At 44.8% G+C, this 144,179-nt stretch overlaps 1 protein-coding gene across 1 annotated transcript; it reads left to right on the top strand.

Moving 5' to 3' along the window:
- Nucleotides 1–83,447: 83,447 nt before the first annotated feature.
- On the top strand, nucleotides 83,448–134,632 carry NCALD (neurocalcin delta; the record flags this gene model as incomplete). Its single annotated transcript, XM_082294763.1, has 4 exons — nucleotides 83,448–83,555; nucleotides 127,215–127,611; nucleotides 134,198–134,303; nucleotides 134,535–134,632. The coding sequence occupies exons 2-4, from the start codon at nucleotides 127,234–127,236 to the stop codon at nucleotides 134,630–134,632; spliced, it is 582 nt and encodes a 193-aa protein (XP_082150889.1). The 5' UTR covers nucleotides 83,448–83,555; nucleotides 127,215–127,233.
- Nucleotides 134,633–144,179: the final 9,547 nt, after the last annotated feature.

Genomic DNA, 144,179 nt, shown 5'->3' with positions numbered 1-144,179 from the left:
CACTCATCCCTCATGGAAATGTTACTCACAGAAGTTCTCTAGATTGTTTTGCACCACAGCCACCATGGTTACCTGTGTCTGCAGCTGCCTGGGGCAGTAGGCCTGGAGCCAAACAGTTTTAAATGCTGACTTTCAATTTGCCAAGAGTAATTAGAAGAGGTATGAAATTAATTTTTAGATAACATTGAAGTCACTGCCAGAGCCGGAAATGCCAAAATATTTATTGGCAAGAAAAATCTGTACATCACCAAGCAACTCTTTGCCCAGAAAACTACCAGTTTGAGGTTGTTGGCCCATTTCCTGTGTTCTGCAGGGGAAAAGGATGCTGCAGGGAAGGGTGTGCTAGGGTTTCCTGCTGGTCGAATGGCTGGTGGGACCCCCTCATCATAGCCCATTATGTTGCCACCCAAGCACTTGACTGTAAGATAGGCAAGTTAGATACAACCCAGTCAACCCAGTGGGCAGATGTGGGATTTCCTGTATGTGGCTAATGAATGCCTCTGCCATGGAGCACAGTGCTCTGCATGCTTTGGGAAGACTGGGAGTGTCCCACATCAGACCACGCCACAACCAGCTATTGCTGCAGCCTGGCCACGGGCTTTAGGTGCTTTGTCTTGTTCTTACATATCTGTGTAAAGCCACCTGTGTTGTGTGCCAGATGGCAAGCAGAGGTGACAATCACAGTGCTTGGTGGCATTTGTGTGAGACCAGATGTTATCCACGAGAGGGTTTCCTCCTTTCAGGATGCAACAGTGCATGGTGCTGAGCTCTCACCTCCTCTGAAACTGAGGTGAAGATGCTCACATTATTTCAGGATAGTTTTTTGATCTGAATATTTGATTTAATAATTATTTTCTAACTATTTGATTTAATATTGAATAACTGATTGCATCAGAACTGGACCATGCTGGCTGCTGTACAGTGGCCAGGCCATTCCCTGGCCAAAAGGAAGGAAAAGTAAGTGTATTTTATTCAAGGTCACACAAATGTTTTAGGAATTTTATCTCCCTCTCCTGTGTGCCGACCTAGTGCTCTCTTCTCCAAATCAAAGTTTCTTTCTAACAGGTGAGCAGACACAGCCTGTGCCCTTACCTGAGGTTCAGAATACACGTATGGTGTAAAGAAATTCTCTAGTTCTATCTTCAATGGGAAGTCATTGGAAAAGTTGGGGTTGGTTTTAATATCTGTGTGTCCTTGGTCATGACAAAATTATTTCACTGTATTAGAACTGCTGACATTTGTTTAAATGTTTACATACCAGCTTAAAATTCTCCTGGTAGTTACTGCCAGAACCTTAAATAGTTAAAAAATGGGGCTTAGAGCCTAGGCTATAAGTGTAGATATGATGGTAGGCTTCCTCTTTCTTTAAAAAAGCCTTTATTTGAATCATCTCATTTGACTTCCTTTACAAATAATACCAGCCCACTACTTTTTACATAGGGGATGAAATATGGGCAGTATCTGGACACCAGTGTTACTTCATATTGGATTGCAGAGTTTGTTTACATTTTCTCTTGTGAAACCATCTGCTAGGAGGATGCTTGACCTTTTTTTTTGGTAGTAACCTAACTCAAAAGCATGGGGCTTCACAAATACGAAACCCCAAGGTGATCGCTGGCATGTCTTTGCTACAGGGAGTTAAACTCAATTGTTCTCCAAAGGTTTACTAAAACTGAAGTATTTTAGGAATGCAAACTCAGGCTTATAAGCTCCACATGATCTAGCAATGTGTTTTTCACCTTTGCACAAGTCAGAGGTGTACTTTCCCTCCCTGGAGCCTGTGAAACATCCAGCAGCACATGAGCAAGCAAAAGGCATGCTGCTTCTGACTAGCTTTACTACAGAAAGGAGTCCCTGGTGAAGGACACCCCACGGGCATTCATTCTTGGGTGCATCATCCCCATGGACCAATTTGATTTCATTTTTCAAATGAACCCTGCTTTGGGACTCTTCTTTCACTATTTTGAGTGCCCCCACTGCCTCTGTGGGCTTGGGAAGAGCTCAGTACCCCACAGTGGGTTCTGAAAGTCCAGGGCACATTTCTTCACTGGGCTATTTCATGGAGGATGGGTGTTGTAAAGTGCATGCTACAACCAGGGGTCTGTGTGAGGCACTGGAGTCCATGACCTGCCCCCGCCTGCTGAGCAGTGGGGCTAAGGGAGCCCAGCAAGGTCTGTGCTGCTGGGAACTTGTTGCAGGCTGCAGGGATCACTGACAGAAGCTTAGCTCTAACTTTTTTAAGCTGACTTAGCAGCAACTGCTTCACTCTCCAGTGTATGTCAATAAAATCAGTCAAGGCTTGTACCTGACCTAAATCTATGTGACTGCTGTAGAACTGGTACCCACTTGCATCAAACAAGGGCTTGCACTGCTGCATCCAGCAGAGAGGTCCCAGATCAGCTGAGAAGCCCAAGAACCTGGCATTTTGGGTGCTTGTAGACAGGATACAGAAGGCTTAAATCCTGGCATGGCTGAGACTTGGCACATCAGCTGCAGAGAGAGACCTGACCTCCCGCTCTCCCAGGCTGTGTCCCTCTCCACAAACCCTTCCTGTGACATCCTCAGGTTGCACACCTAAAGATGTCCATGCTGGCCCAGGAGTACCCATGCTGGGGAGGCGGGCACCTGTTCCACCTGAGGGTTCATTGCTGCTGGGTAGGACCCAGATGAGCTGTGTTTAAGCTTGCTGGGAAAACCCAGATGAAGTAAAACACATCTGTCTTTTGCCAATGAGTTCAATGGGTAGAACAATGACACAGGGAACAGAAAGCCTGAAGTTTACATTCAGAAGTCTTAATGAGACAAAAAATATTGCCAGTAGGTAAGCAGGATAAGATCTCTGTAATTGCATATCTCCTTGTAGATCCAGTCCTAGGGCAAAACTGACAACTTCATATCAGTAATGTCTGTGGCTGTTTAGAAACACAACTAAACACTGGGCTGACAAGTGGGTTTTTATCCCAAACAGAGAGTGACACAGCTGGAACTACAGTGGAGTGTTAACATTGCCTAATACTTTCCACTAAGGCATCACTGTTTCTCTTTCTTTTGACTTTGCCAATTTTCAACTGTTGGGGCCAAAATTCTGCATAGCAGGTGTTTGCCTCAGGCTGAGAAAATCTGAAAAATTTCAGCCAAAAAATGTGTTCCTTTTATGAAAGGATGAGGTAATGAGAGCACTCAGGTGAGCTGTCCATCCAAGAAACTCTGGAAGAATTTCCTCTGTGTGGCTCCTAGAACCTGGCTCTGGGAGCCAGGTCTCCACCTCTGCCATTTCACCGTGTGTTAGGGAGCAGCTTTCTGCCTGCCCCAGTGCAAGGGGCTCAAATAAGACCAAGTCTATGCACACACTCCCATTCCAGCAGCTGAAGCAGCTGAGATTTCCCAGTTGCGATGGATACCTGCCTAATTTTGGGACTGGCAGTGATTGAGTATGTGCTGCCCTGGGCACCCCCAGTGCCCTGAAACAAAGGAGGAGAAGTTGTTTGACTCTTCCCTTGCCAGACATGATGCAGTGCCAGAAGGAAGACAGTGATCTTGGAGGAGGTGCAGGAGATAGCAAGCAGTGGATCAGACCAGTGCATTGATTTTGTTTCCAGGGCTGCCAGAAAAAAACACTACTGTTCCTCATCCTGTCCTTCTCACCTGGGGCAGCATGGGCTGTACTCTTCAAAGGAGAAAACAGGAAGTACAGACAGGGCAACCCGCATTGTTGCTCATTGGTTCTGCCCCACCAGCAGCATTCAGCCCAAGTCCTGCTTAACTCTTCAACTCAATTGCTGCCTTCCCACTTCCCTGTATGCTAGGTGAGGTGGATAACTGCTTTCAGGTAGCAGAAAGGTGGCAGCTTTGAGCCTTCAGATGTCAGAGAACACCACATGTAGCACCCAGCCTCCTCTGCTCCTCCTTCAGTGCACCCATGTTTTGAACAGGCGACCTGTCCCTTGCCTGTGCACCTCACCTGCAGTAATTCTGATCAGTGCAGGCAATCACCCAAAGCAGTGCTGGGGATATGAGAGAAAACTAGTTCCTCATATAGATTAAAAATACCATTATCAAGTCAACTGGACAGTCTGCCAGCATGGATAAGTTTGGCAATAAGCTTTTTCTTGTTCTTTCTGTTTTTCTTTCCTGTTTCCCCATGACTATATCTTGGCTGAAATCCTGCATGTTGGTTTTTGGAAAACTTCATTATTGCACCCAGCCAGAAACAGATGCAGATATGACTGTGGCAGTTACGGGCTGTCATCAAGGGGTCAACCCAAATGCCCACCACCAGAAAGTGGTGATGAAGCAGATTGTTTCAGAGGATGCTGAGAAGACATGTCACCAATGGAAAACCTATGTCTTATTTCTCTATGTAGACATGTGCACCTCTGAATGTGCTACTGAGTCCTTCTACTGCAAGTAAGGGTGCTGAATACTGCATCAAACCCACCTGGGAAAAAAAAAAAAGAAAGAAGGATCGTTAGAGTGCCCAAGGGCTTGTTCTCAAGGCCGTACATGCTCTTGCCTTCCTCTGTTTCTTTTTGATCGCTTGTCAGCCTCTTAGGCTGTGCTGTCAGTCCAGTCTTGCTCATTCACGCGCTCATAGTTTATCCAATTATTGCATTACCAGCAGTGAGGAAGTGCAATAGACTCTTTCCTACCCACTGCTGAGAGCAAATGGCAGAGGAAGTGTGTGGGTGTGTGGGGGGGCGTGGGGGTGTGTGTGTGTGGCGTGTGTGTATGTAGATTGCTTGGAACATTCTCTAAAGCTGCGTGGTAAATTACAGAATATGCTAGGGAGGTAAAATTGGGTAGGAAGGGTTTCTTGCTAGAAAGACTCTATTAATAATTTCTATTAATTAAAACACATTAGTATTTTTGGGGGGGTTTTGGCTGAGTTCCTTACAATTTCTAACTTGTTTCTACTTCTGCAGAATGACCCTCTGGTGCAGAAAACTTTCCTGATCAACTAATTATTTCAAAGAGATCCTGGACAATTACTGGTACAAGCCTGCCATTTCTGCTCATGCTGACCACATTTCAGAGCTGACTCATCATCTGCCAAGTCCCACACTAACATTCACCTGCCTCAGCACTCCCTCCCACCTGCTCTTTACATCATTGTCATCCCAAATTTTGGGTACAAAACCGGCTAGGGGATGGTAAAAAATGAAGAATCTCATCAATTGCTTGACTGTGCTTTGATAGCAGCACTGAAATCACTTAGCAAATACAATTTCCTTGCTATGTGTTGGCTACTGCTGCTGGTGGGCTGGTGGGGTGTCATGCATCACTGACTCTGGAATCTGAGTAGCAACATTTACTTTGAATCAGTTTCTAAATCGTTTCACTTTTTGGCCTCAGGGTCCCGTTCTCACCCAGGCTGTGCTATTAACAGTGCCTGCTAGGACTGGAGGAGGTTTCAGTCACCACCACATTCACATAATGACAATGAGAGCTGAGGAGGCACGAAATAACAAACCCAGGGGCTGCAGCTCATTCCCTGGGGTTCTCTCCTGTCCTTCTGCCTCTGCATCACTCCTCTGGTGGCCAAACCCTGCAGCTGAGGTGCCTTTGTGCTTCCCCAGTGCCCTCTCCAGAGGTAAACCTGCATCTCCTCTGTGCTCTGCCACTGCAGAAACTACAGTTTCTCTGAAACTGCCCACAGACACCTGTCCCCTCTGTGCCCACCATAGCACTGCCTTACTGAGATTGATGAAATTTAGCTCCTGTAGTGCATTTTCCTCAGAGTTGGGACCTTTTCTCTTAGCAGTTGATGACTAGAAGACCTAAGACACACCCCTGGGGCTCTGCTGCCTTCCCAACTCAGGTCACAGGCTCTTTACACTGCTTTCTTTTGACCTCAGAGACATTTTACCAGTCTCACAGCTTGGGAAGTTTGACACTGAGCTGACCATAGTTGTATGGCCAGAGAACCAGGATAGGTACTCAGTGGTTTCTGCCACCAGGAGGATTGTATGTGGTTCTGGAAACATGTTAAAGGCAAATGTTGGCTAGGTGAGATCTCCAGATCCTTAATATGTGTAAGAGACAAATCCTGGCAGGATTTTCCAGTGATCCTTTGTAAGATCTCTTACTGAGCACACCTCTGTGCTTGTGTTTGCAGAGGAAACACCTCTGAGGGAGTGAGGGACAAAGTGGGGAGATGGAGTATTTGCTTGTTTGCAGTACAGAGTTAGTGTAACCTGTGGTGTGATGTGAGCAGGCAAAGGGGAAGATGACCTTATGGTTTTGTTTTTCTTCCAGCTGCCTGCGGTATTTTTCATTTCCATCTTACAGTGTGCTCACTTCTAGCTTACGGTCTGCTCACTTCTATCTGAAAAAAAATTGAAAGCATGTAATTGAAGAGCTGGTTGCTAGCAAGGTGAAGTCTTTATGCCTGTCACCTCAGAAGAAAAACTCATCTTAAAAAAACTAAACCTGAAATGCTCTGAGACAAATGATATCCTCAAAAAAACCCCATATATTGTTATAGGATCATTTTTTTTTTTATGACACAGAGTTAAAAATAATTTAGATGTTGGTCTGACTTGTGGGTGACGGTGAGAATTTGCAGCTGTGGGAATTAAATCCCAGAGACCAAAAATGATACTTGCAAAAAACCTAATCTGAAGCAAGAATGTATATAAGGAGGCCAGAATAAGGCTGAGATGAAAACCAGATTTCAAGTCTGATGACATCTTTAGGCTTCTGTCTTTTCCAGGAGAGAAAAGACCCATGAGTGCAATAGCAACTAGTAGCGCTCTCCCGGCCTTTTTAAAGTACTTCTGAGCTCTGAAGCTCTTAAATGAGATTTATTACATCTACCAGAGTAACGTACAGTGGATCTTCTGCTGAGGCTTTACATGTCTGTGGTTTTCAGTGGAATATTTCTTCAGTTACACAGTTATCAAATTGTTAATAGAGAAAAAAAAGCTACCCAGTCAAAAGCAAACACAAACTAGCTTAGCTATTGTTGAGAGAATTATCTAAAAACATATAATTTATCTGTTAGGGATTATTTTGTTTTGGGTGAGTTAGCATGCACAGCACGGTTCCTGATTCAGCAGGAAGATCAGTATCAAGACCTCATTTTGGAAAACAGATCAGATGAAAGCAGTAGTCTTCATTTTTAAGGAGAAATGGCAAATGTGGTACAGGTTAATATGACCAAGTACTGGACACTGCTCTAAAAATAAGGAATTTTGCTAAGGTTTTATCTTGTCAGAGCTTTCGGATACATTGAGACAGTAATTCTGTTGCCTCAAGACTTGCCAAATAGTTTTCAGGCAAATGTTGAAATCCTCAAGGGCAATTTCCAACACTGAAATTGCATATTGCAGAGGTGAAATTGCCTTCAATCTGATGAGCATCTGGCTTCCCCTGATCTAAAAATAGTCTGTCTGGAGCCCCAGGCACGCATCACCATGCTGCTTCATCTGCTGAGCTAGATGGATGCTGGAAGGGAAAGAGACACATCAGTGCTGGGGGAGAGGGGACCCCTCTTCCCACCCAGCAAGCAGACAACACCAACCTGCAGCCCAGCCCTTCTGCTCTTCATGGGGAAACCCAGCACCAGCTTTAGGTCACATCAGTAGTTGGTGGTATTGCAGGATGCCAGCTGTGTGCCATGAACGGACACTTACCAAAGACTCCTAGGGTCAGAACAGAAATGTGGAGCCTTCTGAAATGGTTTTCTGATGTGAACAGACGGGGCTGAGGGCGAACCTTCTCACTGCAAGGGTCCCTGAGCATCCCCCCAGGAATGCTTCCAGCCAGGTTGTGCACCCACCAGCACCAGGTCTCACAGACATGGCTCTCTCTTCTGGGCCATGGGGAATAGGAACAAGCAGAAGGTATGACAGGACATGAGAAATACTTCTCATGGATGCCTGGAGTCAGAGCAAGGTCTCCTACTGCTTCTCAGCACCATGCCATTAGGAACCCTGCACATTCTAAGTAATGTACATACTGGTCTGTGAGTGAGACAGCTTCTGGGCAAGGCTGGATTTCACCTTGTGCTGAAACTCTGCTCCATTGGCTACTCTTTGCCAGCTAGAAAATACCAGAGAACTTCCTTAATGATTTCTTTGGTTATTCTGCATTTTGTGACAGACCAGTTTCAAACCAGGTCATAAATCTGTGACCTCACAACAGTGGGACAACAAGTCCTGTATTTTTTTCCTGTAGGTAACATACCTGTATTGATTTCCAGTATATACTTTGTTCTGACAAGGAGATTTCCATGGCCATTGAGTTGTCCAATGGATGGCACTTTTTTAAACACATCTAATTTTGTTCTCATACCCCTATTAAAATTGTTGATGAAGATGGAATTTGCATTAAAGCAATTTGCAGAGAACACCAGCCTGGCCATGAGTCAGCATGTGGGTGCCAGGGCATTTATTTCTGATGCTGTCCTGCTGCATGAGATTGGTGCTTGGGACTGTATTTTCTAACATCTGTGAATGTTGCTTTCCTTGACATCTTCAGTAAGTGGACCAGAACGCTGTTTAGACTTAGGGAGAGGAAATCTGTACAAAGCAATTTTCCTCCAGTATTTCTGCAAAAGGATCCTTCCTCTTCGTGCCAGCGTTATTCAAAGCTCTGGTAAGAGAGAACTTCACTATTGTTTCTTAGATGGCAGCTGCTAATGCTAAACCAAAATATTTTAAATATATATATATAAATATGTGCTGTATTTGCTAATTTGGTGCATGACAGTTACGGCAGTAGCCCATTTTTGCATATGTGCCCTTAGCTGAATGGCACAGTACAGCACCAGTGCTCTTTCCTCTATTTCATCCCTATGAAGCCCTCAAAGGTTTTTTCTTCAACCTTTTGGTAAATTAAGATGCCATTAATGTTTTTATTCTCTAGTCAACTGTGTCCTTTTTACTTCTGCCAGTAATTCTGACAAGGCACACTTACAAACAGGTAAATTTGCTTCATGTATTTCTGCTCTGCATTTCATCCCTGATAGATGCTTGACAGTTGCCCGTGTATAGAGTTCGGTCTCCTGTGTGCTCTGCTAAATATGAGGCTTGTACCTTGTCTCAGGCACATCTGAACAGCTGCTTTTAAAACCAGGATATTTACCTGTTGAGAGTTTAGATCAGTGCTCACAATTGTGGTGTGCTAAGTGCTCATTTTCAATATTTTTTTTAAGTATCAACAACTGATTGTTTAATATGAAAAAAATGCTGTTTTTCCAAGATGTTTGAAACAGATAAACAGATTTTATATATATATATTTGATGCTTCCATGTTTATTAAACACGTTAATTGCTGTCTGTGTTATTGAATCACCTTTGTTCTTAAGCTTTGTCTTTAAAAAGAGCAATCACATCTTCAAGCATTAACTAAATGTGAAATATTTTGTCCCAAATAGTGATCACCACAAATTAAGTTTAAATAGAACCAGAGCTCTACAGCAGAAAATGTTCCACACCATCATTATATAATGCCATATACTACATGCTTTTGGCTTCAGACTCTAATAGTGCAGAAAAGGCTGGGACCAGTGGCATTCCTGCGCGTGACTGTCCTGGCAGAACCAAATTGGTCTCTGGTCACTGAGTCACCTGCTCTGCAGCAGCTGCGAGGCAGTAGGTTTACAGGATCTATTTGCACTTTGAACTAAAAAGCCACAAGCTGCTCTGCCTTGTGCAAACACCCATAGCAGGAGCAGGATCCTACATGATCCACCAGCATGCAGATCCTACTGAACAGTGAGTCTATGGACTGGCTTTTCATGAATATTATTTAACCAATTTATTGTGTTTGCATGGATATATAAGTCTTGACAGGAAAGATGTGAGACCCCCTCATCACTTTTGTTTGACTTGTTGCGGTAGCAAAGAGCTGCAGCAGTTATCTTCAGACTGAGATGATTGACTGGAAGTGATTTTTCACCAGGTGACATTTGCAATAATTACATGGTGCTTTGCTTGCTTGGGAGGAAATAATCAGCACGACCTTCAAAAGGCTCTACGGAAAACAGCTCTTGCAAAAATAATTATTTGAACCTCCTACTACGACGGCTCCTGGTACAGCTAGGAAATGAGGAGAGTGTACTGCATGTATGGGAGCTGCTGATGGCTGCTGAAAAGACAAGCAGAGCCAGGAGGGAGAAGTGATAAACTCGAGGGAAATCAATATTTCCTTCTGAAATCCTGTGTGTTCTCAACACCTGCTTCTCCCTGCCAGGCTGTGTGGTGGAAAAATCTGAGTGAGTGGCTGGGGAATCAGGTTTATTGCACAAGCTGGAGCAAGGCTGGGAATCTGACCCCATGCTGCATCCTATGGAGGAAAGTTTTTTTGGTACCCACTTACTCCAGATCTTACAGCATCGTGTGAGACAATAAATTACCTCACATGCTTTCTGCCCTGAGGACAAGACTTTCTCCAAGCTCCATCATCCTGTGGACAACCAACCCACCTGTACCATGGTGAAACTGGGCAGCTTTCTGGGGAGCTAGGGGTGCCTGATCTTGTGGGGTCAGTAAGCCCTATCATGTCCTGGGACACAGCCTGGTCACTTGGGTGCACCACCTCCGCTCCAGCCTGCAGTAAATGTTGGACCCAGCGTGTGTTTCCACTCTTCTTCCATGCCAGTTAGAGCCGAGGTCACACTTTTCTGAACTCATCCCTCTTTTAAACAGGATAATGCCATATAAAAATAGCAACCTATGGCTAACTGGTTTATTGAACGTCCCAGAAGAAACAGCTAGCAACAAAGTTACCCAATATAAATAACTTTTCTGACATCCCCACACCCACCTTCTTGCTGTCAAACTGAGACCAGCCTGAAATATTTTAAGTAGGATTTTTTTAAAAGGAAAGTATACTAAATTACTTTTAATTAACAAACAAGCTAGAAAGACCAAACAACAACAAAAATCTGACGAGACTTTAAATAAACAAATATATAAATAATTATTCTCAAGCTGAGAGAAAGTTGGGAAAATTACTCATTTTGGGTAATCCTGAAAAGGGTTCCAGAAATCCTGTCTCCTGTTCCAGCCAGTAAAACATGCTGTCTCATCAGGGAAAGCTAATTACCTTTTTGGAGGTTGTTAGACATTTGTGTCTAACATCTTAGGGATGTGTGCATGGCACCAGGGCCTCACCACCCCCTCACAGGCCGGGAGCAGTCTCTACCTCAGCTTCCCAGAAGAGGTGCCAGGAACTGGCCTGTGGTGGTACACTGGATGGACAGGGGACACCGTTTTGGCTTGTTTGAAAGAAAGCAGAGTGCTGCCTTGGGCCTCCCTGGGTTTCACACACTCTGTGGAAATCCTTGGAGCTGGTGAAGGGCTATGCAATGCACCAGGAGCTGCTGCTGGGTCACCGAGCCATGCCAGCACCTCATTTTGCCAAACCCAGCTGTGCCACCATGGCTGTCACCAAGGCTAAGGGCAGCTAAGGGGTGGCAGGGTAGAGATTTGGATGAGGCACTGCATGATTCCCACAACATCTATCCCTGTAGGCACCCTTCCCACTGCTAGGGCTGCTGGCTGCCGAGACACAGCCGCTTAGGTGAGGGAGTCTAGCCACATTTCTGGCTTCTTGCAGCACTGGTACAAAGTCTTGCACAGTGCTCTGTTTGCTCAGCTCTTTGGAGAGCACTGGCTGTGTTTACTTACAGCTGCCTTGTGCAAAAGCTGGCTGCATTCCAGCCAGAGTCCCTGAGCTCAGCCCAGGATGTGCCCTTTCTGCTTCCTGGGAATTCCCCCCTTCCTTGGGACTGCAGACGTTCTCCCACTTTAGGCTCTGCTTCATTGCACAGATCTTCAGGGCTGGATGAGTTGCTTTTATCTGCCCTGCAGGTAATGCAGAGCCCACGTTGGTGTTCCCTGATGCCTAGCATCTCTGTTAGTAAGAGTATTGCCTATCGTTTTCCAAGGAGCACACCCTTGTAAGGCAAGGGATGAGGTCTGTGAGCATATCAGTGCTTGGAGTTAAACACCCTGCACCTTCTGAACTGGAGCCCAACCATCTGCTGTACAACTGAGGATTGGTCAGAACACTGCTGGTGACTCAGTGGAGGAAGCAGAGGCATGGGCAGTCTATTTTTAGCTGTCAGTAAATGTACTAAAGTGGCTTACTGCTGAGTTGAAGAAAGGACAGACAATCCCTGCTTGCCCTATTTAGGGAATAAATGTGAAATACTTGCATCCATTTCTAAAGTCTAAATGATAGGTACTGCTGGGGAGAGGTGTGCTGGGGAGAACAAATCCCAGGCCATCCCTCTGTGCAGCTCAGGACAGGCTTTGCTTCATAATGCAGCAGCAATATAAAAGGCAACCAGCACTTTTGCAGAAAGAAAAGCAGAGGAGGAATGTGGCACTCACCTGGAAGTGTGCTGCAGCTACCTGACAGTGCTTAAGTCTGCTCAGCCCTTCTTGAATAGGATGTAAATAAGTGATGGGCAGCAATGAGCACAGGGGGACTGTTAAGCTTTTCTTTTACAGAGGGGAACAGTAAGGAAGAAAACTGAAAACCAAATGTTGTATCTATGTCTTGAATCAAAGATAATAAACATATATAAAATAATAATCATAGAAGATACTGAGTTGGAAGGGACCCACAAGGACCATCAAAGTGCAACTCCTTGCCCTGTACAGGACCCCTCCAGGAATCACACCATGTATATATATGTAAACAAGCTTCTGTTCACTTTGTATCAGAATATGAGAAAATATTTGGGTAAACTAAGAATTTGTAGATTCACAGCCAACAAACATGTTTGGCTCATCCGGTAAAGAATTGTCTGTAGATACAGCAAACTTCAAGAGTATAGTAACGTTGCAAGGAAGATGAGCTATTAGTGGGTATAAAAATACACATAGAGATGTTAGTAAATTTGAACAAGAACCATTTTTGCCTGAAATGTCTTCTGTTACCATAGACAGTAACTCTGACTTTGACTGAAATGGAGAAGGAAGAAATCGCTTTTCTCTGTATGTGGCCTTCCTTCTCTGGTCTTTGTTTTCAAGGCTTCCGCACATCCCCTCAGATGGGGTAAGAGCTGACATTCGAGGGATGGATGTTGGCAGGGATAAATTTGCCTAGAAAAATGCACTGGCCAGGGCTGTTGCTGGGATAAGATGCCATGAAGGAGTGACTGGACCAGTGAGAGAAATGAGCTAAATGGTAAGAAGAGAGAAAAATAGGTCTCAGCAGGGCACCTGCATGTGGGTGTCTGGGGTTGGACCAAGATCTTCCTTCAGGAGGGGTTTGCCTCATGGGAGATGAGACATAAACTGGGGGAGACACTTGCAATTTGGTCTACAGATTGTTGTTGCCATTGCATCAGTTCTCTAAAAAGAGACTAAGAAAGCCTTTTCTATCTCCATCTGTCAGTGGCAGTGGGAAAGGCTGCTCTGCCACAGGCAGTGCTGCTCTTTAAAAGCTTTCAAATGCTCCTCTGCTGAGATGTTGTCGAGGTTTATTTCCTTGCAGTAGCTGTGGTCACAGAGCGCGTGATGGGCTCACAGCAGCAGGAGGCAAAGCATCTGTACTGAAACAACGTCAGCACTGTAAAATGATTCGATACATGGGAAAAAATAGCTGGGGGCGATGGAATGATGGAATGACCCCTAAAGGGAAAAAGGAAGAGGGTAAACAGCCTCTTGGGTTTTATTCACTATATTCTAAGCATTGGCAGTTACTAATGGAGGTCAAGGGGAATCTGTGCAGTGCAGGTCAATATTCTAGTGAGAGGGTTAATTAAAAAGATATATTTTCTCTTTGGCGACATTATGTACTGGATTTGTAGGGATGGTCTGTCGGCTCTCCAAGACTATTCACACACAGCCACTTGCAAATCTTGCAGAGCTTGTAGCTTTTCCCAGCAGGTACCTGTGGCCCACCCTGGCAGTGTCCCTGCAGAATTTGAAGTGGGTGTGTAAAGAGCTCTGCCTGTGCCTGAATCAGCCATGTCCAACCCCATGATGTGCTCCTGGGACTTGCACTACTGATGCTCAGCTCGGCATCTGCCTGTTCCTCATCCTCACCTGCCTTCCTCCCATCACCTCTGTGGCTAGAGGAACAGGGCTTGTTTATCTGCTTTGGCAGAGGAAGGCACAGGAGTACTTTGAGTTTTCCACATTGTATTATTGATGTGAATATTGGTGAGAAAACAAAGACCGAATGTTTAAAAGCATGGGAGATATTAGAGCCACACGGGTTTGGTGGTTGAATCACCCAAAAATAATTGCTTTAACTTGCTGGGCCAGGATAAAGGTCACATCTCTAGGAATGCCACATAATAAAAAAATCAATTTAAAAGTCAATATTCTTAAGTTTTCCCTGCAGAGAGCCTGTCTGGATTTGCATTTCCTCACAGCTGGTCTTTATGTGCAAGATGTTCCTCATGCAGAGCTGCAGCTTCTGCTCACTGTGTGCTCCCAAAGTTCCAGCCCAAGGCTGGCAAGGCCAGGCACTGGTGCTAAGGAATCTTGTGCTGCTGTGAAACACGACATTCATAACGCACCAGTTCCTTCTTTACAAAATCAGCCTTTGCAATCCTTTTCTTTCTGTGTCCATAGAAGACACCACGCTGGATGTGAGCAGGTTCATGGTACCCAGCAGCTGTGACTGTCCCTCAGACATCGCTCCCTTCCCTCCAGTGCATTTGGGCATTTGGGTCTTAAAGTGTACATGGTTGCTCTGCAGCAGACTCCAGTTGCTTTTTGTAGGTGGCTGCCCAAAACAGGAGCACTTCAATGTTTGTATTTTTTAGAGGATGGTTTCAGTCCTCAGCTCTAACCACCTATACTCTTTACTCCTTGCTGAAGCCTGAATCAGAAAGGATTTTCTTGTCATTTTGCACTGGAAGAATTTGAGGACTGGTAAGAGCAGTGATTCTTGTCAGCGGTGATGAGGGAAATGGTCTCTCTTCTCCTATTGCTCCAATTCTCCTGGCTTCCCTCCATCTTCCATCTGTGCAAAATCAGAGGGAGGGCTGTGAAACACCCCAGCATACAGTGGTGAAAATGTCTTTCTCTCTGGGGCTTTGGCAATTTTAATGGAAACCTTGGTTTATTCCAGTGCTGGACATTGCACAGCCCAGCCTTATCTCTGCTGATATTTCAGTTCCTGTCTTAGACCCAGCAAGATCATCAGACTTCACATTGCCCCTGGGATCTGTCCTTAGGGGTATTTTTGACTTTGAATCATTCAGTCTCATAACTTGGCTCTTTTCTTGCACTTGTCATGAAGTTTCATAATCTGGGGTCTCTTGCACTGGGATCTTTTCACCAATGTTTTCCTTTGGCTTTAGTTTTGTGCAGTTTTATTTATCAAATCCTTCATGAAGCTTCCTGCTACTGCAGGCAATAATTATTCTTATGTGTATGGACACTGCACTAGAAAAATTTCCGTTGCCTCTAAACATACCTGTTTAGCATTAAAATATGGAGTTTGGCTATTTTTGGCAATTGCCTCATAATGGTCTTCACTGCAGAGAAGTTTTCTGACCACAGATTTTGTAGTCAACACGTCCTTCTCTTAGACCTGGGTGTTCAGTTGCTTGTGGGTTTGTATTTTACCATTGCCACATCTTCATCTTTAGACATTAATTTCCTTCTATAGCTTTGAAGAGCAACACTTTATTTAATTATTTTTCTTCTGTTATGTGGGTAAACACTTCTTTGTTGATTCAACCACTTGCACTTTGAAACCTTTTGCCTTGTTTTCATTGTTTTGTTATGTCTTGGCTGAGCCAGTGTAGCTCATCAGCTTTAATTGGGAAGAAAGCACAGGGTGTGTTTGCTTTTCCCTGAAAACCATTTTCTGCTTCATAACAAATTTTAAAGGCCTATAAAATTAATTAATAGTCTGCCTGAGTGCAGCTGGTGCTGAGGGGAAGTACAGCCTGCCCTGCCACAGAGCAGTGGGGAGTCCACCATCCTCTTCCCCCCTCTAAAGGCACTGTGTGTGTTTTGGGGCTGGAAATACTCTTTGAGTAACTCAGTGAGCAGCCGACCCTCTGCATATCAGTGAGATTTATGCTTGGAAATTGAGGTAGATTATCTCCAGGAGTGGGAGATGAGTTGCCTTTTGTCCAGCAGCCCCTTTGCAGCTCCCATCGCAGGGCTGGGGGGGCAGCAGGACTGTCTGGAGGGGAGCAGGGGCTCCCCTGTGGAGGCTGGTGGTGAGACACTATGATTTCAGTTCTCCTGGGGGTTAAAGGAACAGAACTTGCCTTTATTTTAGTTTGGCTGAAGCAGAGCCTCTGTGCTGCCAGTTCTGCCCGTGGTGTGCCCACACAGCCACCAATGGCTTACGAAAGCTGCACAGGAGGGGATGGTGGCTTCGCTCCTTGCCTTCCCCTCTCCTATGCTGCTGCAGCCCCACAGGTCTGCTCAGGCTGGCTCTGGACTGGGCTGTGCACAGGGCCAGCCCTGGATGGGCAGCGCTGCTGCCTGCTGCACCGTGGGGCAGAAATCAGAGGTGGTGGGGCAGGCAGGAGAAATGCCTGCTCTGGAGGAAGCTGGTATCTGCCCCGTAGCAGACATGGTGCCAATTTTTTGCCCTCTTTGTTGAAGACACAAGGATTTCCTTCTGAAGGAGAGCTTAAAATAGGAGTTTTGGACTCCTGGTTTAACATATCAAGGACAAGCACCTTAAGCAGCTGTGTTATTGCCTGCTCTGGACTGAGCTCTCTTTTGTAGCTTTGGTCTGTCCCAAAAGACCACACCTCCTCCTTTCTTGCAGACTTGATTTCTTTACATAAATGTTTACGTTCCGGTATTAATGTTGCAGTGAGTGGAAAGGTCAGTGACTTAAATGCTTTCCTCTGGGATGCAGATGCAGAAGTGCTCCAGCCCCTCGTGATCTTATTGACAACCTTGGTGGGAATCTGATGTCGTCCATCTTGCCATTTCACTCCCAGGAACTGGATCTCTTGAGCAGGTCCTTTGACCTTGCTCTTCTTGATGGCAAAACCAGCTTCCAGGAGAATTTGGATGATTTTCTCTCCTTCCTCAAACACTTCTGTTGCAGTGTTCCCCCACACAATGAAGTCATCGATGTACTGCAAATGTTCTGGAGCCTCACCCTTTTCTAGTGCAGTCTGGATCAGTCCATGGCAGATGGTGGGACTGTGCTTCCACCCCTGGGGCAGTCGGTTCCAGGTGTACTGCACGCCCCTCCAGGTGAAGGCAAACTGAGGCCTGCACTCTGCTGCCAGAGGAATAGAGAAGAATGCATTGGCAATGTCAATAGTGGTGTACCACTTCGCTGCTTTGGACTCCAGCTCGTACTGGAGCTCCAACATGTCCGGCACGGCAGCGCTCAGCGGTGGAGTCACTTCATTCAGGGCACGATAGTCCACAGTCAGTCTCCATTCCCCATCAGACTTGCGCACAGGCCAGATGGGGCTGTTGAAGGGTGAGTGGGTCTTGCTGACCACCCCTTGGCTCTCCAGCTCACGGATCATCTTGTGGATGGGAATCACAGCATCTCGAGTTGTTCGGTACTGTCGGTGATGCACTGTCAAGGTAGCAATTGGCATTCTTTGTTCTTTCGCCTTCAGAAGGCTGATTGCAGATAGGTTCTCTCATAGTCCAGGCAAAGTGTTCAATTGCTTAATGCCCTCTGTCTCTACAGCAGCTATTCCAAAAGCCCACCTGAGTCCCTTTGGGTCTCTAAAATACCCGTTCCGGAGGAAGTCTATGCCCAAAATGCACGGGGCTTCTGGGCCAGTCACAATGAGATGTTTCTTCCACTCATTTCTAGTGAGGCTCACCTCAGCTTCCACCAAGGTCAAATTTTTGTGATCCACCTGTTACACCAGAAATAGAAACAGATTCTACCCCCACATGCTGTGATGGGATTATTGTACACTGTGCACCAGTGTCAACCAAGGCATCATATTTTTGTGGTTCTGATGTACCAGGCCAATGAATCCACACAGTCCAAAAAACACGGTTTTCCCTGGCCTCTACCTTTACCTGCTGCAGTGTGTGATAGGCATATGCCAAAGCCCAACATATTGCAAGGAGCTTGTTCTCATTAGAATTGTCATTGTATTTCTCTTTCAGATATTTCACCACCTCAGCTGGTTTCTGAACTTGTTCAGGGGGAAAATTGCAAACCATTGAGTCAGAGAATTTCTTCAAGATTTGGCCCATATCCTCCCATTCCCCACACCACTCAGGATGTTCCACCTTTGGGTCAGATGTCTCAGCAGTCACCCTGGAAATCTGAGCTCTTATTCTAGACAAGCTGCGAACCACATAGAGGAAGATTACCAGATTAAATACCAGGAGGGTGGTCTCTTTAACATCCAGGGGATACTGAACATTCTCAAAAGATAACCTATCAAATTTAAAGGGAAGGGAAACCCCATCTCCTCCTCTTCTAACAATCTGGGTGCAATTACTAATAAATTCCCAAAACAGGCTATTGAAGCTAGGACTGGGGTTAGGACGGAGAAACCATATATCATACACACTTCGAACAGCTGCCTGTACCTCTATTAACTTCTTATAAATCATTATCACCGAGCACAGCGAGATAGAAATCCTGATTCGTCTCCCTTCTCTGTAAAATTTACATATCAGGGACAAGATTGGAGCAAGTTGTGGATAGGCAAACAACCCTAGGGACCAAAAAAACATTAGTACCTCAATGAAGCCTAAGGACCAGAAAGACATGAGTACATCAAGCCAGAGAGACATTATGAACTCAACCAACATGGTGACTACTTTACCCCAACACAGAATAAGTAAATTGAAACCAAAATGTAATTACTACAGGTTTTTTCACTTTCCTTCGAGCCCCGCATTGGGTGCCACTAAATTTGTTCTGGTTTGGCCAAATTTAGAAATATATCCTCTGAGGGAAGGCACAACCACCCCTCCCCCACCAGGTGTGGGAAAAATAAATTTTCCTCTAAGGAAAGTGAAGGAGATAAAACTATTTATTTAACAAACACACGGGAAAAGGAAAATAATGCTAAATAATAAAATCTCTTGCTGTGGAGAAAAAACCTGGGAAAGTGTTAGAGTCCTCCCTTTGGTCTCCTCGGAGCTGGGGCTTGGCCCAGGGCCAGGCCCTCTGTGCTCGGTGGAAAGTCCTCCTGATGTGTTCTAATATTGAAGCAGTCCAGCAGAAAAGGGAGAAAATCCGAAATTCCAGGGAAGGGGAAAAAATTCAACTCTCAGTCTCTCTCCGGAGAAAAAGAAGCTGAACCACTGGCCAAAAGCTGACTGGAAAGCCACAAGCCGGGTGCCTCCTCCCTCCCCTGCCACAGCTGGAAAAAAAATGCTATCTCTGTGTGACCTTGAACAAGCAAAAACTGCTTTGAAAAAGTTTTGCTGTTTTTTTCCTTCCCCCTCTCAGGCTCAGTTTAGAGGCATAGAAAGGCACAAAGTTAATTTCTGGGCATAGGGCAGCGACATGGGATACACATCATAAAGTCACCCCAAGACACCCCTGCACACCTTCTTCCACTGTGGGAGACATGAAGTTTCCCCAGGCAGGTCTACAGTGGTCTCTTAGTGTTTTCTTACTGATTTATCCTGATTCCAAAATCTTTGTTATTTTCTTGAATGCTTTGTCTTTTCAGGGACCTTCAGGACTTTTGATTATGAAATTGTTTCAAAGTATTAATTTGCTCTGTTAAACAAGACCACAGTTTACTTTCTCATTGTGTGACCTGCAGAAATAAAACCAAACACGAGCTCATCTGAATATGTAGAGACATGATCCAGGCTGGAGAGCCCTGAAAGGTGATGGGTCTGCAGAGCAGCGCAAGTAAGTGTAGGGCTAAGGACCAAGGCAGGTGTAAGTACAACAGGAGGGGCAGACAGCAACCCCTACTTGGCTGTCTGCAGCTGCTGGGCCACCAGCATGATGGCCCAGGTGCCACAGAACTGAATATGGATATGGACTTTGGCAGGGGATCAGCTGCAAATTCCTGAGCTGTCCTCACATGCTCCTTATGGGAGGACAGATCCACCTGAGTGTGTCACATCTGGTGCCTTATCTGCACCTCATACTGCAAGGTGTTCATCACACCCTTCTTCTCTTGAGTGGCTGAAAGCCCCGTGAGCGTTATCTCAGCACACATGTGGGCTAAGTAATAGCCACAATTAACACACCTCTGTGTAATTAGAGAATAGCACCTGGCCTTGCCTGTAAGGCTTGAGCGGAAGCCAAGCTGTGTGGGTGGAGGGTTTCCCCAGAGGTCCTGGCAAAGGCGGGGCCAGGCGATGGATTGATTACAGCTGTGTGTGAGGGGATTTAAAAATAGCTCTCCAACTTTCCAGAGGAATGTATTTGTTATGGAGTCACTCAAAGGCTGTAGTAAGAGATCCAGGAGCAGCCTCTGGGAGCAAGCCAAGAGATAGAGCTTCTTCTGGGCACAGTGCTCCCTGGAAAGGCAGGCTTGGGCTGCTGAGCAAGAAGCCTGCTCCTGTTTGTTTGCCCTGTGTGTTCAGGGAAACAAGACACTGTGTAGTCTCATACGATAAATAAACATTGCTGCACCAAGGAAATGCTTGACGTATCATCAGTTGCATTGTAGTGGAAACAACCTGGCAAGACCCCGCTTACTGGCTAATCCTCTGGCCAGATGGAGGTAATAATATGTTTCAAATGTTAATTAACTACTTCATTACGTGTCTGATTTTCTGGTTTTAAACAAATAACTAAGAAGGCTTGTTTAGCAAATATATTTACTGTGGCATCCTGGTTCACTGTTCAAACCAACAAGATCTCAGCCTTAACAGCAACATTGTTAGCTTGGGTGTAACAGCAGAGCTAATCACTAACACATGGGGAACACAGAGCAAAAAATCTGCAAACGGACAAGGAGCATAACAGGGAACTTAAATAAGGGGCACACGTTCTGCTACTCTGCAAGAAAAAGATGTTTCCACCTTTTAGATACACAGAGGTCCTAATTAACTGTTCATGATGGTGATGCATTAGGATGAAAGGGCCTCCCATGAGCGTGGAATTAACACACAGGTTCAGGTGAGTGTTTTCCCAAATATGTTCCCTAAAACACACCTCCAGCATACACACTAGGATGGGTGGGGAAAGAAGCCGTGACATTCAGATTGGTTAGGGCAGAAAATGTATATGGCTTCAATGGAAAGAAGAGATCCCTTAAGAAGGAGAAAAATAGAAGCAGGGGTTATGCTGAGGGGAAAAAAAAGGAGATGGAACCATTGTGCAGGTCGGGGGGAGATTGTGGGGGCCAGGCCAGGGGGGATCCTTGTACAACATCATGGAGCTGCAGGGTTTTGTAATCTCAGTGCTGTGATAAACTCCAGTGAAGTGTAGATTTGACAGCACAGAGCAGCAGAGGCATTGGCTGTGTGTGCAGTAAAGGTAGGTCAGTCCTATCAGGAGTGAGAGCTTGCTGAGATAGAGAGGAGTTGATTAAGATCTGTGGTTTACCCTATATAAACCCATGGAGTCACACCAGCCACACCAGCATGCGTGAGAGATTTGTTTGGGCCTAGGAGGCATTTGTTGGAGGACAAGTTGGGTTTTTATTTCAGGCATAAGTTTTTGGAGATGGTCATGAGGAAAATTATTTACTTGCAAGCAGTAGACATTTGCCTGGGTGCTTCTGAGAGACCAGAGCTCTTGCAGTGCTCTTGGACATAGGTTTGCAGATGATAAAGGTTATCATCTTTTGGTCCATCTTTTGGCCACAGCATGCTGTGGGTTTGCCTGCAGGTTTACATATGCTCAGGAAACAACAGGGAGATAGATATGTAGAGATATATTTCACTGTATGGACTAGATGCAGGCAAGCATCAGGATGTCTGAAGGCATTGTGCCAGCCTTTTGGGACCCTCTGCTAGTGGACAAATTTGTCCTGTTGGTGCATCTTACAGCCTTGCTGGCTCAGAAAGCCAAGGCAGAAAAACATCCATGCTGTAAACTGCACATCCTTCCAGCAGCACCAGCCTAGAGCTTTTATTTAGTCTCACATCTCAGGCAGCAGATTTGCCTACTGCAAGGAGACACATGGAGGAAAGGGTTTCTCATAGTTCCAAGAAGATGATGTTCATCAGCTTCTACACCTACTGTAAGGAGGAGTCAATTTGTAAGACAGAAGAAACAAAATTAGGTCATCTTTTTCCCAAGAAGAGATGTTTTTTGAGTCTTGTATGATCAAGTAAGTGCAGGAATATGGTTGTTTCTTCTCAGGTTGAGCCTTGACTTCTATTTCCCGGATAAGTGCATGCATGGAGGTCTACATGCTCCAAACTAGATGATATCACCTTTTAGCCTATAAGTCAGCATTTTGTGAGCACTGCATCAGATTTGTTTTGAGAAAAGCCTTTGAGTTGTTGTAGAGCTATACAAATATTTCAGAATCATTATTTCACTTCTCTTATTAAAAAAAAAAAAAAGCTGCATCAAAACCAGTTGAATTTTGAGACTCCAGTGGGACATGTTTCTCCCTTTTATGGCTTTTTCCAGCATCCGCTCAGAGTGTGAACACAACCTTGGGTCTGATTCCTCCCAGGAGCCCTGCCAAGCTCCCAGCATCACTGGGTGAACACTGGGAGCATCCCCCCATCATCCATCCCCTCTGCTTCTTGTCCTTGAGCACCCAAGGAAAGGGACACGTGAGAAATATACCCAGGTGCACAGAGAAGCAAAATAGTGCAAGATGTAATTTTAAGACATGGGTTAAACACTCCCAGGGTGTTTAGCTCACACTGCATTTCCATAAGCAATGGCTTCTGCCCTGAGAAACAGCCTGTTGGTCAGACATGTGGCATGCTGGGCAGCAGAGCTGTATCTAACCTGGAAATAGTGGTGACAACAGGTTCAAAACACTAGGAAGAGCAAGTAGCAGGTTCACTTGAGGTGTATCAGTGACTAAGCATACCATGTTTTGGAGACATCGCAGCAAGGTGAGCTTTGAGAAGGAGTTTGCAGGCAAATATGATAGCTGCAGGTTATGTTTTTCTGGTGTGGCCTTCATCTTACTCCTTTTTCTAGGGGGAAAAATGTAGAAATGAAGACAAAAATTGAGGTTTTATGTTGGCTAAGCAGCCCTGAAAGGGCTGGAACAGAAAACCCAAACAGCAGAAGTGTTGCTTAAAAAACCAATTTCAATCTGAATTTTTCCACTGCTGCCTTCAGCTTCATAAAGGCCTTTCATATACCCAGGTCTGTTGATCTCTGATAAAATTGCACAAAGGAGGCAGCTCATTAACTCTCGTTCTGCACTGAGCATGTTTTGATGTGCAGATTGCTGACAGCACAAAAAATCCTTTCTGGCTGCGTATGTAGGGATAATAGCAGTATTGATAGTGGGTACCTGCTGCAGGCAAAAACACAGGGGGTGCCCCATCTCCTCAGCATTTCATCTCAGGAGTAATGACCAGGGAACGTGAAGAGTGATTGTGGAGTTAAACCTAATACAAAGCTCCTGTAATTGAAAACCCATTACAGCATCTCAAGTCAGACTCTTGAAATAAACACTAGCTTTTAAAAATTCCTGCCAATACTAGCTAGTTATTGGTTAAAATAATGACACATTTTGGTTTTTACAAAGGTTTCCAAGCTCTCTTGTGTACAGAAGACTTCTCAAACATATAACAATTCCAGGCATGAACAGTTTATTCGAACACTGAGCTTGCAACAATGGAGACTACAAACAAAGAACTGTTGTGTTAGTGTGGGGAGGGAGAGAGCAAAACTAACCCACCTGCTTCAGTTAACTAAACTGGATGGAACAGCATAAGTCAGAAGAAAGTTACATTTAATGGATAATTTTTTAACTTGAGAATGTTAGATATCAAAGCTGCTGTCTTTTAAAAGAGAAATTGCTGGCAGCATTCGTAAGTGCATGAATGAGGGGCATGCAACTTTGTGGTTGTGCTTTGATTTCTTTCTCTCTGCTAAAAAATCATAAGGGATCATGGAGAGAAACAAATGGCTCCATTAGAGTTAAATGCTGCTGTTCACTGAAAGAACAAAGATAGAAAACAAACAACAAATGCATTTCTATGATGCTTTGGGTGCTGTCCTTCTCTCTCCCTAAACTAGGAGAAGATGGTTTCAGGCCCATTTAAGGTGGGATCTGTTTGCCTCTGTAGATATAAACATGATGGCTGTGTAGCGGTGTGCAGTGATAGAGAATGGCTGCGCAGTTTTGGGGTGGCTGCTGCTGAGCCAAAGCTAGTCCACCCCACCAGAGCTGCTGGGCCAGCAGAGACCATGGTCTACCCTTCCCTCTCCCCTGCACTGCCAAAGAATCAAACACCAGCGAGTATCCTCCCCAGCACCCTGTGTGCTGAGAGGCTTGTGAGGAGGCACACCTGCAGGGAGTGATCCCAGGAAGGGAACACCCCATAGCAGGGAAGTGGTGGCTGCACAGGGACCTCCCCAGACCGCGAAAATCATAGTCATGCTGGTGGCACAGCTCTCCAAGCACAGCACAGGAATGGGCTGCTTTGCTGCTGCTCGCAGCCCTTGCTGGTGCCCAGGCACTTGCTCCAGGCTGGCACAGCCCTGCTTGTGGAGACAAACAGACAGAGTGCATCTGTGCTGCCCACATTCCCAACTGGGTCGGTCCAAAAAACTTTGTCGCTATGAATGGCAGACGAAATTAGACCTAAGGAAAGTTCAACTTTAATGTCAAGTGCCACTGTTTCATTATGTGGGTTTTTCAGAGCAGCTGAATAGGTCCAGTGCTGCTTAATTGCTTAATATGATAAATTATGTCTTTCGCCAACTGCTTGCCTAATTATGTATTTTATTCCTTGTAAACATCAGCTCTGAGACGATGGAAGGGAGGCCACGCAGAGTTTCCACTGCCAATCTGATGGGCTGGAGTACAGCAGCCATTTCTGTAGCTATATTTATCTTCCTCTCATCAATGTGACTGACATGGACCTCCAAGAAGTTATCTTTTATACTCCACTCTTCAAAATGAGGATTCGTTTTGTCATTTCTCCAGGGAAGCTGTTTGTGAATCTATTATAAAAGGTTGTTTATCTCATCTCCCAAGGACTTGCATATTTTCACAAAATATCATTTGGCCTCTTGCCATGTTTTCAGTCCAGAGTGTCAGAGGCCAGGCCAGCTTTGGACAAGAACTGGGAGGCTCCTCTCTGTCTGAACTCCTCCTGCATCACACCAAGGCACACAATTTTGGGGGCTTTTTTTGTGGATTTTACTCAGGATCAAGAAATTCTGACAAACTAGAAAAGCATTGTTTCTGAAGCCACTAAAAGTTGAATTTCAGGTCTGACCAAGTTTAACTTTTTAAGCTGGGGAGGGAGGGACAGGTTGCAGCTGGACTGCATGTGATGGTGCTAAGTACTCTGCAGCCCAGAAGGGCAGCAGCCCTCCGCCCTTGGGAGCTCACAACATGACTGACGTGAGCAGAGGGACTCTGCCTGTGATTGCTACTCCAGAGGAAGGGGCAGGGGTAACTAACTAACTGTGGTGGATGTGACCCTCAGTGAACCTCCAACTCCACTCCTTTTGTCAGGTGGCTGCTCCAGAGCAGCACTGGTGGAAGAGGCAGGACCAAGGGTATCCCCACCACCACCGAGCCACAGGGGGTTGCTTACACCACTGCGAAACACTCCCATCCAGCAGTGCCTCGTGAACAGAATACAGCTGTCATCTACAGACACTCTATTGAGCTTCATACATATTAATGTTCATATACTGCCTGCTCTTTCTCATCTGCTTTAATTGAAAGATAAGCTGAATTTCTTACTTTGCTCTGCAGTAGGAGCTGTATTTGGAGCAGTCCATTTTCCTGCTGTGTTCCTACTACGTTTGAATTAAACTTGGTCATAACAGTAGAAAGAAAGCATCAACCTCTACATAAAATCGATTTGTACCAAGGGAAGTGTATAATGCTGTACTTTAAAGTGATGATCATTAAAAATAACTGTTTGGGACATTGTAGCTGAGGAGAAAAGCATCGAAGTCTTCTGTATCAGCACTGTAAAATATAAATGTCTGTTTCATTTATCAACTGCTGATAACAAAAGTGTTTAACTTCACAGGGTTTAATACCAGTTTAGATTTTTTCCTTCTGACAGTGCACAAGATGAACCATGCCTGCTTGAATTCTGAGAACACAATTTCCCTCTTGCAGATACACTGTACCTTGTTAAAAGAGAGCAGAGCAGAAAAATGAAGACCAGAGGTCCATTTACAGAAGTCTGTATACAAAAATGTGTGCAAAACTGCAGAAACAGCTATCAGAGTCACATGTGACAGATGAACAACCCTGCACACAATTAGGATAAAAGGGCAGTTCCCCCTGGGCAGCAACTGCATGATGGATGGCTGCAGCTTGCTGCACTGCAGCTGCACAAGAAGCTTTGGTATCTTTTTTATGTACATTTATTTCATGTGAACAGAGGCCACGCTTCCTGTGTTGAAAAGAACATTAAAATATATTTCCACAGAAATTCCAAAAGTTATTAGATTTATTCTTGCATTTTGTGAGTGATATTTATATGCTTCCCAGCTTTTTTCTTCTTTCCTCCCTTTGTCCCTTTTTCTGTAGGGGCTGAATAATTCATCATAGAAGGATGGATTTTAATTTTTTATTTTAGTAAAACAATACTTCAAAGAAAGCAGTGTCAGAGGTTTGCTCATTGTGACTCAGATTTGTGGAAAAGGCACTGCAAAGTCTCTGGGATTTCATTTTAGCTTGGATGTATTTGTAGGTCTACTATCAGTCTTATGTTTTCGTAATATAAGCTTGCAAAAATTATCCTCAAATTTAAGTAATTCTACCACTGCAAACTCTGTATAACTTGACCAAAAAAACCATCATAAGATTATGTATTTTCATTCTCTGGTCACAGCAGAAATTTAAAAAATATTTTATCAGCTTTTATTTTTTTGGGGGGGGGGGAATATGTTAGGTTAATGCTGAATAACTTAGTAAGTTTCATCAAAATCAGCTGAGAACTCTCCAGCTGAAGAAACTATGCATTTTTGGAGACTTCCTCAGCAATAAAACTGCCAGTGCAAGATTCAAAAGCTTCATCTTTTGTATCTTAGTTGTGCTTAAAAAGCAAGCTATGTTTGCAGAAGATCAGGAGTCCCAAAACTCTCAGTTCATAAGGTTGGAAGTTCAGTACTTCACATGGGACCAACACCAAAAGCAAACATACCATCTTCAGAGAGAAGGCTTTGGTCAGCATCGATTCAGTTTGAAGTGCTCTCCACTGCCCACTGTGATACTGAGCTCCTAAATCTGCCTGACACTTGAGGTTGCCAATAACCTGCCTTAAACGTATAAACCACTTGAAAAGCGTAAACACAGCGGGTCCCTACCAAAATGTAAATCTCATGCTTCTAACAGGACTAGCTGGAGTGAAAAGGTCTGGGGGAGGGCAGAGTTGTGACCTGCAGACACAGCAGGGAACCTCTGCTGACCACACAGGCTGGGAAACACTGTCGGCAAAGTTTGCAAATTCAGATGAAGTAAATGGCAAATTGTCCAGAAGGGCTGGGTATTCATGGGTTAGTTTTGCTCACTCTGTGTCCCACAACAGAGATGTAGAATTTGGGCAGGAGATGCTACAGAATGTTATTCAAAGAGTTTGAATAGTTGAGGTGAAAGCTGAATAGTAGAGGTGAAAGTTTAGGAGTCCAGAGGACTCCAGGACTGAGAGGAATTTAACATAGGTTAACTCTTTCATTCTGCAACCGGTAGTAGGACAGTAACGGTTTTATCATGTTACTGGCTTGTGGGGGACAGGAGCTACATCTCCAAGGACTCAGAGCTTAACCTTGGTTTTGTCCCATGACAGGCAAACACCATCAATACATTCAGCAGTTCTGATACCTTCTGATTACCCAGGACACTTGAGGACACTTCATTCTTTGTGGCCTCAATGTGCTTCCTCTTTCTGCAGTTTTGAGTGTAGCTTATTTTTGAAGGGCTGGATGACTAAGTGCTCTGCAAGACTTACAAGTAGTTTTGAATTTAGGGAGATCTGGTCTCCATCCTTTATCCGTAATCTCCATGTCTTTTACCATTTTAAAGCCTTCTTCTGAGTTCTAAAACCCAAAACTAACCAAAGATATTTTCATCTGAGATACTTCAGCTGGTTCAGAAGATACTTTGGGAATCCTCTTTCAGCAAGAAAATCTTATTCAGACATTGACAATCTATAAATGAAGGTAGAAATAGCTCTCAAGGCTCTTGTAACTTCCTAGGTGAGTCTGCTTTGATTTGTATGAGATCTGATGATCTCTGAAGTCCTCTGGCTGCCCTCTGTCTTCCAGAGCAAATTAGATAACCACGTGGAAGATGAGGAGTGAGAATGTGCATCATCTCCATGTGGCTAAGGAAAGCCCACTGATATGAAGCCATCAGTACCCTCAAGTCTCAGGGATTTAGAGGCTTTTCTGTAACAATAAACATAGCTCTTGGGAGGCAGCAGCACCTGAGCCAGTCTCCAGGCTGTGGACTGCTGGGCCTCATAACAATTGTGTCATGGGTGGTTTAGGCTGGATATCAGAAAAAGGTTCTTCACCCAGAGGGTGGTTGGGCACTGGAACAGCTCCCCAGAGAAGTGATCAAAGCGTCAAGCCTGGCAGAGTTCAAGAAGTGTTTGGGCAATGCTCTTGGGCACATGGTGTGACTCTTGGGGATGGTGCTCTGCAGGACCAGGAGTTGGACTCAATGATCCTTGAGGGTCCCTTCCAACTCAGTTGATTCTGTGATACATGCTGGGATCACAGCTCTGGGTTTGATTTGCAGTAGGCCTCAAGGAGAGCAGAGTTTTTCATCTGAAGATCTCACTACTCATCTGGTAGTGTCTCATTTACAGAACTGATCTCTACCAGCAGTCCACCTCTAGCCTCTCAGGACCAGCACCCTGCATATCACAGGTACTCAGCCTACCTGTGCTGACAGAGCAGCACTTCCCACCATCACTGGGACTTCTGTCTCATCTGGCAGCCTGGAGAGTTAGGGCATGGCTGTACCATGTAGGTGCAGTCCAAGTTGTAGGAGGTAGTGCAGTTGTTGGTCCCTGCATGTCACACTTCCAACTGCTTGTCCATGAGAACTAAGGCATGTGGAGAAGATAAGGTGGGAACCACGTACAGACAAGGTAAGGGACAATAGGTATGTATCTCATCTGGAGAGCTGACACACTTGAGAAATATTTGTGCTGTTGAAGCTTCCAGTTTGAACACACTATACTTTCACAGCGACTTGGGATGACATAAATGGTCAGCAAGAAACTGGAGGAGAGTCACCCTACCCTGAGCAGCCCTGGACTCATGGATTACAAGCAATTAGCAATGACTCGTTTGCTTGTGAATGGCAGGGTCCTAATCCAGCCTTTCTTTAGAGTTTTTCCGCCTCTTTGCCTATGCCACAGAATAGTCCTGTTTTTAATATATGCAGGAATTAGATCACAGTCTTGGAGTCTTTGTGTGTAGCGCTTCAAGACAAAGTTCTAGACCCATGGAGAGGTCTGAAATAATGTCTCTGCAGTAGTAGAAATGATTCCTTCTACCTTTGCATCCCATGAGCTGTGGAATGTTGAGCACAAGACATGCTTCTGGTAGGAGAGGCTGTCACACCACCTTCTCCAGGTCCCACATAGTGTCCTGGTGTATTGGGTTGACCCTGAGTTGATGGACAGTCTTTAAGACCAATTACGCTTCTCACAATTTACATATTTAAACCGCACAGAAAGGCGGGACTTCCCCTTTTGGTCGGAGCTCGCCTGCTGAGAGGTGGGGGCTCCGGAGCCTCCCGGCCCCGCCGGGCCGGGCCGGGGCCACTGCCCCTTTCCCCCTCTCCCAATGCTGTGGCACGGACCCTGGGTGGCTGGGGGGGACTGCCTCAGAGCCACAGGCAGCTCAAACCAGCCATGGACTGCTCACAGCTAAGCCCATCCAGCGCGGCTTCTGGGGACCGGCGGGTCCCTCTCCTCTCCATGCGGAGCCGGCGGAGTCAACGGGAGCCGGCAGAGCCTCCTGTCTGCAGCCAGCACACTCCGTGCTGAACTGAAGAGGACACCACGCAGCCAGCAGCACAAAGGGAGCGAGGCTTTCCCCACCGTAAAGGCTGAACAAGAACACTCTTCAGCATGGCGGTGTCAGTCAGAGAGAAAGAGAAGTGAGTCCCGTGGGACGGAGCTGGAAATGGCGACGGGAGAAAAGAGGGCGGTGCCACGATTCTGGCGCGCAGCTTAAAAGAAACCTTCTTGCATGCCGTGGTAAGAAACTGTAATACCACAAACTGTTCGTCTCTTTAATCCATTTGAAGAACATGGGGGGATGGAGTATCTTCGTGTGCCTGTGAAGATTGTGAAGAATGCCGATGCCAGGCTATATAGTAGTAAGAGGCTGCTAGAGACTTGTGGCGAAGAAGAGCCTTTGTGTGCAGGCCAAAAGAACTTATCCTTAAAAAGATGAATAACCCCATGTGATGGCCCATGTTTTGCAGTGTGAAAGAACTGTGAGATTTTTCATGGGAGAGATGTTCTACACACAGCAGATTGTTTGTTTCCGGGCGGATCTGCTGTTAGTGGCAGTTTGGGAACCACGTGCAACTGAAGGAAAAACCCTTTTTTTCCCTTAAGCATAAGAGAGAGACTTTTCAGGAATTGGAACACTGACTAACATCCCATGTTCTGTTATCCCTTGTGTGAGCTAGGTAAAAGGAGAGAAGTGCTGGGGGGGGGGGGATTTGCTTTAATTTTGTTTTGTTATTGTCTCTTTACTTTTAATTCTATTAGTAATAAAACTCTTTCATTGTACTGCAACTGTTTAAGGTTTGTGCCTGCTTTGCTTTTCTCCTAATTCTTATCTCACAGAAGGAAAACAAGTAAGTAATGAATATTTTGAACCAAAACCACTACACCTGGCAAAGCTAAACCTGATGGGGACCAGCTCAGAGCCTCGAGGGGTAGCTTTGTTTGGGTTTTGGCTCTGCTGTTGTCAGGTGAGTACAACATATACGTAGGTATTCACTGCACATCATAGGTACCATGTCTTTTTTTTGAGTATTTACCTTCTAAACCATACTGTTTAAATACCTATTTTTTCTCCTGAAGGGTAGCAAATTCTGCTCCTGCCTCTTTGGGCATTACTGGCATTTGTCAGGGATCTGACATACTCAAGTGCATTGCTCTTCAAGGCACAGAGATTTGGCTCTCCACTGAGAGCTATTATTTAGGGCTCAATTGATCTTTTGTCCGTGTTCTGCCTTCAGCAGCTCAGCAAAGCTCCTCTCAGTGTGCACTGTGTCGTGTGGTGGATTGTTGTAAGGACTGTGCTGGCCTTTGTCTAACACATCAGCTTGTCTCACTCTCTCCTGGATTATCTTCTGACCCAGCAGCTCTTATCCAGCCATAGCTGTCCCCAGGATTTTTCAGAGCCGGCAGTGCATATGGTGTTTATGCAGGCTCAGAGGGGAACCCTCTGTTGCGAGTTCGTAGGGGTTGACAGGGCCCTTTGTGTCCTCCTTATGCTTTGCATGTGAATTTTGTATTGTTTCCAGACAAAGTGAGACTCAGTTGTGCGTGGTGTCTGGAGCCCAATACATTTTTTCCTTTCTTTCTCTTGGAATTGCAACATGAAAAATGGTTTATGCTCTTTTTAGAAGAAGCTGAGCTGATTTATCTGACTTCAGTGACGTTATGTGGGCGGTGAATGGAGCCCCTTGTGCTTGCAGAGCAGTGGAGGGTTTGGAGCAGGGCCGCAGGCTCAAGCCAAAGGCCAGCTGTGACCAACCTTGATTTTTCTCACCCAATAAACTCTCCAGCTACATCAGCTGGGGTTTTTCTATTGGAAAACTGCAGTTTTTGTGAAGGTTCAGCAGTACGTTTGAGGGATGGCTCTTACTCCCTTAAGGAACAACTGAGGCACATTTTGAAGCAAATACACTTCAGCAAAGTGCCCACAAAAACTGCAAAGAGGGAAGAGGTTTCAGAAAATCTAAATGTGGATTGTTAAACTTTTGTTTGGTGTGGCTCTTACTTTGAGACCGAAAAATGAAAGCTATGTGGGTGGTGTTAAAAAAATGTCTTTCAGTAACACTTAAAGACTTCTGAATTTTTCCTGGTAAAAGTAGATCATTCATTTTCTTCCAGGCTGGGGTGAAAGCTGGATTGCCCTGAGCCATGGGTGGCAGCTGGACAAGTCTCCATGCCACCTGCCATCCGGCATCAGCAGCACTCCTCAGTGCATTCCTTCTCATGTGAGTGGAGCTGGGGTTTGTGCTCACCTCTTGCATAAACAACAAATTGATTATTTAGTCTTTGTGACTGTGGCAACTTCTTGAGTTGTTTGTAACCTCATGCTTCTTTTCTGACCAATTTTATGCATGTTTTATGCAACAGAAAGCAGAAGCATTTTGATCTGTCAAGCAGAGATGAGTGCCCTTCCTCATGCAGCATCCAGTTGTGTCTGAGCCAATAAGCTCTTCTTTTAAATGCTGTCACCCTTCTTACATAAATAGATGCCCAAGAGAGAATGAGGGAGGCGGGGGGCAAAAATATATTTAGGTGTGTATATTCATGTAGAAATGCTTAAGGGCGCCTTTCGAGGTAGGGAAACATGCAATTTTTGACTACCATTCCCCCTGTTCCCTTGCTTGAGGCTTGTTTTCCCCTGCTTATGTGAAGCGCAGAGCCTAAGCTATAGACTGAAAGCAGCAGAGTGGGCCAGAGGAAGCCAAAAGTCTAGGAGAAAGTTAGTCTGGCTTGTAATGCCTGTGGGGAATCAGTATGGTGGGAAAGCTAGTTCTTCCCCTCTTTGCATTTTCTAATTGCAAATGGCCCCATCCTTCACCTCCTTTGTTCTCAGTTTTCTTGATAGACAAAAGAGCAGGTCCTGCTCCCCCAGAGGGTTCTGGCATTCCCACCAAGCCAGCTTCTCCTGGGTTTTGCCTCCATGAGGGAGCTGAGCAGTAGTGCTTGGAAAATGGGATTCCCATCTGGGGTACCCAGGAGAGAACACAAGATGTTGGGAAGCTGTCCTGCGCTGATGGTCAAAGGGATTTCCAATTCCCCTGAAGGCGTGTGCGTTCCCCACCCCGGAACACACAGGAATAATGGAAAATACAGAATATACATAACGCAGCCACCATGCATGTGAAAGGGAATGGTGGGCTCCCAGTCTTGGGGGTGAAGGTTCCCCAACCTCTCTGTGGCTGTTCTTGATATCACCTGAAACCACATGGGCATAAGAGCAAATGATGCATCTTGCGTCCAGACTGTTTGTGGTCAAAAAAGAGGGCAAGAGGCCACACAGAGGCTCCTGTAGGAGGAACACAGAGAGTAATGAAGTTCTTGTGCTTGCAAGGGACCACATCTTTGTTCTCAAGTGTATTCTCACTTCAAGGAGGTGTGTTGGTAAAGGGCTGCTCTGCATGCCAAGGCTGAAGTTTGCTTCTCCTTTTTCCTCTGACATGAATGGCTTCCCCCATTCTAAGAAAAGCCAGCTCCTTTGAGAGACCCCATAAGCACAAGGAGTATTTACTTTTTCCAGGTGCCAGCCCTGCAGCTGGATATAAGGTGGGAAAGAACAAGAACTTTCCTTGCCTTGTCATCATGGGCTTAAAACCAACACATTCGACTCCTGTGGATCTGGTAAGAGATCCATAAGAGCTTTACTGTCTCTGACTTATCAGACTGGTCTTCCAGCAGTGAGTTTCACCCACCCCAGGAGCACCTTGTGGAATGGACATCAGCCTGGTGGGATGGGACATGGTCTGGGGGATGGAGGCAATCCTGACTCTGCTTGGCTTGCACTAGGATGGTAGCACTAGGGAATGTGGGGAAGGGTGCAGCATAAAACAAGCACAAGTTAACCCAGATACTGCCTGTTCATCTCCACATCCCATCTCTTAAACACCAGTACCAGCCCCGGCTCTGGACCAAACCTGGCTCTGCCCTGAGGAACCATTCCCAGCCAGGAACTGCTCTCCCTGTGTTAAATAGACACCCCTGAGGCCTGTGCAATGCTTTGAGTGTTGGCTGTCACAGCTCTTTGGTTTCATACTTAAATTAAAGTAGCTGATGAATACTTAGACCCCTTTGATTTTTCTGTTTCCCTGCTCTGTTTTCTCATTTGTTCAAAGCTCTGTTAATTCTCTGTATCACCTGGTCCCCTGAGCAACTTCTCATTTCATCTTGGGAAGGAAATTAATTTAGCAGTGATTTTTAATTCTTATCCTATGCCCAATAATGTGAATAATGTATGTGCTACCAAAGCCATTTGTAATTAGTCCATTGTGCTGCTCAACAAAATCTTAGGATCCATGGTTTTCATAACAGCAGGTAGGAAGGCTTTTTGGCAGGTAGGAGAGCTTTTGTTACTGATTTATTTTCTGTGTTTCACTTTTTTTGTCATATGCTCTTTATCTCTGGTATTGTCTGACTGGTTGATAGTTTTCATTTCTAAAGAAGAAAATCACTCTGTGAATCCGTGATAAACAAAGGCCTCAGATAAGTGCATTTCAGTGGGTCAGTATATCATACTAGCAGTAACAAAAACGAAATCCAAATACCCTCACCGTCGTTCAGATGAGGTAGTGGCTGGGTGAGTGAATATCCCAGCCTCAAAGTGTGCCTCTGTTTTGCTAAGAAGTGCTTGAATTCTGGTTGATTATTTTAATATTCATTAAAATTCATTAATTTTAATGAATTATTTCTCATAAATTCATAACAGTATGCCAATCCTCTTAAAGAGATTTACCAGTTGATTTTTGTGTTTGTTCTCTTTCTTTCTCAGTCTGGATTCTGACATCAGGATACATTTGTGTGGGCGGTCTAAGGCCTCCTCTGCAGTCAGCCATTATCCAGGAACTCTGAGAAGCCTTTCCTGATAGATCAAAAAACATTTATACTTCCAAAATGGCCTTTTCAGTTCCAAGAGAGAGCAATAACTATTTCAGGTACATGCTCCATTAGCCCAGTTATGGTTATTAACTAGACTAACAGCTTCAGCTAATAAGATGCAAAGTTTGAGCCTCAGGATCATTTCTAATAGTGAAAAAATATGAATATTTATCAGGGGCCAGATTTAGCTCTTTTAAAAAGAAAAAAGCAATTTAAAAAAAAACAAAAAAGGGCAACTAATCATGTACCTGATATAAAATACTGACCAAAATGGCCAGGTTTTTACCCTGAATCTTTTGCCTTATGTTTCTTTTTAATTCCCAAACAAAAACAGATAAGGATGATGCTAAATGCAGGGTTGTACACAGTTTTCAAAGTGCCCTGTGGTATCACAGGTCAGGCTCTTGCCCCTCTGCTCTACCTGCACCAGAGAGGTGGACTTTGTCTGGTGAAGAACACAGCACTGACAGCCCCTTCTGAGGCCAGAAAAGAGGTGTTTATTGCTAAAAACACTTGTCCTGCTGCACAAGCAACCTGCATCTTACACTGCCCTTTGGGATAGCATGTGTTAAATTAGTTGTGAAAAGCTGAGCAGGGACAGGGAAGAGTTTTAGAAAGTCGAGGACCAGCTGGGCACATTTCCGCTTTCTCCCCTTTGACATCTGGTAGGAGTTTTTCCATCCCCTGATCAGATATGCCGGCTGGTTAATAAACTCAGGTGCAGGGCAGCAGCTTGCCTGATGAAAATGAGTAATTATGTTTCACTTTCCCTGACTGGAATTTTGATTGCCACAGACATGATTAATAGGATTTTCTGACCACTGCTTAAAGAAAGCTTTAACTCCTAGGAAATCATTTAGTATATGGGAACTGTAGCCAGGCTTGAGGGATAGTGAGAGACTGAGGGAGCAGTATCATGAGAGGAGGTCTGACATTTTATAATTGTCTTGGAGAATAAGCTGATGGGAAAGGACACAAACAGTCTCGTGACAAACTGGATACACAACACTGCATCAGGTGGAGCTGCAAGGCATGGATATTGTTCAGGGGACTGGGAAATAAAATCAGATCTGTGATATTTTGGAGGAAATAATACCACCCTCCTTTTGGAGAGTTTAGGGAGGAGTTAACATGAGCCAGATGTTAATTTACAAATAACTTTTATTACAACAATCAAATACAGCTGAATAAACCATAGCTGAGTGTTGGTATACCAAGCATGAGAGAATTGCACTGTGTTCTCAGAAAGCACTTTTAAAAAATAAGCAGTTCATCTTCTTCATGTTTGAAATATCTAACACTCAGTTTTGAACTGGCACTGTGGGAAGAAGCAGGACTCAAGAGTAGAAGTTCTGGGGACCAGGGTTTCCATTTACAGCTCTGCAGTTTTCCCATGCGTGACATGCTGCATGTGGGGAAGTGTGTGTTAACCCACACAACTCCACTGGCACTGGAGCTATTCAAGCCTCGGTTTTGAGGAAGTAGGGCCTTGCAACAACCTGATTTTGGTAACTTTGGCAGGAACTTCCCCTGCACTGGGGGTGCCCATGGGAACCCAGGAATCCTGAATCATTGGGAGATCTCCTGGAGGGCGCAAGCAGCACTGGGGCAAGTGAGGAGCTCTGCCTGGCTGGCTGCTAGGTCAGACCTCCTGCATGAGTCAGGGCGTGTGCCACACTCCCATCACCCTCCCTCCATTAAGTCTGCTTCAGTGCATCTGCAGTTATGCTTACAATACCCCTCTCTCAAATGGTATCTTCTCCCTATCTCTTGGCCAGGCAGATGAGGAGCTGTGGATCAGTGTAATCAGTGCCCTCCTATCTTGTGCTTGGCAGGGGAAATTTCTCTTTAACCACACAAGAAAAATTCAGGAGTTGCATTTCAGGAGCTTTAATTCCTTTATCTCCTTCTCTTTCACCATATGTTTGGATGATTCTTTGTCAGGAGATATGGCTTTAGGTAGTTTTCGTGCTTGTACTTCATTATTTTGGGGATTCTGCATTCCTCCACTCAGATCATTTGTTCCTTTACTCTCTTCAAAAGGGGAATCTTTCCACCAGCTTCAGTGAGATCTCAGACCACGTCCACCTTTTTCCACCCACCACATTCCACTCTTGCATCCAAGCCAGCTATCCCCATGGTGATCCTTCCTCCTCAACCTTCCCCTCCTCCCACTCCTCTCTGACTCCCAGACTTCCTCTTCAGCCTGCTCATCTCCTTTGTAGTTCTCACTTCCATCCATTTTCCTGCATCCCTCTGCCCAGATGTTCCAGGATCCCCTTTCATCCCCTGCTGCAAATGGGTCACTCCCCCTGCCGCTCCGGCTGCCACTCCCTCTGACTGGCACTCATTCACTGGCCCTGGCACTTGTCCCTCCTCAGCTGTGCCCAGACAGGTTCATCCTTCAGGAGCTTTCAGGTCAAGCAAAAGACATGGCAGAGACTCCTAGTTCCCATTTTCAGGGCTTGATTCCAAGGGGCTTGGCTGTTCCTGAAGTGCCTGGTTTTCTCTGTACATGTGGAAGTGCTCCCAGAGAGGTCACCAACATCTGCATCTGGACGGCACAGGAAGCAGACAGGAGCAGGCATTCACCCAGCTAGGACAGGCTCTCAGAAAACCTTTAGCTGTTGAGACCTTGCAGCTTTTCCTAAGAATGTGCAAGTGTGGTTTTTCAGGCAGACTGGATTTGGAGCTCTGCATAGGTGGCAGGCAACCCAGAGTTTATGGGGTTGGTGCTGGCATCTCCAGATGGGTTCCATCTCCAGCCAGAAGGGCAGGAGGGGTAATAGTCTTATGGGAGAAATTATGTGAAATTTTAATGCTGGAAAACAGCTTTTTCATTGTCTTGTTTATGTCAAAACTGCAATAATAGTTTGGGTTTAGTAAAAAAAAAAAAATCAGCATGTAGTAGCTGGAATGGGAATCTGCAGTCCAAATGGACAAGTGCTGCCATTCTTCTAAACATCTCACTGTGGCATCTCATAATGAGAATTCTGGGCAGTGTTAACAACACCAAATGTACTGGGGCAATCTGACAGAGGGGTTGGGTGTCAGCTCTCCAGCCTAATTGCGGGCCTTCAGGAGGAGCCTCATGAATATGTCTAAATAGCTGGAAATATGCTGTGACACTCAGCTGGTTCTTCAAAATGTAGATAAATGTGCAGTCATGGTGAAGACTGATAAAATGTGTGATTACTTGGAAAAGGGAAATCAGTTGTGAACATACAAGCTGAGTTAGGCACATGAGATGATACAAGAGGGTTTCCTACTCAGCAATAACATTCTTCTCCCAACTTGAGCTATCCAATATCAGTTTCGGAGGCTCCATGATGCCTCCAGGACGTTTGTCTGAATTTCCTGTGCCACATAAAACATTGCTGACAAAATATTGAACTGTGTGTGGGAGCACTTAAAAATGTCTCTGTAAGACCAGAAACAAACTACTTAGTAAACAAAAGTATTTTCTTTACCATTTATCATCGGATAGGATGGAGGTAGCTGGCAGGGGGTAAGTATGGGCATGGCAGGCACAGTGGATGTGACTGGGGGAACAGGAACTGTTACAAAAAGGTTTGAAAATTATGAAATTAAAAATTAGTTACATTTCTGCAACCTGTATGTGCTCCTCCTGCTACATCAGAGAACCACTTGTCACTGTGCCCTTCCCAGTTGGTGGCCTTGTCTGCTTGATTAGAATAGTTCTGGAAAGGCAGAACTCCTTTGAAATGTAGTAGGTGTTCAGGAAGCAATCACAGGCATCGCCACTCCAAAGATGTGGTGCAACACTCCCACAGTACCTAGTTATTATGAAGAAATTGGCCAGTATTTGGTATTCATATATGTCTTAAAGACCTTTTTGTGTATCCTGTAAAATTACCAAAATGCAGAAGTGAGAGAGAAATAGATAAAAATGTTGATGAACAATTTTATGGGATGGTCAAATGTACTAAAATACTCTCAGCTGAAATGCATCATCCAAAATTCCCGACAGTTTGAACTCTGCTGAATAACACTTTGTAATGATTTTTTTTATCATTTCTTGCATGTTGTGTCAGCAATTGATATTTTTCTGGAACAATTATGCAAACTTTACAATAAATAGAAGTTGTAATATATTAGTATGATAGCCCCTAGGAAAACACTCTGCAGTTTGTCTAGGTTTGAAGGATAACTCTTGAAATAGAGGTTTTGAGGGGAGGTTTATGAATTTCTGCTTTCTAGGTTAATTATTTTTGATCACATGCTACTCCGCTTTTCCAAGGAGCTTTGGTGGGAATACAGTAGACTGATCTTGGCTTTTCACATATGGGACTGAAGTGTTGTAGGCGTTGATCTGATGACTTGTGTTTGCCACACTACACATTCAAGGTTTTTTGGCTTAGTGACTCAAGGGAAGAGCACGCCACAGCTCTTCAGAGTCTGCCCATCAGTCTGTGCCTGGTGTGGACACAACCAGAGGGCTGTGCACTGTGTATGCCAGTGCACAGATAAGCCATTGAAGCCACAAAGAGGTTTGTGCTCCAAATGTACTTATGCTCTTTGGTTTTAGTGCATTTTATCTGGCTTCTTTGAAACACAAATAGTCCTGAAGCTATGTGGAAAGGAGGCAGGCTTGTTCATCTTCTAGGAAACCATGTGAATGCTTGTGTATAGGAGAACAGCTGATACAGAGTGAAGCAATCATATTTTTTTGGCAGGCTTGAAGTAGGTGGTTCCTGCTTCTAATACCAGATGTGCCACCAAGCGTTCCTGTGTAAAACTGTGAAGGATGCAGGATGTTTTGTCCACTAAATATCAAGTAGCAGGAAACCAGCTGCCTATACCCAGATAAGAGTCAGAGACAAATATGTGCTTGTCTAATCCCTATCTGTACTTGCTTAATCAGCTTTTAGTTCCAGGACCTTGAGCATAATGACCATACAAGGAAGGAGCAACCAAAAGACACCGGAGGATGACTACTAACCTTCATTCTGTGACCACCAGGAGGAAAAAAAGACCCCCTAGCAACAAGTCACACATGCGCAGAATACCATGGAAAAGACACGTTAACAGGAAAAGAGACTGTATAAGAAGGAACTGGAACTGGCGAAAAGCGCAGAGTTGGTGGAGCGGAGACTCCCCTGCCGCCCAGCGCTGTATTTGCTTTTGCCTTGCTTGCTTGCTGTTAATAAATAAAATTGTAATTAGCAGATTGAGTCTCAGAATTCATTACAAAACCAGCCATCAGTCCTGGGGCCATATTGCCACCCTTTCTTGGCAGATTTGTATCTCTTGGGTCTGTCTGGCTTTATCCTGCACCATCTGAATTTGGAAGACAGAAGGTGTAGAAGTCTCACCTGTAAAGACATTTCTGCCTTGCTCTGGACCATTTTACTCTTCTAGCCCTCTTCCCAAAACCTTTCCCTGTGCAACTCTCCAAATGAACTTGGTGAAGTTCATTTATTGACTCTCCTGTGCTCCCTTGCCTGCCCTTGGAGAGAAGAACCATCCACACCAGTCTGTGTGAAGCTTACATATAAATGGAGGAAGGCAGTGTGTTGTCTTGCAGGTATGGGGAATTAAAAGATAGAATTGGGTTGTGAGCTGTAAAACCTGCCTGCAAAGGTATATGGCAGAACAAAGGAGCACATGGCAGCACAGAGAGGCTTGTCTCCACCAGACCCTGGGGGGAGGAGGTGTCACAGGGCAGACCCCTATGGAGAGGAGCCCGCGGGGAGCTGACAGATGGGTGAACAGCGAGTGATCCCCCCATAAAAGGACATTGAGAAAGTGTGTTGCTGATGTGGCAACACGGGATAGGTCACGCCATATAAGGAAATACTGTGCCTTAGAAAAGTGTGTAAAACTGACGCACTCCTTTGAATAAACAATTCAGATTCCCTGCCCGTCTGGGTCCATCATTCAATCACCGACAAATGGTGCCCCGTGTGAGGAATTTATTATATGCCTATCTGTGTGTCCGTCGGTGAGCCCCATGGGACTTGAAGTGCTGCTGCAAGAAGCAGAAACGCTGGCCAGCGATTAATCCCTGCAAGTTGTAGGTAAGCCATGGGGGATGTAGGAGATGGAGTATCCCAGGAACGGAACGTCCCAGAGATGTTAAAACGGATTTTAAAGTAACATGGCAGGAAACTTGAGTCTACAGATTTGAACAGACTCTTGTTCTAGGCAAAGAACTGTGATTCAACTTTAGATAGGACCAATATTTTTAATCCTCGGACATGGGACACTTCAGATGCGTTGTGGAACTGAGTTACACGTGGCGACGCAGTGCTGATGGAGCTTTTGTGTCTGTGGAGGACAGTGTGCAAGGTGCTCACAGCGCAGGCGGCACCTAGAGACCGAACAAAGAAAGCCACTTGAGCCACCGCAGCAGCCCTGCACCACCAGCAAGCGACTGTAAGTCTGTCAGGGCTGTGGGAGGAGAACCAGAAGACGGCCCCTTGTCCCCCGACCCGTTTGACCCTGAAGGAAAGCCAGACGGTACCGTAGAAAAGCACATGCCGCCCCGTGCCATGCAGCATCAGCTGGAGCCGGGTCGCAGCGAGTGGCTGGAGCGGGGGGTCCCGTCCTGGTAGCACGTTCCCTCTCCGTTAGCCCTCTGCGAGAGTGCAGCGGCAGCAGCAGACGCGGCGAAGGGAGAGCATGCAGGCCCATGGCAGCGCGGTGCCGGCGACTGGGCGAGCACATGGCAGAGCCGCACCACGGCCACACCTGGCGGCCGCCCCCACACTGCGGACAGGCGGGATCAGCAGCACTGAGAGCTGGCGGGGCTGCAGCTCTGCTCAGCACATGGCGGGGGCTGCGAGTGGCTCTCTGCATGTGAGAAATGGAGAGACGGGCCGGCAGACCTCTGCCTGCCACTGGACCCGCGCAGCCACGCGGCCGCCTGACCTGCTACAGCCAGGGCTCCCGTTCCTTGCAGGCTCTCGGGAGCTGATACTGTGCTACAAAAAAGGACTAAGTGGACCCATAGCCCCTTCCTCAAAGATTGGAGGGGGGGGGGGTCCTGCAGCATTCAGTATTTGCACCAGCTTGAGCGGGAATGGCTGCAAGCTAAGCGTGTCGTTCCTGCAGCTAGTCCATAAAATCTCAAAGACTGCTTTTTTACCACACTACCTTGTGATCCCCCTGCATTGTTCTGATTGCTTTTTGTCATGAATAATATTTATAATTTGTAAGCTATTTTTTTTAAAGCAAGAATTAAGCTTGCTACCTTTTGAAATCTTTTAAAACCACTTAGAGAGTTAATGTTATTATAATTGTAATTTTCCAAAGTCTAGATTTATATATATTCTGTGAAACAGTGAAGTATTTAAGCAGTTGATAATATTACCTTACTTATTTTTACTTGATGCGCACTTGTTGTTGTATTAGATGTATTATTTTACTGTTCATAGTAAGAAAACTGTATGTTATGTTACACATTTTCTTGAATTTCCTAAGTTGAAGGATATTGATGTTACATATTTTTAGAACAGAAAAGGGGGAATGCAGAGATGGGGTGTGCCCCCCGCGAAAGACTGTAAAGAAGTTTACATGTTCTTAATTTTTCAATCGCATTCAAAATGATCACAAGATATTAATAAAGTTTTCAAGCAATTTTATAAGCATTTTAGGGAAATCCTGTCAGTCAAGACTTGAAGCTCTGGCTGACGGGATTTTACCATCAAACCCAGGTGTTTCTACCCTAAAAGTGTAATCAAGTCATTTTGACTTACTAATTTGATCTTACAAAAGCTGGACCCTCTTTCAAAGTAAACTTAAAAGTCTTGCCTAGGAAAGACTTTCTAAGTCCTCACTATGAAACAGGACCTTCCAGCAGTTGCAGGCTCTTGAGTGATGGTAAAAGTTTTAGACAACTTTACGTTGTTTCTCAAAGTTCTATCTGTTTATTCACTGTCATAACTCTTACTTGTATAAAACAGAAAAGGGGGAATTATGGGGAATTATAGGAGAAAACTGGGTTGTGAACTGTAAAACTGCCTGCAAAGGCACATGGCAGCACAAAGGAGCACATGGCAGCACAAAGGAGCACATGGCAGCACAGAGAGGCTTGTCTCCATGGGACCCTGGCGGGAGGAGGTGTCACAGGGCAGAGCCCTATGGAGAGGAGCCCGCGGGGAGCTGACAGATGGGTGAACAGCGAGTGATCCCCCCATAAAAGGACATTGAGAAAGTGTGTTGCTGATGTGGCAACACGGGATAGGTCACGCCATATAAGGAAATACTGTGCCTTAGAAAAGTGTCTAACGCAACTCACTCCTTGGAATAAACAATTCAGATTCCCTGCTGGTCTGCATCCGTCATTCAGTTGCTAACAGCAGGTACTACTGGAGAGCAGCAGGTATGGTTAGAACCAACCCAGCCCAGTAAGTCAGTTATTGATAAATCAGAGTGTGATTGGTAAATCAGAGTGTGTTATTAAGGTTATTTTCATTAGCTAGTGAGAATGTGGGATTGTGGTTGGAAGGTGCCAAAAAATGCCTCCTTTTATTTGTGGTAGATAGGGACAATTGCTTTCTTGCAAGCCCAAGAAATAATGCATGCAGTCTGTCTCACATTTTGTGAATCAAAAATGTGGCCAGAGCCTAGACTAGAGAGAATGCATCTCAATGGGAAGTGAAGAGAATGCAAAAGACTTATTTTTCTGCACATTATCAGCGTTTTCACTGCCTCTGATTCTGCTGTAGGCTTTTCCCTACATCAGGATCTTCTGAGTTGGCTGTACCATCACATCTGAGTCCCATTCCCCTTTGTTCTCTATGGAGATGGAATGGAGCCTTCATTTCCTTGGAAAAGGATCTTGCTTCCTGCTGATGGTTGCATAATCCCAACATTGGCTTCTTGAGCTTTTCTCTTCCCAGACTCACATCTCCGTCTGTGGTATTTAGAGGAGTGGCCCTGGAAATTACAGAAATGGTCATGTCCTTGCTCCTGACATGTGACTGACGCAGACTGGCTTCCTTGGCATGGTGCATTTGGGTACTCAGGGTATGGTGAGTCTGGCTGGTATCTGCCAGGGCGAGCCTGGTTTTTGAAGGTGGCCTTTTCCCTGTATGGTTGGTGGAGATACAGTGATTTCAGAAACCAGTGTTGAGTGATATCTCTTGTATGAATTTGACCCTGGGAAGTATTTTTCTGTGGCTGATATATACAAAGCTGCATTTCTGCTTCAAATCTACTTGCTCTAATAGTAGTAGTGTCTCTACTCTTGCCATCCACACAAATTCAGAATGCCTATGACAGAGATTTTGGTCTTCCCCCTAAACTGCATCTTCCTCAGGTATTGGGCGAACATCTTCATCCTTTCACTTTCAGTCTGGGCAGCATCCTCACGTTGAATGTCACTGAGGGTCCTCATATCCAGGCGATACCCACATTTTGCAGACTATTTCAGTGCAACTTTGCCACATTTCTGTCTGACTATTCTCTACCCTAACAGTCTTAGCCAGATTTTCATATGTCTCCATTATTGCAAGGTTATTGCCCTACCAATATATCCTTCGAGATCCTGCTAAGAAGCTTGTTTTCCTAGCTTGCTGTTTTGAGCATGCTAGCTCTCTCAATCCCCCCCACCATCAGCTTCCCTCCTCTCTTACAGTGCTATTCCATTCCTTTCCCGGGCATCATCTCTCATCTACTGTCAAAACATCCATGCCTGCCCAAGCAGGATTGCCTCCCACCCTTTCTCCCAGCATCACTCAGTTGTTCAGTTTTGTTACAAGCACTTATGTGTTGTTTGTGCTGGAAGAAGCTCCTCGCTGTCATCCAAAATGTTGCTTTCTCATTCTTGTAAACTTTCTGAGGAACCTTTTTTGTTCTGACAGCTGTAACCAGCTTAGAACAGGAAAGTGGCTGGGATATGGACAGAAGACAGCACTCCCTGTTGCCTTGACCAGCACTTTTGGGCTGCTTACCTGAATTTATCTTTTTTTTGTTTAAGGGCAGATGTTAGAGCACAAGTGATGCCTAATGGCTAAGGTCCACGTGAACTGCCCTTTTGTGCCAACAGATTACTTAAAACACTGCTTAATTCTCCTAGCACAGTGTAATACCAATGAGGACAGCAAATAGCTCTCCAAACACACCCTTCTCTGACACATTTTGAGAACTGCCCATTGCTTCCCTCTAGCCCTCAGCCACAGGCTGGCCTTTCCCCTGCTTTGTGAGGCAGCATCTTTGGCTCAGAAAGCCTTCAGTTGCGATTTTGGCTGCTTACCACCACAGATGTACTGTCTCAGCACAGATGCAGAAGGCAGTGTGAAAGAGAGGTGTGCATGTCCATGCTGCAAGGCAGCTGCCCCTCTTCTCTTCTGTTAGCACCAACCACAACGTGTCCTGTGTCACACGGTGGGGCGGTGGAACTGCAGCCCCCAAATAAGACAGGCCTCACCCAACTCCCTTGGTCATCTATGGCTTCCCCCAGGCTTGCATAAAGGCTAAGACTTGTTAAAGGCACACATAGAATCATTAAGATCAGAAAAGACCTCTAAGGTCATCAAGTCCAGCCATTGACCCCACACCATTGTGTCACCAGTAAATCATATCCCTACGAGCCACATCCACATGCCTTTTGAACACTTGCAGGGATGATGATCTCACAGTGTATAATTGGTTAGAAGACCTTTGTGTTCTATGAACTAAAGACTTTTTAAACTACTTTGGTTGTGTCAATGAAAAAAAATCAGGACTAGATGGAAAAAAATAGTCTCCTTTCCTTTTAAAAATTCATCCTTTTAAAACTTAATGTTTGTTAATACTAATAGTATGAATTTAAAATGGCCAAGTGTTGAATTCTTTAATAAAGTGCCTCTAAGAATGGTATTGTAAACCTTCAATGCAAAAACTTTTAAACATACTTCTGTTGTTTATGTGTGCATAGCTCGCAGTATATTATTATATGTGGGTCATCTCCTGGTCATCACAAGCTCACTCAAAGCACCAGCCAGCATCACCCTGTGCTAGTGCTCTGCAGGTCCATGTGAACCCCTGGACAGAGCTATGCAGAGCAGCCTACTCCATTTTTCACAGTAACTGTTCTAAGCCACCTCTTTCCCCATGGTTTAAGCAGTCCATACTTTCAGCGCTGCCAGGGAAGGTGACACCCTTGGGACAAAGTAGCATGCCTGACTCCTCTGAGTCAACATGGTCTTGGGTCCCATGGCTGAGCGGTGACTGAAGCCACAGCTCTGCCAAGCCCCAGTCATGAGACTTCAGTATTGGTCTGAGCACCCCAGCTCAGTCATTTGGTCCCCATGGTGTCCTGCAGTGCTCTTTAATGCTGTGCATGAACGAGATGAAATCACAGGTAGCAAGAAGCACGCTAATCACGTAAATGGCTTCATTATCTTGATTAGACCCAACTACAAGCATAACTGCAGTGCCTGGCAGTGCAGTGAGGCAGGTCCAGATCAGATGGCAGGGGACAGGGTGTAAGGGCTGAACTTCACACTAGGTGTGTGCCAAGCCCTCCTCTCTGTGAATGAGTTTGTTTCAGATGTATGTAGAGTCAGAGGTACTTGTGTTGGGGGCATCTCTGGGAGGACAGACTGAGCTGATCTGGCTTGTCAGTTTGAAAATGGGGTGACAGGGGAGCGTACGATGCCACATGATCCTCTGGTGAACAACTCCTGCTTTGGAAATGTTTAAACAACAAAGCACATCAAATATCTGATCATTTAGATACTAAATGGTCAGATACTTGTTACTGGATTTGGGTTTGGTATGGGATCTCATGCCTTTAATTTGCCCTCCTGTTTTCATCCTGTAGGCAGAACTGATGACTTAAGCACATTCTAAAAATATAACCCAGAAATACAAGAAATGTCTTTTTTCAGGGAATATTTCTGAAGGCAGTGAAGCTTGATAAAACAAGAGAGGGTGTATGGCTCGTGTTGGAATATCAGTATATTTTCGATATGCATACAGAAAGATTTTGTTGCTACTTTTTCCTCTTACAGCAGAGGAGTCTCCATTGCTGTGCTGGCCTACGTGCATTCTATTACTTCAAGAGATCAGGCACACAGCAGGTTTTCATGGGTTTTGTTTTGTAATGGAGGCTTGTTTCTAGAATGAATCGCTCTTTGTTTAAAGCTAGTAGAAGTTGATCCTGAATTTTTTTTACCTCCCTTAGAGGTAACAGATGCATGAAGTTTGAATATATTGCTATATAAATTACAGTCTCATATTGGTACTTCTTGGCAATTGATACACAGAAGAGAGAGAGAGCCTAATACCGATGTAAAAATTGCTTTATATAGGTTGCATTTCTTTTTTGAAGCACATTATATTTTTAACATTACATTGGTTATTTCCAAATATAGACTGCAGTAAAATGCAGCCAGGAGAGAGAGGAACGAGCACATGCATGTGGCTTTCCCACCCCTGCGCCACGTTGGTGCTGCTGGGAGTGAGACACCTGTCCTGCTGCTCCTTTGGTTTCTGTCCCACACACTCCTTGCCTTCCCAAAAACGAGGAGCAGATATTGGACCCGCATTTTACACCTGCCCTGCTCTGGGCCCATTGCTCCCATCGTACCCCCATTTGCAGGAGGTTGCAATGCAGTGTGAGTGCTGGTGGGCCAGAGAAGGAATGTGTGGCACAGGAGAGATCTTGTGGCACAAAAGCCAGTGACTCACACATGCAGTGAGAAGTAATGCTCCTCCCACCCAGACAACTGCTGGGTCCCACCCTGCTTCCCACGGGGCCTGGTGGGGGGATGTTGTCACCCTGAATAACTTCGCAGGAAGCAACAGCCTTGGACTTTGACTTCAATTATATCAGTCTTTGCTCTTCCTTGGAACAGACCAGCCATTTGGGTGTTCTCCTGCTTTCTCTTGCCTTCCCACCTCAATCGCTTGTCTCATCCCCTGGCCCTGCAGCTGCAGCCGCTTTCATGCACTCCCTCACACCTTCACCCCCATCAGTGGGACAGGGGCCCAGCAGGAGGGAGCACATCACCTCTCTAGGGCAGGACCTGCTTCTCAGTGGGAGGGAGGTGAGGTTTACAGGACTCCAGGAGGAAGATGCTTTAGCAATGCAGTGATGAGCGAGGGAACCCCTTGTGTGGGTTTCTTCACCACTGGGCACAGCTTCAATTGGAGCATCGGAAAACATTTCCTCTACCTTGCTTGCCTGTAAACTGGTGCTGGACACTTTTTTGAGAAATGAACTTTCAGCCTTTGCATCTAGCTGGCATTTTAACACCAGGGATGGATTGAAGTTCTGCCTGGGGAGGTGTCAGACCTCTGCTTGTGTCCCTGCTGAGGGTGAGCAGAAATACTGCATTGGATGGGCAGCACAAGCCTGATGGGCAGAATCCTGCAATTCAATACTTGATCTGATACAGGTGCCACAGGGCCTTGAAATTGAGTTTCCTTCAGCCTCATAACAGTTTGGCCATGCAATATCATAGCCTGCTCCTCTTGTTCATTTTTGTCTCTTTGTGATGAGAGCCCTGTGCAGGCTCGTGAACCAGCTCACCAGAAGAGCAGCACCCTGTAAGCTGCAGTCCCTGGTCTGGCTTGGGGGTGGCAGGCAGCACTGCTGTGTGGCATCCTGAGCTGTGGCTGCAGGTTCCACCAGACGTGTGTGGGAGAGCCGGGAGAACCAAAGTTTGCTGGGAGAATCAGAAGGGGAGGACTCTTATTATTAGCCATGTCACCCGATGACAGCCGCACCTCAGACGTCCACCCACACCACTTCCTACTCCTCTGAACCAGCTGCTCAGCTTGGCTCCACAGGGAAATGCTCAGCCAGGAGCTCATAATCCATATCTGAATCCTCAGTGTAAAATTAAACCACCCTGCTGTCAGAGCAAAGAGGAAGGCACAGCTGATGCTCGGCTTGGTGGGGTGATGGGGAAGAAGGGCTCCTCGTGACCAGAACTGAAGGGCTCAAGGGCAGTCGGTGGAGCAGTGGCTTTTCTGGGCATCCACAGCAAAGTCATTGCTGAACTTCTTGTCTCTTTCCTGCTCTGATTTCAACTCACTTCTTTTTGTTTTTCTGCCTCTCCTACATTCAAACTTCTGTTCAGCCTTGCACTTACCTCTAGGAATTCCTCAGCATTTGGGATGACATCCAGGATAGCTCTTTTTGTTTGCAAATTCAGTTACCTCTCAAGTTCTTAGTATACATCTGTGCATTAGCTGGCAATGTTAAATGCTACATGGGTTCTGCCAGGGGAATTGGAGATAGATGAGAAGTCAGGAACTCTCCATACGGAAAGCCTGGGGGACCATCATGGCTATCAAGTCTGGTGAGAATTCCCCAGTGGCCTACTAACACAGATTTTTAAAAACAATTTATAATTTAGCTTTCTTTGAGCTCCGATTGGAATGGTGCTGATGCCTCTAATGCTGTAGGCAGGTATTTCTAAGGGAATTCATATTTCTTAAAAACTCAGCTCTGCATGACATCTCATTCATCTCCTGGAAGTCTCTGGGGCACAAGCTGTGGCAATCCAGGGGCATGAGATAATACAGGCATTTACAATACGACTGGCAGATAAAAGGGGCCTGATCCTAACCTGATCCCTGACAACACCCCAGAATGTGGACTCATGAGCTGCACCTATGCTGCTAAGCTCCATGAAGACATGGGGGCAGCAGAAGTCCCTTCGTCCATTCTCCTGTTGCTTATATTGAACCTGCTCAGCAGCCTGTTTAAATGCTAATCATTAGCACTGAGCCCCTTATTTGCCATTCTATGTGGCATGCTCTGGAGGATCACAGGGTGGTTTTGGGGTTCTCCTGCTGCAAAAGTCAATGTGTGGTTTGTAACTGCTCTCTTTGTGGTGACCCTGCCGCTCTCCTGGCTCCTGGAGCAAATGGTGTTTTCATTCCTGAGAAGGGCTTAGCAACCTCACTTGGGCCTTATGAGTGAACTTTTATAATCTATTAAGTATTTTAAGGATTTTACAGTATTTTAGTTGTATAAGGTCGATCTGTGCAAGAAGGAAGAGCTCTACCACCCAAGTTCAGGCTGCCCTGAGTGGTTTTGTGTGCAGGCAGGAGGTGCCGTTGGTTCAGCTCTTTGGAGCAGGAAGAAGGATGCCTGCTGAGCATCAGCCTCAGGTTTAGCTTCTGCTGAGGGGTAGGCAGGGAAAAGCGGTCCCTTTGACAGCCCTCTCCTTAAACCTCCCTCCAAGGTGAACCTCCCATGGAGAAAAAGGCTTACTTAGCTCCTGGTGAGTTACAGCAAAGACTTAAGAGACTTTAAAATGATCCCTGCCACCGTCTGGCTGCCTCATCTGAACAGGAAGTAGATTTTCCTAATTGCTATTAACAGTTTGTCACTTGTCATGGAAAGTCTAACTGTGGTTGAAATCTCTGTGTATAATCTGGATCTTGATCTGACTGCTTAGAGCTGTGTAATTTTAATTTTTTCAAGTTTCATTACTGGGTTGTTTTATTCTATGCGATGCTATGCTGTTCTAGGTGTTGTGACTGGTTGTAACTTTGCAACCTGGGCAGTGCTGCTGGCCCTGAGTGGAGGGCAAGATGGGCATCCTGTGTCCAACACAGTGCAGGTTCCTGACGCCTCTCCTGGAGGGCTTCAAGGCAGCAGAGACATTTTCCTCATAATGCAAGGGCCTGTGCCAGGGCAGAGGACAATGACTTTATTTTAACAGTATGGATTCTCAGTTGCAGGAGGTGTTCAGTGCAAGATGTGTCTTTAAGCATGAAGGTGAAGGTGGTGGTAGATGGATGCCAGCACACTGGTGGGTGGGGCTAAGGAGTGGTCACCCCAGCACATGCTGAGGATTCCCATCAGCTGGCAGAGGAAAAAGCAAAGTACCTGGTCTGCCTCACCCCAATCATAGCTTGACCTGGTTCAAATAAATCCTCTGCCAGCAGTCTTCGCTGCTGACTTTAAATAGCAACATCTTCATTAACTTAAGCCTTCTCTTGAGCTTTGTGGCTGCTCTCTCTGCTGAGCCTTTTCTGTTACCCCTGTCTCCAGCTGACAGACCAATCCTTCCTATGCCTGGTGCTAAAGGCTTCAGACTTAGAGAGATAGTTTAAAGCCCTGGTGTGTGGTCCGTGGGCAGCCGAGATTTGCCCTACAAAAATTCTCCATCAGTCCTCACAGAGGAGCAGGCCCCTTCCTTCCTTCCTTCCTTCCTTCCTTCCTTGCAGCTCATCATTCCTTGTGGGAGCCTTCACTGCCCAAGACAGAACATTGTGATCAAGCCTTTCCAGGAACCTCCTGGACGGTGTGTAATGTGTCGCTGTGTTGCTTTTCCAAGAGATGTCAGGGTAGTTAAAAGTCCCCCACAAGAATCAGTTTCTGTGACTCTGAGGCTGTTTCAAGGTGCCTGTAGAAGGCCTCACCCACTTACTCCTCCTGATCAACTGTAGCAAACACCCACAATGTCACCCTTATTAGCCTGCCCTAACCCATAACTCTCAGTTTGCTCATCATCCCCCCCCCACCCCCCAGGAGAGAGCTCAAAATCCCATCACTAAAGGTGTGACTTCCCTGGGGACAGGCTATACTGCCACTGGGTTTTGTAAAGCCATAGCCATTTTCAGTGTTAAGAACTGCAGCAGGTGACAGCCTCATCTCACCCACGGGGGATTTTGGGAAGGGGGGAAATGATCCTCAATCCTGCATGTGCAAATCCATTAGTCAACACTGGCAGGCAGAAAAGTGGAGCCATGAATCATCCTGACCATCTCCACATGACCTCTGAGGAGTGTCATGAAACCACCCAAGCACCAAAAGAAGTTCAGATGGCCTCCAGTGAGTGAGGAGGATGAACCCTCCAGCTCCCTCGACTGTGAAAGGGAAGCCAGATTTCAGCACAATGACAATTCACATCCACTTAGAGATCTGAGCTATAGTGTTTGTATCTGTGCTAAACTGCCAAATAACCTCTCAAAATACTGACTGGGGAGTACAGACCCACCTGCTGAGATGGGTAAGTGCTGTAGAAATTGAATATTTAAAGCCTCTGTTTGCCAGAGTGAAGCAAACTAACAAAAAGTCCATTCATCTCTTTAATAAAACCTTTCCTCCTTTTTTGTAATCAGTATGGGTCAGATCTCTCTTATGTAACACAAGGCTCTAATTCAGCTGAGTAAAAAAGTGTAATGTAATTTTGAGAATCTAGAAATGCTCTAAATGTGATGTATTTAAAAACATCTATTCTGACTAAGTAGGAAGCAGAAAAAATTACTTTTATGACCATTAGGGATGGAGTTTACTATTCCAGAGAAAACACCAGTAATTATATCTCCCATTCACTGGCAAGTTCAGTGCCTTCCAACAGTGTGGACACATGTTTCTTAACCCTCTACTGTGCTGAAATAGCCATTTAAAAAGAACTTTTGAGTCAAGGCATGATCTGATTGTAGGAGCAGGGGGGTCACTCGGGACGCTCGGTGCGGGTTCGGACGGTCGGGGACGGATGGAGACGAGAGATCTCTGTAGTCAGGTCTTGGAACATGCGGTTTATTGCAAAGGGCGTGGGTACAGGGGCACTGCTTAGAGCTGCAGCTGGCAGCTCTGAGCAGGCCCAAGAGAGCAAGAGAGTAAGCGGGTAAGCAAAGAGAGAATAGTAAGAGTCTACAGTAAGAGTCTACAGTAAGAGTGTATAGTAAGAGAGTCTAGTAAGAGAGAGAGCATGAATGTAGTAAAAAGGAGTCTGAAGTCCTGGTTACAATACAATAAATCATCTTCTGTACTGAATATTCTAATTGTCACTAACCAATCTAATACAAGATACAAATCCTATAGCATTTACATACAGCCTATAAGAGTTCTTATATTACCATAGAGTGTTACATCTTAACTTCTAAAAACTACTCTTTGGACCCCTTCTGCTGAGCTAGTAGGGTCTGCTCTGACCCTTGGACCTGCCTGCAAGCAGAGGGTATTGTTCAATCAAGAGGGGATTACATTCAGTCGGCCATACCATTGTTTTCCAGTTGTTCAGTAACTAAGACTTGGTATCTCAAAGGTGGCTTTCATTTCGATGTCGCTTATAGTTTTCATATTCCCAAAATCTTTTGTCAGGCAATCATATTTATAAGGTTTTCCTGTTTCATCTTTCCCAACACTGATTCTTTCCTTTCTTCTTCAAATGCATTCACACCCAGCACTGCTCAGTAAGCTAACCTGATCTGGAACAAAAGCTACACAGATTTTTGGTGTTACCAAAAGCTCAGTTTCAAGACTGGAGAGTATTTCATTCCTAAACCACAGCAAATCAGTCAGGAGAAAATGCAAGTGACTCTGCACAGTCTTCCATTCTCAGGGTAATTTACTTTAAAATAAGGAGAGAGGTATTTATAGGCTCCCTGCCATCACCACTGGCTCCATGACAGGCTCTTGGTCCTCTGAAACCCCAGCCAGCAATTCAGTCTCCTTCCAAGGACTCTTCAGAAAGGTTGGAGGGCAGGGAATACTGCAGCTGCAGAGAACCCTCTGGAGCTGGCTGCGGCTGGATCTGCTTCTCTCCCCCTGTTCCTTCCACATGCTGCATGCAAGACATCAGCAGCACCCTGCAAATCTGCAGCTCCTGGAGAAAATCAACCCAACTTAAGTGTATTCTAAGGCATTGCTACAACCACTGGGTTTTGCAAACAAAGAGACTCAATTCCCCAGTGGGATCCAAGCTGCAGTTTGTCTTGTCTTTCTTGCACTCAACCACAGCTGCAGAAACGGAGATGAACTGCAGAGCTGCTCTCAGGGCGGAGGTGCCACCACCAGCACTGCAGAGATGGGCCACAGAAGAGGCTGAAGTGTTTACCTACACATCTTAGAGCAGACATTCCTTTATAGTTATTCAGGCACCCAAGGAAGTCTGCTGACACAGACAGGGCTGCCAGACAGCCCCTGTGCCACTAAACAGCTGCTCAGTACTGTGGGCTGTACCTACCTGTGGCTCCTGGCCATCGGACGCAGCATCCCGGCCAGCGGGTGAGTGGCACCTCATTGTACAGCTCATTGTGAGAGCTTTGCTAAGTGGATACAATTAATAGCTGGAGAATGACATTTAAACATGTGTTTGATACTTTCTCCTAGAATTAGGACAGAATTACACTACTTTGCATTCTGATTAATTCTTTTAGCCTGCAACTGACTTCAGATTTGCATAAGCAGTGTAGTTCATGCTTTCTGCTACCCCTAAAAGCAGGATGTTTTTCAGCTATTATTTTGCTTTCAGTGTTTCACATTAATTTCCATGGTGCATTTGTCATTGTTCAAGAACATACAATGCACTGCCAGCTCTATCATTAATGCCAGCTCAATAGAACAGTGTCAGAACAATGATGACGTCTTGCTTGCATAAATTTCAGCTTTTCTGATAAAACTAAAAAATTCTGAGCCTTATGTGTAACTTTTTCTGACCCTCCATGTTGCTCTCTGCCCTACAGACCATCTTGTTTAGCTTATGAAATTCTATTTATGGATTCCCCCATGATGGGGATGCTCAGCCCCAAGCCCGCTGCTGGCACATTTGGTGCTCACAGTTTTAAGACTATTTATGCAAAACAGAAGCTTGCAGCAACCATAATAAAAACATCACAACACTACAGAGAAAGGGCTCCAAGGTGGAGCGCATTCTCTCTGCAGGCTCCCATGATATGCTCTGCAGTACCTGCATCTGGCAGTCACTCCCTGTCGGCTAAGCAGGGTAGAAACAAAAGCACAGGCAAATTAACTAGGGAAAAGGAAGACCCATCTTCTGCCCACTGACTCAAGGTTCTCATCGAGAAAGGGCCTCTTTCACTTGTCCCAACTCCTGTTTCATTAAATGCTTCTCCTCTGCCACATGACACACACACTGTTCTTCCTTATGTTACCCACCAATAAATCCCCAAAAGAGGAAATACTGTCTTCATTTTGGAAGTGTAATTAAATGTCCTTGATATAAAGCCACATTTCCATATCAATCTTTTGTGCTTTCATCCAGGCATGCCACTAAGCCAGGGAGGAACAAGGGAAGCATTCTGTATTTTTCTGCTGGAGGACAGACACTTCCCAGTAAACAGCAGTGGGCACTCAGGTGTGGAACCCTGCCTGTTCAGACCGTTATTACAGGAATATTGTAACGTGAATATTACAGGATGAGCTTGTTTTGGGATGTCATTTCAGGTCCAGTTTAAATGCCACTGCTCTGGAGGTCCATACAGTCCCTCTGCCCCTCTGTGCTGGCTGTCAGGGTCACCTTATCAGTGTGGGACTCATAAGGGAGACGAGACATCGCCTGGTTTTCCCATGTGCCACAGACTGAGACAGATGCTCTAACTGTAGGCTCCCACAACTGGTGAGAGTGACAAACCTCCTTGTTTGCCCAGATAGGTGTATGAAAAGCAGAATCATAGAAAGGTTTGGGTTGGAAGGGACCATCTAGTTCCAACCCACTTCCATGGGCAGGAACAGCTTCCACTAGACTTGGCTGCTCAAAGCTCCATCCAAAGAGTCTTGAACACTTTCAGGAATGAGGTGTCCACAACTTCTCTGGACAACCTGTTCCAGTGCATCACCACTCTCACAGTGAAGAATGTCTTGCTAATATCTCATCTAAACCTTCTCTTTTTCAGTTTAAACCCATCAGCACTATGGAAGTACTCAGAATGAAGGAAATCTTGGAAATAATTCCCTTGCTTACAAGGAAAGCCAGAGTTAGGTCATCAGTAAAACAAAGCTTCCTTACTTTAGTGCTTGTCTTAGAGATCAGGAATACAGGGTTGCAAGGCATCAATGCTTATACAAATTGGAGAGCACAGTTCCCACACTCCATTCCCTGCTGCCAAGACTAGAAGAGCACTGGACAACTCAGAAAATCTTTGGCTTTGAAGAAAAACTTGCTAACAGCAAGGAAGGGACCTAGCTGTTTGCAAACCAAACCCTGTAATCTGGAAATAAGTGAGACACTGTGGCCAGTAGCAGTCTCAGAGCAGGAAACCAGGGAGCTGGAGAGCAGAGGCACACGTGGTCCTGCAGGTCCAATGTGGGCTGTGGGAGAGGTGGAGGGGGATGAACACGACAAAAAGTTGAGGTGGTCTGGGGATGATGAATCAGTAATAAAATTCTGGTTTTGTAATAAAATTATAATTTTAAGTATATATATAAGTAATATTATATATTATATATTATATATTACTCTATATATAAGTATATATTCTATATTATATATATAGAATATATAAGTATATATATATATAAGTAATAAAATTCTGTTCAATGCTTTGGGGCATTGAACAGAAAGGGCAAACTGAAGAACAGTGTCAAAACAGGAGCCATGTGAAACTGTCTCCTCAAAAAGTGCTCTGAACACAGCACATGCCCTGACTAAACAGAGTGGATCTCTCCTGCTTGGGAAGTGTCAGCAGACTCACTGTGGCACTGCAGTTTTGCTGGTTATATACTCAGTGTGGATGATCCAGTTCACACCAGTGCTGCCATGGTGTTAAAAGCTGAACACCTCTTGCTGGGCTGCAAATGACCTGGCGGAGCCAAACCCCAAACTGTCCCTACTGCTTCTGCAGATGTGTGGATATAATGAACAAGAAATAAGCTCAAGCAGTTTTATCCAGAAGCTCACACTGACATTTTTATCCCATTACAGTCACACACACACTCAAAGAGCCCAAACACATCAGGCCAAAGGGCACCCCAAGAATTCAAACAGTTTCAGTCTCTTCTGCAACTGCTCAGTCATGTTATATCTCAGTGTTATTCCTCACAGAGTATTCAAGCCATAAATTCAGACACAAAAGTTGTTTCTTTCCTCTCCTCCCTTGATTAAGCTGCATGGCCAGATTAAGCCTGTGTGTGAATGTTGTAATTTCCATGGGTGAGTATCAACCTTTCCTGAAGAGCAATGGAAACCTTCTGGGCTGTGTTCAGCGTATTTGCTGAGCTCTGAATTGACTTGTTTATCAGATTTCTCAATATTTACACTTGGTTCCCATCTCAGTAAACAGATGACATATTATATGATACTACTGTTCAAAAACCCCAAGGAAATGAAAACCAGAAACTCTTTTCAGCAGAAACCCACAAATGCAAAAGATACTGAAATTAGCTTCCTTCCCATGCCTTTTTCTTTGTCCATTATTTATAGATAATATGCAGTTCATATGTACATAGCACATGAGCACTGTTGGGAGATAGGCATTGCTTGATGGGTTCAGACTCGCAGTATTTTTAACTCACACAGTGACAATTTCCAGATGCTTCAGGAGAAAGATTTCTGTAGGGAAGGACAGTAGGAAGGATGGCTCCTAAATCAAATTCTTCTTTACTGAAAAACTTGGTATGTTACAGAGCATGAGGAATACAGTCTGCATGTTTTGAAGCTCAGTTGAATGGAGAATGTGAAAATGTCCCTGTCTGTACACCAATGCCTGGCTCTGTCTGAATCCTGCATGGTTCTGACACACTCCATGATTCCTGGGCATTGAGTTACCCAGGTGAGTGTCTTTTGATGAATGTGTTTGAGATTTTTCTTCTTTTACTAGGGTATAGTACTGGCCATACCTTTCACTTCGCTTCGCATCTTTTTTGCAGTATTTTTGTTTATCTCTGTTGGCAGACTGTGACCTACAGCACTTGGTGATGCCATTGCACATGAGCTGTCAGTTGGCCTGTCCACCTTCTGCACAGGAAAGCCCTTTGGTAACAGCCCCAGACAAAACCTCTCCCTTAAGGGTATTTTGTCTGCACTTGAAAAGCAAGAACAGTTCATGAAATAAGGGAGTATTTCCAAATCTGTGCTGCATTCTGGTTTTAACTGCGGAGTCCCTGCAAGGCTGTTGAGTCTGAGTAGTAGCCCAGGCCTTGCCCCAGAATGGAAAGGCTGCCAGTGCTCCAGGGAGGTCTGTGAACCACACAGGATAATGCCGGTGAGCACAGCTTCAGAAGAGCCAGGCACTGAGAAAGCAAACAAGTCCCTGGCTGGGATAGGACCATGGTATATGGCTTTTGCCTCAGAAGGAGAAAATCCCTCTTACTTAATTGAAGGGAAGCTGTTGTTACTTCTGTATTGCACTTTTCTGTTTTTAATTAAATTGAATAATTTTACATAATAAATCAAGAAGTGCACCTGCAGTAAGCAATGTAGATTGGGCAAAATGTTGATTTTAATTATGCTAAGTTTATTCAACCGTATTAATGCCAGTAACTCCATCTGGCTGGAGCAGCGAGCATGGTTTAGCATTTATTTCCAGGTATACAAAGATATGGTTTGTACAGACTGAAAAGAGATGAGGCCTTGAAAAGAATTTGATTGCAGTGTTTTATTTAGCAAATTAATCTGAAGCTACAAGAACATAATAATAGCAAATAACGCATAGGAGCTTCATCTATATCAGAGTTATAGGGGGACATTTCCTGCATATAAATTAGCTTAATATGGCACCAGTTTTGGCAATGGTTTTAATTCAGTAATCTATACCTCAAAGAGTTAAACAAATGAGGGGATCTTAAAATTTATGTTGTATTGAATATTAATGTGATAATACAGACTAGCTGCTAAGGTGTGACTTCTCTTTTGTGTTTCTTGGTTCATATTAATTCAGTTTTTGTTAAGAACAGAAGTTGTATTCTTTTCTAGTGCACAGAGGAAGGCAAACCACCCAAAGACAAACATATTTTCAGAGGTTGCAAAGCTGTCAGTACAAACTCATTCGTTCTGCACTTGGACTTTGAAGAATGTGCACAGTGATGAGGGCCCTATCTGAAAGAGCTGTGTGCTACTTTTTAAGGGAAAAAGCAAATGTACAACCTCGTTAACATGAGTTACTGTTGTTAAATAGCCAGGAGATATGGACAGAAGCAGCAAGTTGGCAGGCCCTTGTGGTTCATGTGCCAAATTAGTATGGAATTGAAGAGGTTGCCATGAAAAGGAAACTTCTTGCATAGTGATTTACAGTGCAAGTGCCTAAGCATAAACCAGAAATACTTTAGGGGTTAGGAAATACAGAGATTGAATATGTATTTTTGTGATAATTAAATAAATTCTTCCTTTTTAAATAGCATCTTCTGTAAAGCTGCTTTTTAAAGAGGTCAGTCCACTAGATAAACAGCAGATATGGGATATGAAGAGCTCAGCTTCCTGAAAGCTACTGCAGATGTAGTCCCTAGTCCTTATGTGTGGCTAATCTCACAAGTATTCACACAGACTATGCCTGAGATTTAAGATTTACAATCAAAACCATAATAGAAAACAGTCTCTTTTTCAGCCTGAAGTTTGCCCGAAAAATACAAATAGTTACAGTGCTTTGTTCTCAGCTGATTTTGTGGAAAACAGAAAACCCAGCCACCCCTGGTCTTCAGGTTCAGCATATTTCACCACAAAGTTTCTACTCGTTCATTAGAGAACCCCAGTGTACAAGAACCAAGAGCTGAATTGCTTATCATATAAGGGACACAGCTGCAAGCAAACAAATCCCCTCTGGTGGCTCTCCTGCGCAAGGCGTTTTTCAGACCTGTGCAGGACGGGACTGCTTTGTTCCAAGGAACTCAGCAGACCTGGGAAATGAAAAATACAAGGTGGCTGCTAAGAAATGGTAAACAGAGGGATGTGTACATTGTGTTGCCAGTGCTGGGCTGGGCTCAGCTTCACTGCGAAATTATATCCCTAGCAGATGTCACTGTGGAGGGAAATGGTGGAAAAATAATTAGTGTTAATGGCAGCTCAGTAAATTAAACTTGCAGACTCAATTACTTGGTACTCCTATCTTTGTAGGTGCTGTGAGGATCCCTAGGGTGGCAGATAAATGGGTCTGGATCATCCATTCACCAGCTGATACTTGAGTTGAGATGCAAAAATGAAGACACAAGTCCCACCATTGTAGTTAATGTGGCATCCTTTAGGCACGTGTTTTGGATAATAGCTTGTAGGTTGGACTTGATGCCTTTTCTTGGTCTTAAATCAAGAGGCATACACGGTTAGAAGGGGAAAAGGGATTTTACCTTGGTATTTATTCTTAAGGATCCTTAGGTGCACTATGTCCAGGTCATATGCATCGAGATGTACCCCACTGAGTCTTTCCCTGTGTCTCTGTGTCTCTCTTCTTCCGTGTGTTCCCGTGTGTGTGTGTGTGTGTCCCCCCAACATTGGGTATAACATTATAGGCTTTTCTAATTAGCATATCTATCAAAGATTCCCCAATGAGAGGTTCAAGTGAGCCCCCCCCTCCCCAAGGAACCTTCCCCTGGATGGTTCTATCTTGGTTTACAGAATATGTTCTGGAGAGGACCTTGGGGTCTGGGGCACACTGATCCCTAGCTACGAAGCTTCTAAAATGTTTAGTCTCTTAGCTTAACAAACAAGTCCAAGAATGTAGGCAAAAAGCACTAGAAATACAGAAGCTGTAAAAAGGTATAACAGGGGTATAAAAGAAAAGGCAAAAATCTTCATGGCATCAGTGTGGTCAGTTAACCCTGGCTGGACCAGGTGTCAACCAAAGCTACTCAGCTACTCCCTTCCTTAACTGCACAAGGGAGAGAAAATATAAAAAAAGGCTCATGGGTTGAGATAAGGACAGGGAGATATCACTCAGCAATTATCGTCATAGGCAAAACAAAATCTATTTGAGAAAATTAATTTATTGTCAATCAAAATCAGAGTAGGGTAATGAGAAAATAAAAAGCTCTGAATTCTAAAACACCACCTCCTCACTCCTCCTTTATTCCCAGGTTCAACTCACTCTTGAGTTCTCTGCCTTCTCCCTCCCAGCAGCACAGGTGTACAGGGCGTGGAGTCTGTGGTCAGTTCAGACAGAGACATAGGTTGTCTCTGTCATTCCTTCCCTTGCTCCAATGGGGTCCCTCTCGTGGGGGACAGCTCCCAGTTCTCCAGTGTGAGTCCTTCCCACAGTTCTTCACAAACTGCTCCAGTGTGGGTCCCTTCCATGGGGTGCATGGCACAGACTGCTCCAGTTTGGGTCTCCCACTTGTTACCACAAGTCCTGCAGCAAACCTGCTTCAGTGTGGGCTCCAGTCTCCATGGATCCACAGGTCTCGACAGAAGCCTGCTCCAGCAGGGTCTTCCCATGGGGTCACAACCTCCTTCAAGCATCCACCTGCTCCAACACAGGGTCCTCCACAGGTGCAGGATCTCTGCTCTACTGTGGACCTCCACAGGCTGCAGGGGCACAGCTGCTTTCCCACGGGCTACACCAAGGGCTGCAGGGGAATCTCTGCTCAGGTGCCTGGAGTGCCTCCTGCCCCTCCTTCTCCACTGACCTTGGTGCCTGCAGAGTTTTTTTGCTCACATATTCTCACTCCTTTCTTTTGGCTACTGTTGCACCATCATTTTTCCCCCTTCTTAGATACATTATCCCAAGGGCGTTGCCACTGTCACTGATTGGCTCAGCTTTGGCCAGTGGTGGGTCCATCCTGGAGCCCTCTGGCACTGGCTCTGTCAGACATAGGCGAAGCTCCTAGCAGCTTCTCATAGAAGCCACCCCTATAGCCACTATGAAAACATTGCCATGCAAACCCAATACATTCAGGGACCAGGGAGACAGCTTGTCACCCCATGATATATCTCTCAAGGAGCAGAGAGGGATGGAGGATGAGGGATGCAGGATAATGCAGAGACTGAACTACATCTCTGAATTGGGTTTGGAATACAGTGCTGTAAGAGGCAAGGGAGAAGGCTGCACATCACTGTCTCTCATCAGAGAGGGCAGTGTCCATCTCCAGTGCAGCATGAAGTACAGGATGGAAAAAAATCTTGAGAGGAAGGAAGGGGTCTGGTTTGGATCACTGCTGTGACAAAGTCTACAGAAAAGGACTGACATTGTGCTGGAGGACAAGAAATAATAAACCCCTGTTTGTCCGCCTCTGCAGAGCATGGGGAGGCAGTGGGAGCTGGGCTGCTGCCCAGGCCCAGCATGCCCCTGCAGTGGCCTTTATTCAGATCCAGATCATCCTGGAGAGGACAAGAACTTTCCCATCCGCTCAGGGTGGTGGCCATGCCAATGTGCCCCAGGGAACATGGCAGCCCTGGCAGGGCAAGCAGGACAGTGGGGCGAAGAGCCACCCAGGGAAGAGACCTTCTGGTTTCCTTAATTTTTGTGTAGGTTGTGAGGGACTATTCACACCTATCCAGCTTGTCCTTTCCATTGTGAGACCTCTGTTCCCTGCTGGAGCGAGTATTCCTCCCCATGCCCTGCTGCCGGCTGCATGGTGCACGCCAGGCACTGCAGCTTTGCCAGTGGCAGCCTGACCCCAGCAGCAGCTGCACTCCCTGGCCAGGGCCCCTCCTGCTAGGACAGAATCGGTGCCCTTGGGGCCTTGCAGGGGCAGTGTGCTCCTTCACTCAATATGTGTTTTCCAGAGCAGCTGTATTTATAGGAGGAGATGCAGAAAGGAGGAAGATGAGCATTGCTGGTGGCACTGGGCTGGTGGTTGCCTGCTGAGACATTCTCCTATACTTTGGTGCTTATTTTGGTTTAATATATTGCCCATTTATGTTTCTTTTACAGGTGTTTATTTTGGATAGGGCTCTGTTTACATTTCTGTTTTTACGGGGAGTGCACAAATGTTGATATTTGCTTTGCTGGGACTTGGCATTCCTCCTTCTCCCTTCCACCCAGCCCTCACTTTGGCCAAGCCACCAGTCATGGCCAGCAAGTTAAAGGCTCCTTTTGCTTTCAGCCCACTTTCCACCCACCAGCCCTTGGGCCCCTCACTGAGTCAGCTTTGGCAAAGCATGTTCATGCTTCCAAAATCCTTCAGAGCATGGCTGGTATCAGCACTCCCCATCCCCTCCACGTCTTGGTGCACCAGAGGAGGACAGATGTGACATTCTTCACATGTAAAGCACCTGAATTATGCCACTGCAGAAGGCCTTTCTGCCTCTTCTCTCCTTGCACAGTTACCTGGGCTCAGCGGGAGCTTCACATCCCCCTGGGCCATGTCTGCACAAACCCAGCTGCAGTTTTTCCATTGACTTGTGCTGAGGTGGTGGAAAAGCTGACAAATCAGATCTTTCCTGTCCAGCCCATGAAGTTAGGAAGGTGGAGCTTAACTATTTCTTTAGAGGGAAGGAAGCCACTGAATACCTTGTACATGAGGTTTCCCCCTCTGTGCTAGCTAAAAAGGCAGAATGAGGATGTGCTACACACTAACTGAGCTCTCACTTATATTGTCTCTCTTACCAAAAACCACGGCTGAAGTTTCTAGGAAACAGGGAATAACATTCATTCAGCCTTCATTTGTGGATGAGCTCACTTCTTTTCTCCAATTTCTTCTTGCAGCAAGCTCCTGTCGCTGTTTTGCTGGCAGCTGGTTTGCATCTCTTTTGTTAGAAGTTTCAGGTTCTCGGCCTCTTGCCCAGTGTGTGGGCTTTGCTCTATGGTCCCCTTCTGACACCGTGCCACCATTCCTGCCTTTTTACAGTGGCCCTTACCAGGTTCTCTAGAGCCCTGATGGTGGGAAATCCAGCATGGTCACTTGAGGGCATTGCAGACCTCTTCAGAGCAAACCCTTGAAATGATGCTGAGGATGGGCTTTAAGTTTGCAGCACAACAGGTGAATACACAGTGACTCCTCTGGAAGAAAATCCATGGCATCTTTATGACTTTTACAGGTGGATGCTGAGATGTGACAATTAAAAACTTGTGACCTCTGGCCTATTTTGTGTTTTTATATAATTCACGGGCAAGAGCTGTGTATGCATTACATGCACTCAAAAGTCATTCAACTGTATGTGCATCTGTCCTACAAATATTGTGCACATGCATTTAATACCACTTGAGCTAGCAGAGTATTAATCTCATTTGAGTCTTTTTTCTCTATAACACAGCTGATTAACAAAAAAATGGAAATCTGATGGGAGAACTCTCTTCTGACAACCTCCGACAGCCAGACAGGACAGTGTCACAGACCTCAGATCTGTACAGACCCCACAGCTTCTCACACTGATGGTAGTAGAGGACATCAGTTACCTCCTAACAGTGACCTCCTACCCTTCAGGTGCCGCAAGAATAGGTCAGGAAAATTGTGTTTCCAAGCAGAGTAAGACTGAGGAACAAATATAAACACTCTGGTCTGTCCTTGAGAATGACAGTGCTGCTCTAGCTCTTCCAGAGACACCTTTCCTCAGCTCATTTGGCATCTGTCAGGTGCCTGCAACCAGGGGGCTCGCAGGAAGGCAAGAGGTGAGGAGCCATTGTGGAGTTGTTCTTGCAAGAGACAAGGATGAACCTGGGTGAAGGAAGAAGGATGACTTTCTCGATATGGAAGTACCTATAGCATGAGGCCAAGCGTTGGGTTTGTGTGCTTTGGGGACATGCAGGAGTGACAAACTGAGGACTGGTGGATTCTCCCTGGGGACAGGAAGAGCCTTGGAGCATAGAACAGGCAGCCTCAGTTCCTGCCTCATTAGCACTGTCTTCCTTACACTCTCTCTAGGGCAGAATTTCTTTCATTAAAACCAAGGTCCAAACCTATGAAAATAATTAGACATTTGAAGTAGTCCCTAGATGGGAAGTGGGCACCTGGATCCACAGTTTAGGTTCTCCAGACTCCTCTTGGGCTGCCCCAGTCTGGAAGATGCTGGACGTACGCCAGCATCTGAGTTTTTTGCATTTGCACTGCCAGTTGTGAACATGCATTGCCAGAGGCCTCATGGACCCCTGTGGACCCCAGTGAGCATCTGGTGCTCACAGAACATGGGCTCTTCTCCATGAAAGACTTCAGTCCTTTTCTTGTCCTCACGGCCACTCCATCAAGGTGGGCAGAGGCAGAGTGACTGCAGGAAAGTGGAGGTCCTGGAACTACTTCTGTGTGTCCACTTTGGTTCATCTCTATCTGAGAACACACAGGTACTGAGACCTGCTGGCTCAGGAGCTGTCAGACAAACCCTTCTTCTCTCTGGGCCTGCTCCACTTTGCCTGGCTCTCTCAGAGCTCTGCTAGTACAGGAGCAGCTCAAAGGCCTGGGAAAACAGATGCATGGGGCTTTCATTCGTGAATCTCAGCATCAAGCCCAGGAAATGCATAAAATAGATATTGACTGAACCATATAAATAATGTATGTATTTTATGCCCAGTTGATCTTTAAATACTCCAAGGTCATATAAATCCTTAGAATTGGCTAGTTGCAGAGATCTGATGGTTTGTTGACCACCACATTAAAATTCTTTTTTAAATTTTGCCACTGAGCTCATGAAAAAAACAGGAGGAAATTTGTGTTCGTCTCCCTCCTGACCTTGTCTGCTCAGAAGAAGTACAGGGATGCCAGCTTCTAGGAAATACAAGAGTAACAAGATCAGGATTTGAAAACTGTATGTGAGTTCATAGGTGAGAGCTATCGCTCCAGTTCTTGATGTCCTCATTCAGCTTCACACAGTGTTACAGTAGGCTCATTTTCTTAGGGAGGGCTCATAGGTCTCTGCTGCCTGGTGAGATACTGCTGGTAACCTGATGCTGCAGGAGTGCCCACAGTGTAAGTCAGAGCCCTAAAAATGGTCTCCAGAGGCTTTCAAACTGCTGTGTCAGTGCAGAAACAAAGCAGGGATTGCTCTGGAATACAGAAGATGTGGTGCCTGCTCAGTCATAAAGACCCAGTGGAAACACAGCCATATTCTGTGATGTTTGATGGAAACAAATTGATTCGAAAATCTGCCATTTCCTGATGTAGCATGAAGTCCAGTGCAAGGACATGTAGTCTGTTGCTCCTTCACATGGTGCTGTGCCATCCTGCTAGAGCAGGTGTCCCTCTGCCAAGCCTGAAGCCCCCGCAGCCCTGGCAGCCCCAACAGGAGCCCTCAGCTTCCACTGATCCAGCCACTGCCCTGCCAGTCCACACCAATGCCATTGGAGAGGACATCCCTGTCTCCTGGTAGACCCTGTGTCCTGGTAATCTGGCCAGGCCTCAGCAATTCAGGGATGACATCTCCTTTGTCACAGCCATCATCTCCCCTGCTGCCACCAGACCCCTCAATTGGCTCCCCAGCAGTGAACAGATGGTTGTGCTCATTGCAAGGGGATGGGGGTCATGCTGAAGGCCCTGGTGACCTCATACTGGTTTCTGTGTGTCTTGTGACACACATAGGGCGCAGATGAAATCAAAATGCCTTTAGCTTCGCTGGAAAGGGACAAACCACTCCCTGCAGGCACCTTTCTCTCCTCTGTGACTGTAGCAGGGGCTGAGGCTTGCTTAGGTTCATGCATAGCCTTAGGATATGGGCTTTAGGGGCTGTGATTATGTGTAGTTACATGGTTATACACTCATATAATCTAAAATAATTTCAGACTATTATTGGTGAGCTCTGACACTTGAAGACCTTGAAAAAAAATCTAAGTTATGGTGGTTCTAGACTGAAGGGATGCCAAAATCAGGATTTTTAGTAGGATTTCTCATTGCACATTCTCTGACTTTGTACATCCTCTCCTATCTTCACAACCATTGATTTCTTTTCATTTGAATGTATTTGCAGAAATACTCATTTCCTTTTCTCTGCATGCCTCACCTGTGTTCGGATAAACTTTTTTGGCTCATAAATGGGACAGTTTTGATTCTGTACTACAGACTCAGCATATTTGCAAAACACTTAGTAACAATAGACATATTTTTAAGTTAATTACTGAATAGAGACTGAATAGGGGTTCTTTTCATATTGCTGCAAATATGCCTCACGCCTCTATTTCAAATATTGTACTTGGTAATCACTTAGGCCCTTGTCCAACAGCTTTTAATATCACTGGAAAGACTGACTCTGGCTGCAGGGACTGCTGGATTAGGCATTACAGTGCAATAGTTCTGACACTTGCAAGATTTTTTTTTAAGCTGTTTTTACTCAGATTATTGCAAGGTGTGAGGCTGGTTGTGTTCCCAGATCCATGTACAAGGGGGGAGGGGTAGCTCAGGGGGGAATCCTGGCACCACACTCCAGTTTCCCAGCTTCTCACTTTATGGTAATTAAGAGGTTTGGTCCTCATTCCTCAAGTGGGGGATGTTCCCAGACAGCTAAATGATACAAAATAAGCAGACATGAGGCTGGGCATCTTGCAGTGGTTGGAAAACCTTTGTAAAGACTCCTGCCACTCACGTCCCAAGCACTGCTGTAAATCAGTGATTAAGTGCTCAGACAGCAGATTAAGAGAGGCTGCTGGGGACAGCTCTCCCGAGCCGCCACTGGCAACACCAGCAGAAGTGTGAATAGGCACAAGTAGCAGAATGTGTCTCCTGAAGGGCTGCAAATATGTGAAACCAGGTTCTCAAATCATCATGTCAGTGCCTGAATGCACCAGAAGTGCTTTTGTGTGCCAACACAGGCTGAGTGAGAAGAAAAGTGCTGCCAGGTCTTGAGCCAGCTTTTGAAAAACACCCCCAACCAGGCACTATCTCTGATGCCATGATCCCTGCTGGAGCAGGACTTTCTTTAGCAAACTTGGATCATCCTTCTTCTCCTCCTTTTCCCCTTCCTGCTTCTCCTGGCTGCTCATCCTGGGCATCCCACCTCCCAGTTCTCAGTCACAGCCCAACTCTCCATCTCCATCCTCAGAGTCAGCTGATATTGGCAGTACATCCCTGTTCCTAACAGTTATTAAGCTGATATCAATTAAGAAAATGTTCCTGGAATTGAATTTAAATCTTGTCATTTTGTATTTAAAGAGGAAACATGTTACTGCAAAGCAGCTGAAAGGTTGTGCAGGACCCCTTTCACACAGAGGCTAGTCCAGGATATGGGACCTCCCCAGGGTGCAGTAGGCCATTCTTCATACTTGGGTACTGGCCTCTGGGTGAAGGAACAGACTGGTCAGAGACCTGGGCAGGGGGACTCACTCACCTCCCATCACTGTTTGCAGTGATGTTGGGTGGGCCAGGCTGGTCACTTGTGTCCCACAGCTGCACAGGCTACAAGTGTGTGGGTTATGTGTCATCCTTCCTGCCCTCCAGCTGCTGGAACCTTTTCTTCCTGGGATATATTGCTCAGGGCTTGCTTCTTGTTGGAAAGGATACAGGTCCACTTCTGATTAGTACTCAAAATAATAGCAAGGCGGGGTTTTAAAAGGTGTGGTGGGAGGATTAGAAATAGAAATAATAGAAATAGAAAATAGAAATAGAAATAGAAATAGAAATAGAAATAGAAATAGAAATAGAAATAGAAATAGAAATAGATACCCAGTGCTTTGCAGTGTAGGTAAACTTTCAGTAGGGTCAAGGCCACTGGGAGTGGGATTCCAGACCTGCCTGTCCCGGTGTATCTGTGATGTCTGCAGCTCTGGTCACACACATGCTGAAAAAAGTCCCAGTCTCCTGAACTTGTTAAGTATATCAGCACAGTGGAGTTGGCTTGAAACATTTTTAACAGTCTGACTCTGGATACATTTCCACGCTTCTCAGTCCAAAATCCGTCTCTAACTGTGGTGAATTAAGCAGTATGTGTCTGAAAAACCAAATAGTTTCCAAATGTTTTAGGCTTGTTCATGTAAAGGAGTCTCTCATAAATATCACTGAGACTTTACTACTAACCTCTGATATAATTCATTTACTGAAATCAGGGTCTGGCTTGCAGGGTCTGTACTCTGAATCACCACAGATGTAAAGTATTCAGAAGGAGCAACATCCTTCTCAGGTGTCTCAAAGTGCTGTCTCAGGGTTGTTTTTGGCTTTGGGTGTGAATCTCTTCAGAAGAAGCAATATGGCCTGCAACAGCTGTGTTGCTGTCCCAAAACAGTCTTTCATCCCTCTGTTGATTACATCTGGACAAGCTTCACTGGGTAGGAAAACCCAGTAAGAGAAGGAATCAGCTTTGTGTGTTGAAGGCTCTGGCAGAAGGTAGGAGCTGCATTACAATTACGTTGCATTTCTGTAACAGGGTCTCTGGTGGTGCCACTAAGGAAAATAACTACCCTATTTAATGCTTTGGTGAATTTTCCCATTCCAAAGTAAAAGTTATGCATCATAATGTGGAGGGAGCACGGGCCTTCAGGCTGCCCAAAGTCTATTGGTTTTAGTCCCATTCAGCCCTGGTTCCATGTGATGCACTGTAAGTCTGTCCTGGATCCAGCTGCTTTTTGGTACTCCAGGGAACCTCCCATGATCTGGGCAGAGTTACTCCTTGCTTATACCCACATAAATAGGAATGGGACTGCAGGTGATAGATTTACTTTTTTGTTTGTTTGTTTGTTTTAAAGCCGACAGAACAGAGCCAGAAACAGAGACAGCTTTGGTGATAGTCAATACTAGACTTTTCCAGACTTGTGACTTAGTTTATCCTACAAGCCCTAAATTCTGGAGTGTTACTAGACCCCCTGTTTAGTAGGATACAGTGTGAGCTAATCTCAGCACACACAGGACAGGCAGGAATGCTCTCCAACCCAGGTCCCGGTGCTGGTGTTGGTTTAGCTGGGCTAGCTCTCAGTGCTGGGGCAGCAGATGAACAGAAGCAGAGAACTGTGAGGTCCATCCCAGCAGGTTTGCAAGTCTGTTACCTGTGCTGTGACCCAACTATATTGGGTTGTACATTATTTGGAGAGAAAGTAGCACGAACTATTAAGCTTTAACTTGAAGATGATCGGAGTAGAAGAGCTAGCACAAGTTGAGCTCAACACAAATTCCACATCCATTGATCAGGAGACGTTTGCAGAAAAATCCCCTGAGCTGAAGATGAAAATAGCCACCAAAGTGAGGAAGATCATTTGCCTGGGAAGGTATTAAAATTCCAAACAAATTTTCCATTTACACTGCCTCTTGCCTCTTTCAGAGGAGGTTAAATGACCAACTTGTGCAAGATGCCAAGATCCCGTAGCTCTTCTTGAGTGCAGCAAAACCACCTGAAACTTAGGAACTTTGCCTTGGAAGAGAGACCCAGACAACGTGAGAATTTTTTCTCCATGCTTGATGTACAGAGGCTTGATGTACTCCCTGGGAGTGTGGTTCATGCCAGAGGATAGCCCAGGGATGTGCAGCAGGCTGCATGCCCCAGTGGTGTCAGTCCTAGTTCCAGAGTGGTTGTACTGTGTCTGACTGGGATGGAATTAACTTCCTTTGGTCAATCCACCACAATTATTAATGGGTTCCAGAGTCGCTATGCACAAGGGACAAAATTAAGCCAATAGTTTTCCCAGCATGCACAGTAGTCCAGGATGTAGATGGCTCTTGTAAAAGTCTCTGCCTTTGTTTTGTTGTCCTGCTGTTGAAAATGCTGTATCCCTCTGGAAGATTCACTTTTTCTTGCCAACTTGTCAGTTTCCATAATTTTGGCACCATGAGGCTTGTTTCACAGAACCTTTGGATTATGTAGGACTCCTAGCATGAGTAGAGCTGCAGAAGAGAAATGTGGCCTGTGGGTTGCCTTCTGCGAAGGCAGTATGCCAGACTGGGTGCCACATCCAGGATCTGCTATGCTGTATATTAGCAGGAGCAGAAGATGGCTCCTTTTGCCCTGCTTGGCAGTTAAAATGGGATTTCTTTGAGAATACTGTCTCTTTGAGCATGTCTTCATCTCTTGTCTCGTTGTGCCCCCCAAGCAGCTTTTGAAACCACTGCCCAAATCCAATCAGACTGGCAGAAGTCTCCCTTCTGGGGAAACCTGCCCTGAAAATACAAGTTCCTCCGTATTTTGTGAAAACTAATAGCTTATTAAAAGAAATCAAAATTAACAGTCTTCTACCCATCGATACAGAGAGAGACTTCAGGCCTTCTTTATGCAGTTTAATCAATTCAGACATACTACTAAAGCAGCCATGCAGCACATGATGCAGCCTACCATTACCACCATTATCCATGTCCATGTCCACCTAACATCCAACACCGTCAATGTGGAGTGGCAGGAGGCTAAGTCAGAGCATGGCTGGCCTATGGACCCTGGGGGTGAGCTGGGTGCGCCACAGAGGAAGCTCAGAAACAAAATGGAAAAACTGGAAGGATTCTGGAGCTATCTGCAGATGTGAAGGAGACTTGGGAGCCCTGTAGTGAAGAATTATTTGGGACATGGAGCAGGTCTGGGGACACTGTGGTAGGGAGCATAGGGGCCACAGACATGACTCTGAAGGAAACTGGGTATTCGCTTTGCCCCCTTTCATAGCAAAATAGATTTACTTCAACCAGTAGTAGGAATCAGTTCCTACTTATCCTAGGAGCTTCCACTGTTGCCTTTACTAGCATTATTTTAATTTTAGATGTATTTCTAATGGTTTATTTTTCTTGCTGTTACAAAAATCAAAAGCAATGCTCATGATAAGGCAAGGCAATAACTTTTCCCCTTCATTTTGACGTACCCCAGTTCTTTTGATCAGCTACCTTGATCTAGTCCCGTCCTGTCAGTGTCATGGGGCACTGACTTTCTCCGTTGTGTAAATGCCATTTACTGTGTACCCACAGTTTAATTGCTTTATGTTTTTTGTTGCTAATCCACCAAAGACCTTAAGATCCTCTAAAAATTGCCCCTTGGCAATGTGAAAATCTCCCTCATCCAATTCATTTTCCAAGAGAGAATTTCTAAGGGATAAATCCAGGCTTATTTTATATTGGTTTTGTTTTTGCATTGCCTAGTTATGAAAAGTTGCATGACAACAGTTCAAAACGGTGACTAACTACCAGCATAGTGGAACTTGCTTTTTTTGCCTTTTAGGAATGACCAGTGCCTGTTTTCCAGAACAGATGTACCTTTTGGTAAAAAAATTCAAAAGAGATGCAGACAAATATGCACGCAGTTAAGAGAAATAAAATGCTTGAACTGTGTCTCCCTTTTATTGTGGACTGCAGTTTCAAGGAGCCACTGCCCTTTGCCAAACATGTATCTGAAAAGGAAAGTTTTGAGTAAAGTCTAACCAACCCACCAGTAGAGTGAAAGGGAAAATATGTCATCGCCTCCCTTGTCTCCTCGGGGAAGTTTCCGTGGGATAAGCAGGATGTGCTTGGAAACAGTGATAGCCACTGCTCCGTACCCTCCATGCCTTTTTGCAGAATGTTTTTTAGCTCATCCAGTCTGACCAGAGCAGAAAGAAACAGAGCTAAGAACTAGCTTTGTTTCCTCCTGCCAGGGAGGCTTCCCATTCCTCGAGCATCTCTGCTCCTTCCTAGTTTGTTTGTCTGTCTGCCCTGTTTTTCTCCTCGGACACTGTGATCATCTTGCATGTAGGCAACATCTTCATCACCGTATATCACCAGGAAAATACTGCTTTTTGTGCCATTATAAATTAGAGCACTCCCAGGCTCTGCCCTTGAGGAGCTCAGCCATTGTCCACCTGCCAGCCTGCTCCAGATTCAGGAACTTGTCCACTGGCCAGTTCCTCTTCACCTTACATTTCTTGTAGCATGCATAGTCTCTGTTTTTTCTAGTACTTACCCATATTGTGCATGTTGGATGGTTTAGTGGAGTCTAGATAAATAACATTGCCTTTGGCCAGGAAAATTCTTTTCTCTAAAGCAGATATTGGCTAAGTTGAATGCATCTATTTCATAAAGATATAGGCTTGTATGCTCTTCCTCTGTGTTTGTTCCTCCCTTAAAATTTGACTTTATGCTTTTTATGCTACATAGACCAGATAAAGGGACCGATATTTGTGAGTATTACTTACAGTCCTTTGATTAGAGACAGGCTGAACTAGATTTGTTAGAAACACTTGCTGTCAGACTTACCATTTAATTTGCCAGCTCTTTCATTATTCTGTGATTCTTAGATACAGATCATCTGTACTGTTGATTCAAACACATTAAAAGTCTTCAAATGTTATTCTATTAATATTCATCCCCACATTCTAAGTCTGATTAGCTACCCTATTTTTGCCCCTCTGTTCATTGTCCTGTTGTACCGCAAATTGAGATGAAGGATTAAATTTGTTTTGGGACTATACCCAGATCATCTTTAACTTGGATGTCACTCTTTCTCTGCATAATAACTCCTCTCTCTCTTTCTTCTTGCCTTGGTGGGCTGGCTTACTAGAATTTAAGTACTTGGGTGAGTTTCATTTGCAAAGTTAACATTGTTTTGGAGCAGTTCTTATTCAATGCATTTAAAAATTTTCCATCTCTTTTCCACCAGTTTTTAGGTATCTTTTCATCAAATTCAGCATTAATAAAATTTCACTCTCCTATTTGAATCTTCCTGAAGCAGATAAAACATGCAGCTGTAACACCTTGCACAGCCCTGGAGAGCACAGGGCTTTGCTCTCTGCCCCCATGAGGAGTCTCCAGGACCCAGGACAGGGAAGCAGAAGGACTGTGAAGGAGCAAACAGGTGCCACTTAATGCCTTGGAGGGTTTGTGACCGTGTGGGAGAGCAGGACTGAGTGACAGCAGTGCTCAGACTCAGTGAGTCAGGAGCAGAGATTCTTGCATCTACCCATATTTGTCTTGTCCTTGCATCTTCTTAAAAAGTTAATGCATTTGTAGCCTAGAAGCCATTCTCAAACTGGGGTGGCATTCACCTCCTGAAGAAAAAAACAGGGTACACCAGCTGGAAAATGCTGCTCTTGACACCACTGATGAGGGGATGAAGGCGAGGCCTGGATCTGCAGTGTCCAGCCGTGGCTTGTCATCTGGCTTACTGAAGTTGTGTCCCTCTCATGTCAGTGACAGCTTCACTTTTGCTCTGGTTTGTTTTGTTTTGATGAGTTTGGTTGCTGGGATGTAACACAACTGGGCGACTGTCCCACTCAGAGATAATGTGGGAAAGCAGCCATAGTTTTCACTCTCTATGAGGACTCCAGGGACATCTGTTGTAGCTGGATAGGCTCATCTCTACCAAGAACAGGAAGGTACTTCATGCAATGAGGCCTTTCACTCAAAGGACAACATAGTTCTTAATTCCTGTAAAAGACAGATAGGAGCCATAAATGCAGCAATATTGGTAACTGGATCTTACGGAATTTGGCTGTTCCTAGGTTGTTTTTGTTTTATTCTTAGGGTATTTCTACATGTTTCTGGCAGGCAGTTGTCAACTCCATCTTACTTGTGCTCTGCAGCAACCAAATATTGCCTAAGTTGCCTTCTTTGCTTCTTTTGGTGGATTTTTTTTCCATGTAAACCATACTCATGTGATTTCCAGTCAGTTCAAACCAGGGTCAGAGTGAGCTCATACCTGCCTGTGAAAAACCATATGTGCATGCATACCCATGGAGTCCACTAAGTCAACAGAAAGACTGATTGAGTTGATTTGTGGGAATCTGCCTTTACATTCCAGTTCACATAAAGCACTGTCGGGCTCAGAGCATGTCTGCCTGTTTATCTGTGGGGTCCAGCCATGGAGTTGCCTTACATGCAGGATTGCTTTTTTGCAGGGAGAGCACACCGTAGCATCAGGTCTGGTTTCAGGAGAGACACAAAACACCAGCTGGAGAATAGAAAGGTCTCAAACATTTGGCTTAGTGTCCAGAGTCCTAACAGACTCCATGTTTGTCGTCACCTGTGGGGAAGGAGTAGAAGATGATTAGAGAGAAGCTATTCTGCTCTCATCTGCCCAGAGACTGACAGCTTTTAGTTTTGTTGCTGCCACAGATGCCTGGCCATGCAGTAATCACTCCTGCTGCTCCATGCCCTCCTCTTGTTGCAGTGCCATGCTGTACCAAGGCTGCAGGGCCTACGGTATGAAAACTTGTGTGTGTGCCTTTGGGCAGTTGCTGTGAGCTTGCTCTGCAGGTATGTGCCTAACTGGTGTCCACATGTCCATCCTTCTCACAGCAGGGTCAGGGACACAGGCAGGCACCAGCAGCAGGTGCTGGAAAAGGCAAAAGTGAGAAATGGGATGTCAGAGGGATGCAGTTGGCCGCTGCTGTTGGAGTTGCTGATCAGGCATGGCCAGGTCCTTCCTCTCAGCTTGGGCAGAGTGGGTGCTGAAGCACTAGGGATGGACTGTGTCCCAGCACGATAGCTTCTCTGGCTCCTACTCCTGTGTTTAGGAAATGTATGACAAATTTATCACCACTTACCTTTTGGATATCAAGGGGAGAAAGGGGAAATGTGTATGTGATTGAGGAAAGGGCAGAGACACTTGGTGTAAGCCAGAAAGCAGATGCCAAAAATGCTTTCATTCCTATCTCTTCAGCAGCTACTGACACTAGGAAACCTTTCCATATTATCTGTGGAGGAAAAAGTCAAGGAAGCGCTTGCTGGAGACGCTGTATAACAATGTGTGCAAGGACAGTGCGTTGCATTCCTAAGAGCAAAACTCCAGAGCACTCTGAACTGACCTTTTGTTCCATTCTGACCCCTGGCTGCCCACTGATACAAAGCCAGGCAAAACAGGCAATTTAGACTTCACCCATCTAGCATTGAGGAGCAGAGATTAGCTGCTGGGGAGGCACTGGGTGACTGTGGGGGGGACACAGAAATGTCTGGGACAGGAGTGGCAGAGAATTGGAGCAGAATGAGTTGTTTATTGTGTCCCAATTCAACCCAGGGGAGATTTTCCTCGTGGCAAGATAATGTCTGGGTGGCAATCTCAGGCTGGGTGAGGAGGATGCTGGCAGTGACCAGAGCAGCCCAAAGGCCCCACATCCCCCAGGTTCTTTTGGGGAAGATGTGTGGGCAGAAGCCTTCTTTGTAAAGCACCATCTGGGCTCCTGGGAGTGGGCTGCAAAACGCCACCATCCTCTGGAGAGAAAAACTGGTTTCCTGTGCCAAGAGCTGATATGGCCCCAAGTGGTTCAAAGCCATGGGAAGCGCTGGCACCACTGTGTCTCCATGAAGGAAGGATAAATCATGCTCTCATTCCTGGGGTGGGCAGTGAAACACCATGTCAAAGGTGTGCTGAAATTCACCTTTTTCTAAATTGGGCTATTCACAAATTGGTATATTTAACAGAAGTGTGATAGAGTATTTCCATGTGGAACTGCAGGCTAGTGGCTGGTGATTTGCTATTACAAATTAAATACTAGCAGCTACTCAGATAAGATAAACTACACAGAAATGGACAGCAGCAACTCAGGGAAGGGGGGAAGAAAAAGTGAGAGTGAAAGCACAGGAAAAGAAAAGTAAGAAAAAACAAAAACATTTGAAATTTGCTAGATGTTTTAAAAACTGGAAAGGTTCCTTTTCAATATAGGTGGGACTAAAATACATATGACTGAATTCCTGTTACTGATTTCTGTTCCCTCCTCCTTATTGGTGAAAGATTTCTTTGGGAGCAAAAGGGTATTTCTGTCTTGTTCCTTTGTTTTTCTGCAGCGCTATCGCTGTGTGCACGGTTGGTTTCCACAATGCTGTCAGGCACTTGGGCTCGCATCCAGCAAATACTTAAGCACACGTGTAACATCCCAGCCAGTGTAAGGTTATCCATGTGCTAAGATGTCTTTGGGTTGGGATCTTAATATCTCTGTGGCTCAGATGTGACTTCCACACAGTAAGGAGGAGATGCAGATGAGCCAGACAATTAGAAAATGTTTTTCTGAGACCACAGAGATCCTGGCAAGAGGGCTCAGGGGGTAATTCACTACCTGAAATATTAGCTCGGTCTGGATGAAAAATTGGTAAATCAGTTATTCTCTAGAAAGTGCTGCTTTCAGGCATTGCAAACAATCGGCAAATTCAGTCCAAATGAGCTAGGTTAGGTTAGACTGCACAAATATCAGAGAGGAGAGGGGTGGTCTGTGCTTCCCAGCCAAACATGCCTCAAGGATGAAGGAGGGTGACCACCAGCAGGACAAGCAATGGTGGCCCCTCCTGCCCACACAGATCTTTGCTGAAGTCCTAGTGCAGATGAAGACCTAGTGCAGATGAAGACCTTTGTTTTCAAATATTCTTGGCTTGTTTTAAAATGCCCTAAATGCTTTCTTTGATCCAAAGTGCACTTTTTTCCACTGCATGTTGCCACGTAATCAATTCTTCTTTGATCCAAATTACTTTTCCTTGTTTTCTTTCAGTTTGGCCCCTAGATAAGGACACACAATTCAAGTGCATCAATTAATGGAAAGCATCCACATTCAGCAGCAAAATCAGTCTTCTGGCTGGTCCCTTAGGAGGCACTGATTGTGATTGCTAGATGATGGGAATTTTTTTCCAGCTAAGAATATTTCATTTTTTATCTAGTATCTTAAGTTTTTGAGCTGGTCTCCTGGTACATCTGTGCCAGTGAGATGGGATTCCTACAAGGGTGTTTCCAATCCTGCACAATTGCTACTCCTCAGAGCCTAAATGATTGTTGTGGTAGCCAACCTCAACTCCTCTCACTCTCCTGGCTGTGGTTTAGGGAAGAGCAGAGGTTTGAGGTTCTTCACAACAGGAGGAAGGGGATGAGGCCACCCTCTCGGGGGAGAGGTTTGTCACTACAGGCTCCAGTGGTGCTATGACATCTGATCTCTGGGCCAGGGAATGGGTCCTGGCTCCTTTTAGCTGCTGGAGTAGATGTTGTCCTGGAAGATGTGCAAGGTGGCAGAAAGTGACTTTTATCTTACTCATCGTTCAAGATGCTTTTCCCATCTAAAGTGAAGGTGAGGGAGTTTCCCAGAGTGAGGCTGAGGGCATTGCAAGGACAATCCAGGAGAATGCGTAGAGAAAGGAGAGGATATGGAGATGCTGGCATAGGGGAGGATATGCAGAAGGGATGCACAAGCCCCAAAAGTGATCAGTTCCTATGAGGAAACAGCTGCAAGCAAAACTTTTAAAAGATCCTGTGAGAAGCTGCTGCCTATCTCAGCAGTAAAAACAATCACTGCAATACTGCCTAAGGGTAGATGATGGCATTATTTAGGCTCAAATGTCAGAAAAGTTGTTGCAGACCAAGTGATCCTTTCTACAAAATACGTCACAAAAAGGCAAGTGACACTGCAAGAGCTTTTCCCACCCCTCAGCAGCAGCCATCAGAGGCCTTTGTTTGGACCAGGTCCTTGCTGCTGATGCCTACACCCTCCCAGAGTCTCCCTTCAGTCTGGGGGCTCTTCTCACCGTTAGGAAGGATGCTGGGGGCATCCCCAAAGCCACTAGTGCTGTACAGGAAACAAAAATTACTGCTTTGGAAGGCAGAATCTTTCACCCTCCCTGGGAGCCAGAATTAGTGGCAGTAGAGAGTCATGACAGATATATGGAGAGTGTAGGATGTTCTTACAGTGCTGCATTCCTGGGAAACCATCTTCCACCTGATTTGACTCAAACAATAACTCTTTCACTGGGCCATCATCAGTGAACAGGGTGGGCTGAACCACTTCTCTCCTTGTTTTTTTTCAAAACCCCCTGTGCTAGTAGTGCCATGTCAGCTGTATCAAAACTAAAATGTCTTTTCCTGTGGGTTTTTTTTCATGTTGTTTTTCTACAAGAGCAAAAGTCAACATGACAAGTTCGCTGAGCCCTGTTTCTGTCTCTTTTTTATCTATGTAACCAGTGCCAATGGAAACATTAGCCACTCTTTCAAACAGCAAGCTGCAGAGGCCAGCAAAACACATGTGGTTTGTTCTTTATATTTATTACATCAAAATCATGGCTACTTGCCTTTTTTCTTCCTTTTACTTTTAAAAACAGTAAAAAAGTAGTCAGTGTTTGAGGGAAGATTCCAAGATGAAACACTTTCTAAGTGTTGTTTTGATATGAGGAAAGCCAAGAGTAGATTCTCAGCTGCTTGCATGGATGTGACTCCTTCCTGAGAGCGGGGATTGACGCCAGGGAAGATCTAGTCTTGTGGGTTCAAAGATCAGCCCATATAGAGTTTCTGCTCCCTGCGTGTCTTCCATTTTATGGGCAAACAAATGTTATCTATTGTTAGCTCTCTAGAGCCAAAAGAAGCACAGGAGGAAAAGCTGGATGGTGCCCTACCTTGTAGTGCTGCATTTGTGTGTAAGTTATTACATAGGTCCTGATACGTGTGTGCTAGGTTTAGGAATTAGAGATATCTATGTGTGTATTATGATACATATGACACACTTTGCTGCAGTCAGTGAAGTTCTGGCAGACTGTCCATCATCTAAGGATGAAGGGGCCAACCCATGTTCCCTAGTACTGCTCTCTGTGGGCCCCAGACTCAGAGGGGTGGGAGGGATGGAGGTGGTCCCAAATGCACGACAGAAACCTTTCCCCGTGAGGCACCATGTCCTTGCAGCAGGAGGAGGAGTGCCTTTGTATCGTGGTCCCAGATGGATGCAATGCATTCGTTTCTCAGCAGGCTTCAGATTTTAAATTGTAGAATATTAAGGGTAGGAAGGAACCCCAAAGATCATCCACTGCTGACTCATATTCAACTTTCCGTCGACCAGGACCCCCAGGTCCCTTTCTGTGGTGCTGCTTTCCAGCCTCTCATTCCCCAGTCTGTCTGTACATCCTGGATTGCCCCACCCCAGGTGCAGAATCCTGCACTTTCCCTTGTTGCACTTCAAATAGTTGGTGATTGTTCAATCCCCTAATTTCTCCTCTAATCTGCACCTTTTGGTGCAGCCCAGGATTCTGTTGGCTTTCTGGGCTGCTGGCTAAAACTAAACTTTCTAAACTAAACTAAAAAAAAACTTTAAAAAACCCCTAAGCTTTCTAAACTAAACTCCTCTTGACTAAACTTTCTAGACTGCCGGCTCATGTTGAGTTCTTATCAGCCATCACTCACAAATCCTTCTCTGCATAAAATATCTGTTTAGTATTTTGCCTGTCTGTGCCCATGTCTCATTGCTTTGAGCTCACTTTGTTGATTGAAACTACAGAGGATGCTGTGTTTATGTTGGGGGTTTTATCATGGAAAAGTTAAGATAATTCAGAGAATATAGGTTTTTCTGTCGCTTCTAGCAGGATACTTCAGCTCTCTGAGGGACAGATGCTGTTGCTTTCATTTCTGCATCTGTCTGCATGGTGTAAGGTCTCTACTGACCCTAGTCCTGGAAAGCCTTGACAGTTACAGCAAGTGCTGTGGAGAAGCAGGGATTTCAGTCAGAAATTCAGAAAATCTCCCTGTGGAGGAGCCACATCACTGGGGAGGTGCAGGAGAACCTCTGCCAAGCCTTGGGAACTGGGAACATCCAACTCTACACTGCCATTATTGTATGTTCTTCAGAGCATTGGTCTTTTTTTTCCACTTAGCATCTTTCAACTGGCTGAAAATTATAACCCTCTCAACATATAATTAGTACCCCCTTATAAACACTGTGCATGGTTTAAAAACTCCTCTAAGCTCTTGTACTGTAGCAGAAATATGCTGTAAAGGTGAGTGAAAGGACTACTTTTATGCTGGAGGACATGTGTCTGCAGGTGTGGAGGGCCAGGCTTACATAGGAGCAGAGCAAGTGCAGGTCCTTGAGGGTCTGTGAGAGTTGGGTTTGTTCAGCCTGGAGAAGAGAATGATCTGGGGAGACTGTAGAGCAGCTCTACAGTACCCAAAGGGGTTTACAAGAAAGATGGAGAGGGACTTTTTACAAAGGCATGTAAAGGGCAAGGGGTAGTGGCTTTAAACTGAAAGAGGGCAGGCTATTAGATATTAGGAAGAAATTATTCTCTGTGAGGGTGGTGAGACATTGAAACAGGTTGCCCAGAGAAGCTGTGGGTGCCCCACTCCTGGAAGCATTCAAGGCCAGGTTGGATGGGGCTTTGGGCAACCTGGTCTAGTGGAAGGTGTCCCTGCCCATGGCAGAGGGATTGAAAGTAGATGATCTTTAAGGTCCCTTCCAACCTGAACCATTCTATGATTCTGTGATCCTGCCCGGCTGTCTCTGCCAGCTCTTTAGGGAATCAGCAAAATGGTTTTTTGAATGTTTTGTGACCATCAAAATGCATGTGTTGTAGTGTCCCCTTTTGTGAAAAGGCTTCTCTAAGAATTAAAAACCATTAAAATCTCTCTCAGGTGCACACATTTTTGTCAGACTGATAGAAACGAATGCACTACACACTGTTGAGGGATATCTTTTTAAACTGCAAACCCAAACTTCATGTAGTATTGTACAAATATTGCCATTAAGTGAAAGAATACATCTGTATGTTATGATACAATTTTATTGGTGGGTGTTGACATGAAGTTTCAGCCTTCTATATTGGATTAATATGTGGGATTATGTGCAACACATGTAGTAATCAGTGGGGGTTTTAAAATCCATCACATTATTCTTGTTTTAAACAGTCACAGGTTTCCTAGCTAATTGTGAATATCTTCCTCTTAAGGCAAGAATTTTAGACAGTGCGGGCTGCCTTACTCTATTGTAATAACTCTTTGAGCCCTCTGCACTGCACTGAGGCCCAGGGGCCAGCTCAGGATCTCAGAGGCCTTGGCCCCCTAACACAAACTGCCCAAAAAAACCCCAGTGCAGTGCTGGTGCCGGAGAGGTTGTTGATAACCTGTGCTGGAGATGCACTACTCACTAAATGCTGCATAAACCAGCATTGGCTGTTGTTGATCACAGGCTCACAGAATGATTAGAAGGCACCACTGAAGGTCATCTAGTTCAATTTCCCTGCTCAAGCAGGGTTCCCCAGAGCACATCACTCAGGATTGTGCCCAAAAGGCTTTTGAATATCTCCAGCGAAGGAGACTCCACAATCTCTCTGAGCAGCCTGTTCCAGTGCTCTGTCACCCTCAGAGTAAAGAAGCTTTTCCTCATGCTCAGGTGGAACTTCCTGTGTGTCAGTTTCTGGCCATTGCCTCTTGTCCTATCACTTGGCACCACCAGGAAGAGCCTGGCTCCATCCTCTTGACACTCTTCTTTCAGATACTGATAGATATTGATAAGGTCCTCTCTCAGTCTCCCCTTCTCCAGGCTAAGCAGGCCCAGCTTCCTCAGCCTTTCCTTGTAGCTGAGGTGTTCCAGTCAGCTAATCATCTTTGTATCCCTTCACTGGACCCACTCCAGGAACTCCATGTCTCTCTTGCACTGGGGAGCCCAGAACTGGACAGAGAACTCCAGATGTGGCCTCACTAGAGCTGAGTAGAGAGGCAGGATCACCTCACTTGACCTACTGGCCACACTCTTCCTATCACCCCAGGATACCTTTGGCCTTCTTGGCCACAAGACATGGCTCATGAACACTTCATTATCTGCCAGGACCCCCAGATCCTTCTCTGCAGAGCTGCTTCCCAGCAGGTTGGCCCGCATCCTGTACTGGTGCCTGGGGTTATTCCTCCCCAGGTGCAGGATCTGCATTTGCTTTTGTTGAGTTTCAGATGGTTCTTCTTTGCCCATCTCTCCAACCGGTCTAGGCCCTTCTGAAGGGCTGCACAGGTCTCTGGGATATTGGCTGCTCCTCCCGGCTTTGTGCCATCAGTGAACTTGCTGAGGAGGCATCTGCCCCTTCATCCAAGTCATTGATGGATAAGTTAGACAGTACTGGACCCAGTATCCAACCTTGGGGAGCACCATGAGCTACAGGCCTCCAACTAGACCCTGTGTTGGTGACCACAACCTTCTGAGAGCCACTGTTCAGACAATTCTCTTTCCACCTCACTGTCCACTCATCCAGACCTGATGTTCAGCTAAATACCCCAAACACCTGCTGCTCTCACAAGTGGGAGAGATGCAGGGGACTCAGTGGTCCTCCCACTGCCCACTAGTTCCATGTCCCTTCCATTCTCCTTCTGCCTTGGATGGGGGGAAGGCCTCCTCAGAACCCCTTTATACCCTATCTCAGGTTATTTTTAAATTTCTAGTGATTTCTCTTTTATCTCTTGCAAAGGGGCCAAAAGCCAACTTTGGCTGGGGATGCCTCAGTGTTGGTATTTGCAGATCCCATGTGGCTTTACATGTGCTTCCTTCTTCACCAGAGCCATCTATTGAGGTCAGTTCCTGGTACTGCATATCCTGGGCACTGGTCAGTAACCATCACTGACTCAGACGAGCTCAGAAGTATTTTCTTGTTGCTGACACTTTGTCTTTCCCTTCTCCAGCATCTTCTGTGTCCTACTCGTGGCATATGCATGTGTTGTGGGGCTGTGGTAAGGTGAAGTGGAGAGAGAGAAAAAAAGGAAATTTGGAGGAAGGAGTGGATTTTAGCTAGAGTTACAAGGAAATTGGAGACACTGGTGTTGTGTCTCTTCCTGCAGGATAAGGCTGCACAGGTGAGTCAGAATGAGATGGAGACAAGCACTGCTTTGTCCCCCTTCCTGTGATGTTTTGCTGGGAGCAGCTGGAGAAGCATCTGTGCAGGCTAGCAGAGGGACCAGATACCGAGGCTAAGGGACACGAGGCCAAGCTGGCCAGGCAGCTCTGGGGGTCAGCCTGCAGCCCTGCACGGCTGCTACCCCTCATCACCACAGCACGGACCACTGCTGCCTCACCCCGAATCTGGGCAGAGATGTGGGTGACCAAGCATATGTCTCTGTGGCCATGAATAAAAACTTCAGCTGTGGGTCATTTAGAAAGACCCTAATTTTAGCTAGTCAGCACGTCACTGAGGTGTTCCAGCACCCTCGGAGGGCAGCTCTTGTGCCCCTTTGCTTGAGCAAACCAGGTGTATAATGTCTTTTTTTCTGCCGGAGGTTGGGGATGCACGAGGAAGAGGAAGAGAGACGCGTTTTCTTACAGGGACAGGGTTAAGAGAGAGTCGGCGATGGGACCAGCCCCCGGCGCAGCCAGCTCCAGCAGGCCCGCGGTGTTTGGGTTGTCCGGGCGCCCGTGATGGCTCCAATGTGCGCGCAGTATGACAGATGACCTATTGAAATAATTTCGGAGCAGTGCTGGGGTTGCCAGGACAACCAGTGCTCCCTGGGCCGGCGCCGGGCCATGTGACGGCCGCCTTGACGTCACTGGAGGCTGAGCCTGCGGTCCCGGCCGCGCAGTCAAAGCCGTGTGAGAACCCGGTGGATGCTGGAGTCATCCCCGCCGCCGCCGCCGCTGCTGCTGCTGAATCTCAGGGGCTGCCAGAGCATGGACTATTAAAAACTTGCATTTCTGCAGTGTGAGGTAACCATTTGCTTTATGTTCTCATCAGGTTTGGATTATTTTCCTTTTAAAAAAATAGAATAGAAAGCAGCTTGTATCAGTGACTGATATTTTTTTTCACTTGTTTGTTTTGGCTGGAAGTTTGCCTTGATGAACAAGCCCAGCACTATCAGATAAATGCAAAGCAGCTTCCAGTTACTAATTCTGTGTGCAGACGGCAAAACAGAGTTAAATATAGATTAATGATCCATGAAAGGAGAATAGAATGATAGCGTTCTCATTTGACACTTGAGGAATATAAATGAACGTGAGTAATCCTAGGCTAATGCATTCGGGAGTTAAAAGAAATTATGTTTAGGCATTGTGTTTTTATACCTCTGTTGGAATTTGTAGTTTCTTAATGCTGCCCGGTTCAGGCGGGTTTGTACCCAGTGTGTCCAGTGAGGGGGAAGCCAGCAGTCAATGCAGCCAGGAACAGCCTAAAATCCAACTCTCAAAGTTCGAGCATTTAAATCATCTTTGTTCACGCGGAATCCCTGCACCCTGCGCACTCCCCGGGCTTCCTGCCCCTCTCCTGGGGCACGCGGCACTCTTGACTGTATAGTGTTTACAGAGGAAAGAATCAAAACCTTCCTGAAAAATTATCTGAAATATGCCAAGAGAGCAGCATTGTTGTAACACAGGCTTTTACCCTTTTTCTCACAGGCACACACACAGGGCTTGGTTTTTTGTCTTCTTTTCTTTTTTTTTTTTTTTTTTTTTTTCTGTTGTGCATTGAGAACAGTTAGAATAGCTAAAAAAAGAACTGTAGCATGAGCAGCCTGATTTTTCAGTCACCACAGTTATTGAAAAATGAAATGCTGTTTGGGTCTTTTTGTAAAAACAAGAGGGAGTTTGAGTCTGTCTCTGTATTGCACTTACTCCGAGGTGGCTGTTGTGGGGAAGGAGATCCCAGAGCTCCTGAAGTTTAGTGCCACAGCCTGAGTTTGTTTGTGTGGGAACATACAGATTTGTTTTAAGAACAGATTACAGCTGAAGCATCGTGTGCGTTGTTTCCTGGAAAGTATGTTAGATCTTTCTTATCTTCTCTAATTATATATTCCTGTTCCCTTCCTCCCAAAGTTCAAAGGGTTTATCAATAATGGTAATGATTCTCTAAAGCAGCTGCTTTAAAACAGTCTAAAACAATGTGGAGCTACAAAACAATTTAAGGCACCGAGCAGTAAAAGATTTTTAAAAATATGTGAAAATTATCCTAATATTGTCAAATGCAGCATAAGTAATTGTTTCAGAAAGAGACCCAAGACAGACATTAAAACTGAAGGCACTGCTCTAGGGAAGTTATGGCTTAGTGCTCTGGATTTCACTGCATTTGGTGTTCTTAGCAGAGAACAAGAATAAATGCATCTGAAACATCTAAACCATTTCACTTGGTGTTACCTCATCAGTTCTTTCCAGTTCAACTCTTGTGCCTAAAACATCATTGTTGGGGGGGCTGAAGTATTTCAAATTGTCTTTATTAAATTCCTCACTTGATGCCACTGCACCAGTGCATGAGGAATCTCGCCTGGCTCCTCATAGGTGAGTTTAACCAAGGTTTACAGGAGCCTCGCAGCATTGGTGGAGGTGTTGGCACTCCATGAGCAGACTTCCCATGGGGAGTGAGTGGGCTCTCGGCGTCCTTGCCCAGGTGACCTGCCTGGGCTGGGCTTGGCACGGCAGCTCTCCAGCTGCTGTGGGGAGCTGTGTTTCAGCCTGTGGTCAGTCCATCCCCCTCCATCTGCATGTGAGTTCCCCAGACTGTGGAGGTGGGGTAGGAGGGGAGGACAGGGGGAGATGGTTGATACAACCCACCACCCTCTGAGGTCTGCTTGTTCACCAGCTTATACTGCTGGGGTAAGTCTGCAGAGTGACCAAGGCAGGGAGTATGGGGACAGATTTGAGCTGAGTGGCACCTGCCGTTCAAGAGAAGTCATTCACCCTCGTGTCTGCAGGATTTGACTCCATGTGTAGCTGCCATCACCTCCCAGGTTTGACTTGAGTGATGATGCTCAGTGTGGGCTGAGGCTTATGTTGTTAATTTAGGCTTGAATACAGTGTCCTGTAGCATTTTTTTGCCTTGAAAACACCTGTAAGGGGAAAAATAATTGATGCAACTTTTGCTCGAGAGCTATTCGTTAGAAGTACTTTAAAAATAGGTTCCTCATCTCCAGATGGAATGGACATATCTTTCTTTAGTGATTCTGAGGAAGTCTTGAAAGGGCTCTAGCTTGACCTTAGAGAAGAGGATGATAAACTGCTTCACATTTTAGCAGAAGGTCCTAGACATGCTGTGGCAAGAGGCAATGTTATAGGGCAAGCTGGTAAGTGCTGCTGAGGTTGTACAGGGATGCGTCCTACTTGGCAGAGTGACAGCTCTGTCCCCTCTCAATGAGTCTTTGGGGGCTTTGGGCATCCCATCACCAGGCCCCACCCATTTTGCCCCGAGATGGGAATGAGTTGCGGGTAGGCAGCTCACAGGGAGCACCAGCGTCTGCAACTGGAGACACAGGTCCCGCTCAGGAGGGCAGGGAATGGTGTGTGAGTGTCATCCTGGGGCTATGTGCCTCTGCTTGATGATTTCATGCTCTCTTTTTCACTGGTCAGCTCCGTACCAAACCCCTTGGACAAGAAGTCAGGTTTACCTTGGCAGTGTGTGGAGTTGCCAGGCAGTGTGTGGAGTTGCCAGGCAGTGTAATGCTAAGCATCCCCGCATCTCTGCCCTGCCGTGCTTCCACCCACCATGAGAAAAGAACAGCCTGTAGGTTCCTCCCACCACCGAGAAGGGAAGGTGCTGCAGCCCATCCTTCACCTGCTGCCCAACACCACAACTGTGACACTGCCAGCTTACTTGGGCGTGGAATCCTCTGACATAGAGAGAAAAAGCATGAGATGCACATGGGCTTGACAACACTTCACCTTCTTCCAGGGAGTCCAGACTGACCCTCCTACTTCCCATCATCCTTCATGCCATTGGCAAATGTCAGCCCCTTTGCACACACATGAGGAAGGGAAGATGTCTTCCTACAGTCTCCTTGTCCATGGTGAAGGGTGAGCAGACTGGCAGTTCCTGAGGAATTGGAGCACTTCACCTTAGGAAAGACCTTGGCTAAAGTCATGTCTGAGATCTCCTCAAGTCACTTCTCACACAACTGCATACAGTAGGGAAGTCAAAAACAGATGTGAGCTGTTGATGCCTCTAGCCTCATAATAATAACACACTGAAGCCTTTAGTGTGCTCTACCTTGATCTGGTTGAGTTGATGGGCAATGACAATATAAATTTAGGCCAGAATCATAATAAAATCTAAAAAGCCCTTGCAATGCAGAACACTACTCCTTGAATTTTTTCAAGCAGAATGCAATTTCAGCTGTCTTTTTAAAGGTCCTAGCTCCTGCTTAGGCAATATTCATGGGGGGAATAAAATCCTCTGTACAGCGTGGCAGTTGTCAGTGGGAACTGATGTTTCAGTATGGAGTTTCATGATCTTAAATTATTGCAGAAGTTGGTTCCCATTCTGCTAAAAATCATTACATTGTGCTAATTTAATGTCTGCATCAACATTAGGAACAACTGGTTTAAATGATAGCTGAGCTGCAGTAGAGATTTGGCATTTTAGCCAACAGTTGCTTTTCCAGTTAAACAGATGCCATGCGTAGGGTACTCTGAATGCAAAATCAAAGTTGACCTGACTGTTGGTTCCAAGCTAAAGCAACAAAAATCGTAACTCTGGAATGTTTTTGGTAGTCATATTTTAGAAATAATCTTCTATGGTGAGCCAAAATCTATGTAGACAGTTATAGTCAGATAACAGTTTAAAAAATAGACTATGTTTTGGCTGTACTTTTGCTGCTGTTAAATTTATCTTCTTAAATAGCAGGGAGTATGAGTTGAGGGTTGAGAAACAGTAATTTTGTAATTATTTTATATGGATTGAATTATTCTGTCATCAAATTTGCATTTCAGACAGCATTACAGTATGAAAATATAATTAGAAACTGTAATTCAGGAATTGCTGAATGTCATATTTCCCAGAGGGAGCACTGTGAAGAAGCTGCCCTTACTACAACTTTAGCAAGTGTTGAAATCTTATAGGTGGAAAATGTGAAGGCTGAGTTGTAAAGTTCCTCTCCCTTCTGTGGTCTTCACACACTGTCAACTTTCTGCTGAACTTCATTTTTTCATCAGATTCGTTTCCACAGAACCATCTAATCATTACAAGCTGAAGGGCTCAGATCCTGTTCTGCTCAATTTCAGTCTGGCTGTGCTGGTATCTGCTGAATTGCTTTCAGCCACAAAATGACACTGAAATAATGTAAGGATCTGATTTACATGCAGAAAAACCAAGAAGCTTGTCATTTGGTCTGAAATGCTGTTTTCAATTTGCCTAGCACCTGAAATTCCCAGCCACGCCTCTTTTCACAGAAGATGGCTGAGGATGGGTCTTGGTTTAGCTCTGTTTGTCTTCTTTTATAGTTCAGTATTTTTTGCAGTACGTGTTCACAGTGTTGTGCAAAATTTTAGCTGTATGAAACTCACTGATGTCAATCCTTATGTTTTTTATTCTTGTGACAATCTATGGCTTATCATAGACATACTAGCCGGAAACAAACATGTCGTGTGTTTTTTAGCTGGGCTTATGTTGATAAATCCCGTGCACTTTTGTTTGAGACACACGCTTCTTAGGAGAGCATCATCCACCACCAATTTTTCCCACCCCCTTGCTGGGGCATTGGTCAGGTCCCTACGTGAAACCGAGCCTGTGATGCACAAAGCAAAGACAGCATTGGGAGGAGGCAGAAGCTGAATGTGGGGCATGCTTGATGCTTTGATGTCCCCATACATCTGTCACGGTCCTGCTGAGTGATAGTCACAGTGCTACTCCAGAGGAAATGTCAGGACAGGAAAAGGGGAAGTGTGGACCTGTCACCCCAAGGATGGCATGGATAAATGGGCTGGCTGGTGACATGGTTCCTAGTGACCCAGGGACATTGTCACCCCCCGAGTGCTCTGAGGAACGAGACCATTTTCCTATGGCTGCCCAGGGCCACGTTCCTGCACCCAAATGGCACCCAGCCCTGTCATTTTGCCTGGGTGCTGTGGAAGACGTCTGTTCCATCGCTCACATTTTGGGTGACACACATCCTGACGCCCTTGTCTGGTATCTGCAATGTGGGCATAGGGCAGGAGCTTCAGGGTGTCACTGCAGATGACCATTTCTGTTAGGGAGGGTGAAGTAAGCCAGATTGTAAGCTCTTTAGGGACAACTTGGGGTGCAAGTGCTGGTTTACAGGTGGGACGTGAGCAGTTCCTGAACGTCACAACTGCATTTTTGCACATTTACTTAGAAACTTCAAAGGAGCAGGAGGCAGCATTTCAGCCGTCTGTGTCTGCACATGGGAGCTGAAAGGCTTTGAGACAGGTTTAAACCTGCCACATTTGTCACAAAGCCTCTTAGCTGTGTGCTGAATCTCATTGTCAAGAGAATGGGGCTTTGGGAGCAGGGCAGAGCCAGGTTGTCCAGCCACAGGGGCACAGTGGACCAGGAGGGGTGGGACAAGGTGGGAAGGAGAGCTCTTGGCAGGACTGACTGGGCACATGCTGGCAGGATGTGGCCAGGACAGGCTGCTGCCATTGTTCCTGCACTGCTGCATCTGCCCATGCAGGGACCTCTGGCAGTGCTGCCTCATGTCCCTGGGCATCTGCAGAACAGGCCAGACAAGACTTTTGTGAAATGGAGCTGTCTGAAGGAGTCAGGAGAGTGAAATACTCTTCCTGTGTTAGCAATGACGCAGCGATGTTGTTTAGCTGCTGTGTGATGTAGCTGTGGCTAACAGGGCTGTCTCTCTTCGGGGCACTGGGTTCAAAGTAGGGCTGGAGAAACACTGCACAGTCAACCCTTGTGCAGTACCTGCTACTGGATGACAGTAGTTTCATGATTGTTCTACCATTATAAATAGAAAATGCTTTTGGAGATACCCAACATTACTTGTAGAGAGGTTTTATTAGACAAGAAGATCAGGTGGTTTATAGGCTGTCACCTGAGAGAAGACAAGTTAAAGCTGAAGAAGGTCAAAGTTGGCTTCTTTCCTTACCAAATTCCCTCGCTCCTAGAGCAGCCAGATTTCCTGATTATGTCTCACACGATCTTTCTGCGTCTCCTTTAGGATTGCAAAAACACAATGGATCCAGCACATACGAAGTGTCTAACTTCAGCTGAATAACACTCAAAGAGACTTCATGAAGCAATTTAGCCCTGAGAGCCTTTAACTGAAAGAAAATATTCTGCTCATGTTGTGCGCGCAAATCCAAGCTACCAGGGGGACGCGAGCACAAAGGCATTGATTATTTCCACAACTGCTATGTGCTTCCTATCACAACAGTATCCTTGTGTGCAGAATGGCAGCATGATTGCAGAGTCCTCTTCAGCTTTACCATTTTTGCAAGCCCAGGTCCAATTAGAGCAATTATATCTCAGCAGAAGCACTGTCTGTTGTCCTCTGGACCTGTCTGTCAAGTGTCCTATTCATTGCTGTTTATCTTGTGGGAGGCTTTTCATGTACAGTCGTTCTGACCCTACTGAAACCGTCCCACCAGAAGGGTAGCCTGCATTTTTATTTCACAGGCTGATGTGGATGAGAAGAGTGCAAAGTTACGGCTGGCCGAGGATACATCTTTCAGTCTAACCATGATCTCTTCTCACTTGAGTATTACTGCTGATTTGTCACAGCACACAGCTTTCATGTTCAATTATTTCACTTCACCCTTAATTTTCAATTACTTTACTGCTAAAAATTGAGAACATTATCAGAATTCACAGTTCTTCCTTGCCATGTTGGAGGGTTTCCTTAATCAAAATCCCCAATGTGAATTGCAAGGCATGTAATGTTTGATGGCATATGTTATTAAACCACTTACAGCTCTGAGGTCTGTGTGGACTCTCTGCTCTCCAAGTTACTGAAGAGTTGCTGGGTAGTGGGAACTTCTGCAGAAAGACCCTCTGTGTTTTGCTTTGCCTCTCCTAACAGGGCCTGATGACAGTCCTAACAGTGACTCCTGCCAAGGAAGTCCCCCTTGTCACCACTAAGGTAAAAGCTGAAAAGCAGAACTCTGTGAAAGGCAGAAGTGCTGGGACTTGGGAAGGTCAGGGGCAATGCAAAGAGGAACTCTTTCTGAACAAAATATAGATATTTATTTTCTCATACTGCTCTTGGAAAGGAAAATCCAGGGAGGAGTGTTTACAGTTCTCTTTATGAAACAAAGACAATTCTTTTCTGACAATTCAGAAATGAGATTGCCTGTGAGAGAGCAGCCCCTGTCCCTGCTGCTTGCTCCATGGCATCCACGAGAGTCTTGGCCAACATGTGCACAGCACTTGGGCGGAGTAGGATTGCTTTAGGAACTGAAAACATGAGCTCAGACTTTGTTTGGTTGTGGTGGCTGATTGGCCAGTGGCACAAGAGACAGAGAGAGCTCTTGTTAAGACAGTCTCTGGTGCCAAAGACTTTGGTTATGGTGAGGGACAGAAGCCTCTCCCAGAATGCCATGTTCGGTTATGGTGCTGTACCCCGGTTCAGGTTCCCCGGTTGGCTCCTGGTGTCAGCCTCACCCCTGTACTTACCCTGGGCTGTCACGTGCTTGGGGTCATTTGCCTCTGGAAACCTTCACAAGTTGTAGCAATAAACTGCTTTCTGTGGAACTCTACACAAGGACCCTTCTCAACTCCTTGCCGTCAGCTTAATATTAGTGAAGCCATCCCTGCGTCTGTGTGTTCGTGTGTGTGAGCCACAAAACTGTAGGGGACTCAGTAATAGTTGTTCTTCCTCCAGTATCATCAGGGCAGGGGTTCCATCACGTTTGTTTCCTATTTTGCCTCTCTTCTGCTAGGTTTTAGCCCAGAAGGGCGGCTTTTGTCAGGAGGAACTGCAGAGCCATCTGCAGTAGTGGTCCAGATGTCAGTTCTGGGATGTGCTTTCCCTTGGCACAGGATGCTGTGGGCAGGAGAACCATGCCAGCCCTGACCAGGGCTGCAAAGAGACCTGGCCAAGTTGGCCCCGCTAGTAGCAGAATAAGTGAGAGCTGATGAAAGAGCAGTATAACATGCTCCACATCAGCTCCATGGGGGTCTTGGTGAATTTGTTAAAGATGAGTTTATACTACTTAACTGGATCTGCAGCCTTGGCAGACTCAGGTTTTTTTCTTGCAGCAATGGCCTTTTCTCTGAGAACCTGGAGCAGGGTTCTCTGCTGCTGTGCAGGGTCAGAGCCCTCCGCTCACCATGAACGCATAATGCTCATGATGCTTCAATTAGAAAAATACAATTCTTTCAAAGATGACAGAAGGTGACAGAAGCACTAGCAGGGTGACTGCTTGCCTGACTTTTACACTTTCTGTTAGACACTGGACCCTTGCAGAAACCCCTGCCTCAATTCAAATAATCTGATTAGAAATCAAAGAGTATGGCACTAGTAGTTCACCATGTGCCAGTTATTAGTAGGCTGTGGTGTTGCTCCAAGAGCCTGTAGTAAGACACACCTTTCCTGCATGCTGCTCCCACAATACTTGTGGATGGCACTCCAAGCAGGGTGTTGGGGAGGCAGCTGGGAGAGAAGGAGTTAAAACAAGTCACAATTACAGTTTGAGATATTCTCAAAAATAGCAGCTTTTCTTTTGTTTGCTGAATTCCCCGTGCTTTTACAGTCCTGTTCCCATTATTCATTTCTTTCCCAAAATAACATTTTTAAGCAGAGGAATGACTTGAGTGGGGAGAAGAGGGGATCTGCAGACCGAGTGGGACAGCTGTGTGCTCCTGTGTCTGCAACAAGGGGTATTTCAGGTAATTTAGCTTCCTCAGTGGAGAGCGCAGTAATTCCTTCCTGACAGCCCTTGCTGTGCTTTCCAGGGGCAAGGTTCAGGCCGTGTGCTCCTGCTGTCCACTGTTTTGTAGCCTAACTCAAAAGGAAGCATTTCTTGCTGGTGGATGTTCCTTTGAAGGAGAAGGAAAGGATGCATTTGGAAGAATAAGCCGAAAGGAGCTCCAGGACTGGTGGTGCAGGCAGATCCCACTGAGCTGGGATGCAGTTCCAGCCCTCAAAGCACCTTGTGTGTCCCATCCTTGAATGCTGGCCCAGGAAAGCAGCTGCTCTGGAGGGGCTCCCTGACAGCACCCACCAGGGCTGGCCAGGGACCTTGCGCTCTCTCATCCCTCACAGTCAGGCATGCAGCCAAACACAAACAATGTGAGCTCCAGAAACAGGTGCCAGCAGCCTGCTCCTGGGGCTACAGGGAGGGATGGTAGAAAAGAGGCCCTGAGAGGAATTAAAAATTAAATGCTCATGGCAGCGGCTTGCTGTCACCACATCTCAGCAGTTCACCTTCACTGTGGCTGGCTGGCTGCCCAAGCGCTGAGCAGGAGCAGAGAGAGGAGCATCCCATTCTCACTGCCTTCACTGGAGATCAGCCAGCTCTCCTGTTGCCCTGGTGGGTGAATGAGGAGGAGCTGCTTCACTGCTGCATGCACACAGAACTGACCAGAGGAAGCAACATGTGCCTCTTTGTGGAAATTCCCAGAGTCCTGGTGAAAGGCATCACACCCAGAGGTGGCCAGACCCAGATGAGTCACACGCCTCTTGAACAGATGCTGCTGTCCAAGTATGGGGTGCTGAGGAACTAAACTGACCGTACCACAGCCCTCCCTCCGGTCTGGAGCCTGGAATAACCCCAGCAACAGGCATGCTTAGTGTGGGTAGAGGCTGAGCCCGCAAAGACTGGCATTTGGGGTGCAAGGGTCAAGCCTACCAAGGCTGGTATTTGGAGGTACAAGGGCTGGGCCGTCCTTGGCATCCAGTCCAGCTCCTTAGTGTGCACATGCCCTGAAACCCCTTCAGAGCCCCAGCAAACTCATCACTGAGCCCAAGGCCCCTTGTGGAGCATGTCCCAAATGATTCAAACTTTGGGTCTAGTTCATAATCCCCTCTTAATATCCCATACTAGGTAAGTGTTTGCTTTCCCCAAGCCTTGCTATTTCTTGACATTAACATTCAAGTAGGTGACAAGCTATCGAGTTTCCTGAGATAATGGCTATGTCTGTACTATGGCCACTGGCTGTGCCCATAATAAATGAAATAGGGGACAACCCCAACACCAGAGCTCAGTAGTTAAAATCACTCCCTCTGCAGAGCAGTCCCGATCCCTCCAGCTCTTAATCAGTTCCTGTCTTCCCAGCCTGTGCCACTGGGCCCATTCCAGGGTGCAGATGGCACACACAGTCACTTTTCATGAGGGTGCAGAGTTCAATAGCATGGCCAAGGGAGCTTCTGTGCCAGTTGGCCCCCATGCTGGGGAATGCACCCAGATGCATTTGCTTCATAGTCACAGGTGATGTGGTAAATGTCGTCATGCATAACTGGGTGAGAATCCGTGGGAGAAGAAAAAGAGCCTTAAAAATAGAAAAGTGTTTTTTCTGAAGCCTGGGTCTAGGTAGAGCTTATGAGCTGCAGGCTTTTGCCACGGCCACCAGCAGGAAATCAGCCCATTGGAGCATGACAAAAAGGCTGGCAGCTCCAGTCTGTCAAACAAAGTGGTAGGGTTCTAATAGGACCAAAGTGAAGGAAGTGAGGAACATGGTCCTCACTTTCCTGGAAGAAAGAATAAAGAAGAACCTTTGGTCTACAGAGAAACCTCTGTACAGAGGAACATTGTCATGTACACTGCTGACCTGACTCTTTGCAGGATGGGGGTTTGATACTGATTTCATGTTGTTTCTTGGTACATACTCTTTCCCCTGTGAGGTTCAGTTTTAATCCTTTTCTAGTTTACAATCCATTTATTTTTAAGAGATGAAAATTGCAGAGGTCAGTATCCACTACTCCACCCCTTCTGTTCTACCATTTCTCCAGAGTAAGTAAGTTATTATCTGTATTAGCCTTCTCAGTGAGAGACCAACATGGTCCATTTCTAATGCTGTCTCATGCCTAATACCTGTTTTCCAAACCCTCCTTTGCCTGAAGTGAGCACCATGCACTACACAATGCACCCCCCAGCTCCCTGGGGACTCCCCAGCCCCATATGCAGCACTGCCTTCGCCACACAGCACTGTGAGGAATTTCACATTTCACTCTGCAAAGAGAGAAATGATGTCCAGATGCTCTCCTTGTAAAACTTCAGGGTTGAAAGAGGTCAAAAGCAAAGGAGATTTCTGAATGCAGTTTTCTCCCAGTACTTCTGGTTTTGTTGACTTCGACCTTTATGTTTTTGATCTTGGAGCATTATGTCAGTAGGGTTTGAGAGAGCCAGGGGAGCATTTGCTTGTCTCTCCGCCTGCAGCTTTTTAGGTAGGTTTGATTGTTTTAATTCCTTCCTCTGTTAGGCATGGAGTGTCTTTCACTTTCCCTGAATTTCCCAGTCAGGTCCAGTCACAGATCACTTAGTGTCAGTGCTGGATGGAAGCCATCACATGGAACTCTGATATTATTTGCAGATTTACATCAGTCCTGCAGAGCATGAGGATACTGGCTGAAAACTTGAACAGTGGGGTTTAGCACAGCAGGATCCTGGCTTTTAGTAAAGCAGGACTTGGGCACGGCTGTGTGAAAGCATAAAGTTTTTCCTTTTCACTTTCAGGCAGGAGTTGCTGTGCTTGCATTGCTCCAGATAATACAGGGGATTTGGGAAGACTAGCGTTAAGACAGTTTTTCAGAATCATTGAATATGTTTTAATCCTTATTAGCCTTGAGCAACTGGCTCCCAGTGAACTCAAGGGTAGGTATAATTAAAGATCTGTCTTGCATAGCCTGCTGTGCATTTACAGCTCTGCAACTGCTCTCAGTAGTGAAACAGAAATATGTCTTTCAAAGGAAAGCTCAACAATAGGAAATATTTCTTTCAAAAATATGAACACAAATGTTTCTTCCAAGAATCATCAGATAAAGGCAAAAACTTTCTTAAATTTCTAGTTCCACTAAGCACCTGGCTCTAATCTACAGTTCCTTGACTTTGTTCATTTTTTAACCCAAATGGGATCCTATTTTAAGGTATTGTTATTTCATCCGATAATAAAAGTGAATTCAACCATTTGTGTGTTTCATCAGTGTTTGCATTTCTTGTTCTGTACCATATTTTGCATTTTTCTTCAGTCTTTCCAGTGAAGAACCAGTGTTGTCCAAATTGCTACTGCTCAACTGGACATAACTCCCTATTCCTTGCTATTTAAAGTTGGTTACCTAGTTCTGCTGGTGGGTAATTTTGATCAAGATTTCACAGAGTGCTAAATTTGTCTGCACAGACAATAGAATGTCAGGTTTTTCTCCCAGCCTTTGCAGGGGTTTTTGATTGCTGCCTCTCAGGTGTCTGGCACAAGTGGAAGTGGCACTGTTGTGGGATGTGCTTGTTACTTCAGGCGTTAGCCTTGAAAAGCACTGGGTTACTGCATGGTCTGTCATGTCTGTTTAAGCACACTATCTCTGAAACTGTTCCTCCTGCAGTCAATAAGAGACTCCATTAAATTGTATAAACATATTAAGAAAAATAAGAGATTTACTCAAGGAATCTTTATTGCATTTCATTATAAACCACTGAATCTAATATACAAAGAAGATTGCTTTAATTATAAGTGGACAAAAGAAAGATTTGCTTTGTGTTCCCACTAGGCAACTATGAGCAACATGCACCTTCTTCATCTAATGTGGTTATAACAAGTAATTAGGTTTGGTAGTTCTCCTGGGAACAGCACTTAGCTGTATCACACAGCCCCCAAGAGACAATGACATCAGGTGGTTTTGTTAGGTATTGTGGTATTTGTTCTCAGCTGTTTTTTCTTGCCCTGAGGAAACTCATGAGACAACCATAATGTGGGCAGAGGGTTCAGATGATGAGCTGTTGATCTCCCCATCTCACCTCCAACCAGTTTCACTGCAGTCAGTGCTGCCCTCTGGAAGCTCAGCAGATAGCAGAGAACTCTGATGGCCCTCTGTGCCTGCACACCCATGCATGGCTAATTTTTGTTGTGCAAAGTGAAGTGCCTTGGTGCCATTCACTGTTGTTTTGTATGTTATTATTATTTCAAATCCTGAGCAAACAATTTTAAGAGGAGGAAAAGGGAGAGTTCAGTCCAAGATGGTGTCCTAGAGCAAGAGCTCCCTGGCGCCTGTGTTCTTCCCTGTTAGGTGGACATCTGACAACTGAGTGAAGGTCTGATAAGTGGAGGGATTCCTCCATATCTGTCATGGTGTGGCTTGGGAGGGAGCATGAGGCAACATGGTGCCTTCCCACTGTCACAACCAAGAGAGGGCTGGGAATGCCCTGAGGCAGAAGATGGCTGTCAGGAGATACAGATGCCTACGGCCTCTGAGTCCGGGTAAGGTCAAGAAATGCCTGATGAGCGTCTGTTCTGTGCCATCCTCCTGTGAATCTCTGCCAACCCAGGAATCTTCAGAACTGACTCCAGCTAGTCCAGAAGCACAGGGCCAGCTGATAAAAAAGCCATACAGATTTTAAAAATCATTTCCTCCCTGCCAGAGACTGGAAATACTTCATGCCTCAAACATTGATACAAAGTTTTGCTCATTGTAAAGAAGCTACAACCGAAGAAGCTTCCCTGAAGAGTGGGACTTTGGACTGAAAGTCAAACTGTTGATTAGATAAAGGGAAATGCATTGTTCAGTCATCTCAGGCTGAGGGAAAGGTATGCATCCACGAAATGCCAAAGCCACCAGCTGCAACTATCCCCAGCTGAGTTTGGGGTGGGGGAGAGCACAGCTCACAGAAGCCAGTTTTACACAGACTCCCCCCAGCTGAGGGGGGAGGAGGAGGTTTTGGGTTCATGGTGCAACCTCTGGTCAGAGGCAATAAACACCCATCCTCCGATTACACAAACTGGCCCAGCTGTGGAACCCCCAACCCCACAGGGCACATCCACGGGACATTCACATGAGAGGCTTGGCCCCACAGGGCTGCACAGGATGCAACAGACCCAAAGTCTGCTGTGAGAGACTGACCCCCCCTCCAGGGGGCCATGGCCAGACATGCCCACCCAGCCTGAGCATGTACACCCATGGGACTCTGTGCCTTCTGGGGGACCTTCACCACCAAGAGACCAGCTGGAGAGGATCAGCGGGACATCGTTGTGATCCATGGAGTGGTGATCTTTTCCTTATTCTGTCCCTGTCAACTCTTTCTGTCCCTGCCCCTATTTTCTACTCCTTTCTTTATTTCTCGCTCTCTCTCTCTCATATTTACCATCAAATAAAACCCTTACTATTGTCACTGGCATATGGTCTCATTTGCACCTTGATTTGGGCAGAGGCATTTCTAAGAACCTTAAAACTGGATCATAACACTCCCTCTTCCTGTACATCCGTTCAGTCAACACTGTAGTGCAGCTGTCAGCCAGTAATTTTTTTTAAGTCATCAGAAGTCTTCAGATGAAAAGAATGGTGTTAATAAATTATTGTGTTCCTTAGAGGAGACAAAAGGATGACAATAAAGAGGTGAAATTTTGTAGAAATCTTGAATTACTGAATAGAGACTGGGCACATGATTCACTTTCAAAGAAAATGCAGAGCTTACTATTTCATGATTTGGACAACATAGTCTGCTAATCCTCTTGACTCCAACATTAAGCCCAACCAGCTGTGAATTTTATTGAGGTTACTTGTAAATCTTAATTTCAGTTAAATTTTTTGCAGTAATGTATTGCTGCTGTCAGTGCTGTGTGATGCTTGAAGTGACAGAGCTGGCCAGCTTTCCTGACCTGTCTGCTGCATCCTGGCACTCGTTCCTCTGCTTACATAAGCCTCCCCTCACATTCCTGCCACTCCCCATCACTGATGTGTGGTGGGGGGTTATTACATAGTGCAGAGGAAGATAGAGATACTTGTTTACTAAACATCACTGCCTTTGGCTCTCCTCGTGGTGATCCTTGATCCTCTGTGCCTGAAAGAGTGCCCGCTGTAAGAAGTGTGCTTTTTTTTTCCGATGCTGTTTCCCTTCTAGAAGTCAGGACAGTAGGGAATCTCCTGACTCCCCCAGTCCACTGCAGGTATCTATGTCATATAGACCCCATTTGTGGATTTTTCAAATTGCGTTTTCCCATGCCTTTGGCTCTTTGTCTTACGATCTTTGAAGAAGGCTGTTCCACAGACTTCGCTGCTCCAGTGGTTTGAGATTTGCTTCTCATTCCCAGCCAAAATTTATTATGGCTAGTTTATACCCATTTGTTCTTCTGCCAGCATTGTCCTTCAGTTTAAACTGCTTTTCTCCTTCCCTAGTGTTTACCCCCTCTGATGTATTTATAGACTACAACCATATCCCCTCTTGGCCTTTCTTTAGCAAGGCTAAACAGCCAAGTGCCTCTGGTCTCCTCTGAGAGCACAGGCTTTCCATTCCCTTATTTGGCTTAGTAGCCCTGCTCTGCAGCCACTGCAGACCAAAATCCCTTTTCCTCAGTGTGTTTTCCTGACCATGTACTGTAGTAATCCAGGTGAGCCCTCATATTGCCAAAACCTGCTCATTAACAGCATTGGTATTTCACCCTCCCTGAACTCAACAGTTTGGTCTCAGCGGGTTCATTAGAAAGCATCACTTGTTTCCTGCAGGAGACATCATATTGGTATTTTCCTGTTATCTTATGACTATATAAGATCTCCAGCTCTTCCTCCTGCTGCATCATTTCTAGTTAAGAGCATCTTAACTACTGGTCCCTCAGATACTGCATTTTGCAATAAGGAATTTCATCCCTTTGCGCTATTCCAGGGCTAAAATCGTCCCATTGTTCTTGTGTGGTAGTCTGGCATCCACCTGATGGTGTCTGTCACCTTGGTGTCATCAGTAACTGCACTGCCTTGAGATTATGCATCCTGATTATTAATGAAAATGTACAACTACATCCATGCCGAGACTCAACTTGGAAGAACCTTACTGTAACCACTTTCCATCTGAGATTTCTCCTTTGATTTCAGTTCATGATCCTGAAAGAGGAAACATCTGCCTGACTCTGTCCAGCACATTCCCCAGAGGAATGGTTTGCTTTGATTTTACCCAAGTGGCTTTGAATTAACCTTTCTATATACATCTGTTTATCTATTAGAAATGAATGCTTATGTACTGGTTGGAAAGCCAGTGCAGGCAGACTTCCTACAGGGTTTCCATATAAGGTCAGTTCTGCCAAGAAATTTCAGTTCTAACCTCTAACATTTCTACAGCTTCAGTCTGAGGTCTCTCTTCAGCAGCACTTGCCAACTGTGCTGCTCAAATTGGGGTGTTAGCAGATGTGTTTTGCTCTGCTTCAGTCTCCCAGTGGGTCATGAAGCCAAATTAATGATTCAAATGATTGCACTTATTTCTCAGACTTAGTACACTTTTTTTTAAATGAGAATTTGGAATGGGGTGAAAATTCTTTTGTGTTCTGGCATATGTCCCTCATATCTTGGCTTGCAGAGGAATAGCAAAAATGATATTTGTACCCCTTACATTCAAAATGTGTGACACTATAAATATCTTGTAGTCCTAAAACATTCCTGCTTGTTCTTCAATTAAGGCTCTGAGACTTCTCCCCCAACATCTCCCTGTGAATTCTGACAAATATCTGACTCTCTTCTTCTTTTTGCCTAAGGGCTTAGAGACTTAGGAGTTGATGGTGACATGTCACAAACCAAAGAACTCAGCTACTTCTCTTTTGGGCTCAAACAGACCAACAGAGGAGAAATTACTGAGCTGCCTTTTTGATGACAGGAAAATCAGTCCTTGTCCTCCTTCCCATGAGTAGTTCAGGTTTTGGATATCTCTCAATGTTATCAGCTACTTCTTCTGAGTATGTTGTATAAATGAGAACTGAATGAACTGAATGAGAGCTAGTTCCTTTAAAAAGAGGAGGAAAAAGAAGAGGAAAAAGCCTTTGGAAATATTAAGTCAGTCTAGTTAAGTTTGTTCCCTACTTATAATTTAGCTTCTTTTTATGAACATTAGAGCATTCTCTGATCTGAAGAATAAGCTTTCACCTTTTCATATTGAGGGCTGGCTGAAAAGCCTTCACCTAGTGCCTACATCTGAGATGTTGTAAAGTCATGGACCAGATACTCCTGTGACACTCCAGCCTTCATCTTACTTGTTTGGTGGACCAGTTATCCTGGATGCAGCTCTAAGAATAAGTGATTTGAGGATTTGTCTGCTGAGTGATCAGGTAGAAAAGGCTTTACGTTGTTATGAGGTTTCATTTTCCAGCTATTTCTGCTAAAATCAGGGAACTTTACATCAAGAAGGAATTACATAATTCAATATGACACTATGTTGAGCAAACTCAGACTGTGTTCTGCTCAAGCAATTTTGTGAAACTAGGCTCCCATATTTCTGTTTCTGCCTGACACCAACCCATAAATTTGGGATTCACTCACTCACTCTCTAGATTCCAGAGATGGTATTGACTAGATTTCTATAGCTTGTATAGAGACAGTGAAATTTAGGTTTCTGAATCTGGAGTTTTCTGTAGGTAAGTAATGTGGAGCGTTTGATGTTAATCCCCTCCTGAGCTTTTGTCAAAGGATGTAGCTTGTTAGAGGTTGATTCTAGATTCAAAGGACTCAGTGTGTACCTCACACATGCTCTGACCCTTGCTTTGTTCAGGCAGAACTGGGGGCCATGGCTGTGAGTGCCCGATGGTGGATCCTTTCCACCAAGGAAGCTCTCTGCTGATCTGAACCCAGCAGAGGGAACGCTTTTGGTGGTCTCTGCCTCTCCCGTCAATAGAGGGCACAGAGTGAAGATGAGCAGAGCCAGACGGCTCGGTGCCCAGTGCATACAGAACTCATGGTATCAGTCAGAGAAGTCCCTGGGGGCTGCAGCCCCCACGCCACCCCACGGGCTAGTGCAGAGTCACAGTGTGCAGCCAGATGCCTGGAGCCAAATTTCTCCCTCCTTTCCTCCTTTCCTCCCTTCCCACCCTTCCCACAGCATCATCTCTTGCTGAGAAACTTGAATGTAGGAAACATCCAAACCAAAAGCATAGGGAGGGGAGCATACCAGTCTGCAGCTGCTTAGCATCTCAAAAGGAAGAGTGAATTCCTTGTATCTGACAATCAAGATGCAGGCAGTCACTTTATTGACAAAATTAGTTCATATTCCAGTCCATCATGTGTACAGATAATGCACTGTGGGATTAAGCTACTGTAGCAGTAAATTTCCTAACCTAATTTTAAAAGATAAAAGCTCCAGTGAAGTGAGGCTTCATGGCACACTCCATTCAATTTCCAGTCCTTCAGAAGAGCAGGCAAGAAAGCCCTCCCTCAGGTTGCTGCTCCGCATCTCTGACCTCCTCCTCCAAAAGCAAATCTTCCAGGGAAGGAAATAGAGCACCACTAAATCTCCCCTCCCTCTGGCTACCAGCATCTGCTGTCACTCTTCTCATCTCATGTGAAAGGTCACATGGAGCAGGGCTCTGAGAAGCCCTCCACATAAAATAAGGAGGAGTGCTGTCTTGCACCAGGAGAAGACCTGCCTCCCCTTGTCTGCTTCCTCCCCTCCTCTGCAGCAGTTCCTGACCACCCTGCTCTTCCAATGAGTGTCAGATGCAGGCACAGGCACTGCCAGTCCAGTCCCTGCACCTTTGATCTGGAAACAGGAGTAGCTTCTGAGTACTGGTGGCACATGAGATGCTGATTCCCACTGTCTATTGCAACTCAGCAGCAGGAGGAGGAGGGACAGAGCAACCTGTGGCACAGTGATGCTAGGGAGACATATCAGGCCTTTGTTCATGTTTTGGGGTCAGGGAGGGCTGAATGCACTGGGCATCACACGAAGATCAGATGGTGTCTGGGCACTGCTCAGTACCCGCAGGCCTCCTGTGGCAGCAATTGAGGGATGGGTATTGCAGCCAGTGAGGAAACCCTAAGAGCTGACCATTTTAGGCTGGATGGCAGCTTGCACCTCGGCAGTGCAATTGCTGAACTTGTCCATCTCTGCAGCCTCAGAGATGGGAATGGCTCTACCACGGTGTGGTCGAGCCCCAGGGAACAAGGTGGCTGTGTGTGCATGGGGCAGCTGTGCAGAGAGGGAGTCAGGTGCCCCTCAAGGCATCACAGGTCAGAATCAGAGAATAGTTTGGGTTGGGAGGGACCCTTAAAGGTCATCTAGTCCAACCCCCAAGTCATAACAGGTCATTGATTTCCATTCATGATTGAGCTGCCTTGCACTGCTAGTGAGACCAGAGTTTCTTGGAACTGGCCATGCTGCAAGGATGGCATTGTCAGAAACCACAGGCATGAAGCCTATGTAATGCTGGTGGCATAGCTTCATTTCTCTTGGCCATGCTAGGGGAGTTTGCAAACTCCACCAAACTTCTCTGAGCAATTGGTTGTCTTCACATTTGAAAAGGCAGCATTTACATTGCAGGCTCCAGCAATGTGCTTGGTATGTGCTAGTTTAACATAATTTTAAGCCATTGATGAGGAAAAAAAGAAATCCTTGTGTTGGTGTGTTGTCTTCGTTTATGAAGGTTAAAATGTTTGATGCTCTGAAGAGTGTGCTAAAAGCATCTGCAATAAGGAGACAGTGGCATCTTGTTCGCTTGGAAACTCCCAGGAAAAAATATTCATGGCTTCTATATTACCAAAATCCAAATAAATTAGTGCTGTTTGTGCTGTTTGAGGGCTTAGAGTACAGTTCAAAGGGAAATCACACAAAAAAAGGTAACATTTTCAGGTACTCATACCTTGCCCATAATTATTGCCTGCACTGAGGACTGCTACAACCTAATTACTTGCACCAGCTTCACAGCTGGCCTCCAGCCAGCAGCTGAGGTTCGTCCCAGTACTAGATATGAACCTCAGACAAATTTTACAGGAAGCCTTCGAAAATACCAGTTGGTGGTTTCAGTAGGGTTCAGCAGCACCAGCTCCCTGGGCCTTCCTTTGCCTGCTTATTTTCGTATCGTATTTTACCATCTGCATTTCAAAGAGGAGTGTTTGCAAATTTTTTATGAACCAAGGTTGATATTAGGCACTAAAGTGGACAAATGCTTTTTGCCTGGATTCCTTGGCCAAAATGCGCATTGCTTACAAATTCCCATTTAAAACAGTTGTCACATAGGTGTGTAAAACACTCTGTAAAGCCCTTTCCTTCACTGCTGGCTCTTGCTGCAAGCGGTTCCAGTCATCCTGCACAGCTCCAGGAGCTGCCTATCTTCTCTGTGCACAGCACACCCATGTTATCCCCCTCCACCTCTGTCTCAGCTTATCCTCCCTGTCTGTGCTGTGATTTTTATTTGATTGGGCTTTGTTTGATTAATGGCCTTGTTCTTCTCCACTTGTATGTGCCTGAGGAGCTGCAGTGCTTGATGGGATGCAAGGTGGAATGGACTGTGGCCAGAGCCAGGACAGAGTTTCGGGAGGCACTGGAGGAAGTAGGCCAGGCACTAGGGTGTGACAAGGTCAGGTGTTTCTGAGGAATCTAATCAGTCCTGCCAGGTCTCTCTCAGCCAAGCCAAGGAGGTCTCCAGGCTCAGTTCTGCAGGATCTTCCAGGAATGCTGCTTGTAGCTGCTGGACATCACTCTGATGTATGCTGTGATTACTCTGCTGACCTGAGGGAGGGAGACATCTGCATGTTAGGGGAAGATCTGGCCCATTTCCATCATGCTGCATTGTCGTTTTCCACAAAAGTATTTACCAGCAGTTTCTCCCGTCCCTTGCCAAAAAAAAGAACGGTTTTTCTTCCTTCAAATAAGAGTGAATGTAGCATTTGAACTACATATACATATTTTTATACTTGGTAGCTTCTTACAATAAATGTGCCATGTGGCCTAGGATGAAATTGTGTTAGAGGAACCAGCACATACATCAAAGCTTTGATTGTAAACTTCCATCTCAGAGAAGGAGATGAGCAATCTCTATGTTCAATTATAACTGCAGATACTTCCTTTTTCCTAAGATAGTGTCTGTTACCATGGCCACAACCTTCAGAGTTTTCTGGCTATTTTAAGGTCATTACTAGGAGTGAAAGAGCAGATGTTTAATTACATTCTTCTTATTCCATTCACTAGGTACAGCTGACATTTTAGAAGTCCTCAGTACAAAAAAAAGTCCTTTTTTATTGTTTATCATTTTCCTAGAGAAAAATAGCAGAAGCTAATTAATATATGCCAATATGCACTTTGTCTACAACTTCTAAGTAGAGGGGAGAAAGCAGATTCTTGACATCTTAAAGACTGGGTATTAGATTGGTATTAGCAATAGTCAGAGGGAGGTGAAAACCATGCTATAGAAAATATACCGGTTTTTGTCCTGGTCACTGACAACCCCAAAGGATTGAGAATATCCTTTGAATGCTCTGATTTTCACCCAAAGAAACACTGTTAAGCCAGAGCCATGCATTTGCACATCACCAGCAGAGTCCTGCACGGGCCCTGCTGCCCAGGTGTTGTGATTGTCAGCATCCCCACTGTGTGTAAAATCCTCTGGGATTTATCAAAACATGAGACCTCACCAGAAACTTTTTCTCCACCACATTGTGGCATTTCAGGTTTGTGAATAGAGACAATAATTATTCAGGAGATTGCTCAGCCAACAGGACTGCAGGGCACGTGGTCCCCTAGATCTCTCTTGGACCGTTCATGGTATGTTCCTCTTTGCTTAGTGTCCTAGGTTACAGTGTAAGATGTGCCCACAAGCATGTATTCTATCATCATCTTCATGAGCTGTTAAAACCAGGTGGGGCAGTGCTCCCTGTCTCCTCCCTCGAGACTATGTCCTGTTAATGGCCCATCAGTGCCTTATCTCATGACTCATCATTCCATTGTGAGATGCTCCACCCAGAGGGAGAAACCAAGCATCCCATCCTGGATATAAACTGAGATTTTTTTGAAGACCTCAGGCAGCCTTTCCCACTGGATTTCCAGAGGACAAGAGCTACATACCTATCACTGGATCTTCTGAGGAAGACCAGATCTTTCTACACAGGATCACCGCTTCAACAGAACCACATCCATTCACTTCAGGAGGACTGCAGCCACCACCTTATCGGACTGCTGCTGCTACCCTGACTAACAGGGTCAGGTCATATCTGACTCTGTCAGTTTAAATCAGTTTTTTCCCTGCCTTGTTTTATATTTATATATATATATTAGTAAAGAACTGTTATTCCTGCTTCCCATATCTTTCCCTGAAAGCCCCTTGATTTCAAAATTATAATAATTTGGGGGGAAGGGGTGTTGCATCTTCCATTCCAAGGGAGGCTCCTGCCTTCCTTAGGCAGACACCTGTCTTTTAAACCAAGACGCTTAGACAACATTACCACCTGTGTCACGGTATAGAAGATTTGTTCATTAAAGCTTCCTGGACTCAGGGTTGCCTAAGTTTAACGTTTTGTCTGTAATGATGGTGACTCCAGTATGTGATGAAGGCCTTGTCATCTTCCTGTGCACACCCCTCCCCACTAGACTCTTCTCAGGCCAAAGGAACAACTTGATTAGAAGAAAGATGAAGTATGAGGTAGGTCCTGAATCCTACTGAGACCGGTATGTAACTTGGTTTATGCAGAGAAATGTCACAAGAAGGCAGCTTCTGATGTCTGCCCACCTCCAGGGACAAATTGCTGCTGAGCAGGGACTTTTGGGTGTTTGGCTTGCACACGTTTGGATAGAGCAACCCTACTTCTCATCCCACTCTTGCCTTCAGTGTCTAAACTTACATGGATCTGGTCTCTTGTTGCTCTGTGCCTGAGCTCTTCACCAAAGACTTCCTTGATGTACTGAAGTGTTGGGAAGGTGGATCCCCTAGGGAAATGAATCATGAGATGTGAATTCCTATCTCCATATTCAGGCTGCTCTCCCTTCCATTCTACAGATAGTTGTTCTAGACCAATGCTGTTAAACACCCTTTTATGTATTTTCTTGACTCAGAGCTGGTAGGTATCAGCTTCCCAATGAGTTACATTGTTTACAATGACTTACATGAGATTTCATTGTTTAACTGTTGCTGCTCAGCTCCTCATGGTGGTGAAGTTTGCTCTAGCTAGTACTGCTACTAACTTGAAGCTATTCGTGTATTAAGACGACCATAATCTCATCAACAATTATGCTGATGAACACTGATTTAAAGATTTTGCAAACCAGAGCAAAGGACAGTGATGTCTTCCCCTCAAAAGCAGAGCTCACACTATGGAGGGAGATTCAGCATGGGACTGAAACCCCAAATGGAAACAGAGATGCCAAAAGAGGGAGTTCAGGGTCAATGGCTGCAGAAAATCCCACGATAAGAGATGTGTTCAGTGTCCAGCAGCTGCTCAGCATCCCTGCTGCTATGTGATGCTTACAGAATCTCCACACACAGCCGCTGTGGAGAGAGTGCTGGCTGCCCAACAGTCCCTTCTTCTCTGACCATGTGAAGCTTGGCTGTCATGGTTTTGCCTGTATTTTGGGTTATGCAACTATTTTGCTAAGTTGCAATCTCTTGTGTTGCTGTAAAAGCTGCTCTTATCTGTGCAGACTCTGTAATTAAATATGACCCCTCTCATATCATGCCTACAGTACACTATGCACTGTCCAAAACTCTCAGTTCCTTACACTTTGTCCCATTCACCTGTTCCTCAGAGATGTCAGAGTCCTTTCTATGTTGGCAGTGAATTCAGCAGATAGAAGGTTGAGCTTTGGGCTTTAGGAACTAATTCCTTCTACAGCAGTAATGCTACAATGCTACAGACTTATCCTAAGTAACCCAGCCACCTGGTCTGGCTGAGTCAGTGTAGGACAGAAAGAGTCTTCTGCCTACATAGAAGCATAATCACCCTTGAGCAGGAAAGGAGGCAGAAGAGCATCCATTCAGAGGACAGCACATTTTTTAGGCAATCCCTTACTTAAGGCATGTTTTTAGTTTGCAGTGATGGAAGAGAAGCAAGTGCCTTGCTTACAACATCTGCTCCACGCTCCATGCATGACTGATCACATCTCCTGCTGCAGCAGCTCAGCAGAGCTGCAGTGCCAAGGTCACGTGAAGGTGCAGTGGGTTCTGTGCAAAGCAGCTGTGATAGCTGACCTCAGATCTGTCCCATCTACCAGTTCTGGAGGACCCATTTGGTTCTTTCTTTAGGGCATTCATAGTTCAGTGTGGCATCCAACTCTGCACCCTGCTCCCCACTCTGGGTTGTACTAATCTACATGATAACCTAACCAGGGCGTGTCTTGTCTTCTCCTCTTGAAAGTGTGTCCATCTAGGTAATGCTATATATATAAATATACATTGTATAATAGTTCATACATGTGCATATGCTATATTACGTGAAAAGATAAAGGTGAATTTTCAAATTCAAATAGTTGGAAAGGTTGAAATTTGGATGATCTGTGCTTTTCTTTTCTCTATTAACTCTTCTAGCATGCATCTCTTTCATATAATAGGAGCATATGGATTAGTGCAGTCAGATGTGCCTTTCCATTGTGCTTCATTTTTGTGACACCGCTTGGAAAGTAGTTGCAGAAGTCCAAGAGTGGGGTCTCCTTGTGAATAAGGAAGATGGCTTTGGAGACAGGGAATTTACTTACATTTCAGAAACTGCGCACCCCTGAGTCTTTTATTCAGTGCATCCGCAAGCAGAGAGGGTCTTGCAAATTGGTGGAATCTGCCCAGCATCACGCCACCACTCTTGCCACAAGTAGTTTGTGTACAAGGGGCTCACGTGCATTGCTGTCCCATAAAGTGTAACTTTGCCCATTTGCTTGAGTATGGCCCTTTCACTATGTCAAGAAGTATCTGGAGAGCTTTCTATTTTGAACAATCCTATCTATGTGTCTTTCTCAGAATGAAGAAGATGCATCCCTGTTCCATGATGATTACAATGCACCTTTCAGTAGGGTCTCAGTGTGTTTCTAGATCAGCTCATCAAGGACCCGTAGTTTCCTCTGTGAATGTGCTATTCTAGACATTTTTTGGTCAAATTTTAGTTAAATATGCTTTTGTTATCAGCTATCTTTGTAAATAAAAGGGATCAGGGTATATAAAAGCTTTAGAGTTCCCAGATGAAGAAGTTGATGTCTCAAATGGCCATTCAATAGATACAAGAATGATAATCTACTGAGCTAGACTCCTGCAGGAAAAAAATCAACAGAATGATGTTTTCTTTATTTGAGACTACTTTCAAAGTTCACATACAGAGGATCCTTTCTTTGAGCATCTCACACATAGTCTGAAGAAAGAATATTTTAATGATAAACCTGCGCTGTCTGATCTTCCCTGAGCTCCCTTGTTTACTTTGGGCCCACTTCAAAGCTGTGCTTAAAAGGTCTGGTATTTATTTAATAAAGAGTAAAACTAGATTCTAGGTGAATGTGTAAAATACTGGGATGTCCATGCTTGTGACTGCCCAAGGGGAGCTGGACAGCACATTCTGTGTTCAGTGTAAGGCCCCACATGCTGCCTGGTGTGGAGGGCACGCAGAGGTATATCCCCAGTGCTTGGACTAGGCAGGCCAATTCTGCCTTCTACCTTGGGGCAGAAGGAAATAAATCCCCTGCATCTGTGCACAGATGCACAACTTAAAGTTGAATATGAGTCAGCAGTGCACTGGCAGCCAGGAGGGCCACCCATGTCCTGGGGAGTATCAGGCACAGCATCACCAGCTGGGCAAGGGAGGGATTGTCCTGCTGTGCTCTGGGCTGGGCCAGCCTCACCTCATGTACTGGGGGCAGTTTTGGGTGCCACAAAATGCGAAAGATACTAAGCCATTAAAGAGCATCCAAAGGATGGCAACAAAGATGGTGAAGGGCCTTTAGGGGAAGGTGTATGAGGAGCAGATGAGATAATTTGGTCTGTTCAGGCTGGAGAAGAGGAGACTGAGGAGAGACCTCATTGCAGTTACAACTTCCTCGTGAAGTGAAGGGAAGAGGAGGGGCAGGCACTGATTTCTGCTCTGAGGTGCCCAGTGACAGGATCCAAGGGAATGGCCTGAAGTTGTGTCAGGGGAGGTTTAGGTTGGATATCAGAAAAGGATTCTTCACCCAGAGGGTGGTTGGGCACTGGAACAGCTCCCCAGAGAAGTGGTCACAGCACCAAGCCTGACAGAGTTCAAGGAGCGTTTGGACAATGCTCTCAGGCACATGGTGTGACTCTTGGGGATGGTGCTGAGCAGGGCCAGGAGTTGGACTTGATGTTCATTGTGGGTCCCTTCCAACTCAGCTTATTCCGTGATTCTCTGACTTATACCTCTGTCGCGGGTTCGGTTTGTAACCGGGCAGAAACACCAATTTAGTGTAGTGGTTTGGTCCAAAATACTCATTACTGTTTATCTGCTGTGAGATAAGAATTAGGAGAAATGCAAAGCAGGCACCAAACTTGAAAGAATATAAAGTTTATTAACAGACCTAAAAGAGGGAAGGAAAAAAAATTATACCACCTTCAGAACTCTCCTCCTCCCCCCACCTTCCTCCCTTCTCCCACTGACAATGTAAAAAGACAACCCTTAAGATGTTCAATCTGTTCACCACTTCCATAATAACCTTGTTTAGTCCATTTAGAAAGAGAAGTCTCTTCTTGCTCATGCTATGAAAACATTATCACAACGAGCCAGCCGCCCACTTCCAAATATCGTTCAGTCCATTTAGGAAGAGGAGTCTCTCTGCCTGCGTGTGAGTCCTTTCCCCCGACTTGCAGCTTTTCCCACAACTGCTTTCGAGGGTCCACTCTTGAAGTTTTTTGGGGTACAATTTTAAGGTTGAGCCGTTCAGAAACAAAAACAGAGGCCCTTCTCCTTCCCTGGGAGCAAAGGGTCTTCCTCATCTTCATCGTTAGGACTATCTCTGGGAACATCTCTAGGGACTGAGGTTTTCTCCTTTCCCGTTTGGAGCAAAAGTCCTCATCTGGTTCATCTCTCCCTGTCCAAACTTCTCATGAAATTACAGCTGCATCAGCATCTGCCTATCTCAGTGCAGATGCTTTTGCTTACGAGTTGAACACTCCACCCCCCATATCTTCATGAAATTACAACAGGATACTCTGATATATCATAGCTTCACAACAGAATTTCAGCTTTAAGCATCTCCTCTCTCTCTTCCCTCAGGTTTTCAGCTCTTCACAGCAGTAGAAGGGTTAATCTCACCTCGGCCTTGCAGTTTTGCAGCTGGAATGTTGAATTTTTCTTATCACAGTGGAGAGGGGGGAGAGCCGAGCCGCTCCGGCTGCCCATGGCAAGGCAGTGGGGGGGGTTCCATGGCTGGAACAGGTCCATGGCTCCAGGATGGCCGTGGCCCGGCCCGGCCTGGCCCAAGCAGGGCCTGGCCGGGCCCGCCGGCCCCCGCACGGAGCCTGCAGCCACCTGTGCCAGCGCCAGAAACGAGAGAGAGCTTGGGGGGGGGGTTGCCTATTCTTAAATGTGGATCACAGAGGTGGTCACAACTTTAAGTGGCTTAGAGAATTGTCCGTATTCAAACTGGCCAGCTGATAGGTTCTATCAGTTCCCAGAGGAAACTGTAAGCACCCCTTAGCAAGGACATCCCTTCCGGGACTATGCTTGCTAACCTATGACAACCTCCTAATTGATAAGATGATGGCAAAACTGAGCATCTGTTTGTCTGCACGGTGTGTGTTCCCATTCAGGATTACTTTCTGCCTTTTCTTCTGCTATATTTCATTGCCATCAGCCAAGAATTAGAGAAGTGAACACATGTGTGCGTGGACATACCTGCTCATATAGTGTGAAACAGCTGCTGTTACCAGGATGGTTTAACAGTATGAGAGACTTGTAAGGGAGATGATATATTTTTATTACATGAGTTTACATGCTGTGAAACAGCAGAATGTACCTTTGGCATATACTGTTGAGTGCTACAGGCTGGCATCTATATGAAGAGATCATTAAAGAATTTCTGCCTGAGCTGGAATGAGGTCACACCTGGAAATAAGTTTTTTCCTGAGGTCTCCCACTTGGTTTCAAGTAGCTTCCCTCCTTTCCCAATTCATCATCTGAATTCAACTGTCCCAAGAGTCAGGAAGTGTCAGGTGAAATCAGGCCTTGCCAAAGCCCCCATGGTCTTCAAAACCAGTGGATTCCAGATGTATTTGTCACCAGATATGATACAGATCTTCTAATGCACCATATGCCTCCTTTAAAATGAAGGTGAGACTGCTCCATGGAGGTTAGTGACAACCTCCTTCTCCACTAATATCCCTGTCTGCTCCAAATGTGCTAATTACCCTTTTCTGTCATGCTTAACATTAATTAGTGCATTAACAATGATAAATTTACAGGCCACCTGTTTCTCTCCTATGTTTATCTCAGGGCTGACTACTTTGTCTGACCTGTTAAGGCACTTGAGAGAGTCCATTTATTTTTACCTCATTAGGTGGTCAAATAAAAGATTTGTTAAGACCCTCCTTCACAAACACAGCTTTGAGGAGCGGTATTTAACCCATCTCATCCAGTTCTGCAGTATTTAGCCTTTTCTGTCCATAGCACATGCAGAAGTCGGTGAGAACACCCGAGCTTTGTACTGATGAGGACACCCAAGCTTGTGCTGATGAGGACGCCCATGCTCTGTGCTGGTGAGGATCACCTGCTGGTACTCTGCCAAGGAGCAGCACATGCAGCCTCTTGGGAGCACTAATACAGACCTTTGGTCAGAAGACAACCCCATTACTGGCTTCCTAATAGGTGCATAACTAAGCAGTGGGTGGAGAAGGGCACACAGAACTTGTTTAGAAAGACCATTTTCTCTTCCCTGCGTAAGGAACAGGAAATATCCAAGTGGTGAGACGTGTATTATTTCACAGCAGCTCCCCAACTTGCAACTTTTGTGTTTGAGGTGGCAACAACTCTTGTGCCAGGACTCCATCAGACCACTTCTCTGTGGCTAGCCAGCATCACAGGGCATGTCTTGTCCTCCTGTAGCCAGTAGTCCCTGCTAGAGGTCCTATCACATCCATGCCCTCAACTCCTTTGGAAGGATCTATAGGTACGTGGGCATGAAGACTGCTTCCAGGTCTCTGAGATAGATCAGGATTTATTCAGGGACTGGAAATTGAGAGCTCAGCATGGGACACCCATGCCCACATAGTGGTGCACGCTTGTTTCTGTGCACATATAAAACTCAGAGTAGAGAGATCACATCGTTTAAATGAAGTACATGTAGTTGAACTTTGGCCTCCACTGCTTTGACTGCAGAAGAAAACAAGGGTCTAAAAATAAGGAAATGTTTGTCTCTTGGAAATTTTCTAAGCAATTAATCTAAGAATTATTGATGTTTCTAATTTTGTCAGAAGAGGGAAGACCATCAGTCACACTCAAAAATACCAGCTCTTTGCTGATAGCTCATGAAGTGGAATGTCTTTTTAATGAAGTTGCTAGAAGAAAGGTTTGCTGCCAAAATCAAGGATATTGCTCTATCCCACTCATACTCCTTCATCAAGGAAACTGCCAAGAAAATTCTTTCTCCCGAAGTTGTTGTGTGGGATTTTTTTTTTCTTTTTCTTTTTTTTTTTAAGTGCCTGAAAACCAACTCCAAAGCCAACTTTACTTTTAAAAGAAGTAATGATAATATATGCTAACAGGAGGTTCCACAAATCAGTATAAGATCACTGAAACCAATTCTCATCTGATCACACATGAATGAACAACGTGTGGGTTTGAGCTGTGTTCATGATATGATGATAGCTCCATCTTTCATTTAGATTGAGATCAAATGAATATTACTGAGTGCTGGGTGGTAAAGTGTTGATAAGTCACTGTTTTATCATTCTGTGGAGACTAAAGTGAAAATATCCTTGTTTTGATGTAACTGAGCAATAGATTTTAAAGCACCTTGCAATGAAATAGATAACTGTTGCTTCACGAATGGCTCCCTTTCCTAGAACTTTGATTAAAAAGCAATGAGCCTCACAGGGTACATCCTTCTTTTAATAAAGAAAAAACAAGCAGAAAATCAGAAGTTTTCTATATACATTTGCATAGTTATCAATTTCTTAATCTTTCTTGGAGGATTCCTTTGGTAATTCACAGGAGGATCCTTGTGTTGCTCACTGACTTGAGTGACTTTCCAGTGAATTCGTTAGAAGATCAAGATCTGAGACGTATTTGGTGGAACAGGATGTGCTTTTATTATTGAATAAGTGATTTGTATGGTGATTTTATATGCCTCTTTACAAACAGTGGGCTGATTCTTCAGTGTTCATCCTGTTTCTAAGCAGTGGAGCTTCACTGGTTTTCATAACATTGGTAGCAGAGGAGAGAATTAGGAAATACTTGATGCATGAAGTGAGAGGAAGCATGGAATGTCTGAGGAGTGGGTAGGGACAGAAATTATTGGTGAAGGTGATGTGGAAGAGAGAATTAATCAGTTGAAGGTATTTTAAGGACATTTTAAAAGCTACGTGTAGCAAGCAGGAATAGAGAGACATTTAAAATACAAGACCTTTATTTTTATAAGGCATGATACTGAGAATGCAGGAGGTTATTACTGTAGTAAGAATGGGTCATACAGGGCATACAGAGCAGGAAAAGAAACTGGAACAAATGTCAGAGACAGAACTCTCTGTTGGTGAGATTATGATTATGTAAGAGCATATGTCACTGAAAGGATCTGAAATATTGGCCGTCAGGTAACTGGTAAATCTTTCATTGGCCACAGGCAAAATATTCTCATTAGAGTCAACATCTCATACTTACATACATTTCTGCTCCTTTCCATGTCTGAAAAGTAATGGTTCCCAGGAAAAGGAATCAGATCACCAAAATCTGAATTTCTAATTGAACATTGGTGATGATGCTGTTCAGAGTTCAGCAGTTGCTCTTAAAAACAGCACTACTGTTACTCTACCATTAATGCAAAAGCAGCAAGGTAAATTATGGTAGATGAAATGGTAATAGTTTTCTAATAAGTAAATACTAAATACATCTTTGCAACATATTTCTTTTGGATGATTTAACTAGAGAGAGACACAGAGATTAAGCCATAGATGGTCTTCTTCCAAGGTTTCCAAACCCTGCTGCTTCAGACATGATATATTTCATTGTTAGGATATTGTTTTGATGGTGCATGGCATCAAAAATGCAAATGCTAATAGTGGGAATGGACACTTATAGGAAATGTGCAAAAAATTAAGAGAAATTATGATACAGACTTTTTCAAAGATAATAGGAAAAAAAAGATTGTGTTTATTTTAGGGAGCTAAGGGATAGTAGTGAAAAGTAAGAGGTAAGGGAAAAAGATAAAATATAAGAAAGGACAAAGTTTTATATACTAACACAATAAATAAAAGTCCTAGAAAATGAAAAATGGGGAAAGGCATTAAAACTCACATACAAGAAATCTCAGAGAAGCTGACATCTTGAGAACAGCAAAGAGGCAGAAGTAAACTGGCCTAAAAATGTAACAGGATCAGCTGTTCTGTTTATTTACAGTCACTAGGAAGTGGTGAATAGTGACATTTTATTCCATGTTGGATATAATCTGGTTTTCCTAAGGTTAAACTTTGGAAAAAAGCTTTCTGGTTCTGCCACTTCTTCTTTTCTACAACAGTAATACAAATTGTTTGGTGTTCACATGAGAAAAAACAGTTCGTTTGTTTGAAGACAGTTATCTGATGGACTTTGTTTACTCCCTCAGAGGATGTTAGTAGTGAAGGAAGATGTGCTGTTAACCCTTTCTTTTGTGAAGGAGTTCATCTTAGTTGAATTTACCGAAAATTTTCAGTGATGGCAGAAAAGTTTTTGATCTGATAATTCATATTTTTCCATCTAGATTTTGTCCTGGGTTTTATACAGTATTTCTTGTTGCAATTTATGCAATGATACAAACTTGTCCAAAATTTTTGTTGAATCCATGCAAACAATTTTTTACGACACTCGCTATAATGACTATATGATACATGGGATTTCAAAGGTTCCTTTGTAAACCAGTATTGTCTTTATGAGTGTCTACTACCTACACTTAATGTTGAGAACTGCTAGGGTTTTGTTTATTGATAACAAGCATTAGTAGGAACATCAAGATTATACAAGCACTTGTTTACGTGTGTGTGATAGACAGAGAAGCACAGCAAATTATTTTTGCACTCAATTTGTCAAATGTTTTTCTATGCCTCTTAAGGGAGTTTGCTTACCGACCTTTATCATGTTGTTCAAACTCCCAAATTCATTCCTGTTGAGTAATTTCTAAAATCAGGCAGCACACTGTGTTATGCATGAAATAGCAGTTGGGTAAGACACGGGTCTGTGTTTTTCACGGCGGGCTGTCAGGACTGGATGTCATTCTAACTTTCAAAGTGAATACAAATCAAAATCTTCTTCCAGTAACTTTATAGATTATATCCAGGCTAAGTTTTTTCAGGTTTGTACACAAATGGTGCTCAGAGGGAACAGAATCTGCACATTAAACGCCTGTTGTACACACCCAGATGCAGCCCTCCCAGGTCAGCTGTCCGTGTGGAGAAGGAGCATAAGGTGGCTTGAGCAATCATCAGATTTTTAGGGAAAAGAGAAGATAGCATCATCACCAATGGTAACCACATCCTTGTCCACAAAAACTTTTCAAGGGGCACAGCAAAGCACCTGCACTGGGGTTCATGGCTGAGCTTCACAAGCTGACTATTGCTGGACCAGTTTGGGGGCAACTATCTGGTTTTCCTGTACCTTATCTGCAGCACAAAGATTGTATGTAAAGACAGAGAAGAGGTCTTAGGAAAAAACAGCAAAGACATTGTCTTAAAACAAAATTAAAATATTCCTTTCTTTCATTTCTGCTAAGATCCTTCATGTCAACATATCCTCTCAAACAGAATTCATATTATGACTTATCTGGATGAAGTTAACTTTTGAAATAAAATGTATTTATTTTGCTGTTAATGTTCAAAAATAGGCGTTTATCATGGAGCAAATATTCTATTTAAATTATCAATTAAAAACCTTTGTGAAATGGAAGTAGCTTACTGTGCTGCAATTTGGGAATTACGAGTTGCTTTCAAATGTAGGAGCTGTAGGCTGTGCCATATGTCACTGGGAGGATGTTTTCTCATATATTCACAGAAAAATCTTGGATTTGAATGATGAATTCCATGAACTTGGCAGTAGAGCATAAGGAATAAAATAGAAGTGGCTAGCCTCAAACTCCCCTAGACAAGTAGAAGCTAGAAACTTGCCATATGTCATTGACTTCCATGAGCAATGCTGAACAGTAGAATGTCACCCAGTCTTGCAGCATTAAATACTGCCCTAAGTCATTAATACAAAGCAGATGGCTTTGTTGTTGATTAGAGCTGGTTAGAATCTGAAATTCCCATTCCAAAGGAAATTTTGACATTTGTATTTATTTTCACTGCCTGTTGGAACAAAACATCAAAATTTCCCAGTGGGATGGATATTAAAAATTATCTGGAAACACCAAGTTATTTCACTTCATTGGCATTGAGTTGTTTTCTCAATAATACCAAACCAGAATAATTCTAAAATTAATCAAATGTACATGCCAAGATGAAATTAATAAACATACAAAGTAACACTGAAACGTTTCTGCCATGTTAAAAGGAAAAAATTAAATTGAAATTATAAATTATAACATTTTTACAGAATGTGTTTTCTTGAATATGACAAAACATTTTGATTTCATCTAAGCTGCATTACCTAATGGAAATGGGTTCTAGTGGAAAAATGTTCACCCTGTGCTGTTTGTCCAGGGCCGGTAACGTAAAGGATCATCTTGCAAGTTCAAGGATGTAAAAATTCTGAGAAATTAGACATGCACAAAGAGAAAATTAGTACAATATCTGCAGTTTAGGAATATCTTTGAAGACTGCTTTAAAAATTCCTACAACTCCCACGAAATTCATTTATTCATCTTGATCTGTCTTACATTAGGTCTCTTTTGTTCGGGCACACTCGAGAGTGCTAAGTGCTGGACAAATCATCCCTGGGATGGACCTTCATATTCATGAACTTGTAAACTGTGACATTATCTTAGTGTGTCTTGTTTCCATCTCCTTAGCAAGATTCTGGTCCTGACTGCCAGAACCTCCCACTCCAATCTCCAGCTGCCTACTTTCCTGGAGAAAGTTCCAATAGCTCTCTTCAATATGGAACAAAAACTCGCAGTTACTCTCCAGGTAGGAGCTTCCACAATCATTCGTTTCCCTATCATAAGAACATCTTTAAAAATATCTAGTTTGCCAGCTAATGGCTCCATTTTTTCCAGTATCATGATTTCTTCTTTTTTTTTTGTCAACACCCGGTCTCTGCTGTAGGATAGGAGACCATCTGTTAACAATTTTTTAAGGGTAGTCTAAGCACAAATGTCACTCTTTTGGAGTCACATGCTATTTATTTACAAACATTAAAAAATCAATATCATGAATTCACATCAGCTTCTAGTCTTACTTTGTGCAACAGTAGCTTTCTGCTTTAGTTTCCACTATCCTCCACCAAGGTATTGCATATAAGATTACATAAAAGGACCAAACAAGATGTAGGACAGATTAGAAACCTGATGAAGTTGCTGCTGGATGAGTTTGATGACTGGTGTGCTCAGGTACACTGGGGAAGATTATGTTACTACTGGTGAGTGCCCTGCACAAAGGAGAGAAGCCTTACGCAAGAAAGGAGAATAAACTGGGTTTGACGTGGCTGGACATGTGAGAATCAGGATAAAGACAAACAGCAGTGACGCAGGTGTGTAGGAAGGGTGGCTTTTCTAAAGCACTCAGGCCCTTGTTAGGTACCAAAATCAGTGGTGCTACTTTCTGGCAGGTCTCAGTTTACTGGATACAGATGCTTTTTGAGAAACTACCTATTGCACAGGTGCCCAAAGGGGAGGCGTGTTTTGTTTGAGAAGCCCGAGTTTAATTGTGGGTGCTGGGCACCTGGAAAAAGTGGGACCTTGAGCATTTTAGGACTTGTGGCCCAGAAAGGTATTGTTAACCAAAGAGACTTTAGGCTCACAAGTTGCTTAATAGGAGACATAGTAACTGCAGAAAATTCCCATCATTTGGATCTTGATACGTGGTCTCCTTCTGAAAGAATGTTGATAGATAAAGTCACCTGCAGATGGAAAAGGTGAGAGATTTTGCCAGCTCCCCTGCTGTCGGCTTAACACCCATGTTTATAAATACTGCAGATGTCCTGTGCTTAGTGAAACAGCTGAATGCAGTAAAATCTGGAAAGGCAGCCTCCTGAGGGTAGATGTTCTAATGTACTGTTAGCAAAGTGTCTCTTGCCCTTTGCCATACAAAATTAGGCAAAGGCAAACATACTTTTACAAAAATACTATTTCCATAGAGTTTTAAAAAATCAAATACATAAATAGATATATCTAATTCCCAAAAGAGTCATCTGAAGTCTGCCAAGACAAAGAGTTAGTTATTTTAAAGACCTTAGATGGTTCTACCCAGGGTTAATGAACAAAATGTTGTGGTTTTTTCTTACACAGCGTATGGTAAAGTGTTGTTTCTCAACTTCACAAGTGAATGATTATGAACCAAAAAACATGTGAATATTGGCATGGTTTTTATTGTTGTGAGTTCTAAAAGAATTAGGAAGAAATGAAATTAAATAACAAGACCTTTTCTGAGTGTAAGAGGAGGGATAAACAAATCTGTATGGGTTCTTCCTCTTTTGTCTGGTTTCTCTTTTTTTGCTCATTTCTCATAAGGAAGAAAAGATTACTTTCAAGCCGTGCTGAGTGGGTGAAACCTTTGCTGGCCCTGGGGAATGGCTGTCCAATGCTTACTGCATCATTTTTTGCACTGCTCCAGGGGGGTGGCAGCACTTCCCAAAGGGATTCCAGACAAAGCCCAGGACACTGAGAAAGACTGAAGTGCTAGATACCCACCATGTGCATAGGGGAGCCCGCATTTACACCGACTTACACTTTGGAGGGTCACTGTAGGATTTGGGAACATGGATTGCTTTATATGATAACCCCAGCACCCCCTTTTCCATGTGTCTTCACTGCCTGTCCACTCTGCCTGAGGTTGCACCTTAACTAAGCAGACAACCTTCCTAAAGTTGCTTAGGTGTGCTTTGTCTGAAGCAGCAGAGATTTTGTATAAAGTGAGAGAGCTCCATCTCCCCTCTGTGATAGCCAGGCTGTTGATGCAGCAGCAGCAAGTACCTGATTGCCAGGAGGTTAAGGACAGACTTGACTGCCCCACGCAATCACAATCTAATGGGTGGAGGTGGCCCATTACAGACTCTCCTCTTTGGTGGATAGATGTACACCAACTTTCAGTCAGGAGCAGCTTCAGAAACAAGCTCTGAGTCATAAATGCAGGGCTGTAAGATGGAAAGAGTGACCAACCATGAATGAGAGTCACTGCACAGTGTGACACACTGAACAAATGCTCTTTTCCCCAGCTCCCAATATTAGAAATGCTCATGCCTAGTCATCCTTGTTGTACTTTACACTCCACCTTACAGGAAATGCTTTGGAAACAGAGACCTTTTCAGGAAGCCCCAATGATGCTGAAGGCGATGCAAAGATGAGGGGTGTGAACATCAACCCTTTCACTGCTTGAGACTGAAACACTGCATATTGGTCTCAAAACACCTCCAGCTGAGACTGTGGGCATTGTTGAGAATAACATGATAAGCACTTGGCTGTTATATAGTTAACTCACTGGTGCTGAAGACAGCAGTAGTAATGTACTAACATTTATTGACAGGGCACTGCCTTTCTGCTGCATCCCCCTCCTCCACCCGCACACCAGCCCTCATTGCTAAAATGCACAGAGGAATTATGGTAAAGAGAAATAGAAGACAAAGTGGAGCAGCTGTAGCATTTCTCTGCCAGGGCAAATCTGAAGGGAGAAGAGCCTGGGCTTTTGATGTTATCCTTGAGCACCTCCAAGTTTGAAACATGTGAACTCTGCAACTGCTCCTGCTTGGACTGCCCGCCTCAACCAAAACAGAGTTATAAAGGATTTGCTTTTATTTCTTGTTTTGAATTCCCCTGGGGTAGCAGGAAAGCTACTTGACAGAACAAATACTGTCAAAGGAGAAATTAGGAGCACCTTTGGTAGTGGAAGGATCCCCAGTAAGGGGCTAGAGAAACAGGAAGATGACACTAAACAAAACGGGAACTTAAAGCAGTGAAAATGTCAGGATCCTGGAATCAAACTAAGATCCTAATACAAAATAAGTGAGTATTGTGATGAACAGGTTTGGAAATATCAGTGGGCAACTGGATGGCACATGACCCGTCTTTCTTCTGTTGATAAAGAAAGCATAAATACTGAATGATGATCCCATCTACACCTGTTCCTTGGGTTTTTTCCTCTTAATTTCTTCATTAGTCTTCATTCCTCTTCTTTGATGTCAGCTATGGTTTTAGCCAGACATATATGGGTACTTGTTTTACTGCACTACAAATCTGTTTACTGCTGTTCCTTCTGAATATTAATAAGAGAATGTCAGATTTTTTTTATGAATCTTCCTCATGAATTTCATCTGGTTTTTGCTCTTTGCCAGTATAAAGAGATAAATGGAGGATGGCAAGGATGAAAATTTTGTTCTGCATATATTTATTTTTTTTGCTAAGTCCCTAGGTGTTTTTTAATAAATTTGGTTTTCTTTCAAAAATATGTTCCAAGATGCTATTAAAAAAAATTAAGCAAAAGCCTTTCTTGGCAAGCATCTCCACACTGGTTACTCAAATGAACGTGTGAAAACAAACTAGAAATGGCCAGAAGGAAGCAAAGTGGCTGCTTCCAAGAGCCTGGGGGGTTGTTTTCTGTGGAATGGAAATGAAAAAAAAAATCTCTTGACCAGGTAGCGCTTACACTTCACGGTAGGAGACTAAAACCAGATAAGTTATTCTTCTCAGCACAGCTGCTGCTGCTGCTGTAACTATTCACTGTGTCCCACCAGCAGAATCCTGCACCGGCACTGGAATTTCCAGTGGGATAGTGGAGAGCAGTGCTGGAGGTGGCTCTGAGGCTGTGAATTGGGAGCTCAGGGATTGATCACAGAGTCTCCTGGGCTGGAGCACATCAGAGATCAACAAACACGTCCCTGCCTTGCTCACCAAGTCTCACCAGAGAGCTCCAAGATCACAGACAGTGCTTTGCCCACATTTACTGTTGGGTTTGCATTCATGATGAGGCTATGGCAACATTGGTGTCCCAGCCACAGGGAAGAGCATACACAGATGGGAAGTGAATGTATCATTTGAGATAGCTGTTGCTTTGAACTGTCTCATTACATAGCTCGTGGAGCAGTTAGCAGTATTACAGCCCAAAGGAGTAACTGACCTTATGAAAGAAACTTGGCTTTTATACCAGATTGTGTTCACCAAGCCTTGACTTTTTTAAATGCACATAACTTCCCCCATTATGTAAGGGCATGGCCAAAGGTGAACCAGAGCTGCATTTGGAAGCATGTGTACACTGGATCACAAATAACAACAGATTGCAGAGACTGACACATTGTGGTGAACTGGTATTTGGTATCAAGCTTTACCAAGCAGTGAGAGCAGCTGGCAGAGGGGAAGGAATAGAGTAGTTCTAATGTGGTGAAGTTTGGTAACAGGACAAAATTTTGGTCTGGAAGCGCTGGGGACACATACCCAGACAAAGTGTCATGCTCTGAGATGCACTGCAGTCTCCCCTTGATATCCCTCTGTTTATATGCAGGGTAAGGGGATGTCATACTGCAAGGTTTGGTCAACCCGAGGTTTGGTCAACCAGGGCAGAGCAGTACCTCTTCTCTGAGCTTGTGACAGAGCTCAGCTGCGCAGTGACAGGCAGAGAAAGAACTGGTAGGGGTGGCAGAAAGTGATGGCAGAAGAATTTAGCTTGCCAAAGCCCTATCTGCTGTGCTGTGGAGGCTGGTATGCAGTGACAAGAGAAGACTGCTCATGGGTAGGACATGAAAGAAGCTGAGATCCCTGCCATTTCCAGATGTGCAGACAGCTTGAGAGATAGGTGGTGTATATGAGTCCACTTGTCACACATCCAAGTTTTCAGTAATGATCTGACAGGAGGAAAAACCACAGCAGTGACGGTGAGTGGAGAATCGCACTCATACCTCAGAGTGGCATTGCCACGGGGGACTGACTCATGCTGGAGCACTGCTTTCTCACCACTGTCAGGTAGCAGAGCTGGCTCAGAGTGATGCTGTTGTGCTGCTCAGCCTTAGTTCATTCCAGCAGTCATCAGGAGCTTGTGCAGCTGCTTGGCAGGGATTGAAATCCCACGATTGCTAGTCTCGGGAAAATTCTCAAATTATGTGTTAGAAATATTAAAGACAGCATTGCAACCGTAAGTGGATTATTTATTGGAAACAGGTCAAACTGTGTGTTAGAAACCAAGAAACAGAAGTTTCTGAAGAGAAAAATCACAAAATGGAAGTTTCATTGCTTCTTTCTGAAAAGTTTTCTGCTTTCATTTTTACAGAGCTGGTGTCGGTAGCCAAGCCTATGGTGTGTTTAACCTTGCTGTTCCCACTGGAAACAGATCAGGCAGGACTTGTTTTCAAACTTACTCTTCAGACCTTTGAGGTGATTTGTACCCTGTTAGCTATAAAGCACCCAATAGGCTAAAATTTTCATTTTTAGAGCAAGGCTTCACTGGACAAATGCCCCTTTCTCATAATACTTCTTCCCAGCACTGAACTTCCCCTCAGATTTAAGCCTAAATGAAAATTAAGAAGTCTTGTTGTCTTTGGCAGACTGAGCTCAATCAAAAAAAAAAAAAAAAAAAAAGCATGGAGTTTTCTTTACACAATGGTTGTCAAGTTTGGAGAGTAAAAGCGCTGTTAGAAATGTGTTGTTAGAACTTGGTTATTATAACAAACCTTCAACAGAAAAAAGAAAACATTTATTTCTTTTAAGGAAATACATTTAGATGTTTGCATTGCATGTTTGTTTGCATTGCCTTGCTCTCATTGCAGTGGGTTGACTGCGTGCTGCTGGTTGCTGCAGCTTTCCAGCTCCAGCAAGGTTGTTGCTTGAGCAGGCAGCGTTTGCCTTACTCTGAGGTTTCACATTGAGGTAACAACTGTGTGTGAACAGCAGCAAGCTGCAGGCAAAGAGACATGTGATAGCACAGGTGTTCACTGCCCTTCTGCCCAGTCAGAGCTCCCTGTGTGAGGAGAAGGCTGTAACAGCCGCGCTGTCCTGTCTGCACACAACACATCTGCTGCACTCTCAGTGCAGTGTCGCTTTCTGCTTATGTTGAATTGTCACAGGCCAGTTGTCTGTCAAACAACTCTGCTGTCTTCATCTTAAAAACTCCACACGTGGACCTGAATAGAGGAATCTTAAGGAATTTTAATTTCCTTTAAGGAGCATTGCCTATGATATTTCCTCCAATAATCAGTGAACAGGGATTCTTTCCATAGCAACTGCGCAGCAGGGACGCTTTACTTCCTGATATTCTGTAGTTGTTCGCTGAAATGGCATCAACCTTTCAAGCCATAAACACATCACATTCTTTTACCAAACAATATTGCCTTAAGAATTAAGACCTTAATATTTTAATATGTTTTTCTATATAGCAAGTCATTCATATATATCTAACACCATTGTATCAGAGGAAGAAATTGTAGAAATGCAATTAAACATATTCATTAAGCACTTAATTTGTCTTTCTTTTGTACACCTACAATATCCATTTCTCAGTATTGTCAATATTTTACTTTGCCATTGTGATTGCCGTTCACTATTTACTTGTGTATTTTGAACTTCTAATAATTTATTAGAAATTTGAAAGACCTACAGGAATGATAAAGTGTGAAAAAATACCTAAAATCAGTTTCAGTTTTGTTTTATTCTGTGCCTTTATTGCTGTCATTGTTAGCTGACATTCTCTTAGCTCACTGCACTCTGCCCATAATCTAATCTCTTGTGAAGAGTCAGGCAGCAGTCTATGAAGTGATTGTAAGGATCTTCAAGTGTCTTCAATGGTACTTTCTGTACTTGCACTGCAAAAGCATTTTGATCTGTTGCTGATAGATAGAACAGGCACAATAAATCCCATTGTTACCGTTCCTAGAACACCACCTATTAAAAAGGAAAAATCTGGAGGGCAAAGAACATGATAAAAGTTCATCACAAGTGGACTCAGAAATAATGCTACTAGTTTTTGACTGCATCACCTGGCATCACAACAGCTGTGCGTTTCAACCTTGTAAGTCACAGATGGTTAACTCTCCCTTTCTGCCTGGAGAACACAGATTTTTCTGGTTGTGGTATTCTGCAAGGCAGTGCACTCTACTCTTCTGTGGTTTTTAGTATTTGGTGAAAATATGTGATACCTACAACATTGTGCAGCTATAAAGGCATTATTTCTTAGAGTGAAATACGGTCTTATTGGCTGTATTGAAGGGCACTGCCTGCATCTTACCTCACTATTTCATTTTTCAGAAGACATTGGACTAGAAATGTGCAAGCTGAGTTTTCAATTTTCAAATGTTTGAGTTATTAAAAAGCAGGAGGGGATTATATGGCTAATTCTAGCTCATTCCTACCACAGCTGGTTTGCACCTTAGTCAGCAATCTTCCCTCCCTACTCTATGGTCTGGAAAGTGTGCTGCCTCTGGCAGGGTCAAAGAGCTGCTGGCCAGGGATGTGGGCAGCTGCTACCTTCTCTGGGGATTTTACTGGGGGTTTTGTGTTAAACTGGTACCACTGTAAACTGAGCCCGGCCACTTCCGCTGTCCAGTTGCTCTTCCATCCCACTGGCAGACCCTGATTGTGTTGTTTTGCCTGACATAAAGCCCTCTGGCTGCCCTAATGTAATCCATTCGCTCAGCTAATTCCCAGGTTGTTTATTTAGGGCCCTGTCCAACACCCGTGGAAGGCAACACAACGTTCAGCTGCCTCGGCAGCTGTTGGACCAGGCCTATGAAACAGGGACTTTTTTGCTGTTTTCAGGGCATTAAGAGCTTGGATTACTTAAAAACTGTACAGCATGTTTTGATCAGGATGAAAATACAAAAGGCAGTAGAAAAAATTACCTTTGAGGTGGCATTTTCCACTTTTCAAGTGTTTTGGAGACACTTTGGAGGAAAATAAATTGTTTGTTCAGCATAGTCAACCAAGCCCCTGAAAGGGTCAGGAGGTGGATAGGCCCCCACGGGGCAGGATTCTTTACCCTTCCCAGCCTCCTGCCTGTGAACAGGGGAACCTGTTCTCCATGAACTGTGTAGGCAACATGTTTAGACAGGACATGTAGTTAGCAAACAGCCATCAGTGGATCCTGGAGACACGGATGAATCTAGGATGGATCCGATAGTTTTTACACTTGAGAAATACAGCTTTTTGGTCATTCTGATCCAAGAACACAGGGAATTAAGGAATCAGTCCTCTAGATGCCTAGGGGAGCCTCAATTTCTTCTTCCCAATGCCAAATAGAAGAGATGGTAGATTAGCTTCGAATGGTGGTACATTTCTCAGTAGTTGGCTTCTGTCATGTATCAATACTGTATTATTCTTCATTTTTTAAAAGTAGTATCTTGTTTAAGAAAGGACATTTTACTGAATGCTCATTAGCCATTCCAGTCATTGTTACTAAATCTATCTCTGGGCCAGAGACTCCATTCTGACAACAGTGTGAGTCATGTTTAAATTATTTTGCAATTCTACTGTACTTATCCATACATTACATCTTAGTTGTGACTGTCATTTGCATGACAAGTTCTCAGGCAGGTTTCTGTCAATAGAGAAGGGCTTCCCACAAATCAGTATAATGTTAAGCTTCCAGTAAAACTGATGTTGCTTTGTGGAGCCAAGGCATTCAGGCTCCAAAACTTAAAACCCAAAGGCATCATTCATTAGTAAATCTGCTGCACAATGTGATATGTAGCAACTTGCCTTAAATGAAATATAATGAAGGTGATTTAATAGAGACTGTATCCAGTAATACTTCTTAATGGTTAATTTAAGAGAAATGAATTTCCAATTTCATTGTCTAGGTACTTTTTTTTTTTCCTTTCTTCTTTCTTTTTTTTTTTTAAAGAGGTTTTTTCAAAGAGCTATGACCACCCAGATTACTATTACTTAGTAATAGATCCAGTTTTTGGCTGCAAGGAAGATTAAAAACACAGTAATTGTTTGAGGTGGGGCAATCCACCGTTGATAAAATCTCTTCAGATTTTATCTTCATTTTGAAGTAAAATAGGAATTGGTCAATGCCAAACAAAAGAGGCAATTTCTGGTTTGCTTTCTGGTTAAAAAGATGTGTGTAGAAGGGCTTTGGAGTTACTGGTTTCAGTGTACACTGCAGTTGCACCTTGATCCCATTTTGGAACAAGACCAAGGGAACACAGGCCTTTGTACCAGTCTGGTTTCCACCAGAGGTACAAAAATTGTTTCTCATTAGGCCAGGTCCTCAGGACAGTGGGGTGACAGGGATGGAGGGTGTGCTGCAACACACAGCTACTGGTCAGCTGCGCCTTGCAACATCCATTGCTTACCTCGTGATTTCAGGGGGAAAATAGGATGGCAATAAATTCAATGTAATTACAGGTCTCCAGACTGTCAAAAGACAATGTAATCAACATGTAGATAAGGTTTATTAATTTTTTAAGAGTATACATGTAGTACTGGACATTGTCCAAGGTTTCAGTTGATTCCCAAGAGTGAACTATAATCAGAAAACTCATAATGCAGCATACTGTTGTTCTACACCCTCCAAGCTAATCAGTATCAATAATTAATAATAATTCATATGTGTTTGGTTTTGCTCTGCAGGTAATATTTTAATTCCAATATGGGAAAGCAAAACAGCAAACTACGCCCTGAAGTCATGCAAGATTTGCTAGAAAGTACAGACTTTACAGAACATGAGATCCAGGAGTGGTACAAAGGCTTCTTGAGAGACTGTCCAAGTGGACATTTATCTATGGAGGAGTTTAAAAAAATATATGGAAACTTTTTCCCTTACGGGGACGCTTCTAAGTTTGCAGAACATGTATTCCGCACTTTTGACGCCAATGGAGATGGAACAATAGATTTCAGAGAATTCATCATAGCCTTGAGTGTAACGTCGAGAGGAAAACTGGAGCAAAAGCTGAAGTGGGCATTCAGTATGTACGACCTCGACGGGAACGGCTACATCAGTAAGTCAGAGATGCTGGAAATCGTGCAGGTATGTGCTGCTCAGAGGCACTGCTGGGCTCCCTCCTTCAGAGCAAATTGTGAAGCAGTGTTGCACTGAGACACTGAATGAAAAACTGGCAGCATTGGTTTATGATCTTGCATAACTGCTTGGGTATAAAATGCTGTTTCACTTGACAAAGATCATGTCACAATTCAAACTCCAGCATTTAATATCCACTGCAAGTTCTTCCTGAGTGACAAGCTGCATGGATATTTCTTCCCTGGGAGCTCTTTTGGGCTGGAGCACAGCAACTAACCTCCTGATAAATGTGATTCTCTAACCCTGTCAATTAATTATGATTAATTACAGTTGAACCAAGTAGGTATATTAGAACAACGAGGGAGTGTACTTTTAAGGAAGGCAGGCTCCCTCCACAATAAGAAGCAAATCAACATTGAAATCATGTTATTATGAAGAACCAGCTCCCATATTATAAAGGTGTTTTGTCTGCCCAATTCCAGTGAGGTCTGCATTATTAGAATCATACTAGCTGTCTTCATACGAAGTTGCCAGTATAGATAAACCTTATCTGGGTAGATGATGACTCCATACATACCTTCTTTGGTTGTGTTTTTGTGTGGTGTGAGTCCCATGTCACTTCGGCTTTCTCCAACATGTTTTTGCCCTTGAGGCACATCACTCTACTGAAAGATTTAGAACATTTTTTATATGGCAGTGTATTTACACAGCTTGAATCTGTATAATGCAGCACTGTTTAAAAAAAAAAAAAAAAAAAAGCCTGTTATCAAAATCCTTTCCTTTCCCTGGAAATTTTGGAGTGCTAACAATGTACTGTATTATTCAGACTTATATTTGCACTGAAAACCAAGGGAAAGTAATGCACACAAATTACAGGCTGTGATGGCAAGCTGCGTTTAGGGAGTCAGCCTAATGTGGTGCTCCTGTCTTTCTACCAGAGCCCTTCTCACATCCTTCAGTGGCCAATACCAGCACTTGCGCTGCTTCAGCAAGAGCAGATCCAAAGCTCAGCTGCAAATCTAGAGCTTCTGTGTCATCTTTCACTTAGTCTGTTTTGTGTACCTGTGTGTAAGTTGAGGAGCAGGACCTCCCTGTCTCTGTGCCGTGACAAACCCCATGGAATATTTGCATTAGGAGATCTTCTGTTCCTTACAAATCTTCCTCTCCCCCAGGCAGGGTAAACAGTCTGTCAGTTATTGTTTTTCTGGCTGTATTTCTCCTCATGAAAAAAACAAAAAGAATCCCAAAAGAACTAACATGGTACATAGGAAACACAGGGAGCCAAACCCGGGTGACCGCCCGCTCCTCTGGAGGAGGAGACACCGCGGGGGCTGCAGGACCCTGAGCTGCTGTTGAGGAGCCCGGGAAGGCGCCGTGCCAAGAGGCAGCACAAACCCCCCAGGCGACGAGATTTACAACCAGGGAGAACAAGGCCACAGATTTGTTCATGTCAAATGAAATGAAATGAAAACATCAGTGGCTGGATTTTCTGTAGTGAGCCAAACGAGGACCAGCAAAGCCAGAAGCTTTTTCCAGTTACCCCAGATCTGCTTGCCTGCAAGTTTAGAGGCTGAAATGCTCTGCCTGTTCTTCACGTTCACATCAGTACCAAATCATAGCATTGTCCTTTACAGCCATGATGCCGTCATCAAACAAAATTGCCGCTTAGGGATCAGCACAGGGTGTATCCAATCCTGAGCAGCACTCCGGCTGCCTACAGCCCTCAGCCTGGCACTCCAGCCATCCCACTGCACTTCTTGGGAGGTTTGGCTCTCTCCTCCTTTCAGACTGAATGTGAAACTCAACTGCATGATGCTTATAATCTCACCTCATTTTGAGGGACCCAAATCTGAGGGTCTGAAATAACCGGTTTTTAGCCTGAAAAACAGTTATTTCTGTACCATGGACTATCAGCAATTTTTCAATCAGGAAAGCTGCTCTTTCTGTGATGGAGCTTCCCATAAGGCAGTGTACTTGTAGATCTCACCCTGTTCTCTTCTTTCAGGGTTTTTTGGATGCAGGGATCTCCCTGTATTGCACTGGTCAGCCATAGCTCCTCCCAGCTGGATTGGATTTGTTGTGTAGTCTCTGGAAACGTGTTCAGCTGGTATCTGAAACTGAAGTAGATGAGCATATTTTCTTGCTTTGTTGAGAGGTTCCTTTGATGTAGAGTGATTAGATACAAAAAGCCAGCAAACAACTATCACTTTCATTTATGAAAGATGATTATTTTTTCATATGGAATGACAGGATTCTGTATCAAATATCTTCCTGGGGGCTCTCAGCTGTCATAATTTTTCTCAGAGTGAAAATCAGAACTCCAACAGATCTCTGATATATGTCTTAAAGGAATCTATTGCAAGTCCCTTATCTAGCATACATTTGCAAATTGATAGAGCAGGATTATGTTTTCATTGGGGTTTTTGCCTGAGACAACACATCAAAATGAGTGCTAAAAGAAACACCTTTAGTCTGAAAGTCTTAGATTCACTGAAAAATACTGTCCCTGTTAGTGTGGGATTACTGTATTTTAAATAGCATAGGGGCAAGGCACACTTTTCTTCTTTTTCAGTCTGCTTTTCTTTGTGCTTTGAAAGCCCTCTCTCTGCAGTGATTTTCACTGTTACGCTGATGCTTCCTTGCATTGCCTTTCCATTGCTCTGGCCTAATCTAACAGCACTGAAGGCAATGCAGGCACTGCACTCCTGCTCAGCTTTGCATTAAGGAGATTGAGGTAACAGTGGCAGCAGCAGCAGCAGCGGCGCAGGAACAGCAGAACCACTGGTTAAGATGTCCCACAGGAGCCCTCTGACTGGCCAGCTACCAAGGAGATGAACCTGAATGGTCCATAACATCTTTCTAAGTCCTGTTTTCTTTGCAAAATGATGTGCTAGGTGGCAGAGCACCTGCATTCCTTTAAGCTCTGTACACCGTCATGCCCTTTAACCACATAGGCACAGCCGTGCAGACTCACAGTGGCTGTCCATGAGCATCCCTAGACCAGTCTCCAAAAAGCCCTGCCTAGAGATCCACATGAAGCCAACTGCACAGTTTGGAAGTTGAAGGACTTTAGTGGTGGGCTGGCAGTTGTAGAGCCTCAAAAAAGGAGTTCCACGGGATACTGCTGCACTTACCAGGCACAGCACATCTGCAGACTACTGCAGGAGGAGGCTTCACAGCCTGCCCTCTTGACAGACCTTGTCACAGTTCCTCTCAGATTCATGTCTCAGACTTTTCATGTCTGCCATATGTTTACCTATAATCTAAATAGCCCAGTCCACTCAAAAATAGCTGCAAACCAGTTAGAAGATTTGTTCCCCTTGCTGAAACAGGACATATTTGGCTAGTCTCTTAAAATAAGAGTTCAAATGAGAGATGGAAACCTTGTTCTAAGGATAAATTTTTTCACTGCATGGACTCAGAAGGCATTTTAAGAATACTGTGCAGAGACAAGAATAACACTTTCAGTTTAATAAAAACAGAGTACACACGTTTCACTTGCTGTAATAGCTTATTTGCAAGTCAGGAAGAAACAGAAGCTGGTATGGGAAGAAGAAAAAGCTGATATGGCTCTGTAAAGGCAATGTCAAAAATCTCCATGAGTCTGAGAGGAAAACAGTTTTTTTCAGGCCAGTCATTCACACCATGAGACTTTCAGGCATCAGAATTTATTTCAACAGAGTAAAAAGGATCAACTGAAAATTTGTGCTGTCATTGCTGTTTCCATCACCATAATGAGCTTTTTGACAGTTTGTCAAGTATACCAGGAAAATGCAGCCCTCACCAAGGCTTCTGGTCTGAGTGCAGCAGTGGCAGCCAGCAACTGGGAGCAAAACCTGTGTGAGTGGGCAAAGGGATGAGATTTGCCCTGAAATCACCCATTGCTGCTCATCCACACACAGCTGGAAATCAAAGGGGAGAGTTCAGCAGAGCAGCAGATGAAGCTGGAGCCTGTGCTTGCTCCAGTGATGTATACAGGGCTCTGGAGGCACAACTTCCTCGTGTCAGTAAAGGGTGCCAGGGAGCTGTAAGGAGCACTTCTGACAGTTCACCTATTAAAGCTGCCCTGACTCAGGAGACTGCTGGCAGGTAACAATTTCCAGTGCTGAATGCCGCTGTTGGTTTTCAGCCCAGGTTCTGGGAGGCTGGGCAGTTGCACTCCATGTGCAGTGGAACCCCTGCAGCCTTTCAGTTGCAGGTCCTAGCCCAGGGTTAGCACAGCCCAGCTCTGTGTAATTATTGCATGAAACCGAATTCCTTTCAGAGCTTTCTCTTTCAAACATACAATAAAGAGTTCTGTGTAGCTGCATTGAATTAATATGGGGCAAGTCTCAAGATTCTTAATCAGCTTTAGCTGGTTTTTACTTTGGGAAAACTTCCCAATGAACTTCTAAGTAAGGACAGAAGAATTTGTCCAGAGTAACCATTTTCAGCATGAAAGGAATGCTTACTATGCTATTCCCATCTGGCTTTCCTAGAATATCTCATCTCTTATTCGCTTCACACGCCTCTGTGAAAAGGACCCTGTAGGATGAAGTCATCCTGAAGAGCTTTTTTTGTCCTAAAAATCTGCATATTCTTACTATGGTTACTTTGATCGGGGTAAACACGCCCTCACTCCCGGTCTGGGGCATTCCTCCCACACTTTCAATGCAGATTCTCTGCTTTGCCGTCCTCTCACCCAGAGAGAGGGAGTGACCCCTCCACCTCTCTTCCTACCCCAGACAAAAGCCAGACAGCTTCAGATGCGGCAGATTTATAAGCCTCATCTCTGCTCTGACCCTCGCGAGCCTTGCATGCTGATGAGGAGAAGCATGGTCTAAATTCTTACTGTCCACCATTTTTTTCCTTCCCTGTTGCCTCCTTCCCCCAGCCCCCTCATCCCTGTGTTTACATGCTTGCATGTTCATCCTTTTTCCTGTGCTCCTGGTGTCAGAGTATCATGGCTGTGTGGACAGCATCCCTGCCTGTGCTGAGTACTCTGGAACACTAATTCTCTTGGGAGCCTTTGGACACTCCTGCAGTTCAAATGATGATGAGGAGGAGGATGATGATGATGATGATTAAAAGGGTGTCCACCACTTTTCTATTCAGCCAGCAGGTGTTCATGCTGAAGTGTTCACCTTTATTCTCCTGTTCAGGTCCATAGCCTGTGTTACACTTCCCAAAGGGCAGACCTGAAAACTACAGCCACACTCTTGGTGACATAACTGGGGGAGGAGATGTTTGATTATGCTGAGCATAAGTGAGGGATAATTAATTAAGCAGACAAATGCTTTTCTTAGGATGTAAGTCTCTTTAAAGCCCAGGAGGTGTGAAAGGTGAGCTGTTGGCAGAGGAGAATCCAGCAAGATGGCCAAGGAAGCGGATGCTCCCTAGTCTGAGTGTAAAATGTCTGTGCTGCTTAGTGGCATCCTCTGCGCTGTTACATTCCTGGAGCAAATCCTTGGGGATTCTAAGCCAGATGATGTGAGCTGCTAGGCAGAGTGCCTTCATGGAAGGGAAGAGAAGAGAGGGGTGGCCCAGTGAGAAGTCTTGGCTTGCACCAGGGACCCCCCTCCCAAAGCAGGAGGAAAGGAAGAACAAATAACTAAAGCAATCAGGTGACAGCCAACGAGTTGCAGTGGGCGGCAGAAGGGCCCAGTTGGACCAGGGCAATGGTGCCTTGGGCTGGGATGGGCTCCCCCTCCAAATGGCTGGGAGGATCCCCCAAGGCCACCACCCTGCAGCCATCTGGGTGCTGCTGCTGTCCCAGCTGTGGCACTGCAGAGATACCTAACACAGAGCCCTGGTGTTCACTGGCGCTGCATGCTTACGTTTGCCAGCAAGGTTTGGGTGACCAGTGCAGAGACAGATCCTCAACCTTGTTTTAAAATTAACATTACCCCTCTTTAGGGGCAGCTAGTACCAAATGTGTCTGTGCAGAGAATAGCTATGGGTGGTAGTGGTGCTCTGTGGGACCAGAACATCTGTGGAGCGAACTGTGCATGCGATTTTGAGCTGTGCACACTCACCAACCCCCAAGGAAAAGGCCACCTCCTTGATGGTCCAGTCTTTGTTATCTGTGAGGTGCAGCAAATGCAGGGAGTGAGTCATTGCTTTCCCCACAGACAGGATTCTGACCAAGGAGGGAGAGAAAGGAGATGGGGGAGAAGGAAAGGCAGGGTGAGGAGACAGGTGTGGTGAGGATGAAGCCTGTGTGGCCAAAGCATGGAGATTCATCACAGCACAGGACGAGACCTTGGTGGTCTGGCTGTTCCTCCAGGCTCTGGGAACTGCCATTGCCTAATGTGTTGTACAAATGATAAATTCATCCAAAGGCTGTCTTAATAAGGAAAAATGTAGCCTTAGTCCAAACCCAGATGGTGTTTGACCATGACTAAGTAAAGAAACACAGTATTTCACAAACGAGTGTTCCACAGAAAAGGGAAGCTGCATGTACTGGTGCCATCCAACACCCTCCAGCACCCAAAAAGCAGGTCTCTCTGGTATTCCCAGGATATCTTCTGCCTTTTTCTGTCACAAGAAGATCATTGTACCCTTGCATTAAGATAATGTGTTTCTTAGAAGCTCTTTGCTTCTGTCTATCACACAGGCAATTTATAAGATGGTTTCTTCTGTAATGAAGATGCCAGAAGACGAGTCAACACCAGAGAAGAGGACCGAGAAGATCTTCCGCCAGATGGACACCAACCGTGATGGTAGGCACCCTCCAGGGTAGGCACAGCTACCAGGGGTGGCTGGGGTGTCCCACACACTTGGGACGACCTGCAAGGCCAACAGGGTGTGGGCAGGCAGGCCTTCACCTTGCAGGGTTGCTTTCCCAGGGATTTGCCTGGCTGCCCTGGCTGCCTTCCATCATGCGTGGCCAGAGGCTTGACAGGTGTTCTGCAACCCACCCCATGCGCTAAGTAAACGTGTTTCTTTTCCAGGAAAGCTCTCTCTGGAAGAGTTCATCCGAGGCGCCAAGAGTGATCCATCCATAGTCCGTCTCCTGCAGTGTGATCCCAGCAGTGCCGGGCAGTTCTGAACCTGTCCTTTGGATGAATTATGTATCTGCTTTTTTTTTCTTGCCAAACAACATTCATGGTAGTGTTGCCTCTGTGTGGCCAATTATGCCTTCATTTGTGGCATCTTATAGCTTCTTTTGTTGTGGGTTAATTATAAGAATGTTGAATTGCTCTTAACAATTTGTCCAGAGCACGGGCAGTACTGTTTTAAACAGATATTGTGGTGTTACCATTGTTTTTAAAATTTCATTTTGGTTTTTTTTTTGTTTGTTTGTTTGTATCTGTTTTGGAAAGTACGTGTTGAGGAGGAGTAAACCAACAACAAACCCCTTGGCAGCAAGACACACTGACAGATTTTAGATTGCTGCTTTAGTTGTTAAGTATTCACCTGCAGGACCTGAAAGTGTAGTAAGGCTGAACCAAAGGGGTTGTGATGGGTGGGGTAGTAATCACCTGGAACCTCCTCTCCTGTCCAGGAGGCACCAGTTAAGGTCAAAGACAGGACTGGGAAGAAGTATGAAAGTGCAAAACATGTGCTGGGTGTATCATCCACTCTTATGCCTCATTGTTTCAATGCTGTGAACACTTTCCAGGTTGTGAAGGAGAAGGGACAAAATGAAGGCTGACATTTTTTTACTAGGTTTACAGTGGTTGAAGTCATATGGCTTTATCTGAAAATTCAGCAATTTGCAATCCTGATCTCCAAATCCACAACTGACAATACCTCTTGCCGTTTGGGATCAGCAAAAGCAGACACAGATATGAAAAACTGGGTCTTGACAATGAATTTAAGGGAGATAAATGTTGAATGTGAAGTTTTCAGGTTAGTAATGAAGTAGTTGCTACTAAGGAGAGTGGGCATTCACATGAGGAACTCATGGAACCTGCAAGCAGCTCCATCTAAGACACATTGCTGTTCTGAATGCTCTTGCATAGCAGGAAGTTTTGGGGGTGTTTTTGTCTCTCTCCATGTAGCTAACAGAGTTTCCGGGCCTGCTCTTAGGGGAAGGCTGTCATAAAAACTTGTTTTAAACATAAAATTGTAGCATTTATATTTCATTTATTTTAGTAAAGTTCAAAAAATCTGTACTGAAATGAGGAAATGGTACGCTTTATGATATATTTATATATATAAAAATTAAAACAAAAAAAGATCAACTCTTGAGAGAAATGTTGAATGTTTATCTTTTCGCCTAGATGCAGGAGTTCTGAAATTTGCTGCTGCAAAATTTTATCCTTTGGTCAAAATTGCTGTATGCAAAGCTAGTACACACATGTGGGATTTCTTAGGGACTTTACAAGTGCTGTTGCAGAAGAAAAGCTGGAAAAGCTGTAGCAACAGGAGGCATTATGCTGACTAAATTGGTATTAATCAGTTATTAGCTGAAGTCTGCTTTGTGATCCTGTTGGAGAGGTACCCATGCATTCAGCGCACGGTGTTGGGAATTCATGAGCTCATTAGAGTAACCTTTGTCTGACAGGCAAAGTTGGAATTTTGTCAAGTGACCTTGTAGATGCTAATCCCCAGTAGCCTTAATAAATAAACCAAGTAAAATAAGTCTGCTTTGCAGATGATGATTAGCTAAGTACTAATTAGAAGTCATGAATAAGTAGTTGAGTATAAACAATCTTCTGTGGAACACTAGCTAGCATGTACAATAACTGACAGAAACAGTCCTATATGTAATTTTTCCATACCATTTGCTTTGCCAGGTGTGAAGTGCAAAGCATGTTAAGAGAAAATAAAAGTAAATTGAAAATAACATTGTTAATCAGCTGTACTAAAATTTTTATGAGTGGCTAGTGACACTCAAAAAATGTCTTCAAGCACACACCTTTGTCTCAAACAATCACAGAAATCCAGTTGATGGTATATTTCCATTGCATTCATCAAAATACTGAGCTGAGATGAGTGTGGGAAAATAAGAAAGCAAAGTAGGCCCAACCAAAACACAAACAGATTTTAATATCCAGTGCTTTCAGGTGTTATGAGCAATACTGGCAAGTTTTGCACCAATTCTTCTGGCTGATGAAAATGTTCCCTCTCTCCTTCTCCCAAATCTTCATTAGACACCATGTGCACAAATCTAACCCTTCAAAGGAGAGTCTATGCCTACTTTCTTCAAGGTAATTTTCTGCTTTACCTGGAGAGGTTCTGGCCCTCTCTCCCATATCCATCACCCATGTATTTTGAAAGTCATGTTCTGTCTTGAGTGCTTTAGGGTTGTTTTTCAGCAGGAGAAGCCTGGCCAGACTGCTGGGGATCGTGGAAGGAGGGTCAGTGGGCATGCACTGATCAACACCCCTCTCTGCCAGATGGGAATGACCAGTGCCGCCGCCCCAGCCACTCCAGGGGTGCTCCATCACCCCCCCTGTGTGGGCAGGACAAGGTGACACCAGAGGATCCCTGCTGAACTTCCAACCTCCCGGCTCAGTGCAGGCACCCTCGTCCAAAGCAGCCCAGACCTGTGGAAGCTGGCATTTACTGAAGGTGAACTCAGATACCTTCTATAGTTCCATCTTCTTCTTAATGCAGTGAAAGCAGTTGCATGTGACCGAAGCTTTTAAAACGTTGCCTTTTATTTAAGTGACTGCATACCACCTCTTTTTCATTTTACAAGATGCTTCTGGCTCAGAACCTAATCTCTCTGTTTTTACTCAGTAGTTTTGGGGTGTTGGGGCCAGGCTCGCCTCCCGTGTTACTCCTGTACAACAATGTGCTTGAAAGCACAACCTGTGCTCTGACCCCAGGCCAGCAGAGATGTAGTGCTTCCCACAGTTCACAGAATTTGAAATAATAAGAATGAGCTTACAGCTGCAGAGGATATAGCTGCAGATAAGGCTTTTGTATAAACATTTACAGAGTGAACCAAGGTTATTCTTTTACCTGACTGCCACTGATGATTGGTGTTATTTTAAATTATTAACTGTCCCTTTCTTCCTCTGCCTCTGCATGTACTTAAGGAGTGATTCATAGCTGGAGTTGTGATAGGAACATCTGCAGACCTCAGATCAGCAGGACAGCAGTGGTGTGCTGCACCTCGAATTGAAATTTTCTGCTTTGCTGTCACTTGCATTTGCAATCAGAGCTGCCTTCATAAAGCTTTTGAAGGCAAAGTGGTGTATCCTGTATAAAATAGCATAGCAAGTCAGACACTTTTGAGTGATTCGCTAGCAGTATCTCCATACAGGAAGGATGGCAGACAGCACATACTATTTCATATGACTTCTCAATTTTGTAGATGCATTCTCTAGTTTCAGTTGCATGTGCAAGAGGCAGCCTTCACTCATGCATTGTCCAAAGGAATTAATGAGTGCATCCCACATGCAGATTGAACTCATGGAAAATGCCAGTCCCATTTATCTGACGTTCCTAGTCAGCTTGTCAAACTCTGGGCCAGAAGATGTGAAGTGAGGACTATGACTTACGAGTTTTGGAGTAGCCTCTCTTTGTTTTAGCATGCTTTGGGAAGGGAAAAGGGAACACAACCCTTGTAAAACCAACACACATGTTTTTGTGAGCACTTAGAGCTTGAAAAGGTCTGAAGAAATGTTCATGTTTCAACATTATTTGAAGCCCTGTCAGTTCACAGCAGTGATGTTCCTGAGGTTCCCAGAGCTTTGCTGTTCCCTTACTGTTCTTAGGAGCTTGCAGGATTTTTATCTTGTTGCTGGCACATTTTGTCCTTGTTGTTCTGTGTTGTAAGGCATGACCTCCACATTTGCGGCTGCTTAAAACAGTAAGCCAGAAGTGTGTTCATTTTGTAGCTGGATGAGGTCTGTGTGCAGAAGTATTGCACACCAGCACAGAAAGTAGTCATACATGACCAAGTCCCCATGGTTTGAACACTGCCCCTGGGGAGCGAGCCCCAGGACTTTTCAGCTCTCTTCAGTGATGGCAGAAGTGCAGTAATGCGGCTTAGCTTAATTTTCTTTCACTGCAGACCATGTTAAGTCGCATTACTGTGCATTTGCTGTGGGCAGAACCTTGTCTCAGCTGACTCATGGAAACTTGGTGAACGGTGGTAACTTGGTGTTGAGCCCTAATCTGCAGACTAAGCTGAGACGAGAAGATGGCCTTGGCCATACATCTCTGTCCATGTGAACCAGAGAACACGGTGACACCTGGCAGGTCCCTGGGGACATGTGACAGTGAGAAGGGAATCTCCTGCCTCAGAACAAATGCCCTGAGCTGAGCTGCCTCCTTCTTTTAAAACTCTCTCTTCTTTTAGCACCGCTGGTGTAGATGCAACACAATAGCAATATAGCAGGTCAGGATTGAGGAGGGATCCTTCAAGAGTTTCCTTTTGCAGTTAGTCTACAAGTGCCAAGTGAAACAATTGGAGGGAAGGGCTGGACAAGTCTTCCTGAACACCCTGTACACCAGCACCTCCTTTTGTCTTTCTCATGGTGCTCCCTTGGTTTCCTGGCATGGCAGTCATTGGGCTCAGGAATTAGATGTTGGGTAGCTGGTGCAAGACTGGTGGAGAAGAATATTTCACCTGGCCTTTGCATAAGCATTTGGATGCATTCTTTGCGGGATCTCATGTAGTAGCCTTAAAGTGGGGAAGCTCCTTTTCTTGCTATCATGGGCAGAACTTGTGCTTAGAAATGTAGAGAAACGTGGCAAGTGCCAGATAGCTGAGCAGTACTCAGAGCTGCATGCAGAGTTTTCCACTGATTGTGCAGTAGGCAGATAAGATAAACAGCAGCGATACATCAGACACGTGGTGTGATGTGTTTCCAGATAGGGCTTGACTAGAAATGGCACCTTCTATGTGAGCAGCTCTGTCTGCTGCGTATTCTGTCAGAGGTGCTGACAAAATACACTCTAAAATTAAGCAGCAGAGCTGTTCACTGTACCCCAGCAGGCACTGAACAAACAGCTCCCAGGATGAGCACAAGGCTTTCCCTGAGTGCAGCTGAGGACAAAACATTGCCTGTAGGAGTTCATTCGCGGTCATGGCAGAAAAGAAGAAGGGAGAGCTCCGTTGACTCTCAAAGCCCAGGTGTCACTTTGCAGGCCGGGGAAGGTGGAAAGAACATCTGTGTTTTAAGCACATAGAAAAGAGAGCAGGCATTGTAAATTGGCGTGGAAATCAGTGGTATTAGAAACCAGGACCACTGCTGAGGGACTGCAAAAGCCATTAGGTGCCTCTGGCCTTCAGAGTAGTAGAAGCATCAGTTGGATGCATAGTCAATCTCCTTGTCCCTTGCAGAAACTATCCCTGTCTACTATGGGTATGTCAACAGCATCCCTTATTCCATCCTGGCTTTTGCTGCTGTTGTTTCCAAATTATCCATACTGAGAAGTTGTTTCAGGGGTGAGGATTTTCACAGCATAAGGTATAAACCTTTTCAGATGTACTGTCCATATCTTAACAAGCTGGAAAAGCCAGATGCAGGGGGCTTCTTGCTAGGTACAGGTTTGATTTTCTCATTGTTTCCCACAGGTTGTGTTATTTTAATATGTAGTTGGGATTAAGCTATCGCCTGTAAAATGCTGGTTAATGCACAATAAGCAAAGCAAAAAAAGAGTGTGAGTTGTAGTGAACAATGTGAAAAGACTAGAGAAATGAAAAACTGCAAAAGACATCCCTGCCTGTAGCCCAGGGTCTGAATTTGCACAGTGAAACCCTCTTTGCAGTAGCCAGCACAGAACAGCTCCTCTCTGCCAGCCCAGTCCGTGGTACCTCCTGGGCTGCTTCAGCCCCGTGTGGTGAAGCTGGGGATTCTGTGTCCTGCCACAGACATGGTCATCTGAGATTATTAGGCAGGCTGAGGGCTTCCTAGATCTTGAGGCACAAAACAGCGACCCACCCTCTGCATAGGCTTCACTTACTGTGCACCTGACATGTTTTAGATCTTCCCCTCTTGCCCTGACCTTATACCAAAGACATTCTCACATTCCCAGGGTATGTGCTTAGGGTGTCCAGCTCTCCAGGTCTTTGCAGCCTCCTCCCACCTGCCATCCCCAGCCTCTGTGTGAACAAATAACAATCACCAGCCCTTGACACGTGGAGGAGCCAAGCTTGATGCACTTAAATGGAACAGCTTCTGATATGGTTCCCTGTCTTTCGCCCACCTGTGGTACTACACTATTTATTTCCTATTATTAAGTAATGGCATTATTAAACATTTTAAAGGCACACTGAACCTCTGAAACAACATGGTTTTTATTATTGTGTACGTGTTTGTTGAGGCACTGCAGACTGAATCTTCCTGGTGCTCGGTCTCTGCTCCCCTCCCTTTACTCCACAGAGAGCTGGTTTCTTCCAGGCTGGAGCAGCACCTTCCTATGCATCCCCGTGTGGTGCCCCAATCCTGCAGGAGTGCCCAGATGCTGTGGACCAAGAGATAATTTTGGCATAGTAATATCAGGCAGAAACTCTTCCTGCTGTTTCCTCTGGTTTTCTCCTCGCTGGGGACAGGGGTTTCAGCACTGTTCAGGGTTGGCCGCATGGTTCCCCACCAAATGGGATGACAGGGTGATGGTGATTAGTAAACCCATCTGAGAAAATCCTCGTAGATTCTGAACTTCATTTGTGCTGCTCTTTGGCTGCACTCAGAGGGGAGATTAATGGGTCCAGTGTGGTTGTTCGGGGGAGAACTTGCAGTTCCTTGCCACCACCACTTTTTTATTTCCTGTCATTATCTTATTCCCATTTCCAGGGCAGCCAAATAGTTTTTTATTAGTATCTGGAAGAAAAAGAAAAAACAAATCCAGGGTTTCAATCCAATGAGGATCTAAGAAAGGTTACTTAAGACATCATGCTCAATGTTAGTTGTAAGAATGCTCCACAAAATCATGTTTCTTTGGTATTTCATGTTTCATTTTCTTATTCATGTTTTAGGCATGTTTGTGATTTATTCCGGTTTTTTGGATCGTCTTAGATTCAGCCCTGCTGTTCCTTCAGCTCTTATGCAGAAGTCCCAATGATCCCAAGAGCAGAGCTGATTGAGCAATTACCAGAGAGGTGGGCACACCGTGCCTGGTAAAAATGAAGAGCTTAATTACATTAGGGATTATTTTTGTCCGCACTTGCTCCAAGGAGACAGATTGAGCTGCATTTCAATATGTTTATCTTTTCCACTTGCTCACTTCAATTCCATCCAAGCAGCCTTGTAGTTAATATTTGTATATTCAGCATTATTTTGCTCTTGAGCCTGAAGTGACCAATATTGTCCTACTCTGACAGGAGTACTTAATACCTTTTGATTTTTAAATATTGCCGAGTGAGTGATGTGGTGGATGCAAAAGTACTCACTCATTTGTATGCTGGCTCTGGCTGTGATAGAGTTAATTTTTCTCACAGTAGCTAGAATGAGGATAAGTTTTGGATTTGTGCTGGAAACAGTGTTAACAGAGGGATGTTTTCATTATTCCTGAGCAGTGCTCACATGGTGTCAAGGACTCTTCTGCTTCCCACCCCAGCCCATCAGCAAGGGAACCTGGGGTGCACAAGGAGATGGGATGGGATACAGCCAGGACAGCTGACCCCAGCTGACCCCAGGGATAGCCCAGACCATATGGTGTCATGCTCAGCATATAAAGAGGCAGGGGGAAGAAGGAGGAAGAGGGTGATATGTTCAGAGTGATGTCATTTGTCTTCCCAAGTCACCACTACCTGTGGTGGAGCCCTGTTTTTCTGGGGATGACTGAGCACCTGTCTGCCCATGGGAGTTGTTGAATCAATGCCTTGCTGTGCTTGTGCATTGGGCTTTTGTGTTCCTTATTATCTCAACCCACGGGTTTTCTCACTTTTACCCTTCCAATTCTCCTCTCCATCCCACTGGAAGGGAATGAATGAGTGGCATTGTGGGACTTAGTTGCTGGCTGGTATTGAATCGCAACAATTCGTTTAAATTTGGGCAGATATTTTTATGCTGTAGAAACTAATAAATTGAGATAAAAACATGGCCAAGAGCTGAATGGATCAAAGTGTCCAGTTCCTATTTAAGTCCATAACCATTCCACAGGGAGAGCTTTCTCTGTTCCCTCAGGCTGTTGCCTCATTGCAGCATATAGTAGAGATAAATCGAACTTTTAATGATCTACTATGAGCAGATTCACTGCAGCAGCATGGAGTTCAGCATATCCTGTGTCTTGGCAAAACTAGATACCTCTCTAGATGAATGCTTTGTAAGCAAACCTACATATCCTAAGGAAGACTTTTACCATTCAGAAAGGAGAGGGACAACTATGAATTAAATTAATTTGGTCCGCTTATTTTTCTTACGGCTGTCTAGAATTGCAAATGTCTTGTGTGTTGTTGCCTGTAGCTGTTGTGATGTGTTAATTTCCCCCCCTGGTTCTGTTGTAAGCTCATCTGGTGGTATTCTGAGTCTCCAGCTGGTTCTCCGCCAGGCAAAGCCCATGAGAAGGTCACGGAGAGGCGAGCGGCTTTCAGGCATACCGGGGCAGCTTTTGGGGATGTGGCCCTGTGCTGTTCCATGCTTTGGGAGCCTGTACCCGCAGAGCAAAATGTTAAACCTACCTGGTAAAATGAAAGTAGATGATCAGGCCATCGAAAGAGACGGAGAATTTGGCGGAGGGTTGTGTATTTGTGCCCCCCAGCACGTGCACGGTTCCCCCAGCTATTAACTTCCAGTTAGGACCTTTCCTGAGCTCTTAGTGTTAGAATAAAGTTTTCTTATGCTGATAATGTATTTGTATTATGCAATGTACTCAGAAAACAGAAGATTATCTCTCTATGACTGTCCTCTCCTCTCGAGAAGCTGTTCTCCTCTGTACATATGATATGCAGAATGTATGGGAGTTTGCATTTTTAAGACTGTACTAATTAATGTGTGATACTATTGTGTTTTTGTAGTGGCATCTTTGATGTAAGATGTAAAAACTATTTAAAACTTTTTTTTTTTGTTATCGTTCAGCTTTTAGAGATAGCACCAAGGACTGCATGTTCACTAGAACCAGCCTTTTTCAGGGGCTGTCATAGCTGCACGCAGGCACCGGTGTTTCACCCAGCGTGTAGCACCTGCGTTCTTCTTTTAATAGGGGTCAGTTTTGAGTGGAAACTAATTCTTCCTGAAAAGTCTAGTTTTCTCTTTCCCTCTCTCAGATTCAAGCTTCCCCCTCCCACGCTGTGTGCCAGCCCTGGCCCCAGGAGGAGACCTGGGAGGAATGTCTCCTGACCCAGGGCACCCCACTGGCATCAGGCCCCCTTACCCTGTAGCTCACCCAATGCATGCTCCTCGGAACTTCATTTTCCTTGGAACTGCTGGTTATGCCAGGACAAAAACGGTGGGCTCACATTGCAAGACCATTTGTGCAAGTGACTTTAAAATGAATTAACTAAAATTGGGGGGAATTAAGGAAAAGAAGAGCCTGAGCAGCAATTTTAGGGTCAGAATCTTATTGGGGTGCTTAATACAGCAAGAACTTGGGGTCAGTCCCTAAAAGACAGGACCATTTGGGTGGCTTAGGTCTACATTTCTTGGCAGGTTTGGAGAGTGAAGTGGGGCTCAGATCCAGCCTTTCAGGCAGGGTTGACTTACTAGATGGACTGAGTCGGAGAGATGCTTCTCCAGATTGTGTCATGGGCC

The sequence above is a fragment of the Coloeus monedula genome (assembly GCF_965178545.1).
Source record: "Coloeus monedula genome assembly, chromosome: 1".
NCBI classification, from domain to species: Eukaryota; Metazoa; Chordata; class Aves; order Passeriformes; family Corvidae; genus Coloeus; species Coloeus monedula.
This window is presented reverse-complemented; position numbering and strand designations above follow the sequence as displayed.